The 121,868-nt window shown below is 38.9% G+C and overlaps 3 protein-coding genes across 4 annotated transcripts; all 3 read left to right on the forward strand.

The window, feature by feature from the left end:
* Positions 1-754: 754 nt before the first annotated feature.
* htatip2 (HIV-1 Tat interactive protein 2) lies at positions 755-5,341 on the forward strand. Its single transcript, XM_086143988.1, has 7 exons — positions 755-1,216; positions 2,226-2,415; positions 2,514-2,621; positions 2,773-2,910; positions 3,001-3,062; positions 4,018-4,236; positions 4,732-5,341. The coding sequence occupies exons 1-6, from the start codon at positions 1,101-1,103 to the stop codon at positions 4,232-4,234; spliced, it is 831 nt and encodes a 276-aa protein (XP_086000114.1). The 5' UTR covers positions 755-1,100; the 3' UTR covers positions 4,235-4,236; positions 4,732-5,341.
* A 2,263-nt stretch (positions 5,342-7,604) lies between these two features.
* Positions 7,605-61,877, forward strand: prmt3 (protein arginine methyltransferase 3). Of its 2 annotated transcripts, XM_086139867.1 has the most exons (17): positions 7,605-7,637; positions 7,835-7,955; positions 8,861-8,943; positions 9,032-9,081; positions 9,204-9,309; positions 10,461-10,626; positions 11,224-11,365; positions 12,818-12,883; positions 15,132-15,253; positions 19,473-19,572; positions 31,481-31,559; positions 39,259-39,446; positions 41,866-41,952; positions 49,794-49,844; positions 51,168-51,255; positions 58,343-58,484; positions 58,921-61,877. In XM_086139867.1, exons 1-16 carry the CDS (start codon positions 7,616-7,618, stop codon positions 58,450-58,452), a joined length of 1,581 nt encoding a protein of 526 aa, XP_085995993.1. In that variant the 5' UTR covers positions 7,605-7,615; the 3' UTR covers positions 58,453-58,484; positions 58,921-61,877. The 2 variants fall into 2 exon arrangements, with proteins under 2 accessions (XP_085995993.1, XP_085995983.1); XM_086139857.1 differs by lacking the exon at positions 58,921-61,877 and having other exon boundaries at positions 58,343-58,890.
* Positions 61,878-68,735: 6,858 nt separating this feature from the next.
* slc6a5 (solute carrier family 6 member 5) lies at positions 68,736-88,364 on the forward strand. Its single transcript, XM_086140381.1, has 16 exons — positions 68,736-68,850; positions 68,951-69,465; positions 70,491-70,638; positions 71,217-71,348; positions 71,452-71,625; positions 72,696-72,846; positions 73,961-74,093; positions 75,288-75,422; positions 75,505-75,608; positions 76,458-76,582; positions 76,884-76,996; positions 79,854-79,985; positions 80,636-80,735; positions 84,238-84,338; positions 86,219-86,386; positions 87,114-88,364. The coding sequence occupies exons 1-16, from the start codon at positions 68,736-68,738 to the stop codon at positions 87,267-87,269; spliced, it is 2,502 nt and encodes an 833-aa protein (XP_085996507.1). The 3' UTR covers positions 87,270-88,364.
* The last annotated feature ends 33,504 nt before the right edge of the window (positions 88,365-121,868 follow it).

Consider the following 121,868-nt stretch of genomic DNA (forward strand, 5'->3'; position numbering starts at 1 on the left):
ATTCTTATGATGCTAGTTCTGCTCTAATATTTAGCAGACACATTTGAGAGAGAATTATGAAGCATCCAAGAACAAAACACTGAAGGATCTGTCCTACGTCATGCATGCGGCTTTCTGTCCGCCTACAATGTATGTGCCACCTGACCAAAGTGCCATGTGGCCGGAATATTACATTTACATTTTTAAGAGGGACTAATGAGTGCTTGAATGATAATGCAAATCAGCCATAGTGTACTTTCTTTGAATGACTTTACCCACAAAGTCATGTGTTTTGTGATATTTCTGACAAGTAAGCAATCAAAACCAGGCTAAATAATGGCATAGAGGAGTTTGTGTGACCTTTTGAAAACAAGACATATAAGACAACTGAAAACATTTCAAATACTAACAAGTATAATCTGAATTGTTTTTGAGGAGAAACACTATGGTACAATACATGAACAATTAAAGAAAACAAACAGGAAAGCAAACCCAACAAAATTGTTTTTTTTAGTTACTTTGCTGCTGCAAAGTGAGGCAATGCTTAATGTAGTCCGTACAATGACCGTGAGAGATAATTTAACTTGTACAGTAACTCTGTTTAATGGAAAATGTATTCATTTCAAATCTCTTTCTGAATATATCCAGACATAACTACACATATATATTGTTAGAGAGTGAACATTTTACATGCATTTATATGTATATTTTTTACTATCTATTTTTTATTTACTTTTGAAAACTGTACATTCCTTGATTCCAACTGTTTTTGGTCTTTTTTTGTTGGTTTTAGACGAGGGATCTTTAAAATCCAAGAACATCGGCAATTCATATATCGGAGTGCGCATGCGCTGAGCAATCAACGTTGTCTTGTTGGCCGAGGAGAAGCCTCCGTGTTAATTCTCTTTGGGCCAAATGAGTAGAAAACAATAAATGTTCAACGCATTCGACTGATTATAGTTTCTGGAAGCGACATATAGATTCCAGGAAATGATTGTCCAACCCTATCATTTTCCTCAGCCTATCACGAGGGAGAGAGATACACAGATAACCGTCAACGAGAAAAAGCAACCAGGAAGTGTTCTAGCATTTAGCTGTCACTCCTAACCTTTGTGTTTGTTATGAAACCACTGGGCGCCACCCTTGGAAAAGCGACCGGATTCTTAACCGTAGTACTCGTAATCGTTGCAGCAGTTTTGACGTATTTCGACGACCCAGACCCGACTGAGTTCAGCAGGTAAAAAGCAGAAAAGATGCATGACAGCGGTTACGGGAGACTGACGCACAGTACACACGAATGTCGCCCTTCGTGTCTGAGGAGGTTTTCAGTTATACAGATCAACAGGCAAAGGGGGGAACTTAGATTCAGTGTCCACGATACGATTTGACAGCGATCGGATATCGTTCTACGATAGATAAACTGCGTCCGAGAGTAGCAAATACTGCGGATTTTCACTTTGAAAAACTATCCATCTAAAAATAAATTGCACACTTCTATTGAATTGTAAACGGTGTTTTTGTTATGAATAGTTTTCTGTTCATATGCTGTTAGATTCAGCATACATTATACCCCTCTTGTGTACGTTGATAACAGTGAACCAAGAAACAGGGACTCCAAATAAACTACATTTATTTCGTATCCAAGACCTCTTGGCTCGAACATGTCAAGAATGTGCATGCTTTTTGTTATGTGATGATTGCTGAAGATATCAAGACCAAGAATTTCTCTAAAGGCTTCCATAGATATTTTGCAGTGGACAACAATTGTTAGTTGATGTTTCCACAGAAGTGGTGTAAACAAACATGTTGTCACCACAGCTTCTCAGTATTATCAGTGGTATCTGAGGCAGAGGATTTTACAGAAGTCAGAAACTGGATTTTTCATCAATTTAACGTTCCTTCTATTGACCAAGGTGAACAAAGGCAGTTGTTATTGACATTTATAAGTTGGTGGTGAATCTTGTGAAAGAGGAATAATTTTTATAAGTTAGAAAGGAGTTTCTGATTATAGTTTGATTGACCCATTGAGTCAGAATTCCTGTGTGAGAAATTTTCTAAAAATGGGCAGCCAATGACCTAAAAGTGGGGGAAGTCAATTAGAAAGAAAATGTAAAGGGAAAAAAGTAAATAGTGTAAATGATAAAGGGAATTGATGAGTGACAAGTATCTGCTGGCCATATTTAAGAGAGTATGACCCGCAGTTGAAATGTATTTAAAGAGAGCTGTCATTTTGTTCTTTAACATAGCATGGCAGAGGACATGAAGACTTTAAAGGACAACTTCAGACAGCAGAATAAAAGCTGTTTTATCCTTGGTGCTTCTGGGGAAACAGGCAGAGTGTTGCTTCAAGAGCTCCTGGAGTGCAATCTCTTCTCCAAGATAACTCTCATCGGAAGGAGACAACTGACTTTTGAGGATAAAGCGTATGAAAACCTGGTAAGTGCGCAAATGACAGTTAATACAATACTTAATATGAACTGAGATTCATTGTATTTAGATTCATTTTCTTCGGCAATTGTGCATTCTGTCGTCAGGTCCAAGAGGTGGTGGATTTTGAGAAGCTGGATGATTATGCTGCCTCCTTCCAGGGACATGATGTTGGCTACTGTTGCCTGGGAACAACCAGGGCAAAAGCAGGGGCTGTCAGTTAAACTTTATAAACACAGGAAATTTCAAAGCTGCTCTCATTTAAAACAACTGTGACAATGTAGCAAAATCTCTTTTAGCTTGTCCCTGTTATTTCCTGCCAACCAACAGATGCATTGAAGTGAATTCTCCTTTGTGTTATTTTAGGATGGATTCATTCGCGTTGATCATGACTATGTTCTTAAATCAGCCGAGCTGGCAAAGGCAGGAGGCTGCACGCAGTTCCACCTGGAATCCTCCAGAGGCGCTGATAAAAACAGCAACTTCTTGTACCTTAAAGTAAAGGTACGGTCTGTTTTGTTTTTGTAATGTTTTGACTACATGCCACACACCAGGACAAATAATCTAAAAGTATTTATAATCGATTCCGTCCAGGGACAAGTGGAAGCAGATATTGAGGCCCTTGGGTTTGAGAGATACGCCATTTACAGGCCAGGGTAAGAAAGGTCTTTATAACAAATAAAAACCTGCACACTGGTACACATGTTTACTGCACTAATATTCAGGATGCATCCTGCATGCTGAATTTAATTTGAGTAAAGTGTGAGAGCTTTTTCTTAACAAGCCATGAGAAACTGCTCTTACCAAATTAAAACATAGTATTGTGAGAATGCATTTTCATATTCAACAGCTTCTAGAAGGAAAGAACAACATGAAAAACATACTCATAAGTGACATCCATTTTCATAATTTTCTTCAATGCCCTATGGCAAAACATGTTAAAAGTAGATTATGAACACATATTTGATTTATGAACATTTAAGAGGCTTATTAAGTTTATAATAATGTCCTACCTGCAGTTGATTTTGCTGGCATTTTGGCAGTATTTAAGTAGCCAACATAAACATAAAATTGAAATCATAATTTGTGATCTTTCACCAAAAACCGTCGTATAGAACCAACAGGCTTTCACTGAAAGTTCATTAGTTGATTTTGCTTGATTAAATTCAATGAAGCATGGTACAATGGGGAACATGGACCTAGAAAGAAGATGTTTTGCTACCTCACAAGAATAAGTGTCTATGTAGTTTTGTTTTTCTTCACTTCACCCCTGAGTTGGAACAGGCTCATTCTTCAAACAGCACTGTCACATTTGCCCTTCCACATGCACTTTTACACAGTTGGCAGAGGGACCATACAAGGTGCCACCATTAATGATATATAGCCTGATGGCATAGCATCACTAATTTTCTTCTAAAGGCTGCCTGCCCAAAGACTATTTGTTCTGTAGAGAAGACTGTAATATGTAACAAATAATTCATGGGAAGGCTTTTATTGCTCAGTTTTCACAGGTTAATCTGGTTTGGCGTGGATTTGGACCAGATTCTCAACATTCAGAACTCAAAGCATCTCTTAATTCATCATCTGTACATTTTTGTTCATCTTCAACAGGGTTTTGTTGGTTGACCGGCAAGAGAGTCGTCCTAGTGAATGGCTGGCCAGAAAGTTTTTTGGAGCCTTATCAACAGTTTTTTCTACAGCCATGGCCATTCCTATCAAAACTGTGGCAAAAGCTATGGTGTCAAATACACTGCTCCAACCTCACCAGAAGATGGAAATTCTGGAGAACAAAGCTATCACTACTCTGGGAAATTATGCAAAGACATAAGAGTAAGGGAACAGGAAGAACATTGTGGAAAGAGTTGATACCCCACATTTCACAAATGTCATCAAGCAGTTCGCTTAGCCAGATCCTTGATTCCCCCCTTTATAACCATTATACACCCAAGTCACCAGGCAGAGATCTTTCAGTGTATAATACAGTTGGCCAACATGTATCTCTGTTTACATGGAGTGCATGTGTTCACAGAAAATACTTTCCTTTTTTTAGTGTATGTGAGGGACTTTGAAGGAATGCACGTGCTGCATTATTTTCTAAGTTTTCATAATACAGCTGTTCCCCAGCCTTAGATTAAAAAGGGTTAGAAATTATTACAACTTTGATTTTTTTCCTGATTTGAAAATGGCATGAGTTAAATTCCAGTAGCATATTAACATGTTTAGCTTCATGCACATTCTTATAATGAACAATCCAGTGGATAAAAGTCTAGTTATATACTAAGTCCCCTTGGATGTCATGCTTACGTGATGTTTTCTGTTTTACAGGTTACCGCTGCAGATACAGAGACAACCCACTGCTCAAATGGACAAACATTCTTATCAAAGGATTTATATGGACCTTGAAAAGGTTATTTATTCAGAACTTCTGTTATGGCATGAAAATATTTTATTTTGCCTTTTAGCTCTGTCTGAATATTAATTTATATTCATTGTTTAGAAAAGCACAGCTGGTTATGCAGTTCAACTCTTTAACATATGGAAAACATACCCAGGCTATTTAGTGTTCACCATTTGTGCTGTGATACATACTTCTACCTTAAAATGAATACCTATTTCGTTGCAACTATATCAACATGCAATTCATCCAAAATTGTATGGTTCCATTGTGTGTGTTATACCTCAGGCTATCTATTAAAGTTGTAGAATGTCAAATTTTTGTTAAATGCTTTATATTAAAGTCAGCACTATATTACACCCAAGATTTTACATCATCTGCTCATAGAATTAGTGATAATTTTGAATGAAATGGAGAAAACTGAGATTCCTTTTTAATAAATTCTGAGTAAGAAATTATTTTTAATAAGCTTGCTTCTCAATCTTAAATGTTGTACTGCTCTCTTGTGGCTTTTTTATATTAAAAGGAAAATACTCATTCAAAAATGTCTCCTTGAGTAATGCATTATTGTTTTACAAGGTGACCGTTGCATACACAAATGAGACATTTCAAGGTCATTCAAACAAACTTGTACGTTTAAGTGAGGCTTTAGTTGCTCAAAATTTACAAAAACATTCATTGTTGGCAAAACTTCACAATGAGGCACTGAAAAAAATTTTACAAGTACATTTTAAAGTAAAGCCAGGAAACTTCTTAACTCCATCTACCATGGATAATATCTAGCATTCATCCAACCATTATCTACCACTTATCATGCACTCAGGGCTGTGGGGATGCTGGAACCTATCCCAGCTGTCATTGGGCAAGAGACAGGATACACCCTGGACTGGTCACCAGTCGATTGCAGGGCCACACATATTACATATAACAATCATTCACTCTCTCACTCACACATCTTCACAGTTATCCAATTTATTTCAATTAATGTCCTGCTTGTTTTTGGATTGTGGGATGAAACTGGAGAATCTAGAGGAAACCCATGCAGACATAGGGAGAGCATACAAGCTCCACACAGAAATGATCCCTGTGGCAATTGAATCAGGGTCCTTCATGCTGTGCACCACCTGAATTATATCCAAGATCATTTTGCTCTTTACTTAAACCTTGTTGAATTATCTATAATTCTACTTCAGGATTGTGAGGCTTCGAGCAACGTCCTCGATATGAACGGTCCTTTGTATGTATGCAACATATGGCAGTGCTTTTATTAAAGCTCATTTGAACTTTTGAGTGTAAACAATTGACTTTAAAAATTGATTTACAAGTGATATTCCTTTGTATGTAACAGATACTTTATATAATGCAAAATAATACTGATTCCAACACCATTTAGCTGCTTTGGTTGCAGGGCTCTGCTGTCCTGCAAGCCAACACTTGGTCATGGCTGGGACATGAAATCAGATGTGATGTATGTTAATATTCTTAATTACAACTGGTATTTACTATTTGGACAAATTGACTTGTCTACTGTGAGAAATTCCATGAGGTTAGTGATAAACTCTGCCCTTAAACTAACATAAAAGCTTATGGTCTGTATTTCTAACTTCTAACTTCAAATGAATACAAATAAATAAATAGTGTAACAATGTGGACACTCAGATGGATTTAAAATAGAGACACTACAGGTTTTCACTTGTGAGTAGTAAGTTTAACCACAGACTGAAGGTGTTTTGGATGGATATAGATCTTTATTCTTTACCTGATGGATGGAAATTGCAATTGTCAATGTGTTTTAATTAATCCAGATGAGGATCAGATGTGATCGTCTGCCTTTCACTTGGAGAATGAATGCAGACCTATGAGTGTATGCTACCTGTTCAGAATGTCTCATTCTGAAATATGAGCAATAATTTCTACAGAGTCTCTATGGTAGGTACTCATGTCAAATTTTGATTTTTGTCAAATGCGTACTTGTCAATCAAACCTGACTACAAAACTTACAAGACTTTTACCCCCTTATTTCTTGAGGATGTGCTTTCTTCATGGCTGCTGGTAGGAGAGTTTCATTTTTTGGAACCTCCAAAATAGTACTGAAGGACTTGTCAGCCTGTTATTTAAAAACGAATCAAAAATAACGATGATAATAATAATCATGACCTGATAATTCACGTGACACATATATATATTGGGTATATTGTGGTGGACACTAAGGGGAGGTGGCCTCACATCCCACGGGACTAGGAATTGGGGGGTGGTTTTAGGTCCCCGACATTGTGGTCCACAGAAGTTCGTTGTCAGTTTTGTCTGGTGTTTGAGGAATGAAGTTTGAACTTGTCCACTGCTCCACCATCTTTCCTCATTTCAGCAAAATATTATACAGAAGACCACGACACAACACTTATTGAGTGTACTCGATAATCCAGATGTAAGTCTATCTTACATCTTTTGTCAAAACATGAATTGTTTAATATTTTGCCAGAGGTATAAAAGGGAAATACTGACAAATGTTCTTCTGCCTCCAACAGTCTTGTAAAATTATAAAGTTATAATGATGGTGAAAACTACAGTTAGTATCGTCTGTGAATGATCTAGGTTTTTCAGTTAAAAAAACATAGTGCATATATACGAGCCTAACAGTGAACCTTGTGGTGGTGCGCTACGTGAATATAGACATTAGTGAAATGTGCAAAATAATGGATGAGAATATCGTCTTTAATATTTTGGCGACATCTTGTGGCGACAGTAAGAAGTGCTAAATTGCGTCTTCTACGTCATCGAACGTCATCAGGAAGTCCGCAGAAACGAGGCGACATCATGGCAGAATACAAAGATCCACGTGAGTGTGTCTAATAGTAAATTAAAAGAAAAAGCAGGCGTATTTATTTCATAGTATGAAATAAGTAAGTTATTAGTACGTATACGGGTAATATTTACGTCTTACACTGGTCGTCACACTAGCTGGTTGTAGTCCTCGGATAGTTAGCTCACGTCAACACTGCTGGAGAATCTAACTCAACAGCTCCGATTTAACAGATGCTGATGCTGAGCATATGCCTGACCTGTCCGATGGGGATGATAACTCCGGTGATGACGAAGAACAGTGGCAGTGGATGGAAGAGGACGCTCAACAAGTACCTTGTTTATTCTGTGACAGGTGGGGATAGTGTATTGAAAACAGGCAGCCAGACAAGGCATGAAAAACGTGTGTATTCAAGGCTGGGTTTACCACCAATGGATTGGGAGATAAATTGAGTAATTGAGTTACTGTAGGAGTTGGTATAAAAACTTTGCAGTCACTTTAATTTTAAAGTTGGAAATTCCAGCAAGGTGGCAGAGATGCTCTGCTTTAAATATGTCTCTGGAGATTGTCACTCTTCCACTTACACAACAAGCCATCATAATCTAGACTCGCCCAAAAACCTCGCAGTTATGTTCGCAAACTCCCCATAGGTCATTAGAACTGAAGAAGCCTCTCAGATGAAGGGTTAAACGTCTTCAAGTGAAGATATTCAAGTCCAGTTGCCAAGACAAGAAGATTTCAACAAGATTTCTGTTTTAAGTAGTGATCCTCAAAATATGGCCAGTTCTAAAACGCTTAAAATAAATTATCTCCCCATTTTGTGCACACCTAATAGGCAACACAATCAAAATTCTTTAATTCCATTGATACCAATGGTTTTTTCAGTTCTCAGTTGTAGTTAACAATGTTGGTGTCCTCGAGCAATCCATCCAATGTTTTTTTCTAACTGCATAAAGCAAAACACAGTGTGCAGAACCTTCCAAAAATTGGCACAAATTCCCAAAAAATCCTCCTTATAATATGTAAGAAATGACTTCAGAAGATCATGTTATTTGAACATGTCAGTCTGTAGTAAAGAGAGTGAAATAGTGTGTGTTTGCGTGCATGTGTGTCGTTTTTCTCCAATATGTAATGGTTTTACTTGATTATCCATTCGATTGACTAAGCCATCGTGGGGATACAACAACTCTTAATTTTGAAACTTTTTAACTTTTGAAGTGTTTTCTCATATTTTATATTTTGTGACTATTATTGTTCAGGTTTCTTAGCTCTGTTGCGGCCACCCTGCAGCACTGCTCGGATGAGCACCAGATCAACCTTGTAGATTTGATTATTAAACACAGTAAGTCGACACCAAGGCTCTGGCCATCACACAGAAACACAGATAAGTCTCTTTTGATGAAATTACTCAACTTTCTTCTTCTCTCTAGATCTGGATGACTATAGTTACATAAAGATGATTAACTACATACGGTCAACGGTATTTATGTCTTTGTTTTTTGCTACTAAAACTTCTAATCAAAAAGGGAAACAGTTTTAACAGAAATCATTTATATGGACTGCATGAGGAAAAGGTGAATCTTTTTTTTTTTTTCGCCACAGAATTGCAGTGCATCAAGCCTGATGGAACTGCCAGTCAGCCAGTTAGCCTGGAAGAGTGAGGTGTTTTTGCAGCCAATAATACAGGATGACCCACTGCTACAGACAGGTAAAGCAAGAATTTTGTTGGATAATCATCACGATGAGATAACTTGTTGCTGCAAAGTGTGGTATCGCCATAGGAAAAAAAAAATAGTTCAAATATTTGCTGGTTTTCACTTGTTAATTTCTGCAGGATCCTTTTAAAACAAAAAATTGAAATTTTCTGAAAGAAGGCCTCACTCTGTCTACTTTTGAAGTTAGATGCAGTTTTTGCTTGAAATGTGTTGACTTTAAATCTCATGGTAGCTGACATGATGGCCAGAAAAAAAACTTAAACAAATTAAACCACATATGTCATATTCAAGGTGGGATTATCTTTGACCCGCAGCATAATATTTAATTACTATTAGAGCTGGCCTGCTGTTATGGTGCAAGCAACATTAATACTACAAGTCCCACAATGCACTACAAGTGCTGTGGCACATCTATCCAGCGTCAGCAAATGTGCAAGCCCCTCCCGCTCATCAGCTGGCCTTGCTGAGTTACCTTTTGTCAACTGTCAGCTAACCCTCTCCCCCCGAAATGGCTAAATGAAAGGTGGGCTAGGAAAACGGGGTTTCAAGACCGGTGGGAGGCAGAATGTATGTTTGCGGAGAGAGCAGTGACACTTCTGATACTGCGCAGCTGTCGGTTTTTGTTCGTGGAGTGGACTGTGATGTGTGCGTAACAGAGGTCACTTTTGGGGTTAAGATCAATGCATGGAACAACCTCCTTCTTGTCATTTTTTGACAAAACTGTAAGATCGTGTCTACATCTGCACATTTTTAATTTATTTAATGTTGTTTTAATAGGCAATAATTTAAAAGCTTTGTTGGTTTCAGGGTCAGTGTGTGCAAAAACTTCATTTCAAGAAGTTTTACAATAAACGTTGAAGCACTCTGGCCCTCGACTTGTACTGATTTTTTTTTTAATTTTGTCCCACTGTGTATTTGAGTTTGACACCCTTGAATTAAAAAAGGGTCCTGCTATAATTGTTGAATTTGTTCTGAGCTCAATCAAGACCTTTATAGACATACAGTTTTCAATGAAAATAGACAAAATAATACATGTGACTTCACTGTATGATTTCTTTTAGGATAAATAGCTATCCTAAGATAAAAGAGAATAACTAGATTTTATTTTACATTTGTGTATGTCTGTGCCCCTCTACATTTTCAGACCCAGAAGAGCTATGTAGTGCCAAAAGGTCAAGTCTGCATGCACAGAGGTCATCTTCCGCCAAGTCTCATGATGAAGCATTGCAGCGTGCACAGGCTGCTGAGGAGAGAGCCTGTCGCTCAGAGGAGGCCTTAGCCAGAGCCATGGATGATCTGCACAAACTCAAGTCAGGGACTTTCTTGTTTTTTATTTCTATTTTTTATTTCTCACATTTTTTTCTGCTAATTATTAAACCCTTCAGGGGTGGGGGGGCAACACTTGTTTGTTTGTTTGTCTTTACTTCTTGGAGCTGAGTTGTCAGTATTTTCACTGGGGTTGGTGTTCAAAGCTTTTCTTTTGTGAAGCTTTTGAGGATGTTTATCATGTTATAAAGCAATATCAATGAGCCCCATCTTCAGTGAGTCGGTTTGCCTGGGCACTACCATTCTCGGCCAGCAGGGGGACACAGCTAACGTGTGTAGAAACATTACTTAGTACCTTGTGGGAGAAGTTTGGAGACGGAAGGGAAAATTCCACTGCAGCACGGAGGTTAAAATGAGGAGGGGAGGTAGGAAAGGGGGCAATAAGGAAAATTACAGAGTAAGGTGGGGGGAGTGAGGAGCTGTGGTGAAAGGAGAGTTAGAAAGATAAATGCCTCCCATCTCTTCCATTTATTGCTATGCCCTGCATGAAGGTTGAGTGTGCTTTCTGCTTTTTGGTTGCTGATTTTACCCCGTGTCCTAATACAAGATGTTCAAAATAAATCTGTGTTATGTTTTTAAAGGCTCCTGGCTCAGAACTTGGTACTGAATGCAGATTCCAGCAGATCTAGTAATCTGGGTGCCGTAGCAGAGCTTCAAGACGATGAGGACGAGGCCTATTTCAGTTCCTATGGCCATTATGGCATCCACGAAGAGATGCTGAAGGTATGAGCCGTGCAACAACACCCACAATAACACATAGCATGCCTCTTTGTCTTGAGTCATTTCCCTGCCCATGCCGCAGTCTATAGAGTGAAGACAGATTCATCAGGGGCTGTCTTGGCTGACAGGTTTTGCTGTACCATGTAAATGAAAGTTATCATCTTTATGCATACATTGATACTGAGGAGGACATTTTCTCAAAATTGATAAATCAGCAATAAATGCTCAACTCCATAGTGAGACACCAGTGCTGCTGTTGCTTGGCAGTACCACGAAACATTGTAAAGTAAGGCTCAGGGCTGGTTTGGGGGGTGTCACTACTGCAGTGCTTATACTTAATCCTGTTGGCCATCCTGATTGGTGCTTCGAGCTGATGCGTTTAAGGGTGTGCGTCAAGCTGAAGAGCATCACCTCTGTAGTTGACTGTGTGCACTTGGGTATCATGCTATCTGTGTATCTCCACCTTTTTATTTGCGGGTCTTATCAGCCAGACTAATAAAAATTAATTCTGACTGAAAAGAATTTTATGTTACAGAAGCAACATTGCTTTGTTTCAACCTAAACCACTCAGAAATGTAATCAGGCTGAATCCCAGGGACTGCTTGTCAAATGTGTAATGTCAGATATCATCTTTGTGTTACCATACTTCCAATCACTGCTGCTGCTAATATAATTCATGTTTGAAATCAGTTTCTTCTGGTTTTTCCCTAAAACACAGCAATATTGTTCTGCTAAAAAGCAATACAAGCCATTGTTTGTGTCATGATTATGCAAAAACTAGTTTAGTTTGACTTTGCTTTTAGTTTGAATTGAAAATACTTTGCAAAACATTTATACAGAAGGAGAGACTAAAGTGATGCATTGTACTATAAAATATACAAAATGCCATGGTCAAAATAAGAGTGACAAAAGTCCAGTATTATAATTTTAAACCTCTGTTAATTCTATGAAAAATTCCATCAGGAATTTGAAACCCTAAGAATTTGATGAACATATCATTTTGATGATCCATATAATATACTATTGATGATAGTCATGATAATGATAATGTAACTGCACGTTTTTGATCCATGATCCATTGTAGCTGCAATACCTGCGGCTGTAATGACACATTGTGTTCCATGTGTTACATTTCTCAGTTTATGGACAGGTATGATTTTTTTTTTTTTTTTTTTTGTGAGAAGTGATTGTGATGGACAGCAATATGGTCAAATGAACTAACTCAAGCCCCTCTCACACATGCAATGTGAAGTGCAGGGTGTGAGTGTGTGCCTACGAGGTGGTTTAGGGCACAAATTGTAGATCTTGTGTAATTGATGTATCACGAGTAGAATACATCTCCTATCTTGATTTATTGCAATAATCTTAACTTAAAATGCTCTTAACATTTAACTGTTTGATGATGATTATTTGTGTGTTTAAATTTTGTAATTTTTTTTAATTTTCTCAACATAGGACAAAGTGCGCACAGAGAGTTACCGTGACTTCATGTATGACAATCCTGACGTATTCAAAGACAAGGTGAGCCAAATGTGCACAGAACTATGTGTGTTTGGGAATCTGCATGCATGTATGTTACATCTAGGTTATCAGTGTACAACAAAGCCTATCAACAGAAATAGCTGTGTGCATTTTTCAGGAAATGCATTAATAAGGAGATGGTGTCTGGTTTAAAACACAGTGTGACTTTATTAGTATCTTGAATGTTGAGTGCAGGGTGCTGATAAGAGCGCAGCACATCACTACCAAACCCATAACACCTCCCCCCCATAGACCTTCCAACAAAGACCCCTTTCGTTTCCATTGCCTTTAGTTCCAGGAAGCAGTGGCCCGTATCATGACCATCCATTATGTGGGTGCCACCGGTTAGTGCTAGGATGAGGCAGGTTGTGTTGATGGGAGCGTACATTATCCCTGTCAGAGCAAAGCATTTGACAGAGACAGGAAGGTGTCACCTTCTGCTAGAAAAGCAAGAGAGAGATCAGAATAAAATATTTTTATTCTTATTTATATATATGTATGTGTGTTTGTGTGAGTGTGTGTCAGTGGAGTAAACATGACTGAGATGTTTGTAATGTTAACAGTGGGCTGCCTCTATCAGCCCATAAACACAGTGGGATACTTACTGGGATGTTAGTTGTTTTAAATAGAGACAGCAAAATACATCGTTACACACAGAGGAGTATATACATTCTGCTGTTGGTCTCAGTCATTTAACACAATTGATTAACCCAGAACTTGAAAAAAGGAATAGGGTTCATGAGAAAAGTGAACAACTTTAGCCTGATGGAAATTTTACTTTGGAAATCTGGTTATTTGGAGGCAAGATGTCTTTGAATAAATGCTGGACCACTATGTGGGGGATTGTGGGGAATTAGAACTTTCTGGTACAGATACAGGCAACATTTCCCTCTTCTGTTTGTATTCTTATTTTTGATTGAAATTGGCTATTTCAACTCTGATGGTCAGAAGTCATCTGGCCATAAATGGCAAGCTGGCCACTTCTCATTGGATAGCATGAAGGCATGAATAATTCCCTGTCTTGTAAGCTTTTCTGACAGTGAATTTCTTTTTTCATGGCCATATCCTGCATGTACAGCAACTAGCATCAGTTCAGCATCATGTTTTGTTTTTTCTCCTCTGGTAACTTGATGCAATGTGTCCAGTTGTCAGAAACCAACACAAAAGCCCTTTTACAGGCGAGGAAAGACCCAGATTTCCTGTCTTCTTCTGTGTTCTCCTCATGATCGGAGAAAAATGACTTCACTCATGATGTGGGCTAAAATGAGTCCATACAAAGTCTTAACTTTGACAGCCATGTAATTGGAACAAGCATGAATGAAGTGGCCAGACAAGACTGCGCCTGTTTATTCAGGGTTTCTGGGGGTCATTAAAAAGCATTACAAGTTATTAGATCTTGCCAAATTTAAGGACTTAAATTGCATTAAAAATGGTTAAATTCCATATCTTGAGACATTAACAATGTAAATACACTTAATGGGAAAAAAGTATTGTTATTCACAATTTATTTTGAACGGAACTCTTAATGGGCTGTTGCTTATAAGGTGTTTTCTGACGGTGCATGAAGTTACAACACCAGAGTTGCAGTAAAAAGGAAACAAACTAAGAAATATGCACTTATAATCTTCCACAAAGTTAAATCCATGTGATTCTTTAGTTCCATTGTCACTCAGGTCATATGTACATATTTCCTACTGTTCAAAGTCTATTCCAGATTTCCATTAATGTAACTAAACATATCTGCATTTAGACATGGGCATTACATTTGCTTAAAATGGCATTAAAAGGGCATTATAAAGTATTAAATGAGATTAGGCGATACCCGCAGACATCCGGTCATTGCTTGTCCTATCAGTGTCCATACACAAACTACCTGTATCTTTGACCCTTATTGAAATAAAGAGACACATTGATTGCCTTTCCATAAAAAGATCTTAAATTGCTCAAGAGCAATTTACGAAGTTGCATCAGGTCAGCTTGCAGCCCAAACTGTAGCTAATACAAGAGCCCTATGCCTCTTAGGGATTTGTATTTTAAATTTGTAGTGACTGTAGTACATGCTCTAATATTGATTGTAGTTTCCAAAATAGTAAAAACACTTACTCCAAGAAAGAATCATGTACCTACTCCAGGATCTTTAAACTTAAAATTGAGGGTTCCTCCTTACTTATTAATTTCCAATTGTCTTTTTTTATCCATCCCAGTCCTAATGTCTTAATTACCTACCTTCACCCCTTATCTCATGCAGATTGTTTTAGATGTGGGCTGTGGGACTGGAATACTCTCCATGTTTGCAGCGCGAGCTGGAGCTAAGAGGGTTTTTGCTGTTGACCAATCAGAAATCATCTATCAGGCCATGGACATAGTAAGGTGAACTACACGCACACACGCACACACACACACACACACACAAAGAGTAAGGGGTCACTATTTATATGTTTATTTTCAGTGCCATTTATTTTTACTTTTTATAGTTAAACTTATTTGTTTTTGTATTTGTCCTTAAGTTGGCACTAAGCCACTGGGTTTCACACTGTCGTGGTCCTTCTGTTGTTTCCCCGTTAGGTAGATTGTACCCTCTTTGTGCAGTCGCTGTTGTGGGAGTAAAGATCCATGTGACCTCCAGCCACCTTTTATTTGTTGGAGCTGGTTGACTTCAATAGAGCTGCTGTCAGTTGTGTGACTATAATGCACATAATTTACACCTTTGGTCTAACTGATTCACCCCACTAGCCTCCGCTCCCACACAGTGGCAGGCATGCACACTCACACTCCAGTACACACAGACATGTAGGTGACCCTACTAGATGGCACCGTTTTTAATAGAGTCCTTGGTCCAATTTCAGGTGCGAGTTCATTTACCTCACCAGAGCCTTGGCTGTCCCAACATCTTCTCACAGTCTTTTCCTCCATCACACCCGTACCTCTAAAATATATTTTGAGTCATTATGACTGCCATTATTACCGTTACGTAAGAGAATGTCGTATAGGCAAAACAACAGAGTTTGCTGCGGGAAAAGGACATTTTAATTTTACAGACCACTGGCTCGCAGTTGGAGTGTGAGTTGGCATGCAGGGTACGTCTCAGGTTCACCAGTGGTGAAGATTCAGCTCTTCTTACACACAAAAACTCACAAACAGAAACATAGTCTGTGCCCTTGGGTCCTTAAAAGTCCACTTTTCGTTTGTGCCGGGCTGGCTCTAAATTGTGGATGTGTGGCTGTCTGTGTATGGGGCTGTGTGTGGCTGTCACCTCCTCATGATGTTAATATCAGGATTGTAATTAAAGTGGCTCCTGTTGGTTGGGCAGGAGCATCCATCTCCTGTCTCCACTCTGTCACCTAAGTTTAAATGAAATGCTGGTTGTAAATTCCTTCCTTCACAGTCACTTCCTTAATGGATAATGCCTAAATACTTTTTTTAAATGGCTCGAATTGATTGATTGTCCAATAGAAGGCTTTGGATCGTGACTCCCCACATGAATGAAACTGAACTTTTAATTCTGGCTAGAGCTAAAGATGGACTCTTTTGATTTTGTGTCAAAAAGTCCTTAACCAATAACATAAAACAGCAACATCATAAGTACGATACAGTGATTGCAATATCATGTTCTAAGTTTTGGAATATTCACATCTTTATCAGTTGAACAAAAATCGATTCTGATGATGATATGCGTTTCCCCTCTGTAATACTATTTTATACTGCACATACAGACCCGTACAAAACTGCACTGATACAGATTCTCTCCCCTGAGTCCCGACATTGTCCTCTAAATTGCTCCAATAATGAGATTACAGTGTTTCCCTCTTGTGAAAAGTGGAGGAGGTAGTGGTTTGATGGTGGAGGGTAGAGGGTTTTGGATTCTGGGAGGAGGTGATAGCGGCATGAGCAGAGCAAGGAAGAGGGGAAAGACAGTTCAAGATAAGGATCACTGCAACAGAAATGCACTCCAGGCTGCTGTGAGTAATTGTTCTGTCCTCAGTAACATTAGCTGTCATGATAATGGAATATTCACAGAGATTGATACCCTGAATGTCCAGTCTGAAAGGAAGAATCATTTATACAACAGCACTGATCTTACATTTACTGCCGGAGTCTCACATAGTTTTTGGCCTGCAGTTGCATTTTTACCTTTCACACAACTGGAAATCTCGACAAAAACAAAACAGTTGACGAAGTTAGAAACTGATCTATGTCTCTCCGGGAGAAAGACTGTTAAAGACAGTTACAATCCAGGCTATCAGAACAAAATCCTAACTTTGGTGATTTTGGTGGAGGTGAGGGTCGTTGATTTGAATACATTTTGAAAGAAAAAAAAAACAGCCTACCATCAACTGTTCAGTATTCCTAGATTTTGCATCAATATTATGTGACAGCAGCACATAAACACATTTTTAGTTGTTAAGGTATAAGAGTAGGTTTATGGCAACCATGACAAAAATTAAAATCCCATTTTTTTTATTTATTTTTATAATTATCAAAAGCTTTGCTTTTGGTTGTATATGATCTGTAAAGGGAAATTGAATGCAGCTGGACCATAAAAGGTGATATATATGTATATGCTGGGACAACCAGCTGCTCATTCAGGTCCAACATCAACTCCTAAGGCCCAACTACACTTGAGTTGTGCCTGAACATAAACGGTCTAACCTTTTCTTCCTCACGTACAAATTTAATTTGCTTAGCCTCCTTACTGGTCACGACAGAATGTACCTCTAGACATTTTTCCTCAACTGCTGCTGCCAAATAAGTTTACGGCCCCTGGAAAGACTAACCTTATACCCTGACAATATATTCCTAAGTGTGCATACACCAGAGCACATTTGAGGCAGCATCCTCACCCAACCACTGATTGAGGTTCAAGGAAGATGGTAGCACATCATAAGAAGCCCCTATTATAAACTCAATTCTGTTCCATGCCCCACAAATCTCTCCACTTTAACTTTCTCCCCTCTACATTCTCAGTTCACCCACTGTCCTTGCTTTGCCTGCGACACTGCCTTAGCACATCTTACTGCCTCCTCTTGCCTATGTACTTCCTCAACTACCATATTCCTCTTTTCTGTGACTAATGCCTTGTTCTACACTGGATGTCCTACACTCAACCCTAAGCCTCCACGCCCATGCTGCACATGACCCATGATATCCCTATGTCTAAGGGTGGCCTGTGCTTGCTGCACTGCCTGTTTTGGGTTCAAATTCCTCCCTGTTCTAACTATGGTCACTATACTCTTGACCACTCGGTCAGCGTTCACCAACCAGTCAGAGGCGAAGAGTCACAGTTTTTACTGTATTATTACAGTAAAAGAGCCACATCATATAACTGCCCCAATCCCCTCTCCTCACTCTCTCGCTCTTTCTTACACACAGAGGCCTCTGTGTCACACATCAATATGATAATGACAAAAACTGACTCCCACAGAACTAAGACCACAGGACAGTCATTTTCAACAGTCAACACTGTGCACTGTCTCACAAACAAACTCTCAGTTCAATGTTCAGTTCTACAAACAAAAATATAATAATTTATAGTAGCTTTTTTTCTCTTACCATGGATGTTGCTTAGTGGGACTTCTGGCATTCCTTGTCCTCAGCAATCCTTTTCTAATCTGGTTTATAGTCAGTTGTTGCCACGTGAAACAATTCCTTTACGTCTGTCTGTCAGAACAGATTTCACATGTTTCAGGGCAGAACTCGCAGATGTATGTTGACCCAAACATTGACAGTATCTTAAACGCAGCCCGTTCGACATTTGGATACTTTTCCATAGGCACACTTTTCCAGAATTCAACGGTCCCTTCTCTCAAAGGTTTCAGTTGGTCCACAAAGATCGATCATCTCCCAACTCCGCTGCAGCCTCATCTGTGACCAGCGGGGGTTGCAAACAGCCCGTCTCCGCATTAAAAGGGTCGACGAACGTTACAGTCTCTGAGTGCTTCATAAATTTTTGGAACAACTGTGTCTTGCTTTTCTGCCTGACCTTTCAAGGTGGTCAACTTGTGCTTGCAAAGTTCAGTCTCCTTTGGAAATTCCTGGTCGACATTCGCATGGACTGAATTTAAGTGCCGCTGAAGATTTGAAGCCTTGAAATGCGCTAATGATGCCTGACATATAAGGCAAAATGGCTTGCCGTTATGTTCAGCAACAAAAAAATCTCTACTACTCTTAAAAAAAAAAATCCTGTGTTCATCTTCATATTTTTGTTTTGCTGTGCATTTTTCCCTGCTATTTTGAGAGTGAACTTGGCCGGCCTACACTACTTAACGATTTTCCCTCCAAGTCATTTGTGTCAATGCTCATGTGCGTGATATGCACGTACTGTAAAAGAAACACACAAATATATAATTTGACATTTACATAAGATACTAGGCCTCTGTCTGCCTTTGTGATGGGACCTGCCTCAGTATCAGGGGTGCTGATGCCCTGTGAGATGTGGGTTACTTCCTGTCACTGGACTTCTCTCAACAAACTTGATATTTTTCGTGGGGAATCCGCATGCAACCAGCAATGACAATGAATATTTTTTTCCAGCCTAGTCTCACTGAGGTAAAAAGCAAGTGACAATTTAAGACTTTCATGTTTGTTTCAGATCCAACCAACTAGAGGACAAGATCACTTTCATCAAAGGTCGCATAGAAGACATCAACCTTCCTGTAGATAAGGTGGATATCATCATCTCAGAATGGATGGTAAGTACGGTACATGTTTACATTACATGCTGTCTATGTACCAGTTTCAATGACTGAACAAACAACATTTCCAAAACCAATTTGACAAAAGCTTAAGGAACACCTCTCAATCTCTTCTTTTCAAATAAAATATTTTGTATAGTTCTTTGGCCATTAAGAGTGCCACCCTCCAAGCTTGAAGCTGATTTATATTTGCAGCTTTTGTGAGCAGTCCTACTTTTGGACTAGTGTGCCATTGTGGCATGGAGCACTGTCACAACGTTTGGAGCTGACACCTCTGTGCCTATGTTTTGATTGTGTTTGGTTGCTTTACAATGGTAAATGAAAAGCAGTGGAATATTTTCAGCTGGATGTAGGGTCCCATTTGTTGACTCTGTGAAGGTTTATTACAAAGGAGATTTAACTACAACATGCCGATTGAAAAGACCTTAAAAGATCATTTGCTTGTTCTATGTGCAATTAATACATTGAAATTTAAATCGTGTATTTGATGTGGCTATGTACATTTCTGCAGGAAAAACCTTTACAGCAGTGTCTTTGTCACCTTAAACATAGTCTTCTTTTTATTTCATCTGCTACGGGAGTCATCACAGTGACTCAACTCCCTCCATTTACCCCTATATCTTCATCCTAGTGTCTTATACCAACCAACTTTTTTGTTCAATTAGCATATTTAGTTTTTGTACAAGTTTTATGCCAGATGCCCTTCTTGATGTAACTTTATGCATTTATCCAGACTTAGGATTGGCTCAAGAAGACACTGGCTTGTGCCCCCTGAGGTTGCATTTGTCGCCTAAACACGTTGTAGTATTTTCTTTAAATATGTAACACCAACGAACTTGATTGAACAAGTCGAGAGTACAGCTTGTTCAAAGACTTGTCTGATTCCACATAAACTTATCTATTTAATCCTCAACTATCTTGTGAAGGCAAACATTTAGGTGAAGCTTGAAACACAGCCGAATAATAACGGTTTACACGCCTTCTGCTCTTGTAAAACAAATGGGTGGCTAGGAGATGCATTGGTTAGCATTTTGACTGCCGCCTCAGTCCAAAATCATGCAGTTGGTTTGTTGAAGACTTTTAAGTGTGACTGTGCCACCACCCAACACACACACATTCAAACACACACAAGAGAAGAGAATATACACACAAGAGGCTCATGACTTGATCATCAAATGATAGCAGAAACTAAACTGCAGCTGTTTTACCAAGCTGTTCAGATATAATAGTAATAAGAGAGTAACAGAGTGTTGTGCTAATGTTTGATCTGTTTCTATTTGTTTCTGTTTCTATTTGGCAAATTTATAGAAAGTTGTAGTATTTTGTTTGATTAGGTCTTTAAGATTGGTAGCCATTGGTAGCCAATGTTAAAATTCTCTACTTATTTCTGTGCTTTTGCACCAGGTAAATCAATCTACATTGATTTCCGCAAGTTCGGAAAATAAAGAGCAAGACCATGCTTTTTGTTTTAATGAGCTTTGAGAAATGTAGCGAATATTCTTATTCATAGTTTAGAGCAAATGTAACATACTAGAAAGTTGATGCTAGTACAGGTTTTAACATATGTGAGAAGATTTTTGTCTAACAGTAGCCTATATACAAAGGTATTTGGGAATTCCAAAAGTGTTGAGAGGAAGTGCCACAAACTTTATTTTTTATTGTTTTAAATGTAAGCTCTTCATGCAGAAATCAATGGGCAAGAAAGGTATGATGCATGTTTAAAACATGGCTCACAAGGAGCTAAACTTGACCATGAGTGCTTGTGAATACTCAACTATTAAAAAAATAGCCTTAAATTCCCTTAGTGCCCATTTATCAAGGAGATTCTCTGAGGTGATACTGGCGGGACAGCCAAAGTTGAACGGTTCACTGAAGTAATACCTAATTCATGAGCATCCTGTATCTGTCCCTCCTCTACCTCCCCCCATCCATCGTGAAACCCCACGGTCAGGAACAGGGGTCACTAGCCAGAGTCTGTCTATTCTAACGCTAGGCAAATTGAAATTCGGTGGGTGACATGCTGTTGGAACATTGAGGGATAGGGGGCATAATCCCTGATGACACTGGTGCAGAGAGCACTAATATATCTAAGAATCCTACAGTCACTTCTCATCACAGCAGCCATCGCAGACATTTCTTAGCCACTAGGACTGAGAGGCTGCCCTCCAATCTGCCTGTATAAAATGGAAAAATGACAGCAGTTGCACCTGTAGAATTTTGCAGAGTTTAAATGGCCTCAGACTGTATTTGGCCTTAATAGCATTTTTTGTTGTTGTGAGCTAGCTATTACCTGGAGATGTCATCACTCTTGAATGTGTGTTATACAAACTTGGTGTGTCCAGCTCAGCAAACCATTTTTTATTTTAGTCTAAACATACAAAGAAATACTGTAAAATTCCTAGCAAAAGAAAAGACCAAGTACTTTGTTTTCCCTTTAAACACTATTTAATAGCTTAGGCCGTGCAAAGGTATAGTGGGGCAAAAGTATTCAGTGAGTGACCAATTGTGCAAGTTCTCCCACTTAAAAAGATGAGAGGCTTGTAATTTTCATCATAGGTAAACTTCAACCTTGACAGACAGAATGCGAAAAAAAAATCCAGAAATCGTTGTCTGATTTTTAAAGAATTTATTTGCAAATTATGGTGGAAGATGAAACTGAAGATGAAACATGAAGCATGCCAGTGATCCTAAACACACCGCCACTGTATATGGCATATTTTGCAGAAATTATGTTTACAATATTGCTGAATTTTTGTTCATTAGATTCATTCATTAGATTTTGTTCATTAGCTACTCATCATAAAGGTACAATTGAAACAAATATCAGTAATATTTTCTGTCGCCTCCGGTGTTCATTGAGGTTAAATAGGTTTACATGTCTAGTATCCATCGATCAAATAAAAACTTTTCCTTGCATCGTCCCCAATGCCATTTCAGTCAACTTTTAGATTTTTCTTCTTTTCTGTCGCCTGGAAGAAATAGGTGATGTTCTCCCCAGAGGTGACCTCCTAGACTTTATACATTTGTTTTCATGTACCACTGGCATTAACGTTCTTAAGTGTAGTTACATCAGTGTTTCGTGAATTCACATTACACCAGTAGCTTTAATTTGTATCTCTTTAGTAGTTTTATGCTTTCGTATTTTACAATTTTCCCAAATGTTTATTCCTCCTATAAGGGGTAAAAGCACTTTGCTTAAATGGTAAAAGGCCTCTACAGTTCTAGCTAATTGTGTAGAGCTCTTGAAAAATATATTATTCCTTATGTTACCCACAAAATCATTTGATATCTTGAGTGGCAACTCTCAAGATTTCACCTAACTTAGGGTTTCAACATTCTTTTGAGTGAGGTGCAGACTCACATGTCCAAGGGGCGAGTAGGTATAAGTCATTGTTGGGAGAGATTGGAGAACTGATTTGTATGTGGCTCAAAGGTTGTTTTGAATACTTGCGTCTCAGTTGAGGGGCGATTTTCCAGTTTGACGGATGGTTTCTCTTCTGTCATGTCTTCACAAAATCATGCAAGTTTGACAATGGGGCATATTTTGTGATAAGTGCTTAGTGGCCACATGCCAGTATTTTAACGCTACACAAAATTATTTTCGTACGTACCTATGTATTAAGGTCAAAGTTAGATCCTTTTTCTGTACAACAGAATAAACATGCTAAAAATATTAAACCAATCCTTTTCCCTTTTATGTAAATCACTGGTTCCTTGATTTGTTCTTTCAAGAGCATTGCTTGATCAGAAGATTAACTGTGTTTCATAGCATATTTTAATCAAAATGTCATATGTATTGGTTGATGCATTCATGTTTTGAGACTGGTTTTAAGCCCTCACAGCACACACCACAAAATCCCCTTTAATATTGTGAACAACCTTTAATTGTAATTGAATCACTCCTCTCTTACTTTTTGATATGGATAATAGGCCTGGACTGTTATCATCTCTGTCTTTTTTTTCATTTAGATGCACATGTAATATTCTCATCTGTCTTGCTAACATGATCCTGATCCAAGTTACACTTGCAGAACAGATGAAGCTCAACATCCTAAATAGATATTGATCTTCTCCTTCAACACGCAAATCTACAAAATGTCAGTTTTTTCATTATCTTAACAGGTGCTAAGGGCTCATGAACAAATATTGGCAAGTACCATTTATTGGATGCTCAATGATTTATTTGATAACGTTAATATCATCATAGATTAACATTGGCTTGTGCCAATAAGTGGGAATTGATTATAGAAGTACACTCTTTTTTCTCTAAAATACCATAATGCTCTTGCTTCATGAGGGAAAAAATGTGAATTCATTGTGATAGAAAAAAGCTACTTTCTTGACAAATATATGTTATGTAAGGGGAAGCTTCATATAATTGAAGTCCAGAAATCATTGGGTGTGCAGACAGTGGTATCAGGACTAATAGAAAGAGATGGGTGATGAATGTGATGTATTAGTGGTGGTGGAGGGGGAGGAGAATGGGGCAGGCCATGGCAGTGTTTGAGAGACTGCCTTTAGCTACACCATTGTCATTTCATAACTCAGAGCATTGATCTGTCCTCTCTTTTGCCACTCTGGAAAAATAAACAATCCACTGGAGATAGGAGAAGTAGGGACTTACAGCGTGGAGCACAGTTCTCTAAAGGCTAAGTAAAGATTCACTCCAAGATCAATTGCAGGTGACGGCCCGACTCGCCTTCTAGGGTTTAACATAACTGACATACAAGTTCTTATATAAAAGGGCACACTTATAGTCCTAAAAAAAACAGCTAGTGCTGTTTAGCTAGGTTTTGAGATTAAAGATTAACAGGATTTAAAATGCATTTTCATCACTCAGAACATTTTTTCACAATTTCCCTAAGGGAATCTCCCAAGGAATTAATACAATTCTGTCCTAGCCTAAGATGGTAGTTTTCACATGTATATGTATTTGTTGGAACAAATAAATATTTAATTTGCCCGTGCACAGGCAAATTAAAGATAAGAAACTTTTGAATTTTTACAAATTTCATGGACTAAGTAGATAGAAGATACATCCTATAAGAGGCTAGGCTTATATGACCTACAGTCCCTTTTTGTTTTTCCACTAGATGTACTTTTAGTGCTTAACATCAGGGAGATGTTACATTTGAAAGTTTAAGTCTGGTTGATGTTGCCATATGCTATCTGTTCATTTCAAGGACAACCTTGGACTTCCTTTATTTACTGTCTATACCATTCATCTTGCAGTCATGGACACAGTTGGCTGGAGCAAATCCCAGCTTTCTTTGGGAGTGAGGCAGGGTACACCCTGGAACGGTCGCCAATCGATCACAGGATCACCTATTGATACTACTATCCACTCTCCCATTTGCATGTCTGGTCAATTTAGAATCTTCCATTATGACTTATACAGACATGGGAGAGCTTGCAAACGGCATAAGGAAAGACAGACCAGGAACCTTTGGTATGAAGTGTAAATCCTAACCTCTGTTTCACTGTATCGGTAAAACTTTGAGATTCTGATCAATAGAATAAAAACCTCAAAAGTTAGGTTAAAATCTAACATTATCTGGGCTTCAACAGTTTTATTACTTCAATAGGTTTACATAGGCAAATGTCCCTGAATAGGGAGTTGCTTGACATGTGATCATTTTCATTGATGGCAAATTCCTGTCAAGGATGCATGGCAAACTACCAGTAGTTGTAAAGGATTTTTTTATGCCTGCATCATCTGTTATTTTCAAATAAAGTGGACAAATTTTAACTTCAGAACACACATCTATATTTAAGAAGCATGTGCCACTCACAAAAAACAAAGTACACTTTGTGTGGGGTACCAGGGTGAAGTGAAATTCATGGCAGCTCTTCCTCTTTACCCTCATTATCTGTGAGCCTCACCTGCTTACAAAGAGGATAGTAGTCATCAGTCATCCTGTCCTTTAGTCTGTCAATCACACACACACACACACACACACACACACACACACACACACACACACACACACACACACACACACACACACACACACAAAAGAGCCATGTATACATGAATACACACAATGACAGTGCCACAGGTGTGTCTATGTTATAATGAGGATTTATTGGCTGCAGGTACTTACTTAGAACTTTCATACACGCCCAGAAGCATTTTGTTCCATTTGCCTTTGAAAGAAAACAAACACATCCACACCATTCAATATAGCTTGTCTGAAAAAGTGTTTGTGACTTTCATGAAAAATTATGCAGGCAGGTAAATAAAATAGAAAACAATTTGGAATGACCTTTTGACAAAATGAATGAATAAATAAATAAATAAAAAATAACACTTGCCCTTTAACACTTGATTTTTCCAAACTTAATATTTCTAAATTGACATGCCATTGCCCTGGACAATTAGATAATTTCTAATTTCCTTTTCAAGTATTTCCCTTGTAGTCACTTTATACTTTCTTTGCTTTTGAATCAAGTCAACTTCAGCTTTAGCAACTTTATACACATGATGAAATAGCACAGCAGGGTGGCAAAGTGGTTAGTACTTCTGCCTCACAGCACAAATGACCAGGTTTCAATTCTGGCTGTGTGTTGAGTTTGTGTGTTCTTTCCTTGCCTGTGCGTGTTTCCTCCGGGTTCTCCAGTTTCCTTCCACATTCCAAATACATGTTAATTGGGGAAAATTGCCCAGATGACTAAATGAAAGAGTGAATTGTTGTCTGTCTATATGTGGCCCTGGCGATTGACTTAAAACCAGCTGGTATAGGTTCCAGCATCCCCTGCAACCCTGAGTAGGATATATCGGTAGATAATGGATGGATGATGAATTAGCTATTATTTGTGTAATTTTATGATCTAAAAAATGATGAACTATCAAGTCATCCATAACTTTAAAATTTAATTTATGGTCTTTTATCTCCAACTTGTGGGTTTACATCTTTCATACATTTTTTCATTTGTCAAGACAGATTCTTGCATTATAGTATGGAATTTTATCAAACTTCCAAGTAAACGTCCCGTTGCTTAATGAATAAAGCCTCAAGAGTCATATTGAAAGCCTATCACTGAGAATGATATATAACTTTGCAACTGTATTTTCTGACTGTATCAAATGTAAAGTCAAAATAATTGCAGGTTGGCTTCAATACTGTTGCTTCCTGCAAAACATGTAACTCATGAAAACTGAGCAGATATATCTTTCAAATAGATATTCTCCTAATACCCAAACACTAATTCTGCATTGCTCAGTTTATACGGTTTGCTTAATTAAAAGGAAAATCCATGGTACATTTTAAATCCACAGCAACTATTTATTGCTGAAGAGATACTTCTTCAGTGAACCTATAACTTTCTTGCAAACAACTGTGCTGAAACACCTTTGTATTTCTAAGGTCCTTTTAAATCTAAAATTGACATACATTGGCAGTTTGGTATAAGTTGGGTATATTCAAAAATCATTAACTAACTAAAGTTTTATAAAATGTGATATATTTATGGGTGTTGAGTATATCATGGTTAACTAGAATAGAACAGTCTAGTTACTGTTGAGGTGCTGCCCTCATTATTGAGTGACACTAAAGGCAGTCTTTCAGAGAACCTCTGCAGAAACAGGAACTTTCCCATCTTTAATTTACTGTAGCCCCTCTTGGACTGTAGGGGATGGTGATCAACAGTGATTTTAGTAGACATGTACTCAATACACTGCTAGAATGGAGGTGCGGGGAGCTGGATGAAAGCGTGATCTGCTGATACAGATTTTGTATCAGGTAATTGACAGCATTTCAATATTCTTGGTTGTGTGGCCATATTAACCTGAGATATTTCAAAAATTGTTCTTTTTCTTCCTTTCCAGGTACTTGAACATGGAGATTTGATTTTTAGCTTAACATAACAAAATTTGTATAATACAAAGTATTTTATTCTGTTGCTCAAGGCAATCATTATTTAAAAAGCAAATATAACACAGCGGAAGTCTGCCATTTCTTGTCTGTTGGTTCATACCTAGGTGTGTGTGTGTGTGTGTGTGTGTGTGTGTGTGTGTGTGTGTGTGTGTGTGTGTGTGTGTGTGTGTGCGTGTGTGTGCGTGTGTGTGCGTGTGTGTGTGTGTGTGTGTGTGTCGGTGTGTGTTTGTGTTGGTGTGTGTTTGTGTGTGTGTGTGTGTGTGATAGTCAACACAGGGGAATGTGTTTTATATGCTAAGTCTGTTAATGTGTGTAAGCTGCTCAGGCCCATTCTCATTAGGTTTTCATTAGTCTCTTTTATGGAAATGCACAGTGAGTTTACAGCAGAGCATTGCCTGCAAAACATGGCTGTCTGACAATAAACAGAGCTGCCTATCAGTGCCATTGAGCTCACAGACTGAGCATCCATTGGTTGAGATGTTATCAAAATATTTGATCAAGTACTGTCTCATTTAAATAAATGAAGATAAAGTGTGATGAGGTTGAAATTAAAACTATTAATTAAAATTTAAAATTAAATGGAGGTCTTTGTACGTAAATATTGTGTGTGTGTGTGTGTGTGTGTGCGCGTGTATATATACATATATATATATATATATATATATATTTAAACAAGCTGCTTGTTTAAATATATATATATATATATATATTTAAACAAGCTGCTTGTTTAAAACATGAATCACGACCTAGATTTAACTGTACAATGTCAACAGGATTTGGTGGTGTTTAAATAAAAGAAATAAATAAAACACTGAGGAAAAGTGCTCAGAGATATAGATTCAGAATCACAATTTTTAGAAGCTCCATTTGTCAATATCCTATCCTCTGTATCATGGTATTTATTTAGGTTTTCATAGTCTCGTGCCACATCCAGACCTCAAAGTAATTCAATAAATGGCTGTGATGTATTTTTCAAGTCATCATTTAATTTATTTATTCATTGCAATTTATTTCAGTGTCTTAAATTCCATAATCTATTCTTGCGCTTGCAGTATTCATGTATGTACTTGCATTGTTGCCCAGTCCAGTTTAAAAAAAAAAACAAAAAAAAAAAAAAAACTTGTAGGGATACAAGTTTCATCTGTATATGAGCGATAAATAGAAATGTATGACCAATGGGGGACCAAGAAAGTGCTGATCAAATACCCAGTTACTGTTTACTCTAAAATTTAGAAAATAACATTCATGTGTATTTCTATGATTTACAGTATACAGTGTGCGTGTGTGTGTGTTTCCCATCTCTTAAGGTCTTCATGTCTTTCTTCAAAACTATAACTACAGTATTCTCCCCCTGATTATTTATTATGTTGTGAGTTCTATATTTTTCAGAACAATCTAAGGGATTTTTCTCCACATGATCAATAATTTTGAATGAAAACATCTCAAAATCCACTGAAGTTTCTGTAATTCAACTAGAATCAAATCAGACTTTCATCAGTGTTCAGTAGAGCATTTGTAATGACTGATGCTACACAGTGAACATTGTCTTTATTTTATTGTCAATCAATTGAAAATTCGTAATGCGTTATTCTGCTGAGCTTTTTTGATTTTGGATTCATGAAATGATTTTGAATTTCTAGATCTGCTTGAACTGAACCCCTCCTGTACTTACATTCTGTGGTTGTCATAATTAGTGATAAAATATCACACAGTCTCCAAAAACAAGAATCCCCTCTAGAACTGTGTGATTTTAAAAGCTGGTGGTAGCATGAACCAAAAAACTCAATGATTAAAAAATATGTCATCATGTGCTCACCGCTAAGCAAGTTTCTCTTTTCAAATCCTTAAATATGAAACTGTGTGCTGATTCGTCACTTTTTGCCCTCGACATACACACATTCAACCAAATGGTCAGTATAAAATGGCCAGCATTTGGTAAATATAGCTTTACTGGCTCTGTGTTTTCTTATAATCTCAACAATGTTAATAATTGTTTGAGTATTACAAAAATTTTCATTGATCAGTACACAAGTGCCAATCTTGGATCTATTTAAATTAAACATATGTTTACATCTTTAAAACATGATCATGACAGTCAGTGGAATTCTGACATCATTTAGAGCAAATTATGAAATTCCAACATGGATTATTAGTTTGTTATTCTTTTTTTGCATCATGAGTTTGATTGATGAAGACTATGTAAGAGTTGTTACTGGCTTCACTTTCTGACTTTGCTGATGGTCATAATTCACTTATCAACCAAGATGGGCCAAGTGACTGGAGAGGGAAGAGTGTATAGGTTATGGCTGTGTTTCCAGTATACTCTTGTTTTTTACATTCTAGTCATGTCATCAGTCCTGTAATTTTACACACTTAAGCTATTGTTAGGTTCAATCGTTTCTTGACAGATTATTTCCATTAATAAATCTGGTGTCGGAAACAATGTACACATCAGTTACAGTCAATCTGATCCTGTTCAAATGAATTTGCTGTATGTAAAGATAAGCTACCCTTTTTTCTGGTAATTGTTAAAATAGTTGTGCGCCCAGGTTAAATTATTGGCCTACATAATATGTATATTATCTATCCAAAGGTATGAACAATAGGACCAGTTTCCTGTGCCCATATATCCACTTTATTAAAATAAACTTTTGCATTGGAGGGGCCGTGCACACATATCAGGGCACATTTTGTGTGTAACTGAGCTTACTAGATGATGCTCCAGGATTACTCTTGCATTTCACTCTGCATGTCAGAGGTTGATCAGTATTTCTGTGTTTGAGTAATTAAAATTGCAGATTTAAATTAGAGGGATGTGTTACACAGTGCTGAGTAGACCTGGAAGTCGCTGGAGGGCAGCAATCCTGGAGCATCATGGGATATAAGTGGAAGGTGTGACTCTGCTTTTAGGCATCTCTCTCTCTCATATCCTTTTCCCTTCAAGTGAAGCGGTGTCCCGTGAAATTGGGCTCTAAATTATGGGGCTGGTGTTCACTGTGTGAGGGTTTTAAAAATGGAATACAGTTAAGGTCATTGTCTGGATCACAGTCAGCAGCACACTGTGATTCTGAGTGTAGATTGTGACCAGTCTGTTACCAGTAAACACAGAATACCTAACCCTTAATTGCCAGATGGTGGACAGGTTGGTTTTATCAGCCCCATCCTTGTTATCATTATCAGCTTAGGACCATGACATAGTTGGGGACGATTTCAGAGTCAGAGTTATAAATCAGCCTGTTGCCCTTGTTTGTCTCCTGCCTGCCCTCCTTCCTCCACTGAAATGTTGTCTTAATTTGAATAATAAGGGTCTTATCTCTCCAAATTTACTATTCAGCTGGCCTCAACATTTTTTTCTACGTGGCTTCATCTTGCTCTTTTTCCTATCTACTTTTTCTTCATCATAGTGGACAATGTACTGTCAGCTCACAGACTCCGTGCCGACCCTCACCTCTCCTTGTTCTTTTTCCCTTTCAAAAGAGACAATAGTGATGATTTCACAGAACAAATTTCATCTGTTGTTTTTTCAAAGCATCACATGTCTTGATTTGTATCACCTTCCCCCTCGATTGAACCCACACAAACAACCAACATATTGAATAAGAGAGCATGTCTGCCCTGGCTTGTCCAATTGGTTGATCAGGTAGAAAAAGCCATTTGTCAGCAGTATCTGCCACACAGGTCGAAGGCAGCAAGATGTGGACAAAATGCAATTTCAGCATTAATGAAATAATACCATGGTTAATGTGCCATCTACTGGAGCAGAACAGGAGGTCACCCCAGGGTCAAAGTTTCTGACGTACCATGGCAGTCCATGTTGACATTACACCCCGCTCATTCATGCTTAATTCAGATTTCATAAATTCTGATGTTGAATTAAAACTAATTAAGTAGTAGTTGCCTCCTAGTGTCTATTATTTACATACAGTTACTTTGAACCACAATATCTTATAGTAGTTTGAAACACTTTGTCTTAAACCAAATCTTATGCCAGAATGTTATATGTAATGGAATAATTTATGTCTTCCCAGGGTTACTTCTTGCTGTTTGAGTCAATGTTGGACTCCGTCTTGTTTGCCAGAGACCGTTACTTAGCTGATAATGGCTCAGGTAGGTGCCATATTTTCACTTATGTTCACTATCTTTCATAGATTGGCAAGTTGTCTTCTATTTCGTGTATGATTGTGTGTATATATAGGATTCATAATCATCAAACCTTGTGTCAGTAACCGATAAAAAGTCAACGAAAGGTTATTCTAAAGATTCAGACTGAAATCACAACCTTCATGCAATATGGAAACTATATACTAAAGATACTGTTTTTAAGAGATTAGGCGGGAAAGAATTGGAAAATGACAAGCAATAGATTTTTCTGTCCCCTAAATTTTTAAAATATTAAATTGAAATGGTGAAAATACATTTCTGTGACTTCTGGTGATTTATGTTTACTTTGTATAGTGTGATCTAGAAAAGTGAAGATTCAAGATGGGTGTGTCAAATAGTGTCAAAATAATGATGATCTGAAATAGAAGGACTTGACAATTCAATGATAGAATATAATTACTTTGCCATATAGTATTAAGTTGCTGTTGTTTTTTCATAGACAATGGTACACAGTTGTAACAAAGAACATATCTTTATCCTGACATGGATGATACGTGATATTGAAAGAGGGCTTCTGAGTAGTAGTCAACTATCAACCAGCTCTAATAGCTTGCATGTGTGTGTGTGTGCTTGCCTTTGGAGCCTCATTTTAGGACATGAGGTTGAGGTCAGAGTAGCTATGGAGACATTGCTGTGTAAAGAATAAGAACAAGAACAACTTTATTCATCCCGAAGGAAATTGCTGATAAAAATATAAAGCAATATATGCTTTATATGCAATATATCCTTGCTTTCAATAAAGCAAGAATATGACAGGTTAGAGAATGCCATATAGGTTGTAACATGTCTTGAGTCTGACACTCAAAAATATTCCTTGCACTGCTCTAATTCGTTGTTGCTTTCAAGGAATTCAATAATTTTGATCAGTAACTGGGAAAAGCAGTTCAAATTTGGCAGTTTGAATTGCTTTCATAACATAACTGCTTCATTCAATAGCTAGGTATTTTCAAGCTGAAATGTATGTTCCTCACTTGAGCGGTACCTTTTTCCTGTATATGATAGATAAACAATGATGAGACCACTGAAGCAAATGCTGCTGATATAGTGAGATAGAGGGCAATTTTGTAACCATGGACATAACTCAATGCTGGATTCTCTATTGGAAATATGTTGCCAAGCTCTCCAAGCAGTTGCGTTAAGTTGCTGCTTGTTTGTGATATTGTCAGTGTGTTTTGTTGGTACAAGGAAAAAAAAAGTGTCCCATTTATTTTCGAATCCTGTGACCATCTTTACTTTTGAAGAATTTCACATTTATTTATATTCATAAATTTTTGAGCCGCTTTCATAGCTATACATGGGCTATTGCCCATCGGCACGTTCATATTTTGAAGGTATAACTTGATCTAGAAATTTTCAGTGACACACATCCCTCATGTTGATATGTTTGGATTAAATCAAGTATAAACCAATAAGAGATTTTGTAGTGCTCTAGTATAGCTGTGTTCTGTTGTATTCAAGGCCTTTTGGTTTTGCTAAGCTCTCTTGATAAGCGCAGCCCTGTTCTTCAAGAATATACCAAATTTGTTTATTTAACTATTGTTAAATCTTGGAGTTGACACTTTCAATTTGTCAAGTCAGTTCACAATAGAATTAACAGAGTCAAAGGGATACGTGATGCTAATCTCATCTGTTTATGCGCTTATGAGAACAGCATTACAGCTCTAGTGCGTAGCAGTGAGTTAATACTGGCTAAAATTTAATTTGTAGTGATGAATATTGATTGCTTTGGAAACGTTGAGACATTTTCTTTATTTGAGAATTACTGGCACTTGTGTTTTATTCTATCACAGATGCAGCAAGTTCTAATTCCTCAACTAATAAAAGCATTCATACATAAAAGCTTCTCTTATCAGAAAAATGGTTGACTCGATACTTGAGCCATCCTGTTGCACAAACAAATAACTTTTATTTTCTAAAAATTTCTGAAATGTAATTAACAAATAAACAGAGCAGACTAATGAAACACGACTACTTATTCTCTAAAACAGAAGCGGCCGACACAGCATGATAACCTCTTATCCTGCAGGGGCCATGTGAGTTGTACACGGCACGTTCGAAAATAGGAATTCAATTGTTTGAAAAAAGAAATATTAATCAACACTTTGACACAGAATAATATATTAGTGTTCACATATTATGGCTCTGTTTTTCCAGATCTGCATATGTGTTAAAAAGTCATAAAATTTCTTGAAATTTTGTTACTTTTCTAAATCTAAACCTTTGTTTATTTTTTCAAGTGTTAGTATGTTTTACCCTGCAGTGCTGCTGTGAACAGAATTGATTTTTCTTTGTTTGAACTGGGACAATAAACAAAGCAGCCTTATACAACACATGGCGAAATGTCTTTCACCTGCTTCCAGCAATTTGACGTGTGTGTCTTTAAGATACAGTATATTAGGGAAATAAGTAACAGCGGCTCCCCCATTTTCTGCTGAGCATTAACCTCTTAATCCGTAAATGTGTCTCCACATGCCTGGCACAGCACATCGTCGAGGGGAAAGGGATCTGTTTTGTCCCTTGCCTCCTCCCACATTGTCTTCCCTCTTTCAGAACTGGCCAATGAGGGAGATAGAGTGAATGCCAGGGAGGAGGGGGAGGGGGGCATGACAAACGGGCAGTGAGCAGTGAGTCGAGAAGGACACAGATGTCAAAGCCATGAATCTAGAGACACCTCTGTACCCCCCTTCCTCTTTGGCTTTTTTCCTCTCCGTCGACTCCATACTAAACTCGCTCCATTTCTCTTTGACTGTCTCTCTCGAACAGGCCGTTCTGGATTCTGCCAAATCAGCAGACACATGTGCACACACCTGTGCTTACTCACTTGGTTTAGTAATCAAAGGGAAATGAAGTTACACAATCACAAACACTGCTATTTAATTTAGTGATACTCACATGGTCTCAGAAAAGCATCAGTTAATATAAGGCCGTGGGTGCCCATCACAAAGTTATCATTATTCATTCATATATTTTATGGCCTGATGTATTAAAAGTTACTTATGACAGAACATCTCTTCACAATCTCTTCACTAGCAAGTGATATTTAGCCTGTATATTTGAATGCTAATCTTTTTTTTTTTTTGGGGGGGGGGGGTCTGTGTTGTCTGCCGAATTCTGACACCCCAATTTAAAGGTTGCACCCTGCTAGTTTGTGTCTCCCCAATCATCTTTCATTCACTTCAGGTGAACCTATGTGCAGCTTCAGTTTTCTGTTTTTAGCCAACAGGAGTGGTAGCCGGTGTGGTCTTCTAATACTGTAACCATCACCTTCAGGGTTGAATGTTTTGTATTTTTCTGGAGATGATCATCTGCATATAACAAGCCTGACTAAACTTTCCCTCTTTATCATCTTGAATAAGTCTGGGTACTCTCCTCTGGCATCAACAGGTCAAAGAACCAGTGCTCAATAGAAATTTTCTGTTATTTGGATCATAGTCTATAAGCCGTAGACCTCAAAGATATTTGCAGCTTGCAAGCATGAAAAGCATCATCCATGTAATCCCCCACACTAGGTTTCCTCTGTTGGTCAAGTTCTATTAACTTGTAAAATACCCCCAAAATGTCAAAGAGAGTATGAATGAAGTTTTAATTTTCTTCTCTACCATACAAAATTGCATAACAGATGAAATTCCCTTCAAGTTGTGAACACATTGAAATGTTATTATGGTATGATGAGCCAATGTTCTGGCAAGTCCTCATGAATGGAGGATTTCCATACTATCTAGAAAGTACCTTTTTGTTTCATAATGTTCAGTTAAGAGCTCCTCTTGTTAAATATTAAGACCATTTCCTGAATAGCAGCATGAGCATTCTGATACATGGTTCTACTTCTTCTATGGCGCCAAAGACACAATGCATTTATGTGGATTTAAACACAGTGGAACACACCTATTGTTCAACAAACGCAAGGCATGCCGGAAACCTCCTCCCAAACATCAAACCCGGAAAGTGTTTTTAGATTTGTCTTATTTATTCTCATGGTATATAATTGCACTGATTCTGTGGTTTCAACGATTCCGACAATTGTGTTACAGTGTGCTGTCATGGTTTGCGATTAAACATTTATTTCGTACATCCTCTCAGTGAACTTGTGCAATATTGAAAAGTGATTTAAATCCGTTGGTACGAGTCATCCACTAACGGACATAATGTTTGTTTTTACCTGTTGCAATGTCCAAACCCATGCAGACAAGGGGAGAATATGCCAACTCCACACAGAAAAGTTCCCTTGTCAGAATCAAAACAGGGCCTTGCTCTAAAGTAGCATAGTACAATTTATGCAAGTATAGTTTTTGTCTAACACTGATATGTTCAGAAACAGTTATTTAATGTCCTGAATTGAGATAAGCAAGGATGACGAACAAGTGGCCTTGTAGTGACCATGAACAGGCCTGAGGCCTCTGTCTTGGTTAATGTTGCTTCACAACAGGGACTCCGATGACTTCGAGGAACTTAAGCTCAAGCTTAATCACCAAGCGGATTAACCCCTACAGTCACTGCAAATGTGAAAATACTATTAAAAGGCATTATGGTTAATGTTTGATTCAAACTGTTATGCAATGAGGAACAACAGCTATTACTTTGTGTGAGAACTTGAGAGCAGTTCTAAAGGAACAAAACAGCTTCTTTTAACTTATTAGGAGAGTATTTTGAGGTTCAGTCAGCTAAAAACAAACTTAAAAGAAAAAGCAAGGGTGATTTTAATAAGCAGTTATTTTTACTCTTACTATGTTGGACTTTGATAACCTTCACAATTTCCTTGAAGTTTGTATCTTGCCAGTAATTCTTGAAGGTCTAGCCATGTTAGTATATTGATTTTAATTGCTGACAAAGACATGAAGACAATGGGAGCACTGGGTTCAGTTTTTAAACTAAAGTAGTGGGTAATCTTCCATCCATCTTCCTGCTGCTTATCTTGCACTCAGGTTCGCAGGGGATGCTGGGGCCTATCCCAACTTGTCATCGGGCGAGAGGCAGGGAACACCCTTGAACTGGTCGCCAGTCAATTGCAGCGCCACATATAGAGTCAAACAATCATTCACTCTCGCCCATGTGTCTGGGCAGTTTTTCAATTAACCTCCTGCATGTTTTTTGGACTGTGGAAAGAAAGCCGGAGAACACGACTGAAACTACCTCAGACATAGGGAGGACATGCAAACTCCACACAGTAAGGTCCCCTTGTCAGAAATTTGCTATTGAAGGGGGGCTTTTGTATGCTTTTTCTTTAATTGTGTAGACAACACTAAAGTTCCTTCGATTCTATATTATTACCTTCAAAACAAAGAAAATAAAAAAAATAAGAGGGTATAAAAAAAACTGTCACGCAATGCGAAGCAGTACACGAAAGCATCGTCATTCACTTCAAAACTTGTATGTTTGGTTTTTTTTTTTTGGGGGGGGGGTGTTAAGTAACGTGAAGATAACCAATTATTGTTTTATTTCCCATTCCCCTCTGAGGCCACAAGTATCTGATATATAAACACACTCCCAAGCAGCACAGCTGAGGGACAAGTGTGGTATTACTAAGCATGTGTGGTTTGCACAATATTCTTTTATACTTTAGGTATGTGTATATTTCTCATCTTTTCCATGTTTCTGCTTCATTATTTAAAGGGAAATTGTCTATCTTATATGATGTTCTGTAGGGACAATGTCAACCTGACACTTCCAGAAATCGTATGCATGAAACTATGTTGGAAAGATTGATTCAGAATCAAATTATGCTTTTCAAAATCAACTTGACCTTTCATGTCCATTTTATTTTTCAACAGTCAGTCACGGTTAAGAGATGGCTCGTGTTTGATAAATACAATAGTGCGCTGGTTAACAAATCCATTTTACAACAGTTTGGAATAGTAGCTCCCTTAGAGACTTACTAATACTTTTGTGAATGAACAGTAGCGCATTTCTCTATCTTTGGAATGGAAAAGCAACTTATCAATGCAATTGTTTTGAAATCAGATGTTCATCAATGTTTCAAGACTTGACTGTTACGTGCATCTTTATTTGATTTTTGGCACATATATTAATACCAGAAATATTATGGTCACTCACCAATAGTCAAAGTTAGATCACTCTGTGGGCTGGCATTTCTAATAAATTCAAGTCTCTAATAAGCTTTCTGAATAGGACACAGGAAGAAATACCAATTTCCCTGATTGATATACATAATTCAAATGCAATGTACAGTTACTTTACAGCCTTCTAGTTATACAGCTTATTTCTTCCTCAATTGAATTCAGTATGAAGTGTAAAAGTAGGACACAAATCAGGCCATGTTTTCAGCACATTTGATGAATACTATCATTAAAGCATCTTCAGGAAATTGATGCAAAGCACCACACCCACTAGATGTAGAGGCGTTCTTGAATTCGATATGTTGACATTAACCAAATCTGAGCTGGCTTTAGAGGTTTAAGGGAACAGTTTTGTTTGGTTTTTTTTTCTTCTGTGTTCTTAATCATGAGTTATGATTTTTTTTACCATAAGAAAATCTTCAAAGCGGCACTCATTGCAGACTTGCTTGCCTAACACCTGTTTAATACTTACTTTCACATTTAAAACTTATGGACCTCTATGTTTTCCTTTTTTTTCTCTTGATATTAATTCTGAAAGTTTTCAGACAGCATTCAGATTCACTTTTATTTTATGTTGTTGTAGGGTAGAGGATCTTTAATTCTCACGTTACAAATTAATTTCTTTTTTAATGATCATATGTTGTGATGGACGCCTGTGTCCTGTTTAAGTTATTAGAGTTGGGTTCAAATTTTCTGGGTTTTTATTGGAGGGGGGTGCCAATATTACATGAGCTGATAGACACAGATGAAGGAGAGTGGTTTTATTTTTTCATTATATTGGAATAGACATACTGTCCAGTAGAATATCTTAGGAATGCATACTTTTGCAAAAACGTTGGATATGAATACAACGTTCCTCATGGAATGAGTTAGATTCATAACTCCATCAGTTCCTTCTGTTGCTGGTAATTTGGGAGAAGTATTGGTTCCATGGCCTGCCACCTGCAGAAAGATAGGGCCTCTTAATCTGTCTTTCACACATTTTGGGTGAGGGAGTCTGTTGCTAGTTGAGCTCTCCACTGCTGTCAGCATGGCATGCAGAGGATTAGAAAGAAAATTGTCGGGTGAAGTGACTCAGTGACAACTAACCAGCAAGCTATCCAAGCAGCTTACTGTAATATTGCTCTGTGCTCATGATCGAATCGTTAAAAGGTATAACATTAGTCTTCACATGACACATGCCATTATGCCTCTATGTCTGCCTAAGTCTGAATCATGTCCTGACTTGACTTGAAGGTCAAGACCTGAAACATGCATCTGGGTTGCACATGAGTGACATACTCCCACAGTGAGATAATTATTGAGATGATAACCTGTCTCTGTTCTGTTCACTGTTCTAGTCTCTGTTGTTTGATATTGATGCCCTTATTGATATTTCACAGACCAATTACTGCTGGTCGATGATACTTGACCCTTTCTCTTTCTTTTTGTTGAGTCACTACTGATTTATGTTTGCATTAAACTGGGCTTTTGTCCTTGCCATTCCATCTTATGACTTCAGTGTCAAGACTTAAAGCTAATTTATTACACACGTGACACATTTCATTCTTTCTCCTTTTGTTTCTTTACAGTCTATCCAGACCTTTGTAACATCAGTCTGGTAGCAGTAGGAGACACACAGAAGCACCAAGAACGCATTGCCTTTTGGGATGATGTCTATGGCTTTAGCATGGCATGCATGAAGACGGCTGTCATACCAGAGGCTGTCGTCGAAGTGGTGAAAATGGATACACTAATTTCTAAGCCTGCAGTCATACAGGTAAATCATACTTGTACATCAGTTTTGTACCTATGGCAAGGGTTCAGTGGATCCACTTCCAATTCTGGTTTGATTTTCTTTCATTCATTCATTATCTACACCACTTTTACTGAACTCAGGATAGCGACGGGCTGCAGCCTAACCCTGCTGTCATTGGGTAAGAGACAGGATACACCCTGGAATGGTTTCTGGTCAATCACAGCTTTTTAAACTTTTTTTGAAATAGTTGATTATTTGTATTGAATATTATGTACAAAAAAACTGAAATACCACCTACGCATACTATAAATGGCATTGTCACCATCATTGGGAAGCGGTTTGCACAGTTTGTGATATGGTAGATTGGCAAATCTAACTGCCCATTTCATTTTAGTGAGTTTCAGAATATCTTTCATTTAGTTCTCTGAGAAAGGGGTCTTTATGAGAACATCCTAGAAAGAGATGGAGGCTATACATTCATTTGTTATAGCTTTGTTTTTTCCACATTAGACACAAGGTCTGATGAAAGTCAAGGTCTGTTGATTAATTAGTCTCTGAATGAATATGGTTCAATAGAGGCACCCTGTAATACAAGACCACATATTCAGTCCAGATCTGGTTAGAGCACATTACAGTAGTTCAGGAGAGGAAAAAACACTTTAATCTACATATTAACTAATATCTGTGAAGTGTTTTGGCTGAAGGTATGGACAAACCATTAAGCTTGATCCTAAAGTACAATGGATGTTAAACACATGCATGCTTGTCCACTGTACATTCAAGAAATAGACTTCCTTTTTCCTTTTTGCTGTTAAAAAGTAGGTTTGTGCAGGTATGTTGCACTAGACTTACCAAGTGGTGATTGATTTGTCTAATTCTTGTTAAAGTTCCTCTTCAGAAAACCTCATTACTCTTAACCCCCTGTGGATGGAGCAGTTTACACTAGGCTGATGGGAGACCACACACATTGTGCATTGGGCTAAAACAAATACATCTAAGCATAGATATAATTTCCAAGTCTTTCTGTGCTAAAAGATTCTTTCCTTTTGTGTCATACCTTGTGTGTTTCATTACTGTCTTAGTGGCATTCCCCCGACCCTCGGTGCAATTGAAAGCTGAATGAAGACCTTGATATAATGGAGTTTGAAACCTCTAATCACTGATTTCTTACATACAGCGACACTTTGACAGCACCCATGACCAAAGTACATGAAGTCTCATATGTTGCCACCTGTTGATATGATCCAATAGTATTCTATTAAGACTGGCTGTCATTACATAAAATTGAGAGCCCTCTTGTGGAATTATAGATTCCTGCAAATGGATGATTTTTCAGCTTTGTGAGAGGGGAAAAAATTGCTCCAATATAGTATGGTAAACTTCCATCCTCCTAAAGATGCTACAATACAAATGGTACATTGGGAAATAGAAAGACACTCTAAATGGTCGTACATGTATCCATTAAGGTTCTCAGTCATCAAGGTCACGGCACTGATAAAATTGTCCTGAAGCAGCTGAACTTGTTCAGTTTTTGGGGAAAAAAATAATGGCTACAACAGCTCTTATAAGTTATTTATAAATCATCTGATAAAGAATTTGTTTTGCTATTTCCGATGGTTGTATGCCATCTTTTAAAACATTCTGTGGGGCTTGATGTAACTGCATATGATAATACAAGTCATTTAGCATCACAAAACTATGACACCTGCTTGAGATGTCCAATTTTCAAGTCCGTTCAGGGAAAAAAGGCCAAACAGTACTTGGGCTGTAAAATTGTCAAAATCCTTTTACAATTGTCTTATTATAGCTTTCAGTATAAAGTTGTCAAAAGTTGCCATGACCATACAATATTTAATGAGAAAAGCATGAAAATGTGCAAGCTAAAATGTGTTGTGATGTTCACATCAGACTCATCTCTGCATTTAAAAGGAAAAAACAAGGTAATTTTCTTTTAATTTCATGACCATTAAGGAAAAAAACATGGATTTTGAGAGAAATAACAGAAGCAACAAAATTAAATAACTAAAAAAAACATGGATTTTGAGAGAAATAACAGAAGCTACTAAATTAAATAACTACAGTAACAAAATAAGTGGAGGGATTAAAAACCCTTTGGATAAACCATGTCGGTTGAACATGATCAGTCCAAAATGATCTGTTCAATAGGAGCCCTGAACGCTCCCTGCTTTATATATATTCCCTATTTTATATATATATATATATATATATATATATGTAGGGTGTGTGTGTGTGTATATGTATACCCCCCCAAAATTTCCCCAAAACTATTTTGTAAATACAACTTATTGCCTCTCTTAGTTGAGAAGTTGATTTTTCTTTTTACAAGCTAACTTCAGTTTTGTTCATGGTTTATAAAATGTATCCAATCATATTTGAGCTCGCATTACTATAACCTTGTGTTTTATTTTTTACCCAACAGACAATCGACTGTAATAGTGTGTGTCTGTCTGAGCTGGAGTTTGCATCAGATTTCTGCTTGAAGATAACCCACGCCACAGACTGCACGGTAACACGCCCACTTGCACACTCACACTTCACAAATACTCACAGAGAAACTACCTATTTATCTTGCGAGCCAGCCACGATACTTGCAATACAAAAGTTTGCAGATTTTATTGAGAATGATACGAACCAAAAATATTCTATGAATCCCCTCTGAGTAACCCTTGATCATTGGTGCCTAATTTTGGTATTAAGAGAAAAATGCGGTGAAATTTACTTCAAAATTACTCTCCGTTCAAACTCAATAGCACAGGATATGAAAAGAACAGTGACTATGAAGTAAAAATGTTTCACTTCTAATTTAGTTCACATTGTAACGATCAAGGCAGCATAAATAGATTATGTTGCAAATGCTTTTTCCATTTTTCACTGTTGCCTTCATCACTTTTGTTTGGGGGATGATGCAACCCAGACAGACATTTGTCAGATCATTTTGATGGAGTATGTTATGAGCTTATCTGTCAATCTGATGTTTAATAGAGTTTTCAATCATATATGACCATTGAGGCTTTGTATTGCTGTCATATCACAGTGAATGTTCTCAGCCCGCTATTTCTGCCTCATAAACACAAACTACCACTAATATGATGCAAGAGTAAAACTGTTGACTATACTTGAATTCATCATCTCTTTTTTCATGAACTGAGGCCCAATTTTTTAAATGTTTTTTTCATATGCCACCAAAGGGTGGCTATATTTGGCTTTTTATATCGTGAGCCTCTTTTCCTTCCATTTCAACATAGTTCTGTGCAAATACTATTGAAATGCTATTAAATAATAGTAGAAACTGTAAATCTTGCAGAACTCTAACTCCCTAGTATTGTTTATTGTTGTAAAGCAGACATAAAATTATATAAAGCACAGTTTTTTTTTTTCAACAAGGTAAAATCTCTTGCAACAGAACTTACAGTGATGTCTGAGGCATATTTCTTCCTAACAGGCACTTGCTGACCACTGAGCCCCAACATGGCATGTTTCAAAGCTCTATTTCATCTGATAAACTAAAAAAATACCTTGTGTTGAAGCTTTGTTTTGTTCTGCAGTCTTACTGCACTGTCTAGTGTATTGGTTTAATGGATAATCAATACATGGTTATTATCTGGCCAGGGCTGCTGTCTGGGTAATGCAGGGGAATTTACTGAGATTTGGAAACATCCCCTCATTTTTCCTGTCTTCCCTGTACTGTAATTAAAAATATCCAGGTTTTATTTCAAGAACAAAATACCCATTCAATTCAGTGGTTAAAAAGTTGCAAAGGGGATTGTTTTTTTCATTAACACCCCCCTTTCCACCCATTACTTTATGCTTTTTACTGCATCCTAAGTTGGCGGAGGGTTTTGTGTCCTATGCAGCCATATCCAACTCATTTGTGCTTGTTTTTGACTCTCACAAAGTGACCAATTGCTGAGAAGTCGTAGTAGATCTCTCTGAGCCTCCAGCTGTGTTTGGATTTAGAGATTATTATTGACCTGCACATTTAGGGTGCTGCCATGAAGATACTGATCTGGATTCAGTATTGTCTGCCCCTCTCTGGTATTACCTAAGGTTAGGATGTGTGAAGGGTAAACCGCTCCTGGACCAGTGCTCAGGGATTAGTGAGAGAGAGCTGCTGCGCCTCTTGTCCTGTGATGGAGCGCCTGCTTTTGTTCTCCTGTCGACAGTCCATTCATCAGCTCTGGCTGCCTAACCTTGCATTAAATGAACAGCACAACCCCTGCGTCTGTGCCGCTCACACACAAGATAAATCCTCTCATGCTGGCTTTTTTTTTTTTTTTTTTTTAACCAACCATTCCCTACCTCCCTTCTCCATCCCACATACTGAATGAGAAGCTATCAAAAATATGCCAGGATCCGAAAAAAGTTTACAGCTAATTTGAATTTATCAGAGGTAATCTTGAAAGAATATTACCTCCAACATATTATGGTAAATGATTTCAACTTATGTAGTGCTTTCGCATCTTGCTGTTTCAAAGCAATTTGCACTATATTGCATACACATGTATGCTAACACAACAATGGCTGAGGGGTTGCCATGCAAAATGCTAACCAGGCCGACAGAAGGAGGCAGCCAGGAATCGAAACACCAACCTTCTGATTGGAGGGACATCCACTCTACCAATTGAGACAAAGCTGCCCCAATTAAAGGAGATATTGCTTTATAGTTGGCAAAGATTTTAATCAAAACACCGCGTCTATTATTTAATTTAGACTACACACCTCTGCACCAGTGAAGATCCATTTATGATAGCATAAAAAACAACCAGTAAAGATTTTTCATACCCTCCGAAAAACAGATAATTACACTGAAGAAGGATACTAGAGATTTCGTTTTTTTACCTGTAATCAATTTGAACACAGCCATGCCACTGCTACTGTAGTAGCCACTGAAATGTTTCTAAGAAAAGAAACATCTCTGCAATCCATCTCCCCCTTGCTTGCCATCAAATTTAAATTGTAGGATGGGAATGATGGCCTTGTGAACTGACGAGGCAGACAGTTATCAACTTCAAGGACAAGTGCAAAACGCGTTAGAGGGAGACTTGTAAATTGTGAAGTCTCAGTATATTTTAAGAGTGCATATAACTATTTATACAAATTGCTTGTGTTGTGATTTTCCTTTGAGTCTTTTGTATCCCAAACTCAGGGTTTTGTGTCTAGATACAACACTGGAAAGTTTAACAAAGACATTAAAATCATAATTCAAACCCTAAAGACCTGAGCATCCAAAGTTGGTAACTCATTCAGAGTTGTGGGATTTGAGAAATAGTTTCAAAATACATAATATATTCAGCAGAGCCAAAAACCTACAACAATAGCAGCTGCAGCCCAAGAGATTTCAGGATTAAAGTTACACGGCACAGCACCCATCACACAAGGCCAGTGTCTAGACACACAACGGGAAAAATCGCTCATGTCACAAGGCTGCAAGATAAGTTTCTATGTGGCATTTTTCGCACCTAATAAGTGTTGATACTCTTGCAAAGCAGATTCATCACTTGCAACCAGATTTAGCTATTGTTAAAAGTCAAGCTATCATCTTTGGTTAAATATGGTCACAGGGCACACCAGTGGAACTTGCTCGCTGTCCACAAAGATAAAAAGACACAATATGAGCAGACTTAAAAATACAGGACCAGCTTTAATAGTAATGAATGTATCCAAGTAGATGTGGCGTTGTAATGTCAAGTGTTTTTTTTTTTTTCTTTATGGATAATTCCACTCATTCACTTCCCAGCAATGATTTTGACTCACATGGGTCCCTTAAAGGTTAAATTGCCTAATTGAAGTAAAACTGGGAGGACCTCATATAACAAAATCCTAATAGGGAAAACTGATTTTGTTTATAAAGTTAATACTTTTAGTTATTTTCCCCTACTGAATTAAATACTTCCAGAAAAAATGAATTCAAATAGGAGCTGGAAGTGCACTGTAGCCTCTAAAGAAGAAGCATTACAAGATAGAAAAAAAACATGAAAACTGGAAGTCATTGTCACATATTCTTGTTTACAACTGCTATCACCTCCTGTCTTGGTAGCTGCAATTGGCCTACAGTCATGGCCAAAAGTTTTGAGAATGACACAACTATTAATTTTTACAAAAGCCTGCAGTTTCAGTTTTTATAATGGAAATAATAGTTGTGTCATTCTCAAAACTTTTGGCCATGACTGTAGTTCCAAATTGGTAGCTTGTAGACAAACAGACCCGTTGTATTTCATATCCTAAATCCAAATATGATAATCCAAAATCCAAAGCTACACACCATGTCTGTCATATCATTTCTCAAAAATGGTAGCTGGTCATCAAATAAGCAAGTAAATCCTTCAACAGAGTTGTTTGTTTACATTCAGTAATCTTCAAAAGGCATTTAGTTTTCAGACCACATTTTATTTTTTGCCAGAGGGCATAACTGGTTAGAAAAATAATTTTTAAAAGTAACCTGGGATGACCGCTATTAGAAATCCTGTCTACAATATGAATTAACCAGCGATATCTCAGTGTTTCTTTGTTGGGTTGGCTTCCATACTATTTGCTGAATGTCCCCCTGAACTCACTTCATTATTATCAACAAAGTTTAGTTATACACCTCAGCTGCAATACCACTTTTGTGCTTAAATCTAAATCTTCTCTAACTGTTACAGTGCATGTGTTTGTTTGTGTGAGGGGCACCGGCTGTTCCTTCTCACTTGAAAAGCAGCAAACCACTGTGAGAAGAGACTGAGGAGGTAGTGGGAGGGATTTTTCACCAGTCTGCCTGTGAAGTGTTCATGCTTGAAACCTCCACGCCTGGGTAAACCCCATCAAAAGAGCATTAGTCCTCACTTCTCCCACCTCCTCATCCCTCCCTTTCCCCTCTGTCTCACCCCCAGCCCCCCTTTCTGCATCCCCCCACTGTTGTATAATAGTATCTAGCTGGGCCACGCGGCTCACTGACATGCAGCCGGGAGAAAGGGAAGCAATGATGAATTGCTCCCTGTTGGTGTTATCCATGATGATAATTATTAATTTCCCCCCTCCTCCAGAAGAGTAGGGCCAGAGACCTGCAGTGTTGCAGAGCCCCTTCTGTGGGCAGTCAGGAAGCCCACTGTCATCACTTATCATAGACAGAGCCAAGGCCTCAGGGCTAAACGCTTCAGAAAATTAAATGCGTTTATTCAGATTTGAGATGTGTATTTCTGTCGAAATATTTTTGTCTCGGCAACTGGACTTGACTTTCTTCACTTGAAGACGTTTCACCACTCATTTGAGAGGCTTCTTCGGTTCTGAACCTCAGTTCAGAATTCAGAATTCACCATGACCTGGATGACTTACAATCTCCTCTGAGTTGTGCATTTCGGTTTTAAATTTACTCGCTTTACCTTGTAATTTATTTTTGCTCTATTTGCTCTATTTTCCTTTGCTGTGTCCCTACCTGTGTGTGTGTGTGTGTGTGTGTGTGTGTGTATATACATAGATGTGTACTATATTTTACATATATTATAATGCTGGAAAAAGAATCACCAGCAGCTATATTTTTTTGATGTTTTTAGCATCATTGAGCAAGGATAATTTAATCCACTTCATATTTTCATTCACTCATCCTGCCACTTTACCTTCATTAATTATCTCTGCTTCTCGCAGCATAAGGCAGCTATTTTTGAGAAACTCAATACCTACTGTACATCCAAGATGATGAATTGCTAGAATTAAACATAATTTGAAAAAAAAATTAGTAGAAAACAAACCAAATAATTATTCATTTTAAACCTGGCGTATATAAACAAAAAAAGGAAAAAAAACATTTTGGGGGGGAGGGGGTTGGTTAAAGTCATACTTTAACAACAAGGTTTTCATAGCAACCTGCCACAGCGTAAGTACAGTTATGTAAAAGAGTGTCACCCTGTCACCTGATTATATCCTTAACTACAGGATTTAGGCAGCCTCAAGCCGTCCTCTCTCAATTTGCATCATTATTTGTGATTTTATAACCTTTATTCCTGGTCAAATGCAACCATCCCTGCCTGACTGGGGTAGGTATATAGTTGTTCATTGGAATCCACTGTATATGCAAATCATGAGTCGAGCCCAGGTGACCACTCGGGATATCTCGTGGTCGCTGTTTCTCCCGTTCAGTCAACCAACTCAGCCAGAAAAACTTCCAGCAGTATATTGTGAAATATTCCTTTTTGTTGAAGAAAAAAAGTATCTATTGCATCTCAAAGTGTTTATCTGTATAGCCTGCATTTCAAAACTGAGGAGCGAATTCAGCATCAGCACTATTATCTAATGAACACGATGTAAGCACTAAAAAAGTCACCCCATTTATCTGGAGTTATTACTAAAATGAAGTCAGAATCTTGCTACAGTTATATTAGTAGTCATAAAAGAAATCTCCATTAAATGTTTTAAAGTTCCCAAAGGCATTATAAACTTTACTTTGGCCCAGATTAAATCATTTTTTTTCTTTCTAGCTTACCACTATTCTATATCAGGAATTATACATCAAGATCATTATGTTTTATCTGAACACTGTCACATCTATTATGTGTTATATGTAAATAAATTGTTTGTCTGTTTATTGGTTTCACTGTTGCCTTTTCTTTTCAACTCCCTATCTACTTACCATATTAAAAGTTGCGCAACACAGAAATGACAATCAATCTTGCTGATGAGGACTTGTCATCAGCTCGCCTGAGAGAGGGGAATTCGCTCTGCCTGACAACTAATTATGGCAAATTTTCCAATTAGCTCATCACTGAGTGACTCTGTAGTGTTCATTAAATGCCATCATTGTATTGGGTTGACATCCTCTTTTATCCACTTTGGGTCATTTTCTGTTGCGTTAGCTGTAAGCTGGTAACACTGTGCTTGCCTGTTAAAAGCTGACTGAAGCATAGATGCAGGAAGTGTAATAAACACATGCTCTTGTCATCTTGAGTGTAACAACTGTGCATGCGTGCTCACATGTTTCCGTTTCCACACTTTTTTTTCGGATGCATCAATTTTAAAGATAGAGCTAGTTTAGCCTGCAAATTTGATTGAAGCACTATTGAGCACATTGTTACAGATACTGAAATGCTTAATGTGGTCTTTCCAGGTGATATTTACAAAGAAGAAATGTTCTTATTCTGTTATTCTGCACTGCTATTTCCTCTCTGTTTCTCCTTTCTGTTTTCCTGAGCTCACTGCTCATTCCTCCTCTCCTTTCTCCTCTGCCTTCCTGTGTTGCATTGATTCAACTCCTCTTTGTCTCTGAGAGCTGGCCTCCAAGTTGTCAGCTGCGTCAGGATTAAAAGCTATTAGTTCTGCATCATTGCCACTACAAGTGTGCTCCTGAGATTGATAGAGTACCTCTCTTCCTCCAGTGGGGAGAGAGATGGGAGGGAAAACAAGCCTGGGGGGTGGTTTCTACCTCGCATGTCTGACAATGGTCACCTAGACGCAGTCAGGCCCTTCTTTCCGCTTGTTTTAGTTGTCTGCGATGTATTTATACCTCTGCAGTCACAATATAAAGGTTTCATCTCCACACAGCCCTTCAGTGATTTATAAATACTCTGCTCAAAGTTAAAGTAGTAATTTTTTTCTGTTGCTTTAGGGGGGGGTCAAATCTTGTGCCTAACTGGCTAATTTATTTATGACTGAATTTATAAGGGTATCTATTGACACTTTGTTCATTTTCCTACAGCAACTCCTCCAGTCTACTGAGTCTCACTGCTGCAACGTTGTCACAAATATAGCAACCACTGCTAATTTCATGTTCCAAAATGAATTTTTGTTCATTGTCAGCAATTTCTCCCCGGTGTTGTAACTGGCTGCCTCATGATTTATTTTACTTATTTATTTATTTTTCCCCTCATGACAAGTCTCCCAGATGAGGTGGAGGGAAGTGCATTGGGCATGTTGTGGCCCAAATAAGAAACCACGAAAGGTTGAACAAAATGAGAGTAAATCTCCCTCTTGATGCCCCCACCCCCCACCCCCACCCCCGCTATGCTAGTAAAATGTGGAATAAATCTTTATACCATACACCATACACACACGCACACACACACACACACACACACACAAACCATCACACACATGAGAAGGACAGTGGTACGCAGGCTGAGGTAATGCTGAAAAAAATGGCGGTCTTATCATATTAACCATAAAAGTTTGATGATTACCAGTAGATGTAACATAGTTTAGATTTACATTCTTATTTTCAACTTGTACAAATACACCTTCAGCTCACTTTGCTCATTAAAACACTGAAACGTGTTCTACCTTCCCTTCTCTTGCAGCTCCTCATGTCAGAATTGTTGTCAAACAAATCCAGGGGTTTATTGTAGTGTCAGAGACTAACACGCCCCTCATATTTCATTGCAGGCAATCGTCGGGTACTTTGACATTTTCTTTGACAAAGGCTGCTGCAACAAGGTAAGCAGTGATGGCAACAGCAAAGCCATTTAACAGAAACTCAATTATGTTCACGCTTTAGCGTGTTTCTCCTCTCCAAGGCATTTGTTGGCAATCGACAGACGCCCTGCTTGACTGCTGATATAAGCACTTACCCAGCAGAGCGGGCCAGTTGGGGTGCAGATGCCAGGCTCCTTGAACGGCATACAGCTTTTGATTGCACCTTGTGTTGTACCTTAGAATCAAAATTCCTATGTGGGCCAGTAAATTGCCATCTCTGCTGGGATGATGTATCATGGGACTGTATGTGCTGTTGATGTACATAAGCTCATTTCATTTCATAAGCCCCCAAAAATGTAAAAGATATAATCACTGCTTTTAACCACAAAACTCCAGGAGAGGATGGAAATGTAACTATTAAGTTGCTGTTCATGCTCAAAATGCTATTCATGTATGATGGACAATTTTTGTTTTTTCTTTGTTTTGTTTGTTTTCTTATGTATGCCCTATATAATTTCTGGAGGACAATGTAAATGGTAAGATTGGGCCGAATCTGTACATTAAATTAATTATTTTTTTATCTAACCAATTTTAACACTAAAACAGTGTTCTAATATTAATAATAAGCATGGCTTAAAGCAAGGTACTGAGAGATAGTATTTCCCCTAGTAGCCAAACGTTATTGTTTCAGGCTGCGCATCCCAAAGCATTTTCACTGAAAGTATCAATAGCATGTCTTCGGTAATAATATTGACCGAAAGAACAGACATTGAAAAGCCAATTGGTTGCTTGAATCTTTTAAATATATGTGAAAAGAGTAATTGGTTTTCATTTCAAAAATGTATTTTGATTTGATAATTACAATCTACAAATACTTCAAAATTTTATTTCAATCCAGCTATGATCATGTCTCCTCCCTTTAAATGCACTTTTCCAGACCTTTCCAATTTCTTTGGAACACGATTCTTTTCAACTAATTAATTGATGTCCGCCATGTGCTTTTCCACTCAATGTTTATTTAGTGGCTAATATAACAAGTAACGGTCCAAAACAATGTGTTTTAAAGATACAAGTTTTGTAAGCAGAATTTAGCTTTCAACCTTTAGTTTTTGTTAGGAGTCATTGGCTCTTTTTTGTGTTGAAACAATGTCTCCTACCATGCAACCCTGCGGTAGTATGTCATCAGACTCATGAATCTACAAGAGAGAGACATCATTATTATCTGTTGTTTATGTTGTAGCGGAATAATGTAATGAAATTTCATTTGAACTTAAAAACTGATTTCTGAAAAGACTAAGAAATTACTTATTCAAATAATGAAGATTTTGTTTTCCATCTTACCAGGTGTTTTTCTCCACTGGACCTGAAGTCACAAAGACCCATTGGAAGCAGACTGTTTTTCTGCTGGAAAAGCCTCTTTCTGTCCAAGCTGGTCAGTAACTCCGTACTTTACTCTGTAAATATCTTATATACTGACTCCTACCATACTCTGTGCTGTTTTTTTTTTGTATTATTATCAGTACTTGTTTTTATAACAGTTGAGTGTGTCACTCTGAGTGTGTCATTTGTTCACAGAAAACAGTTTAGGTTTTGCTATTGATTTATTTCACTGTTAATTACTTTTGTGATGTGGAATCCAGCACTGACTTGCAATGAGGAACCATCTTGCAGTGGGGGCTCTAGAGGAGAGGAGATATTTAAGATATACTTATTTCCAAGAGCTTTTCTTCACATCTTTGACACTACACGAAAGAGGGGGGGAACTTGCCACAGGATCTATATGTTTTCTGTTATACTGTGTGTTTTATGTTCCTCTTGTAGAATACGGCAGGTAATCAGTCAGTGGTTGAATGTAGTCGGAAATGTTGACAGCAATGATCAGTCACCCACAGAGACAGTGACATATCAAAACAAATCACATTCCACCATCAGAGACAGCTTGTGAAACTTCATCTGATAGCTAATCGCAGTTCTTGAATCATGACCTGTTACAGGAGGTGAATTTTGTAACTGACCGGTAAAATATTGATAGTCACCTTCATCTGCAGATTTTAATTATTGTGTGATGCTACTCACAATGAAAAAATAGTGGTTATGACCAACGGGATAGGCTTTTATGGATAAATATGTTTTTGACTGTGCTAGCTTCTTTCATAAAACTTTGCTGAATACTCACAAAGCACACACCTAGGTAGCATGATTTTAGGGTGTATAAGGGACTTTAATTTTTGAATCTGTCATGCCCAGCTTGTTTTGTATACCCATGATTTAGAAGGTATAATGGGTTTTTGTAAATGGGGGAATTTCTGATTCGGCTTAAAGGGAAGGAGTCTCTAGCATGTTATCATATATTGCACTGATGTTGGTCTTGACTGAATTTGTATCATAAGTTCAACTGTTCTTTAAGGCAAAGTATCAAAACTGTATCACAAAATATAGAACTGAGAAACCATAGTTTGATATTTGCTATAATTAAAAGCAGCTATTATTGCTGATTCATTTTTTTTCTTCTGCTCAACAATGCTGCACAGGGCTGCTTACACTCAAATGTTATGCTGTGGATGTTCATCATTGTGGTTTTCAATATGAAAATGTAGCATCGGCTTAAGTTAGATCTGCTAAAGTTAGATGTGTCTTTGGAAACACCAAAGGAATAACTAATTATTTCTTCACAGCAAACATCTACACTTATTACAATCGCATTTAGAGAATTTGGTCTGTACTGCTTTATTCTCTAGCATCCTGTGTGCTATATCATAATAGAAATCATGGCTATGTCTAGTGATGTGAGGATGGATGGTCCCTAGGGGCTGACTAACCACTCACTGACTGGATATCTGATGGAGTCTACTGTAATAAATGACCTGTGGGAGGATGCAGACGCTTGATGTCCAGCAACCCTGAGCTACAATCCGGCAGGAGCAAGGATGATAAGACCTTCAAAACCTTTGACATGGCTATACCACTATCAGTGGCTCCACAGTTTTCCTAGGTCAGATATGTAGTTGATAGAGCTCAGGATGGCAGTATGCTAACATTGGGTAGGAATTGAGAAATATATATATATATACACACACAAACATGTGTGTATATATATATATATACACACTTGTATGCGTATATATATATTTGTGTGTGTGTGTGTGTGTACATATATTCTAGGCCAATGTAGGCCAAGGGTTAATCTGCTAATTACTGATATCACATTAATGCACATTTCCTGTCTTTATACCGTTGTGCCCGATAATAATAATTTTTCCTTTATTAATCCCCGTGGGGAAGTTTGTTCTCTGCAATTAACCCATCACGGATGAACCATGAGCAGTAGGCTGCCGTCTACCAGCGCCAGGGGAGCAGTTAGGGCTTCAGTGTCTTGCTCAACAATACTTCGACACACTAGCAGGAGCTAGAATCGGACCAGGAATGTTCGGTTTGAAAGACCATTGCTCTACCTACTGCGCCGCCCCACACCCAGATGAGACATTCAGTATTTTTAAGATCTCTTTGGTAGCTTTGGAGATAGTCATATAAAACAATTTGAATGCTGACCCCGGTATTACTCCAGCACACAAATTTAAGACACATTCCAGAATGTGGCAGTAGATTTGAACTGAAAGTTTTGTATATACCCCCCTGCGCCCTGGCTCACAGACTATCCCTGGTCTCCCCCCAAGGGTCTAAACCAGAAATCGACTGTTTTTTTTAACAACTTTCGTCACTGGTTGTGTTCCAATGCTCCTGTGGTGTATTTAAGAATAATGCAGAGGTGTCATACTTGCATACTTCTTGGGAAAAAAAAATATGCTGAGTGAGCTTGAAGTTGACAGATTTGTCTCTCAGGTACGTACACACACACACATACACACGCAGCCCACGACCTCTCTTACAAGGTGTTGACTGAAAAGGACCCTCAACTGTCATCAGCCGAAGTGTGTACTGGGCATTAATATCCAGTGGCTTGTTTTAATACCGGCTCTGTCTGTGGTGATTTATCGCAGCGGAGAGTGAATTCTATTTGATATGTTTGTACGAGTGCAACAGTAATTAACTCCGAAACTATGTTTCTGTGGGAGGTGCCAGCCCAAGAAATAGAATGTACGCAGCAGGCTGGAACAAAACATCCCTGCAAATCCTCCTGCCTGGCAGCATAATAAATTAAACAATGAATCATTTGTCATGGTCCGGTGTGTTTGCGTATCTCGAGTATTGAAAAGGAGTATCCTTTTTCATGGTTTTACTTAGTGTTTTGAATATGTTTGAAAGGTGTTTGAATATGTTTTTGTTTAGAAAGCACTGCAATATTTAATGTGAGGTGGTGGCCTAGTTAGCAGAGGATTTCACTAAAAGATATCTTTGCCCCTGCCAACTTCTTAACTCACCTCCTGAGTGCAGTTGTCGAACTTACATAGACACATACATACAGCCATCCTGGAGAAGTTGAAATTCTTCATAAAATCTAGAGACTTGTCAGTTATGGAATAGTAACTTTCAGCACTTTGCAATTCTGTTTGATTTCCTCATTTGTTTAGTCCTTGTTCAAGGGTTGTAAGAAGCTTGGTGTTGCTTTATATAATAACCATGATCCTATTTTGCCTCAACAAATATGCACTAGTCCACCTGCCCCCCCCCCCCCCCCCCCCCCCCCCCCGATGTTTTATATGCTTGTAAAGTAGACGTGATTTTGTGCTACAACCAAACTTAATTTCTTAGCTGCATGTCTTTCCAGAATAGTTGTATCTTTCAATCATAGACTGATCCTCTGAATAGATCACCCAGCCAATATGTTTGTGCTGTGATTACTGGTTTTTCAATACAGACAGTGAAATTTGAACTCAATGAAGCAATGGTTCGATTCCAATAGTGAGCAGATCTGTGTGGAGTTTGCATGTTCTCCCTGTGTCTGAATGGATTTCCTCTAAGTTCTCCAGTTTCCTTCCTCAGTCCAAAAAAAAATGCAGAAGGTTAATTGAAAAACAAAATGGGAACGTTGCCCTCATCCGTGAAAGAGAGTGAATGGTTGGTTGTCTCAAAATGTGGCCCTGTGATTGACTGGCAACTGGTCCGGGGTGTACAGCACCACTTGGCCAGACACTAGCATCCCCCACGACCCCGAGTGTAGTATAAGAGGTAGATGGTTAATGAATTTAAGAGAAGAATGAATGTCGTCATTTTTGCGCACAGGCGTGGAAAACTTTTTGGTCACAAACTCCTCAACTTTAAGACAGACCCATAAACAGTAAACAGAAGTCATATTTCAGCTGAAAATGAAAATCAGTTAAATTAAAACATTTGAATATACTTTAGAATTAGCATTATATCAGTATCTGCTGTTGGACTGTAAGTATCCTAATCAAATTTGGGGAATTTGTCATTTACGCATTGTGATATCACAACACATATTTAATCATACTGACAGTGAAACAACCTCCCTGCAAATGTAAACTTAGATGTGTGAAATGTGGCAATGGTGAACTTTTAAGTACTTTATCCAACCCCCCCATATAAAACAGCAAATATTATTTCAAGCTCAACGGAAGAGATGTTGGGGACAAGAGTTTAAACGTATCACTAATGCCAGTCATATATTTCCTGTGTAATTTCTGAGACATGCTGTTTCTGTAGCCCTGGTTTTGCTTAATGAAAGTGGCATGTTGATGTATGATGTGGTAGAGCGAAAGCCCAGCTCCATCCCTGACTCATTTCCACACATGATTAACTCCTCCTCCAGCATCTGATGGGCCAGTATACGAAAGGCACCCAGCCCTTCTTCCACTGGGAGTTTGGACCAACTGATTACAGCAAAGATGGGGGTTACACAGTGACTGAACAATTTACAGTGAGAGTAAAAACATGATTGCTTTGTGGTTTGGTCCATACCATTTAAGACAAGAAACAGAAGAGATTACATGGAGAGAGAGCTGTGTTGAGTTTGTTTTAACCAAATGTTATTCGAGGTTAAACAATTACCCTTTTTCCCATCAGCCTTCTTATAGTTTCTCAACATCTTCTGTCCAGACCGGATGACTTGGTCATTTTCCACAATGATAATTCTTGTCCTTCAAAATGTGTAGTTAAACAGTAGTTTTAAGTAGTGGCTCCTGTGTCACTGTCAGTCATTCTTCTGGCTTTCTCTGTTTTACTAATTATAGCTATTTGTGCAGGCCATAAAAATAATACATTGTAATGGATCTTGCCCGTCTGCATAGCAAGCTCATGTGAGTCTGAGGTGTGGTCTATGTCTGCCAATGTTGCAAGTTTCTTTGGTCGGTTTCAATCACAGGTGAATCCTGCCAATATAAAGGATTTTGCCAGTTATTCAAGGGGCCATATCAGTTATGCATAGATGTTATAAAAAAAATGGGCTACCATATTAAAAGATTGTGATTGAAGCCTTTAAGTAACAGATTTGTGCTTTAAAGTTTATATTTTTATCTCATTGGCAATATATCAGGACATTATGCAGGAACTCTAAAATAAGAAATTGTATTTTAACACTTGTCTAAAAGTGAGAAAAGTGGTCAGTATAGTGAAAGATAGTTAGTGAATGCAATGTCAAGGTAGTGATTCTGGAATGACTGTCTAATGCATTTCAAGCACGACTTAACCTGTCAAAGTCATTTAATTCAAGGCATTTTGCTCTTAATATCACCAGAAGGACTACTTACTGTATAGTGCATCATAGTGCATCATTGACCTATTATAGGAACTGAGCTGTTGGGATGCTAGATTTATCATGCATATACAGGCAAATTTGCATAATCACGGCAAAAGTTATCACAAAACTAACAATGTCCCTAAAGGTAAGGGTGGAACTTTGCCTCTTTGGAGTCAAGATACTAATAGACCTCACATCAGATTTTAAAAAGACATCTCCAGTGTTCCAGTCAGGTGCAAGTGACCTTATCTGTAACATTGTGCTTGCCGAGCATCTGCAGTGTTGACCAGTGACCCAGTTCATTAGCTTTGTGATGGAGTAAAAGGCAGAGGAGAAAAAAGCGAAAGAAAACAAGACAAGTAATGCAACTGATCTTTCTGAGCACAAATGTAACTTAAATTCTCAGAGGGTTGCAGTCCTATTTTTGGAATGTACAATTGTAGGATTTCTTAATTAAATCCAAAAAAAGGCATCACACATTTAGACTTAAGTGATACTATTTACAGTGTGGCTTACACTGAAATAGCAATTAACAGTGCTTTATGGTGAAAAAGGTCAATATTTTAGTTTGATAAAATAGACTAAAAACTAGCAATATCTACAAAGCTGCAATCATTTTTAGAAGTTGCTAATTCTTATTATTACATCCATGTGTGTAAACTAAAGAACATCAATTTGAAAATGGAAAATTCAACTAATTATAATTACTGTACTATACTGTTTTTATCTTCAGCAAATCAGGCTTGATTTGAAAGGCTTAAATAGTTTCATCTCATGTAGAGATGTCCTTTACAAAATGATGCAGTCTGCACAGAAATTCTGTATTGATTAAAATATTAAAGTGTTTAGCTTTTCATTTGTTATTCAGCATTTCTTCTTCTTTAAAACCAACCATTATAGATTTTGCAGTGGCTTTCTCTGCAGTGTAAAGACAAACCCAGAGCGTGGCGCAAGCAGCAAAGACTCAGCTGTGTTGGCATGGTAACACAACTGAGATGTGACAGCTGTGATGGCGACCACTTCGCCGGTGAAAATGCCACACTCAGCATTTTCTGTCCACAACCTCCTCTAACCTCCTTCAAAGAACTGTGCAGCTCAATTATAGATTATACAAAGGCACACTCGCATGCTTCTCAACATATTTTAAACCATGTTGCTTTTCCACACATCATTTCTGGAGGTACCAGTGCATCTCTGCGCACACTGTGGAGCCGTATATTTTTGGGGACAGATTTCTCTTCAACAGCAACTATTATATATAATTTGATATGAACACACTGATGTATCTATGACTGAAATGATTCTGGCTTTTTATTCCCCCTCCCCAATAAACATAAAAATGTACAGGGTGAACTGTAGATACTGGAGGGAGGAGGGAACCCTAATAAATGTGTGTATGGGCTCTGAATCTTATATATTTTATATCAGTGGAAAATGAAGACTATCACAGCAGGTTATAAATTACATTTCTGTTAGAGTTTATTTGTATTTGCAAAAGGTATATGTAAAAAAACTGCAATGCAAAAGCAAAAACTGCATACAGATAACTTATATAATTGTCCGCAATGTGTAATGTTGTCGACCATTTCTAAACCTCTAACTGTTGTGTGCAGCCATTTTTCTGTTGATCTACAGTGTTTCAATATAATTTGAATTTGATGACACAAGGTGAACATATACATGCACTGCTAGAAGGGGCAACCACAGTGGAAGAACTCCACACTGCAAAAGTAACTGAATTGCAGTTTTTGGAAGTCGCTTTGGATAAAAGCTTCTGCCAAATGACTGTAACGTAATGTAACTGACCCTTGGGCTCCAACTTACTCTGCATTAATATTCATTTTATTCTGTCCATGCTTTACAGGGGAGGAACTTAAGGGAAAGATTACTGTGCGTAAAAATAAGAGGGACCCTCGCTCCTTGCTGGTGACGTTGGACCTTCAAGACAGGAAGCAGGCCTATAGGCTGCAGTAATTCCAGCCATGCCTGTGCAGTACAAACTCTAGGTGACCTTACTAAAGGACTATTTGATGCAAAACAACCTACTTTTTATTGATCTCCCTAATTTGTATGATTTTTCGGCGCCTCGTAATAAAATTGCAATATCATTTAATCTTTGAATGCAATTTGTGATTTATTGTGTTTGTATTGTGAATTTTTAGGAAACTGTTCAATCCAAATGTGTTTCTTGTTTTAATCGGTTTGAAGCAAAGGTTACAAATTGAATTTGCCATCTGTTGTAAATTTCTCTGTTATCAACACAGAATTGTTTTTTATTTCCTTAAGTTGTATGAATTAGTGTCGTAATTCTGCAACTTTGATAGAATCTGTCAACCTGTCTACATACCAAAATATGAATACTATATTGTAAAGTGTATCTTCATCTACTTCTCATGAACACCTTAATTAGTATCTTTATAGAAGTTCTTCCTTTCCTTTCAGCTGCTCCCTTCAGGAGTTGCCAAAGTGAATCATCCACCTCCATCTAACCCGAATCTCTACACCAGTGGTCCCCAAACTACGGCCTGGGGGCCAGATACGGCCCGCCTCCACATTCTGCCCGGCCCCTGAACAATACCAGAGATGCATTATGATGCAGGGTATTTAACCTACAGTGGACAAACAATTTTTTTTTGTTCCATTCAAAGAAAAGGCTGTTTGTGTCATCTGTCAAGAGGCTGTATTCAAAGAATACAATCTGCGCCGACACTATTAATCCCTTCACAAAGACAAGTATGATAGCTTGCAAGACCATATGCGAGCAGATAAACTCCCAAAGCTAAAAAGTGGACCATTAGCTCAGAGGGATACATTTGTACACCAAACGAGATGTGTCGAAGAAAATTTGGGTAATGTAGATGCAAAGCTGCAGCAGAAGATGAAAGAATTTTACTTTTTTTCATTAGCACTGGATGAGAGCAAGGATGTGCAGGACACAGCACAGCTGCTAATTTTTATTCGTGGAGTTAGCGCAAACTTTGAAATTTGTGAGGATCTGGCAGCCCTTCAAAGTCTCAAAGAGACTACGAGGGGGAGAATATTTGTGAAAAACTTGAAAAGGATTATTTGGTTATTATTTATATCATATATAGTGTTATTACATTAATAGTGTTATCATTAATTTTCTGATTCTTTTCCTTTTTGTCAAGATCCCAGAAAAAGTTAATTTTTGGTTATGTGTGGCTTTCTGGAAAACAATAAATTTTTACGTTTAGACACCTCTCCGATCATCACACTTTTTGTAACAAACCCGTTCCCCCTTTAGAGAAGGGAAAAGTTATTTGGCCCTCGCAAGAAAAAGTTTGGGGACCCCTGCTCTACACCCTCTGCTCTCATGCCAAATAACCCGATGTCCTCTTTCAATCCATCCATAAATATCTTGGACCTTCCTCTCAGGCACCTGCTTGACAGTTCCAGTCTCAGGATCTATTTACTGACATATTTACTATCTCTCCTCTGTACAAGTCCAAACCATGTCTTTTTGGCCTCTGACTTTATTCAGACTTCAAACCTTTTAATGTATGCTCTCCCTTTGATGAGCTCATTCCTGATACGATTCATCCTCCTAACTCCCAAAGAAAACCTCAACATTTTTATCTCTGCTGCTACCTCTAGCTCAGTTTCCTTTCTTTTCCTCCGTGCCACTGTCTCTGACCCATACCGTACAATATAGCTTGGCTCACCATGTTGTATACCTTTTCCTTTCATGATGGCTGATCCTCTTTTATTGCACATCACACCCGACGCTTTGATTAACCCATTTCGACCTACTTGCACGCATTTCTTCACATCTTTTCTACATTCCCCTTTGCTCTAGATTGTTGACCCTAAGTACTTAAAACCCTCCAACTTCCTTATCGCTACTCCTTGTAGCTTCACTGTTCCTCTCGGTTTCCTCTCAGTCATACACATGAATCCCTCTCCTTTCCACAGCATTTCTCCACCTCTAGATTTGTACTACCAGTTTTGTACTCTCACGACGGATCGCAATGTCATCTGTAAACATCATTGTCCATGGCGCTTCCTGTCTAACTTCATCTGTCAGCCTGCCCATCACCATGGCAAAGAAGAAAGGGTTCAGAACTGAAAACTACAGCAGCCTGTCCTAGACATTTCCATACCTTCACCAGTATATTATCAGAGGAAACTGTCTAACCTATTATACTCCTGCACCTCATTTCACTGCCAAATCTACTTTCCTTCCAGATGTCAAAACAAGTACTCTCCTACTTGTCTCCCTGATCACATTAGCTTCCGTTGTCCAATTGCCGGGTCATCTGGAAGCTCCTCCCTCCCCCATGGCCTTTCTAAACTCCCTGAAAATCAAACCACACTCTTCCTTTTCAGCATTTGTCACTTGTACCTCTGCTCCGCATTTGTCCCTTTCATCTTCCATGCCATTAGATTCATCCTACATACCACCATGCTATGCTGCCTGGCTGGCTATACTCACATACCACTGCTTTGCGGTCACTGTTCAGATTACATCTCTATACAAGATGTAGTCCAATTGTAGGCTGCAACATCCACTCTTATAAGTAACCCAATGTTCCTGTCTCTTCTTGAAGAAAGTATTCACTGCTTTCTTTTTGCAAAGATTACAACCATCTGTCCCTGTGTTCCCATCCTGGATACTAAACCTGCCCATCACTTCTTTATCACCACTGTTGCCCACACAAATTACCACTCTCACCTCTGGGGATATTCTGTATAGCTTCATCTAACTCACTCCAAAATTTCTCCTCCTGTTATTACTCACATCCTGACATTGAACATCACATTTTCGTTATTCTAGCTCTGTCTGACGTTCAAGAATATTTCTTTCAAGCTCCTTCAAGATAACTCCCATTTCATTTCTCCTCTGATCAATAAACTGATAATAGAACAACTTAAATCCTGCTTTAAGCTTCTAGTATTGCTGTCTTTCCACCTGGTCTCCTGGACACACAGTAAACAGTAGCTGGGCCTCAACTGATCCGGTATGTAAGTCACAGGTTTGATTTGCATGTTTAATCTTGCATAGCATATACATTTTGCTTCTGTCAAAACCCTCTTGATTCATCCAGGCTCGAGACTGAGTCAAGGAGAACACGAGCTTGTGCCCCTTTGGAGCTGCATTAGTTTCTTTATGTAACTCCTCTTAACAAAGCAAAATTGGAATCGTCCTCGGCATCTGTTCTAGAGGAGGGATCCCTTATCCATGATAAACAAACAAATGAGACTGCCTTGCGTGCACATCATTAAGATTAGACTATCCAAAACACAAAAGATTCAAATATATAAAAGAAAGATGTGTGACTTGAATACATCATTAAAGCATTAGCTGTTTTTAGAGCATAGGTCTAAGCATAGTTCAACAAGTTAAGATTCAAACTAATGGAGGCAGCATCCTGTTTTGTCAGTTGTATGAACTCAGTGTATGCAAGATTTGATATTGTCATTTTAATTGCATGGATGTGTCTTTGCACAGTGTTTTTGCATTCATTTATTTAATATTTATAATACTGACTCTGACAAAGACACAAGAATCTGTTTTTGGATCCAGGGATGTATGAATCACAGGCTTCACTCTCAATAAAAAAATAATGTGGGCCAAATTTAGCACATTCATCCTTTCGTTCGAAAGTATTTTTATGTCCCATAAACATGTTCATTTTGTCACAAAATCCAACCCCTTGATTCCAGCCTGCCTTAATTGTAAAACCCCTTCAAAAGCAGATACACTTAATATCATTAATTCAGACCCCCCCATTTTGGGCTATGATTCAAATACACATTTTCTAATCAACTCTGTCATTTCTACGCATTTCTTTTCATCTCAAGATCCTTTTTCTCATTGTCCTACATTGTGCTGTGCAGTGTCTCATATGGGCCGTCATCCATCTTACATTAGTTTACTGGCACACACTGAAGAAAATTTAAGGTCTACAAAAATACCGTTCATTTAGATGCTTCAGTGAGCAGTTGAGCTTGCCATTTAAGATATTTTCCTTCACTGTCTCACTGAATTGATAAATACAGGAGTCATCTTTTAGTAGGTGAAGGAGAGCGGACTAAATATTCGATGGACTAAATAACTTCTGGGCAAGAGGTTTGTTAAAGTGGGTCAAATGGACTTTTTGTCGTCCAACCTCTTGAACTACATTCCGTGAGGGAATTTTCAAGGCAGTGGAAACAAATGCTCACTTTTTTGTAGAGGAATGATTTACAGTTTGCCCAACTACCTACTTAATTTGTGAATCAACAAACCCTGTAGGTAATTTTGTTTAGTTAAAAAGTTTTTTTTAAAAAGCCATTACAGTGGTCTATTTTGTTTTTACAGGAATCTTGAAATCTTATGGATCCCTTCCACAATCAGAAAGACATACTTACATAAAACAAAACACCCTGGACCCCATGCACAGCAACGTCCATGGGGTGCACAGGTCTGCACCCCGCCTCCACTTTGGACAGTCATATCACATCTCTCTGTTTCCTTACCCCGCGTGCAGACAGAGACTGAAGCAGACAAACGCTGTAACCAGAGAAATCAAACTCTGGACCCTGGACTCAGAGGGCATCCTGCAGGACTGTTTTGCTACAACTGACTGGGATGTGTTCAAGACTGCAGCCACTCAGGAGGACTCTTCTGACAGCACACAGGAGTATGCTGAGTATGTGACTGGGTACTTCAGCACTTGTGTTGTAAATATTGTGCCCACTATACCAGTCAGGAAGTTCCCCAACCAGAAGCCTTTGCTGAACAGTCAGGTATGCCACATGCTGCGTGCCCGCTCTCATGCGTTTAGGTCCGGCAATGAAATGGTGTACAAAGCTGCTAAGTATGGACGGAAGAAGGTCATCAGAACAGCCAAGAGATAGTAGAGAGAAGCTGGATGGCTTCAACTCCACTGCTGATCCTGGGCGGATGTGGCAAGTCCTGCAGCACATCATGGACTACAAGTCCACCACCAGCATCAGCATCTCAGCAGACAGCCTGCCTCAACATCCTGCCTCAACATCTTCGGCGCGCGCTTCAAGAGAGCAATGCTGGGCTACATCCAGAACGGCGTCCTGGAAACCCTGGACCTGTTGCAATTTGCATACTGGCCCAACAGGTCCCTCTTCCACCTAGAAAACAAGAGACTCCTACGTCAGGATGCTTTTTGTGGACTACAGCTCTGCATTCAACATGGTCATACCCCACAAACTGACAAACAAAATCTCCAGCCGTGGCCTACACCCCACCCTCTGTGACTGGCTCCTGGACTTCCTGATTGGCAGACCCCAGTCTTTCAAGATAGATAACAGGACCTAAGCCAGCATCATCATGAACTCGGGCACTCCTCAGGGATGTGTCCTCAGGATGGAGGTGGCGAGTCTGCTGGTGTGGTATGAAGACAATAACCTCATCCTCAACAAGGACAAAACCAAGGAGATGATAGTAGACATGAGGAGGGAGAGGAGACCTCATCAGCCACTGTTCCTCCAAGGTTGAGAGCGTGAGCAGCTTCAAATACCTTGATGTCCACTAAAGCAAGGACCCCTTTGGTCCCTCAACACCATGCAGACAGTCAGGAGGGCTCAACAGTAGCTGTACTTCCTGAGGAGGCTTTGGCATGTCGCCGAAGATCTTCAGTAACTTCTACAGGTGCATTGTTGAGAGCATCCTGACCAGCTGCATCACTGTGTGGTACGGCAGCACCACTGCTCTGGACCGCAAACATTTGCAGTGAGTGGTAAAGACTGCTGAGAGGATCACCAGAACCCCACTGCCTTCTCTGCAGAGCACCTATCACCACAAAGTCCACGGGAGAGCTGCTTCCATCGCCAAAGACCACGCCCACCCCCAACATGGACTGTTAACACTCCAGGAGTGCGAAATGTAGAACAACATGATTAAAGAACTCATTCTACCCAACTGCCATCAGACTCTTTAACAGCTGACACACATTGTTCTTGCACTTGCAAAGTCTACTGCCCACTTAAACTGCACTCATCCTTGCACCTGCACACATAGCTGCATTCAAATGTCTTATTGCACTGCCACTGTTCTATTGCACAGCTCATATTCATATCTATAGTCATATTTATAATAATGTTTACACTTCCTATCAGCACATATCCAAATGCACTGCGGTCAGCAAAGTAGGAATTTAAATGTACAGGGAAACACATTTCTATGCCGACAATAAACGCCTTGAATCTCTTGAAGCTTGAAAACTTTGACATTGTGAGAAATTAGAGCGTGTGTCATTAAAATCCTCAAAACGGCAATTATTCTGTTTTTTTTTTTCATGTGTAGTTTTGTATTTCAGCACATAAGCTATTTTGCATAATGCTGTGCTGGTTATATGATGTACTCACAAATGACGACTATGGGACCAGGACCTGGACCCCCCTCACAAAGGTTTTTAAATCCACACACCATGCTAGTTTCCATGAATTGAAATCCAATTTTCAGATAAATACTTCCGTTATCTCTGTTTCTGGAGTCATCCTTCCATTGAAGCGCTGGCAGTCAGTCGTAGAGAAGCACAGCTTTATGACAAGAGAGGCCCTCTAAAATTTGTTTAATATTGTCTTTCACAAACCTCTTCTCTGAGGCTTTACTTTTATTGAATCTGTTAATGCAATTTTGCCCAAGTGAACTCATTGTATATGCTAGGAATATTTGTAGTAATGCCCTCTGCACTTTCAAACAGATCTGTTTGTTGTGCATGGTTTATACCAGCCACATCCACAATTCTGTTGCTAATTTATTTGGCATGACTTCTCTCTAACAACCCTTTAACAAATAAGGGGGGGGGGGGTGAAGGTTATTATTCCAATATCTATTTCCATGGTCCTTTCCAGTTTTAATTATTTAACTGTATTCTAGGTCACAATTGATGGTGATGATGGCGATGATGATGGTGATGATGGTGACCTCCACTGCGTGGATCGCCTTTCTGCAGGCGCTTCAGATGGATGTGGCTGCTTATCACTGAGGCGACAGTGGGAGTGATCAATTAATTACACGGACTCGTGTAATTAACGAGCACAACCACACATAGTCGCTCAGCCAAGACTTCCACCCAGCGTCAAATCGCCCGAGGAAGGATTGGACTCGAGGTAAAAAATTGGCCAAATAAATAAACCGAATTTAGTTCGTAAAGGTGTTTTGGGTGGAAACAACCCTCCCCCCTTTGTTTTTTTTTTTTAGAATGGGGAGGGAGCACAGTTAGTGTATCTCAATATTATGGACATCTTTAGTGTAGCTGTTGTGTCCTCAGCCAAGCATGTTGCGATAAGATGTGTGTTTGTGTGTGTGTGTGAGAGAGAGAGAAAGAGTGTGTGTGTGTGTGTGTGTGTGTGTGTGTGAGAGAGAGAGAGAGAGAGAGAGAGAGAGAGAGAGAGAGAGAGAAAGAGTGTGTGTGTGTGCGTGAGTGTGTGTGTGTGCGTGTGTGTGTGTGTGTGTGTGTGTGTGTGTGTGTGTGTGTGTGTGTTTGTGTGTCAGTCCGTGTCTTTGGCTCACCGTGGAAGAGGAGCAGAAATCAATTACAATTATTCTCTGTTGACAATGTAATTAAAGTCAAGGCGGCGGCTAATACACCCGCTTCGGTCTCTTATCTGGAACGGACGGAGATTTACAAGTGTGGGTGGGGTGTGTAAGGGTGGCGGTGCGGAGCGTGCGTGGCGGCAGGGCCCCCGCAACGAAACTGCCTGAAACCCCCGGCGGCTGTCTTGAAATCAGCGCAGGCTTGAACGAGGAAACGACTTTTTTCTGGTTGAATGAGAGAAATAAAAACTATTCATGTGGCTGCCAGTTATTACCTTCATGCTCCCCCACTCCTCGGAACTGCACGGAGATCATGAATATTAATCGTTTCCCGCCCACCCCCTGGGAATATAAAAAAAAAAAAAGTGGCAGCACTGCGTGGCCAAAAACATCCCATCAGAGGTTATTAAAGCGCAGGTCTTTCAAGAGTCGGATTTTTCACAATTTTACGAAAATGATTGAAAATGATAGTCATTCCCCATGGCTTTATAATTAATGTGAAAATGTAAAGTCCCCATCATGGCCAAACTGTATGTTCGTGTTTCTGTGGCTGTATGATGTGGGTTTCACTGTTTATAAACAAATCGATCGACAAAATGATCATTTTTTTTCCTCCACGTGTATTTAAAACATACTGTTAAATGTTAAAAAACAGCATAACTGTGAAATCCCCGTGTTTGATATTTTAATTATTGTTTCAGGATATTAAATAAATAAAAATTGTGCCTTTCTAATCAAATAACATTTTTTTTTACCGTTTAGTCTCGGACACGAAATAGATGCGCTGATTTACTGGCAAAAATGTTGCTTTGCGCGTCCATGTGTATTTGTGCATGTGCGTAATGTGTCACACGGGTGTGATGTTGCACGGGTCTTCTGTTTAGTTCTCAGGGGCCTAAAAAGCGGTTCGGTTCACCAGCTGAGACCGCCGAGGCCTCCAGAGTCCTTTGGGTTTTGAGTGGATCGACAACACGCTTCACCTTGATCTTGTTTAAAACCAGTCTCAGATAATACTATGCGCAATGCAGTGCTTTAGGATCTATAGCGTGGCACTACCACACACACATACACACACACACCACCCCACCCCCTCCACTCTCACAGCTTCCATTCCAGGTTTCAGCGGTTGCCCCCCCTCGCTTCCTTCCCGACTCACGTGATTTTTTTTTGGGGGGGGGGGGAAGTAAACGCCTCCTCCCTGCGTAAAGCTGGAACAAATGAGTAGCTTTAAAAAGATCTCGCCCGCCCTTTTCAGTCGATCGACGATTTTAATCGAGTGACGCACAAAAGGAACAGTAGAACGTTGGAAAGTCGCATAACCCCCCCCCCCCCCAACCCCCACCTTTGCCACTTTTATAAGTACTTTTACCTCCATGTGATACTGTTATTACGAATATCTGCGAATTTGGGTATTTGTTATATGAACTACACGTTGTACGATGTAACAAACCCTAGCTGCAGGCCTTAAAGTATTTTTCCTGGATTTAAGAAGACAAAAAGCCATGTAAACTGTCGAGCCATGTTCTCTTGAGCCGATACCGTGCGTGAAACCAACTTTATTTGGAGCCACATTGGCGCGCACCGATCCCTTCCATCATCAACCGAGCCGAAAAATCGTTAAGAACCTCGTGTTGGCGTTTAGTTTTACCCCTCATGCGTGTGTTTGTGCGTGTGCGCGGACGCAAGCGAGAGACGGGTGTATTAATGAGCATCGAAGGATCGTCCATCGCTCACGCCTGCATCGTGCGTAAACGAGAACGCACGTGGATTACGCGCACACACACACACGCACACGCGAACCTCTGTTGTCCCGGCTCTCGTTGTCCCTTTAAAAATCCGAAACCGAGGCCAATGATTTATCAAACTCCTATTATCAAGGAAATGTCAGGCGAAGGGCACCTTGTTCTGCACTGACGCAGAGCGGGTGTTTTCCCACGGAGCTATAGAAGAGCTTTGCACTTGGCGCCTTCGCACGGCTGCGAGCGGTTCCCTCCAATCGCCTCGCCTTTTCGCAACCGTTTTTCCGATTCTGCTGCCGGGACTCTGCAATAATGGTGAGTGTCTCAAAAAAAAAAAAAAAAAATTATCCACTTTCATTTTCTTACTTTTCTGTTTACCTGTAAAACTTTTTTCCTCTGTCTTCCCCCCCGTGTTATTATTCCCCCTTTTAGGAAAAAAAAAAAAAATCCACGAAGCGGGCTGGGTGACTTGCGCTGTCCGTGGTGCTGAAATGCACCAAACACAAACTTTCTTTACTTTTAACATTATGTACAGTCTCGTGCAGGGTTCAACTTCATGTAATCTGTCTTTTCCAAGTTTAAGTCCAATACTAATTATAATGTAAAACATGTAATTGTTCTTTTTTTTGCTATTTTTATGCATTTTAGTTTATTTGAAGGGAGTGATTACCAACCGATGAACCCAGCATATCCAGTTATCAGATGACATTAAATCAATCAGCTGTTATTAAACTTCAGCATTTTTACATTTTTTAGATTTGTTTTACTTTCCCAGTCTCATACACAGCCCCCCCCCCCCCCCCCCCTTTAGGCTAAATTTCAGGGTGCCATTAGTTATTCCGACGCCCCGGGTCCGCTTGCCTTAGTAACGCCGGTGATCTTGCATTTGTTGTCGGGGGGTTGAAGGGGGAGTGGAGCTGCAGAGACCCGTAGCAGCTTGTCTATTGCCCATAAAAAAAGAATCTTGGATGTGTGCAGCTGAATGACATGAGGGGGAAATGGGGCGTAAAATTAAAGAATCTTGCAGAGAGGGTTCCCTTCCCCCCCTTCCCCACTTCCCCTTCCTCCCTCCAACACCGACGCGCTCAGACAATCCAGCACAGCCGGTAGACGGTGAATGAGAACCGTAGAGTCACCGGGGTCGGAACATGCAGCGGGAAAACGTTGTAGAAAGAGAAGTCACCCGTTGTTGTTCCCTGCGTTGGGGGATGAGCCGCACTCCGTCCTCCTGATCTGACATTTTCCATCTTCCAGGATTTCTCCGACCAGCGAGACATGGCCAAACAACCGGCCGGCGCACCAGCCGCTTTTATCCCAACGCAGCCGGACGGAGCTTCGGGACTTACAGCAAACAAACCGGATAACGTGGCTGCGTTTCAGCCGTCCGCCCCTCACCATCACCCGGCGCCCCAGCCGCCCGTCCCCTGCAACGAGATGAAAAGTTTTTGCCCCGCGGAAAATAAACCGGCTGAACCCGAGGGCAACAAAGCATACGGGACGTTTAAAAGCGCCGCGCCGCCGGTTCCCGGATCCGTGGCGGCGAACTCGGCCTTCAGGAGAGATCCCAGCGGTTCAGCCCGCGGGGGGGGCGCGTCACCGGGCGACCCGCTGCGGGCCACCGCGGAGCAGAACAACACCCCGGGCACCTGGACGGCCATGAGCCAGACCACCATCATACTGGGGACAGATGGGAACACGTCTGTGCAGTCCAGCACCGCGGCGGCGGGGGTGAGTCAGACAAATGAGACGTTTCCGCCATCGGGAGTGTGTGTTTGTCGGTTGCGGGGCGGGATTTCCCCAGTGTGTTGCCGGATGAGGCGCGTTTTGTCGGGTTTTGAGCGATAAGTGCTCACCTAAAGTTTCGCACAACCTTATGGTGGGATTCTCCAAATGCTTGCCTCGGGATGTGACCCGTGACAGATTCCACGCTCGGTGGTCACCGTACCGTGACAGGAAGCGTGTGTCGCGATTTAGTAAAACACGAGTTTGGTTTTTCTTGCATGGAAAATGTTTGTTTCTGGCGCCGGTTTCGCTCCTTGTCTGCTTGTCCTGACACTTTAGGCCAAATCTGATTTTTGTATTATTTTTATCATTTGATCCTGTCATTTCGATCAAAATATGACCAATCAAAGAACGAAGGGAACAACCTCCAAACCTGACACCCCCCCCCGTCCTCGGATTTGTTTTCTTTACTTTCCTACAAAATTACCCGTAATAAACAGGGGGTCCTATTTGAGGGATGTCCCACGGACAATCCAGCACAGAAAGCCAGGTGTTCTTTTTTTTTAAAGTACCAGATTATAGATTCATTTCGATTCCCGATGAAGCCCCCCCCCCCCCCCACACACACATACACACATTCAACTGCAATGTGGCAATGACGCGTGAAAAGTAAAAAAGTATCCATAACATTCATTTATGAGTGTGTGTGTGTATGATTTAAATCAATTTCGAATTATGCAAGGCCTTTCAAGAATTGGCCACAACGATTTTAATTCACATCTATTGTAGGGCTTATCAACATTAATCCGTTACAAATAATTTTTAAATGATGTGAATACATTTATCTGGCAGTTTAATGTTTGTTTGTTGATTTCTATGGATCTTCTCCACTTATTCATGAATGTAAATATAAAATCCCTGTCGTCCCAAGGCCCCGTCTGGTGGTTTGGATCACTTTTTTATTGTTTAAGCTCAGTCTGACTGATCCGACTGAGCTTTAATTCAATGAATTCTTATGTTTTTCCTCTCAGGGTGACGATGATGATGAGGGGGGAGATGAAAATAAGGCCAGGGGAAATTGGTCCAATAAACTGGATTTTATTCTGTCCATGGTTGGCTATGCTGTTGGACTGGGGAACGTTTGGAGGTTCCCTTATCTTGCCTTCCAAAATGGTGGAGGTAAGACTTTTGTGCCCCCCCGAACATAGAAACGTTCAGGAAAAACCTGCTTAGCAAAGAAATACACAGAAAAATAAAAACACATTTTATTGTTCGTGAGTCAATCTTTTGAACTCAGCTCCTGGCTAAATTATTCTTAAAAAAAAAAAAAAAAACCTCCGCAATGGAGCATCAAAAACGTGGAAAAATGCAGGCAAGATTTCATTTTTTTCCTATGACTGACTCACATAATTGAAAATTTCGCTCATAAAAACTGGGAAAAAAAATCCAAATGAAATGAAGAAAATACCCGAAATCTATGTCTCAGATTTTGAATTCAAATTTAAATTCTATATATTTTTCTGCCGTCATCAGTGTTCTTTGATTTATTATTGTTATAATTATCATTTTTGTTGTGTGCGATATTCATGAGCTATTTAGGGTAAAACATGGGTTAAAAAAAAAAAAAAAAAAAGGCCATCATTTTTATCCTTGATAAACCACTAATGTTCAATCTAATTTCTTGGATTTCCAACACTTCAAATTGTTCCCTGTCTAAGATGAGCAGCCCCCTCTGTAGCTTCTCCATCTGCTTGCAGGAGCCTTTCTCATCCCCTACCTGACAATGTTGGGAATCGCCGGGATTCCGATCTTCCTGCTGGAGGTGTCCTTGGGCCAGTTCGCCAGCCAGGGGCCCGTATCAGTATGGAAGTGCATCCCTGCACTGCAAGGTAAACTGCCACAAGTCAACAACTTGCAAGACAAAAGCAATTTCTGTACACGACTTTCTACTTAAGAGTAATTTATATATTTCGTCTCATTTATTTATTTTAGGTTGCGGGATTGCCATGTTGATAATATCTGTCTTGATAGCCATATACTATAATATTATAATGTGCTGGACACTGTACTACCTGTTCGCTTCGTTGAAGGGCTCACTGCCATGGGCTAACTGTAGGAATGAATGGAACACGGTGGAATGTAAGGACAAAGACATGCTGCTCTTAGGTAAGACGCACACCTTTTAAGCGCACACTTACACACCAAAAGCACCCCCCCTCTACCCACCCAGTCCCCTCACCCTCTCCCACAATGCGCAATGCGTCATGCAGTTGAGGTGTCCTGCGGAATAATGAATCCTGGCCCGTGATCTCTGCGGTTCTTTTCAGTCTACAGTTTCCACGCGTGGTGATAATCACTCTTGGTGTTGTAGTTTTTGATAATCCCGAGAAGTAATTTCTCAATTGAGGCCTCCAGTAACAGACATGACAAAAATCGTTTAAAATAACTAAGAAAATGACTAGGCTATAAACTAATATGATGGTTTTTTTTTGGTTCATCTAAATGTGCAGTTCAAACTGCATCCATTGCGTTGACATTCAAACGAAATAAAGCCTAAATTGTGCGGATAAAAATAGAACGACGAAGGTGTCTGACGTCGATCTGTAACGAATAGATAATCGAAATTTGTCTAATTTTGCGAAATATTTGCCTTTAGCGATTCTGTGAATTCAGCACAAAAAACTGCTTGCTTGACAAATTTACTGTACAGTCTGACCTGCTGCAGTGCTGCAGTGAGCCCGACACTGACCCCTGCTGGATGCGACTCTAACTACAGTCATCTTTCTTTCTTTCTTTCTTTCTTTCTTTCTTTCTTTCTTTCTTTCTTTCTTTCTTTCTTTCTTTCTTTCTTTCTTTCTTTCTTTCTTTCTTTCTTTCTTTCTCAACAAATCAAATGAAAACCAGTCTAACCCAATCTAATTCTGTTTTTCACCCAATAATGAAATTGAATGTATCATTTATGCTGCCATATTAATATTAATGTTAATATTAATATTAATATTAATATTAATATATGTGATTTTAGCATGTTTTTGAGTGGAGGGAATACTTTGAAAACCACTGTATGAAGGTCACCTAAAAATGGTAAACCTGTATATTCTGCTTGTATTCATGTTGCTTTTTTCTAGTTTCTGAGGCTTCCTCCCGCGAACCAAAAAAATGCTGTAACTTAATGTGAAAACCTGCATGTCTACCAGTCCTACATGTTGATGTATGTTGATTTTTGATTGGAACAGACACCTGCATCCTGCGGGAGAGAAACATTACCTCCATTAAGAACTCCACTTTCTGTTTGTCTGCAAACATGATGGGAAATCTGACAAAACTGTTAAATATGACCATGGACAGCAACAAGACCTATGTCAGCCCCAGTGAGGAGTACTTCAAGTGAGTTGGCTAAACTTCTCTTCACATACCACACATGCAGGCTGTCTTGGACATTTTGCTTTACAGGTCTGATTTTCTTGGTTTTCTTTTGTCCAAACAAGGTGAATTTAAGGGTGTAATTTTCTCAGATACTCCTATAATAAAACTGCCAATACTGATAATCATGGGCTTAGGAGCTGATAGGTTTTATATCTGTGATGCTCCTCAAGCACTGGTGTCTTAAGTATACAGGACTGTCTCAGAAAATTAGAATATGATAAAGCTCTTTATCTTCTGTAATGCAATTAAAAAAACAAAACAATACTTTTTCATGATATTCTAATATTTTGAGATGGGATTTTTGAGTTTTCTTAAGATATTGACCATAATAAGCAATATTAAAATAATTATAGGCTTGCAATATTTCAGTTGATTTGTAATGAATCCAGAATGTATTACATTTTTGTTTTTGTAATTGCATTACAGAGGATAAAGAACTTCATCACAATACTCTTAATTTTCTGAGACAGTCCTGTATGTATAATGTAAGAATCATAATATTTTTGTACACCTAGAAGAATGTTAAAATTATGTTTTCTGTTCGCATGCACCAAAAGCAATATCAATCAAAAAAATGTTAAAACCCATTAGTGTTTTGCAAAGATGACAAACCTTCAGAAAATCACCACCCTGCCCCCCAATCATATTTCCTACCATGTATTTTTCTTCTAATGTAACTGATAGAAAGCACAAATAACAACAGTTTTATTTTGAATGTGAATAGGTTTATGCTAGAAACTATGTTGGAAAGTCTGTTTAAAGCACTTAATTTTTACTCTGATTTTTCTTCATCCACATTTTGTTCTACTCTACTAAAGCTGTTCAGATTCTGCATTACAGGCTGTAAAAACAATACAACAGTGTTTGACTCTTTCAGAGTTTATAATTGGATGATTATATTACGGCAATTGATAATTATGATCAAGACAGACGAACTCTGCTTACTTTTAATTCTACTTTTCCCAAGATATCAATATTCCTTGATATATTTTTTAAATCAGATATAATTTTTTCTTATGTATTTCATAGAGATTTGTTCCCAGGCTCAATGTAGCTGTTTGACTCCCATCTATAGGTACAATGTGTTGCACATCTCTAAAGGCATTGAATATCCTGGAGATATTCGCTGGCCTCTGGCAGGTTGTTTGTTCCTTGCTTGGCTCATTGTGTACTGCTCCTTGGCCAAGGGAATCAAGTCTTCAGGAAAGGTAAAGAAAAAAAAAATCCTCCAAGAAGTACTTTTTTGTTGCTTTTTGCTACTTTTACCAGCAACAGAACACAAGCAGTTGCAGTGCAGTGTCACCGTCTCCTTGTGATTTTATGACTAACAACAATGTTGATCTCTGTTTTTTCCACCCTAATCAAGGGAGTTATTGAAAAAAATCCACATGGTTGAATAATCCACATTTCTTTTCTTTTATCCTGGATACCTTATATCTATTTTCACTCAGTAGCCTCCCTATGTTATCAAGGAAAGGTGTCCAAACCACCATAACGACATTTAGCAGTCTTATTTTGTACATCTATGAGAGCAAAACTTCATTTGTCCCATCTCTTTTAGATTTTTAGGTTTATTCCCTTTCTCAATTCCCTTTATTATTTGTATATGTCCTGAAAATTTTATCTTTATTTTTTTTTACCCTAACGGCAGAAAACAGTTATCCAATGTCCCCACAAATTATAAGAAACACGTGAAGAAACTAAGTTGTATTATAAATATCAGCAGTTAAATTAAAAACTGCACAATTTTTATTGTAACTTTTCTGTGATTGTTTCTTGGCACTTGAAAATGTATTCAGAATATTCAGACAGACTTAGCTGTGTCCGATCATTTGGCAGATGACATATAATGGATTGTGGCCAGAAAACTTACAGGCACATTTTAGGTTGAATCCATGCAGCAATTGAAGGCTATACTGTACACATTTCAATTTAATAGCACAGCACCCTCTTCTGGACATTAGTATGACTCACACTATACTGTCATAAACTGATACTGAAACCAAGAAACTTTTGTATTAAATGTATTCAATATGTATCCAATCCCAAAACCTATACCTCAAAAGCTTTCCCAGTGTAATTTTATCCACCTGTACAATCTGAAGCACAACTGTATACTCAACTCAACTATCTAGATATTTTACATTGTGCCTTAGTGATATTATGTATTTTTTGCTGTCAGGCCCAATGAAATTGAACATAATCTAACACGTATATAATGATGCTTTTCAAAAATCACCAAAAATGTGTCCTCTTTTATCTTTTTTTATTGTAATATGCTTTTCCACATAACCCAATCACACTGTTTGTATACAGATACATTTTGTACAGATTCCTGATTAAGCACAATAATGTAAATCAAACTGTTCTACATCACCTTAACTTGTCTCACCTCTGGTCAGGTGGTTTATTTTACAGCCACGTTTCCCTATGTGGTCCTGGTGATTCTGCTGATCCGAGGGGTGACACTCCCCGGGGCATTTGATGGCATTCTGTACTTTATCACACCAAAGTGGGAGAAACTCAATGATGCAAAGGTATATACGGCTCAGCTCAGGCAACTACATTTTTCCTGGATTGTCTTGCCCAGCTCTTTACCCGGTGTTCCTTTTCAATCAGGTGTGGAAAGATGCAGCCACTCAGATCTTCTTTTCTCTGTCAGCAGCATGGGGAGGCTTAATAACTCTCTCCTCTTACAATAAGTTCCACAATAACTGCTACAGGTAAACACACAAAAGGTAAACTATGTTTCTGGCAAAAAAAATTCAAACTGTCACATTTCACTACACTTGCGCTTTTGATCAGAATGTCAAAAATAAATGCCACCTTTGCAGACAGTATTTAATTATTTCTTTCATTTTCCTTCATTTAAGGCATTTTGTTACCCCTTAAAAAATAGTGAAAATTCAGGGGTTACATGTGTTGCGATTCGCATTTTGGAAATGCATATAAAACAAAATAAAATACAATAAAACATAATAAAGCAAATGCAAGGAAGTTTAAACTAAAAAGGTTAATTTAACCTCCATGTGACACAAAGTTTGGGTTTTCTTATACACAGACTTATGTAGTTTACCTTTTTATTACCTTGAGATGTTTTAACTGCTGTCATTTTGCATGTCCCTGCACAAAAAGTAAACTACATTAGTCAGTCGATAAGAAAAGTAACCTACAGATCCATGTAATGTAAAATGAAATACATTTTGTTAACATTTTTTTTATTTATCATATTTATTTTATTTGCTGATCGTGCACATCATGCATTCTGGATTTTCCACTGCAAGGTGTATGTTTATGTTTTGCTTTTTTGTCACACAAATTGACTAATGTAAAAAGTCCTAAAATATAATGTTACAACTCCAGTGTAGCAACGCTTATAACTGTCCAATTCATTCAAGGACCCTCCACTTGTAGACAGTTTGTCTATGCCTTTAGATTTTTTAAACTCTTTCCCGAGAAAGTGTTGTCCAGATCGTTAAAGAATTTTGTTTTGAGTTTTTATATTGTTGCCCTTTGAAATGAAATGTCCCTATTCAGATCGTGTTTCTCTCTTTCCTCATTTCCCTCTGCAGGGACACTATTATAGTGACATGTACAAACAGTGCTACAAGTATATTTGCTGGATTTGTTATCTTCTCAGTCATTGGTTTTATGGCACATGAGTTGAAGGTGCCAATTGAAAAAGTGGCAGATGAAGGTAAGCTCTCCAAACAGCAGTATCATCAGCAAAAGCAGCAAACTAGTGCTGCTCCCTGAAACACACTGTAACAAATCCTTTTTGCTTTGGAAATACTTTGTTTGCTTTCTTGTGTGTATGTGTGTTTTTATGGCGCATGCATGCATCTTTACGTGTATGTGTATGTGTATGTGTATGTGTATGTGTATGTGTATGTGTATGTGTATGTGTATGTGTATGTGTATGTGTATGTGTATGTGTATGTGTATGTGTATGTGTATGTGTATGTGTATGTGTCTGTTTTTGTCTTTGTTTGTTTTAGGTCCAGGCATAGCATTCGTGGTATACCCTGAGGCCCTGACCAGACTCCCCCTGTCTCCCTTCTGGGCAATCATCTTCTTTCTCATGCTCCTGACACTCGGTCTGGATACCATGGTAACCACTCTTTCTGTGTTTATGTCTCCATTTATATGCGTGAAATAGCAAAGGGATGTTCCAGCCCAAATCCCTAAAAATAAAGTTGCCAGAAACTTGTGACCACCATCATCTCTGCAGCTTGTTAAGGCCAACAAATGTCCAATATAACCACTATCAATTGTGATAAACAAACTAATACACTGTTGTTTTCTCTTAACAATTTTCTCTAGACAATGACAAACATAATCAAGGATGTGTGAATTGGGTTGATGGACTAAAAGCAGAGTATCATTGCTCATAAGTTAGTGAACAACTACATGTTAAAAGTACAAATAGAAAAATGTTTTTTCTTGAAAACTGCTGCTTTAAACTCTATAAATACCACACTGGCTTACACAATTGTTAATTGAGATGCTATGCTTGAGTAGTTTGTAAATCGTTGTGGCACTTGATCATATTCTTCTTGTTACTTGAACTTTTCATTTGACATGACAGCACAGGGATGAACGTCTCTGCACTAAACTTAATATGAAAAAGGTCTGTCAAGTTTCCCTGGCTATACCTTCTAAGAAAATGTGACTCTTGGCAACATTACATAGTAATTACCACATTTGGCAGTAGAGGTCCCTGTCACCACTTCTCAGCAAAACTTGCATATAGGTTGCTGTCACACATTTGAAAAAGTTCTTCATGCACCCTTTTTATTAGTGAACCTAATATGGTTAAAAAAATTAACATCAGCAACAGAGGAGATTCTTATAAGCAAGTAGACAGTTATTGACAAATTACCTTGAATCATTTCATAATTCTCTGGAAAATAGGACATTCATGATACGACGAACAATAATAAATTCTACCAATGGTAAAAAACCTATATACTTTAGAGAAAATGTTCAAAAATCATGAAAAACATTAACATTTGGCAGGAAATGGCTGGAACTTGTGTTTTAAGTGTCCAGACCGAAGTCTGCCCATAAATAAGAGGTCACACTTATTAATCCACGCTACAAATAAGTCACTGTGAAGTACAGTGTGTGTTAACAAGCCACTTTGCAAATCCATAACCCCCCTCAACTCAACACACACACACACACACACACACACACACACACACACACACACACACACACACACACACACACAATAAGAGGTCACACTTATTAATTCATGCTACAAATATGTCACTGTGAAGTACAGTGTGTGATAACAAGCCACATTGCAAATCCATAACCCTCCTCACTCAACACACACACACACTCGTACGCATGCACACACACACACACAGCTATGGCTTGAGGGCACACTAAGTTGTAGTTTTTAGAAGTTCACTTGTCATTAGGCTAAATAGGCCAAGCAGTTAAAAATTCAGCAAGATGTTCTCAGCTGTTCTGCGAAAGTTAGCTTGTATATGCATTTGCTTTTACTATATCTAATTCTAATTTTTATCTATTCTTTTTAGATTATTGCTCTTTACATCAAATCCACAATATTAAGAAGCCCTTTTTGATGTACCTATATTTTTAACAATATTGATTAAATTAAAAATTGAATCCCAAATTAATTTAATTTCAAAAATGCCAAATGTAGATGATAATGGTGATGGTAAAATTTTTAGATTTACAAACATGCAATCACAAGTTCTGTCCAACAGTGAAAGAAAGCTCTATATGGGGCTTGAATTCTTAAAATAGACACATAATGAGGCTCCTTTGACCCATATATATGAACCCGAATTTATTCAGTAACATGTTACCAATAAAACTCAAACAGAATAAATGTCAGTGCATAACAGTACACAACTAATGAACAGCCTAACTTCTAAAAAGTAAGTGAAAGTCTGATGAGTTTTAGAAACAAACACAGAAGTCTCTCAAATGTGTTTTAAAGTCCAAAGTGCCTCCAGCTTCAAACCTCGGCAAACAATTCCAGATGAAACAGCAATTCCTTCAAGAGCACAGTCATGCTCCTGAGCTGAGCCAGGAACCAGAGGGCAGAGCTGTTACACTAAGACATGAGCCAACAACAGCAACGGTAAATGATGATGTTACTTTGCTCTGGCAGCTCAGAGGAGAAGCTGGTGGCTTTGTTGTAGGAAACAGCTCAGCAGTAAGAGGCTTGGGATGTTGACGGGAAATTAGTTTTGGGAGCTCAGGAGAAGAAGTGTCAGATAGCTTGGCGCCAATGGGTTTTGGCAGTGTGCGCGCATACAGACACACACACCCACACGCACACACACACACACACACACACACACACATAGACGAAACATCATCATCATCATCAATTCACCTGTTTCTTTTCATACACTCTTTACACTTTGCTGAGTCCTGAGAGCTATCTGACTACATCTGTCAGGTCCCTTGAGTGTCATTGTAACTTTTCATGTTGATTTGTTTTTAAATTTGTTCTCAATCTAGGTTACAATAATCCTGTTTATTTAAGTGTAGAAACATCAACATTTTGGTTAAAAACAAAAACAAAATGAAAGACAAAAATCGTATTTGGATGAATCCATCTTCACTCCAAGTGTGTCACCCGCTTGACGAAATGTGAAAGTTCTTCTTCGTGTCACGTTTCAACACATTAAACACCCCTTCTCCATAATTTTACCACAAATTTGGAGCATCATGTTTACATCAACACCAGTATCCATTTTTAAACCTAACCTTAATAAAAGTTGACATACAGTATATTAGCATCATTGGCTAGTTCTCAGTAATAAGACAATGATTTCCGGATATGCAGGTTTATGTGTTTCTGACTGCCTAAAAACAGCATGTCTACAATTATTTTGCCTTTGGGCAGTTTTCAACCAATCGTTTTTCTTCAACCAAAATGTCTCTGTTCCCTTTACTTTTTCTCTCTTTCTCTACAGTTCGCAACCATAGAGACCATCGTTACATCCGTCTCCGATGAATTCCCAAAATACTTGAGGAAACACAAACCGATCTTCACCTTGGTCTGCTGTATCTCCTTCTTTATCCTTGGATTTCCCATGATCACAGAGGTGTGACAAGTTCACAAACACACCACTTTTACTATACATCAGCCTGTAAACTTTAACGGCAGATGTCAGGCTTTCACAGATATATTGTCATTAGGTTACATCTCAGAAGGAAATCTAATATTACAATTATATTTAGATATTGGCATCTTTTAAATTTCTAGATGTTGACTTCCATGAAACATGGCATTGGAAAGACTTTAAAATGTATATTTTTCTGGTTCGATATCTGTCTGATGTTAGCATCACGCCACTTTCATTTTTTAACCAGAATCTTTTTGATGGAAAATCAATGTCCTTCTGATCACGGAATTCTGTGATAAGTCTGTGATCTTTGTAGATTCTGATATATTCCACAAGCTTCAGAAAAGCAGCAGCAAGGGAGCTTGTGCCTTCTGCTGCTACTGTGTTGCGTTTTCTGAGTAATCTGGCATATTTCTACATGCAGAGGGATATTCTCAGAAGACAGGCTTACTAAGTGGGACAACAGAAATCGAGTCTTTTAAAAATCCAGCCTAAGTTTGCTTTTAGATATGTCATTTCTCATGAGCCAGTCAGTGTGAATGACCATGACTCAGTCAGCTAAAGAAGAATTTTTAAGAAAAATCCTGTAATATCAGTAAAACTTCACTTTGTGTTTCCATGTTTGACAGAGTGGGATGTACATGCTACAGTTGGTGGACACATATGCTGCATCCTATTCCTTGGTGATCATTGCCATCTTTGAGCTGGTGGGAATTTCATACTTGTATGGTGAGTACTGCCACTCCTTTTTAAGAAACTCATCAAATGCAAAAAAAGGGGAAAAAAAAACAAATCTAGTGTTGAATCCTCTGATAACATTAATTGTTCAACCACCAGATACTTTCAAGGATGCTATGTTGAACATTCAATTAACTAACTTGAATACAGAAAATAAAAATTAGTTAAAGCTTAATTACTGTACTCCTGAATTGCAAATTCTTTTGATGAATATATACATTAAAAATTATGGCAATTTAGACAAACAGACCATGTCTATCAGGGGACACTTGGTTGAAATCAAACTGATACAGCAGCTTCAAATAAAGGAATTGATGAATCTGAAAATATAAAAAAAAAGCAAATTAATGTAAAAAAACACAAATGTACGGGTTTAACAAACAAACAAGATGAACTAACAATCAATAAATTCATTGGTCTTCCTTTAGTTCCCTGAAAGTGTAACCCACGAAAGGGCATTACTTCATCATAATCAAGTGACATGAATGAAATTTGGTAATTTGCTCATCAGACAGTTTAAATGAAATGTCAGCTGAAAAAACGTTTTTGTGGCACAGCAGAAAACTTGGATCTTTTAATATTTTTCAAAAGTGAAAAACATTAAAAATATAGAGGTTTCCTTTCCTCTCTTCACTTTTATGAATCTCTGCTACTTTGTGGTCTACAATAGTCACCTCTTCTGACCTTCCCTCTCTTTCATTTTCTTTTTTCATCAGCTCTTCAAAGTACTCTTTCCATCTTCCCATCACTCTTCTAGCATTTGCCAATTTCCCTCTCTGTACTTAATCGCACGGACCTGCCTTACATCCTTTCCATCTCTATCTCTATGTTTTGTCAACCCTTATTAATCATTCTCTCCCTCCTTACTGTCTAACCGAGCATACAAGTCATTGTAAGCCCTTTTTTTTGCCTTTGCCACCTCTATCTTTACCTTACGCAGTACCTCCCTGTACTGCTGACTGGGTATCCCACTTCTTTGGTAACAGGTCTCTCTGTATATACTCCTGCACACAGCATTAGCTGTGGTTGTCCAGTCAGCTCTGACCACTCAGAGAACCCCTCCCTGAAAATCATACAACACTCCTCCCTTTTTAGCTTCCACCACATTGTCCTCTGCACTGCCTTTGTCGTCTTGATCTTCCTTGTCATCAAAGTCATCCTACAAACCATCATCCTATGCTGTCTGGTTACATTCTCACATACCAGTACTTTACAGTCACTGATCTCTTTCAGATTACCTTGTTTATACAAGATGTAGTCTACCTGTGGGCTCCTACCTCTGCTCTTATAAGTTACCCCATGTTCCTGTCTTTTCTGGGAAAAAGTATTTACTACAGCCATTTCCATCCTTTTTGAAAAGTCTACCATTGCCTGTCCCTCTGTGTTCCTATTCCGGATACCCAACCTGCCCTGATCACTTCTTCATCACCTCTTTTGCCGGCACCAACAAGTCCATTGAAGTCTGCACCAGTTACCACTCTCTCATCTCTGGGTATATTCTGCATCACCTCATCTCACTCATTTCAGAACTTCTCCTTCTCCTCGAACTCACATCCCAACTCTGGGGTCTAGCTTCTAAAACCATAGACCATCACACCTTCAATTTCCAGTTTCTAGGTTTAATACCTTTCCACCTGGTCTCCTGAACACACAGTATCTCCACCTTCCTTTTCTGCATCATGCCAACCAATTGTATCTTTTCCTGTCATCGTCCCAATATTCAGAGTCCCTACTCGCAGACTCTTGCCTCTCCTCTTCTCTCTCTGCTTCCGAACACGCCATCCTCCTTTTCTTCGACCTGCAGTAGCCCAATTTCCACGGTTACCCTGTAGATTATTGGCACCAATGGCAGTTCTTGTTAACCTGGGCCTCGACTGATCCAGTATGAGATTTGCATATTTGGCTTTGGCACACATTTTACACAGGATGCCTTTCCTGACACAACCCACTGCATTTATCCGGGTTTGGGACTGTCTCAGGGATATATATATATATATATATATATATATATATATATGTACACACTGTATATATGTATATACAAATAAGCACATAACCACATAAAACAGATTCTGATCAGTCGGAAGGGTGATAACCATGTTATGGATTATTTTACAAGATATAGTTGTATGTGGTGAATTCTGTATGTGCGGAATTCTTTTCAAGAATATAATACATGATATATTTTTTCTGGTGCGTAATGAAAATTTATAACATTTACACTACTAGACATTTGCAATGTTTGGGAATAATTACATATGATATAAAGAGGAACTTTCAGGTTGTTTGGTTTACTGGAAACAGCAACAGGACAATAACCCAGTCTTCTTACCAGAGAAAAGACTGGCAATTGTGCTCTTTGCTGTATGCTTGCACAGACACTGTATCTCTTGCTAGAGGAGCTTCTCAAGGTCCCCACAGGCTTGTGCAAGGGGTCAAAAGAGTTGATAAAGATGGAAACTTTGATAAAGTTTTCCCAACATCCTCCTCTTATCTGACTCCCCCAAAGGATCAAAGGGACTTCTCATGTCCAAGCAAGACCTCTTTGCAAGCTTGTCAGATTATCCCTCTCTCCAGTAGACCAAAGTGTCAAATATTCCTGGTGTAATCACTGTATCTTTTAAGCATCTTTACACACACCAAACAACTTGATTCTCATTACATGAAGATGATATTTGCTCTTTCTTATACAAAGTGTCTGTGGTTTCACTAGAGCAATTTAGTATTCTTCTCCCTGTGTCAGTGTGGGTTTCCTCCAACAGTTCCAAAACAAAGAGCTGGATAATTTGATACTCTAAATTGCCCAGATGTGTGGATGACTGAGTGATTGCTGTACATCTCTATATGTGGTCCTGTAATGCACTGGTGTCCATACCAGGGAGCACCCAGCCTCTCCCTGAAAGAAAGCCGGGATAGGCTATCCTTAAACCAGACATCTAACTTAATGTCATACGTAGTAAACTCATAACTGTCTCTCTTTGTTTTTTTTTTCCAATTGTCACCTCAGTAGAACTACGATAAATGTTTAACCCTCTCGAGCCCATCATTTCTCCTGCGTATAATACTGTACTTTTACTGTAGATATTGTGACCACTAGATGTCCCTGCAGTCACACAGGAAATCAGCCAGATGTCTCGTGGCCAGATTTCTTAAAGCATGAAGCGATCAGCTCTGCTACAGATTGTCAGAGAATCAGTGCAGGTGACAGACTGAAATGACAGTGCGACTCTGTCTCATCGTGTCACTCACTGTTATTTGTCAATAAGGGCAGATGAATGAAACCATCTGCTCTGCAATGTTTCCCCAGGGACGAAGGACTTATGTTCTGCCTGTGTCTCTCCTAGACACACACATTGATGAGTATGGTTTGAATTTTGCCAGGTTTGTTTTGAAGAGACCTTTTAAACCCTTTGTGTTCCTCTCGATTGTCTCGAATTCCTCTGTTTTTTATTTTATGAGGCATTTTTTGCATTCATTTATTTATTCTCCACAGGTCTACAGAGGTTTTGCGAGGACATTGAAATGATGATTGGCTTTCAGCCCAACAACTTCTGGAGAGTCTGCTGGGCCTTTGTGACTCCAACCATTCTAACGGTACACACACGAATGTAGAAAATAATTTGATTTTCACTGCCACCTTCCAAGTACATTGATTTGTCATTGGAAAAGACCTAGAAAGATGCTGCTTCCAGTCCACTGGAATATGAGATACCTTTTTCTTTCCTTTTCAATTCCTGCAATGCCACAAAGCGTCATGGTGTTTCCTTTTTTCAAAATGGTGTCATGGTTTTCAAAATGGCAATTACCATGAGGTCAGTGTTAAGTTAAGCCGTTGTAGATAGCACAGTTTGGGTGACTCTGCTAAATTTTCTGAGTAATTCCATTTCATCAGCATTTCAGTGTTGAAACCTGGTCAACATTAACGTCAGTAATTGCAATGAAGGCAACTGTAGCAACAGATGAAGCAACAGTCAACTGACTGGTAATTCTGTTACTTTTAAACAAAGATGAAGATTCCGATCGGAGTGGATTGATTTGCAACCCCTGGCTGATTTAATCCTTTTTTTAATGTTTTTTTAATCGATTTTTCTTCATGTTCGTATTCTCTGTTTCTTTATTTAGTCCTAATTCGTCTCAGACTCATCTGCTGTCCATATTGGCTTCCTATTTTTATAACTGAATTTACAAGAAACCTCTGCTTCATATAGGGCAGTATACACAGCTACAGCTTTTAGTTGATATATTTATTAATTTGAGGAATCATATCCTCATGGCTCATGCTTCCATCTCGCAGCATGAGGAATTCTGGTTCGATTTCCGCAGGGGGCCTCTGTTTGTGGAGTTAAGACAAGATAATTTATTAAAACCATATCTCAATTTGTAGTATTTATTATTTGAGCTATTTGACAAACATTTATATGAGCTATTTGTCCTACCAGTTATATTCCAATAAAATCCCACTTCCCACAACCATTGTTAATGACAGAAAGAGTATGATCCCTGCAAGATGGATTTGTTTCTTTTTGTGGGTCAGCTGATCTGAACAGGAGCTGGCTTGCATATAAATATATTGAAATAGACAGTAGGTTTTTCATTATCCCAGTTTCTGCTACTCACAGTAGGTCTGTTCATACTGTATGCCCGGTGTAGCTACATGGTGTTCCATAAAGCTCAACAGAAACAGAAAGGTAAATTAAGATGTGTCTAGCCTCCATATCCTGATATAGTTCTGTGTGTAAAACAATATGCTCGAGGTTGTACCATTTACGTCATTGTGAATCCATTCAGGTCTTGAACCACACTTAACCACACACTTAGCAAAAACCATGGCGTTCAGCTACAGTTAGTCTCTCTCTCTTGTACAAAGAAGTTTATCAAGTTAACCGTAACAGTAAATGTAATATCATTTATCATTGAGTGTGAGTCGAGCAGTGCACTGAAGCTATGGGTAACAATGCAGAAAGTTCTAGGTAGGAATTTTGGCCAATCAATCAATCATTTAATCAGTCAATCTGTCAGTCAGTCAATCAGTCAACAAATTAACAGATAAATATTCATGTATATTGCTCGATGATGTGGCTGTTATACAGTCATTGATTATTCAAATGACACTAGCATTTATTAATACATTGCCACAACCCAGTTCTGAAAAACAACATTTTGGGGTCTTTAGCTTTTGTTTGTGAAGTCTCTACAAATCTTGTAAATCACAAATAACAAAATATATCTGTCAAAGATCCTGGATATGAAGGGTTTATTTTTTGCTAGTAAGGCTTGTAAAATTCCTCAGACATTGAAAGAAAAAAAAAACAGCAAAACAACAGACAAATCTTAAAAGACAATGTTTGAGGACCAAGTTACAATTCTATGAAGTTTACTACTACTAGCTTTGATGGGTTTGACTCAAGTTGCTGTAGCATTTAAATCTAAAAGCTCAAGTATTAAATATAACAACCATCCTCCCTTCTCTGCAGGGCATCTTGGGGCTGAGCCTGTACCAGTGGAATGTGATGACCTATGAGGACTACACTTACCCTACATGGTCCATGGTCATGGGTTGGCTCATGGTAATCTGCTCTGTCATCTGGATCCCAATTATGTTTTTCATTAAGATGCACCTTGCACCTGGCACCATAATTGAGGTAATAATTCATTTTAGTCACAATGTTTTGTCTGCTTTCCATGCGACACACACACACACACACACACACACACACACACACACACACATACAAACACACCTACACACATGGTGTTAGGGAAATCAACAGTCTCATCCTACACTCATTAGCAGCCACAGACTTGACGCTGAGTGGGTTTTAATTTGAATGTTATTTTTTTCAGGGAGGCCAGCAAGTCCCTTTTAAATACTTTTGTCAACGGGAGGTGACAATCATGACTGTCCTGTCAAAATGTCTCTGCTTACAGTTGCACAGCCCCAATTTCAGTTTTTTTCTCTGACTTGACATTTGAAATTTTTTTCTTTGCACAACTAAAAAAAATATCAAAACTGCATTCATTCCTTTTAAGACATATGAACTGTAATTTCTCAGGTAATTAAAAGCAGTTGTGCAGAGTCTGTGGTTGTACTTTTTACACCTATATAAAGAGGCAGTCTTTGGTGGCCACACATATTCTGCATGCATATGTCAGTCTCCTCCAATAAAGGAATTGGGAAACAGAGAGAAAGAAAGGTTTGACAACCAAAATATCTTGCTTTTGTTCACATCTTTTTATTTGACCCATTCACTAACCCAGTTTACCCCCAGCTATGAGGTTTCACCCTTAAAAAACAATAATATCTTCTTGAAACTTTCTCCTAAATCACAGTTACTACAGTTGTGTACGTATTACTCTCTCCTGCTGCAGCGTCTGAGGCTGGTCTGTGCCCCTCAGCCTGACTGGGGTCCCTTTCTGATGAAGCACCGTGGAGAACGTTACAAGAACATGATTGACCCCTTGGGGACCAACTCCCTGGGACTTAAACTACCTGCTAAGGATTTCCAACTGGGTTCCTATCAGTAGCAACCATGGCCGTTCCACACCCACCACATACAACCTGTATGGGAGGGGCACTGGCAGGAGGGCACACTTCCAGACTTTCTCCTCCTCCATCTCTTTTTCTCCACGACCTTCCATTCTTCACCACTTTGTGCTTCACCACTTATGCTTCCTGTCTTCCTAATGGATGTAGGAACAGGCTGTCTTTATTCCTCCTACTCTTCTTCTTCTCCACTTCCTTTCTTCTCTCAGGGAGGAGGGGCTAGCCAGGTGGAGCTGCTGCTTTGTACTCAGTAAGCGGTCTATCATTGGCTCCCAAACATGACCATAGATTATACCATAGCCCGTCCAGGGATCTTTATTCCAAGAAAAAAAAAAGTGTGACGTAAATTGACTCAGCTCAGACTGCACTCTACAATAGCCGCTCCTTATGGGGTCATATGTGGATGTCTGTTTTAGTGTGTGTGTGCCATCATATTTGTGTGTAGAGATGATAAATCATCTTGGTGCAAGCAGAGACAGGAAAACATAAACTGGGGGACAGAGAAACAATGGCTGAGCGAGCACAGCGGGAACCAGTGTTTTTGTTCCGTCTGTATACAAAAATCCAATTGGCAATACAAATAATATCTACTGGCTCCTCAGAAAAAAATACACTTGTTCTATTTTCACATTGTGCTCTACCCAGCACTGGGTGTGTATATTCAGAGTTGCACACACATATTACCAGATCTGGAATCTGTGCCTCCTACACCCTTGTAGAATAGCAGATACATCCTTATTACCACTTCAGTAGATACACTTTAGCCTTGGATCTCGGTGCAGTCTTAGAGAAACTTGGGTCTATTTTTCTCGCCGAACCCAAGGGACCATTTGTGATACCCTCTTTCTCTGTATTAAATCACATGTATTATCCTAGAATTTTAAGTAAGACGTTCCTATTGTAGGAAAGCACTAAGTAGTATCTTCTTCCTTTAGCTGATGATAAATTGACCATTTGACCTTATTAAGGCTCAAAAACTAAATCTGATAGTCACTTTGTGCATATACAGTAATTTAGATGGCGTAGTTATTGCTGTATGTGTTGTTAGCCAATGTGAAAACCATCTTTACAATGTATGTCGCATCAGATGATATTATTAAAACATCTAAAAAAAAATAAAAATAAATATATATACATATATATATGTATGTATGTGTATATATATATATATATATATATATATATGTATTTATTCATATGTGGTAACATAAATATATAATATAGCTTCCAGCAGAGGAGAGAGTTAGAATGGCAGCGGATGAGTGTGTGTTCATGTATCTCTGGACCTCATGTTTAGCCTTGTATATGTAAAACGTGCACACTTGAAAAAATGTCCCGTATTTAGTGAGTGTATGTGTTTCATGTTCTTACAGTGTTAACAGGAGTTGCTACATGCGAACAGATGAATATTAGACTCAACAATGGCCTCTTTTGTTCCTGGACCTGTACCTTGTCTTTTAACTGTTTGTGAGCTCCAGAGACCTCTTTGCCCTTTCAAACTTATGCCTCTTGCTACTCTGCGTGTTTGTCATAAAATCAGGGTCTCAGGTATACTTGATTCTGTTGGACTACTCTAGTAGTTCCAGGAATAATAGCATTCATTGCATAGGAAACAGAGAGGAAAGCCATGATAATGCTGTGTGGAAGTGTGCTGTAAATGGTCATAATCAAAACTTTCTCAAATCTCAATGCAACATCACTTCCTCTCATGGGAATGCTTAAACAAGCCTTATGGAGATTATACAACGTGCAAGTGCAACTGACTTAATTTGTTTTAAACTATGTGCAAAGCCACTGCAAGTTTTTTGCTATTCACGATTTTTTTTACAACAATTCTATTTAAAACAAATCTGATCAAAGAATCATTTAAAAAAGAAATGTAATATTGAGTGCGAGTAACTCAAATGGAACTTAAGATGTCTACCGAGCCAGGTTTTGAGACATTAATCAGATTGTTTTGCATTTGAAAAAAAAGGCTCTCAGCAACATTCTGGTTATTCATACTGTGGTCCATCAGGATCTGTCAAATTATTGCAAATCAGCATGTTTCCCTTTAAGCTGTGCTGTATCACCAGCACAAATGAACTGCGGGATTTGCCATATTTGGGTGGCATACACGTGTCTCCAGCAGTGAAATTCTGCCTTGCAGGCAGAATGGTATGGCAGCCTCTTAAAATGTGAAGTTGTCACCCTTTCTTTGTGGCCTAGCAACTAATTATGTTCATAGTTGCGCTGTCTATCCCACAACCAATTTGGTGTTTCTCCAACCTGGCAAGTGGGCTAGGCAGTTTGATGTTGCTGTGTGAAAAAATGACTGTATTGTGCTTTTAACAGTGGTGTAGCCACAGAGAAATAAGTTTCGTATAGGCTGTAATCATAGGTGCAATAACAGTTGCTTATAGATTGAAAGATTACCCAAAAACTATTGGAGAATTTCTGAAATTATAAGAGGTTCTCTAGTTTGAAAACAAAGCAAAATCAGTTAATGAGCACACAAGTTGTGAAATAGCTTGCTTGTTGTAGTGTGTTGCTTTATTTAAGAATTTATGTAATTGGCACATTTGTTCAAATGTGATAAAAATGTATGTCTGTGGTTGTCTGTGTGTGTTTGCTTCTGTATTAGTTTACTAAACTCACATAACTGTCAGTAAGATATTTGCATGGACAGTCTCTGAGGTGGTTGACAAAAGAAACAAAGATTCACAGATCCCCCCCCCCCAGGATTATTCAGCCCAAATATTGGCATCTCTCTCGCTCAAACTCTTTTTTATGTATTTGAAAATTTCAAAGTGTTGCTTAAAAATTTGAGGTACTTTACATTTTTTTAAGGTTTGTCTTTTTAGAATAGAGATTAGAATTGGCTCCAGGATGTTTTATCTGCACACAGTAGTGAGCATGGGTGGCAGAAGTAGCAGGATTGTATTCTCAATCATGTGTTGGATGGAGGTAACAGTACACTCTCTCTAGACATAAGGAAGTCTATTTTGTGGCCTCAGGCAGAGTGATTTCCATCGTGGCCAACAATATGTAGCTATCATTTTTGTGTGTGGCGTTCTCGTGTTTCCATTGGGCTTTTCTCTATTTGCTTCGAGAAAAAGGGAGTTTGCCTTCAGTTAAATACACACTGCTCCATGAAATGTAAGTGCTTGCATGTGCAGTTTGATTTGCTCTTTACATGTATGTGTAGTTATTGTTGTTCCCTCTCACTCAATAGTATATGTCTGTGCATGTTTAATTTAGGGAGCTTTTTGTTCTACATAATTCTAAACAGAAGGTTGCTGTCACCCTTCTTTTAGAGGAAAAAAAAAGAAAAGAACAAAAACACGATCAAATAAAGTAACTGTTGATTCACTTTGCCTGCAAGTTAACTTTGAGCAGTATAGGTAACCAAAGAAAGAGAACTTTAACAAGGGTTGTATAAAGAAAATAAATGTAAGGAGAATAAAGGAACGTGTTATCTGTTTATAGGAGGTTGAGATACTGCCATTCATATCCCATGTAGTGTTCCTTGATGTTTGCCAATACGTTACGAAACATCTTCAGGTAACCATTGGCCTTATAGATGTCTTCTAATGATAGAATATTGTATGTATTAAAAAAACCCAACACAGAATAGCTTAGCATCTGTCTCACATGGTAACAGTATTCCTATTGTTCTGTCTGTCGTGTCCTTTTGGCACTTTATTGTGTGACCTATGAATGCATAGGTTAAATTTCTAATTACTTGAGTAATGTCATACATTTCTGTGTGTTCTATGTGAGGTACTGCTGCCTATGGATATAGATATGTGCCTCCAACATGACATCCTTTGGTTTTAGAATAGAGTAGACATATAACAAATATGTTTCAAAAATAGCTGTGATATATATATATATAAAAATATATATGAAAAAAATGTGTATATCATATAGGTGAAATGCATTTATTTATTTTCACTGTCATCAGTCTTTGAGGCCCTACCTCAGATTTTGTATTTATGTATAGAAATGCAATTGGATAATATTACTTTACCAATAATAATATATCGCTATTATACCATGAAATGTATATCCTATGAATCAATAAATAAATGTTATGTTTTCTTTGTTGTCTTGTACTCTGTTAGACTTTTTTCATACAGTGCCCATCAAGAATGTAGGACAAAATGTAATCTTATAGATAATGGAAATAAGGTTAACTAATTCATTTTGAGAGGCCTGACAGTAAGTATTGATATTCCTCTGAATTCAGAGCACCTGATACCAACACCTAAAACCATAACATACTTAAATGTCATAGATGTCAAAATCTTGTATACATTCTCTGTGCGTGTGTGTGCGTGCGGGTAAACTGTAATACATGTTAGTGATCCTTTCTAGTGGTCCCTATCAATCAAATCCAATCAATTTTTTATTAGCCAAAGGAATTTCCATACTGATTAGATTGATTATGCACCCGAAATTGGTGCCAGCTCCCTCTACTTAAGCTGCAATCAGTCTCCTGAATGATTTTGAATAATATGGGAATCAAAATTTAGAAATTAGTCTGTTTGCCCTCACATACCGAATCAGTTTGCGGCAAATACAGATATCAGTTGCTTGATTGCAATGAAACCATCATCCTCTTAGTGGACAGTCATCATTGATTTGAGAAGTGCAAATATATTAAACTGCCAGCTGAAATGTTCTATGGCTTTGTTTTAACTATTGTATTATTTCTTTGGAAAAAAAGAATGGCAAATGCACAGTTTGTTCTGTCAATGTCATCTGAAGCTCCTTATAGATGATTGGGGGTTGTTGGAGGAGGGACTATACCTGTAGATGTGTTTAAGAACTCTTTAACTGTTTCTTGCTGTTGATGACTTTCAATCATTTATCACTCTGTCTGCAGAAACCTGAAAGCCCATTTGTTTACTTCACCATCAGTTTAAAGTTTCTTTGTTTGGTGGCTTTAAGGCACTCTACCAAGCTGAGATCTGCCTGCAGGTTTGCAGCTGACAAGAAAATACTTTGTGATTTATCTTGTCATCTCATGAAAGCTGATGAGATTTTATAAAAAGAAGTAGGCTCACAAATCAATCTGTGAAGTAATTATACAGTTACCCGTAAATTTACTGATGAAAATGTCATTTAGGTACAAAGAACCTCCCCTACCTGTCAATTAAGCTTAAATGTATTTGGTTCTTCTGAAATACTAAGGACAAAGTAATTCCCCCTTTCTGTCATACTACAATTTTTTATTTCAGTCGTTAAATAGAGCTAGGGAAAGCAACAGGAGTCTTCCTTTCTGAATAAGTTAAACCTTTAGATGTGTTAATTTTTTTCTCTAACTGAGGGCATCATTCATGAAAGACAATTTTGGACATTCTGCTTTAACCACGAGAGCAATCATTTTTGCAAAAATCATATATATATACACAGAAACTCCTCCTTGTGCAAGGGCTCATATTTTGCACATTTGCTGACACAGACATCTGAAGTAGCAGGTTGCTTCAAAGTCAGAGACTATCATTTCTGAAGTCAGTCTTTGAGCTACATTGGAGAGAAATGATTCCTTGACATATGTGAACCTTTTTTGGTAATAGGTTTAGTTGTATGCTAAATAATGCTCTTGTAGTGTTTATTTGTGCTGGCAGTGAATTGAGATTTATCAAGTTATCACTATCAATTGCAAAATCAAAGATTCAAAACACCAAATAACATAAAAATGCAGATGAGTCCATCAGTCATTTTTAGATTTTCATGTGATGTTTTTCTGTGTTTGCTTTTATTGTGTATAAAAGAAATTTTTTATTGTGATAATTTGTATTTTATTAACACTATTGTGGTATCCGGCAAACAGCAACCTGGAAATTGGCTGCATCACACACTCCTCTTCCTTTCAACTGATGCAGCTTCATCTCTCAGACAGAGTGGACTGAATTGTGGTGGGATATTTATGAAAAGTCTGTAAAATTGACACGATTATCTACTGTAAATATTGTGCTGACAATAACTTAATGCTTAAAGATGTGTGCAAAGCTCTGTCTGAGTTTTTTTCTCCTGTAATTCCCTGTCAAAAATCACTGTTTAGCAGGATCATGTTTATGCATTGACAGTCTTTGGATGCTTCTATTGTCTGTGGTTTAACGTGGGATACAAAGCTGATCCTTCCATACACAGTTGCTTTATTCTACATCAAACCCTTCTTTCTGACAAGCCTTTTTCATCAAGATACTGTAGCTCATTCACTGTCTGTATCACTTATGCTGTGCATGGAGTCATGCTAGCGAATCCCTGCTGACAATGCAAGAGAGAAGGGGTTCAGTAACCATTCACAGGGACCCAAAATGTGAGACATACAAACATTCACTTCCTCATTCACAGTATGCAGAATATAAAGCCTTTCAGGTGACCATCTGCAAGTTTGGTATGTGCAATCACTCCATTGACTCTCTCCTAATAATGACTTAAAAACTGATTGTTGCTTAAAGTTTTCCAAGCCAATAGCCTTCTTTATTGGCCCTCTCTCTCCAGCCATTAAACATGTGGCAATCACTTCAATGGCTTTATTCTGATAAGGTACTGGTATATAACTTGAAGTGACGAAAGTATCTATTTTCATTTGTTCTTTGGTTGATACTTGCGCTTACCCTGCAGAGCAAGTGTAGTTATTCAAAGTAATTGTTGTTACTTTAATTAAGATCCCCCTACACTTCTAGTTTGCTGTAGTCTGCAATCTCTTAAAAAAATGTTACTGCAATGATCCTTGAATTATTAGAAAATAACAGCTAATAATGGTAATCTATAAAGACCTGAAATAGTTGGCAAATGCTGAGAACAGAGTCCTTTTCGAAACGTTATGTGAGCAAGAGACAAATACCTAACAGCTATTTGGGAATGTAGCTACATATTTTCTCCTCCTCTCAAGACGCTGATGCTGCTGTAAACATTCTTGTATGCGGCTAGTTGCCTTCTTTTTTCTTATTTATTATCAATTTTCATATAGTTTTCTGATATTTATATATCTTACTGCTGTAAATTATTAACAACGTCTGCCGCACTATCCACTTTATGAGGAATTGAAATTGGCCCCTTTGTGGGACAATTAAAGGAATATCTATCTTATTTAGACTATCCATAACTGCAAATACATTTCCCTCTGAAGATTATCTATAAATCCTGTTAAATCAAGCTGTACATCAGACTGAACAATGTAAAGTCCAACATAATATTTATTATCATAGTATTTCTTACCTGGAGTTTTTTTCTATTATCAAAATGTCTTTTTTCATGTTTGTCAGTGTCTAATGCTATGCAGTTCCCTTGATATTGACACCTGTCTGCATTCATCTTTCCTGTGTCATTTACACATTTCAGTGTGATTTGTTGAACTGAGACTGATGTGACAAATGATGTGGCAAAGTAGTTTAACAAATGTAAAGATCCTTGGCTTCAGTTCTGTTTTTGTTTGTTTGTTTCATTAGCCCTTTGAGCATCTTAAAGGTACTCAAAGAAAGAGTAACAAAGACGACTAAAAATAAATGTTTGCTGCAGATCCAACTATAGAGCACACAGACATCTGAGATCTGTCTGTGTGAGAGACACTCAACAGACTGCTCTACTGACATGAAGATATTAAATCTAAAATTGAGTCTCTTTTAGTAACAAGACCAGGGGGTGCAGATGTGTCCATGTCTCTATGCTATGATCCAGGTTCTTACGAGGTCAGCAAGGTCATGTGTTGGTCTGCAGAAATGACAATCTAATCCATAATACTGCGCTTCCCTGTTCCACAGAAGTACATATAAGAAATTTATAAAATGATACATTAAAACATTCAACTGAGCATACTGAAATGAGGATCTCAAGTTACCTTCCAAAATGACTGAGATATAATGTTCAGTCTTTATTGTACCTAGGATAATTTAAACATTTTGATTCGAAATTTTTAAGGAGGCATAATTATTCCGTATAATCATTTTCAAAATACTTTGGTATGTAAATTATTTATGTGTCAAAGCCTGTCTTAGAACCTGAAAATTAGTTTAGCTTTTGTGGACCCAGCATGATCTTGAATGGCAAAAAGTAAGAGCAAGTCATGAATGCAAAGCAGAGCATCATACATTGTCAGATATGCTACTGGATTTTAATCACATATCTTTGCATCAGCCAAAGGTCTAATTTTGTATTCAGTATCCCATGGAAAATTATAAGTGGAGCTGTTGCCGTGACTTAATTTTGTGCCAAAGTTCTTTATTAAGGATAATTATGTTTTTCATGTCAGTCCAAATGTTCGCTTAAGAGGTTGTAAAATTAGAAGTTTTCATACGCAAATGTCTTAAATTTTACCAGTGAACATAATTATCACGGTGCCAATCAATTTTGTGTTTATAATTTTATAATTATGGAGTATAAACAAGTCTTTTGAAATAAGCATTTGTGCATTTACAGTACATGATAAGTTGACAGTGTGTATACTGTAAGTGTGTGCCATTACACAGAGTTAAAAAATAGCAATAATCATGAAACAGTCAAGTTGATAAGATGTTTTGAAATTTAAATGAAATATATTGTGTCACTTCATGCATTCTTCTTGCTGGAAATCATTTCAATTGTAATCATTATGGGTTCATTTTTGGGCCTAAATATTAAGACATCATGGATGGATGGATGAATACCCACAATCTTTCCTGTCGAAATCTTCTTGTCGTGGTGACTGGACTTGAATGTCTTTACTTGAAGTCATTTCACCCCTCATCCGAGAGGCTTCTTCGGTTCAGTTCAGTTCTTCAGAAACTAAAGAATTCACCATGACCTGGATGACTGAGAACCTCCACAGACATTATCTACAATCAATATACTTCATTCTGTTTAGTGGGTGAGTATAACTTATTTGTATTAAAGATGATATATCAATGTATTTCTATAAAAGTATGTGAGTCCCCGTAAGTAGGAATAGCTTTGCCATTTGCAAGTAAAGAAATTACTATATATTGTATTCTATTTTATTTATTTCTGGAAGGATGAATCATAGGTTATATCCAAACAAGCCTTCTTGGAAAGTAATGCGTTTTATTTAAATTTCAGAGCTGGCGTTCTGAAATAAGTATACGCAAGGGGAAATAAAGATTTCTTTTAATGAACCTTTCAAAGTAAATTTTGACAATAAAAGAATAATTCTACCACTCTAGAACTGGCAATTTTATCGCTACTTGAATAGTCTGAGCAGTCTGCTCATGAGTGCATGTATTTGCAAGTAAACAACAGTTAATTAGTACAGAATGGTCTTAAGTGTTGATGGGAGGTGACTTAATGATGTGTCTTGCCTATTTTTAGTACGTAAAAGGCAGCAGGTGTTAAAGCCAAAAAGGAGATGGGAAATGTTAATACTGGGGGTTACTAGTAATCCTGGTATAAAATTCTGTCTTTAAAATCAGTTTTTACCCTTATGTCATTTCTCACTAAGCCAAAGGAATAACAATCATTTGCAATTCCAATGTGATTGGTACGCCCATCTGACAATAAAAATAGTGTGGCTGGGCGCTAACTGTTCTGCTGGCTTGTCATATAATGTTTTCCATGTCTTTATCATTTGCATTTATGGACAGAATTTTTATGAACACAATTAGTCCTTACTCAGATTAAAGCAGTATGGGAAATTGTATCTTGTCAAAGCACACAATGTGAGGCAAAAACAGCTGACAGGGGAAGTTTGTTTCCCAGTGGAAGCTTTGTATTGAGGATCACATCTGTGTTATTGTTTCTATGTGCTTTAACTACTCAAGTCATTGTTATGAAATGAATAAATAAAAACATCTTTTTATCCAAACCTTATCGTAAAATGCAAAAGTTAATATGTTGCTTTGGTTATGAACTTGAGGATTTGTCCCCTTTACAACATAACTTCCAATATCATTGTTGGGTATAGGTGTATACTGCTGATGGACAGATAAAAACTGAATCATATTCAGAGAAAGTTGACAAAATTGCAATGCTACCTGAAGAGATAAACATACTGAAGATATTTATTTGAAAATAGCCTCTACTCAGCTAGGAAATTCAGTAACAGATGTACTGGAAAGCAATTAGTAGGGTGTTGAGAAAACCAATTAGCCAATGTTAACTCATTCTTTCATTTTGTGCCCAACATAATTAACCTCATGCTAAAGATACCATATATAAAAATTTATTTTCCGTTTCATTAAGCTATTTTGTTTGCTGTCACAGGAGTTTATTCTTTATATCCGTCAACCTCACGTGTATCAGATTCACAACATTATCCTGTCTTTGAATTAATGCAAATCATGCTTCATGCTATTGCTGATAGATTCCATCTTTGATTATGATGGAAAAGACAAACAATAGAGGTGTGCTTGCTCCCAACATTGTACAATTATCTTGAAGAAATGAAGAGTATTGGGTAATAGTTCATACGAGCTTTTGTAACAATATACAATGGAATGGAAGTGACTCATTTAAAGGACATGTAGTAGTAAAATACGTGTTCTTCAAAGTGTACAATCTTCTTTTTGTTTTGGCTTTTCCCTTCAGGGGTTGCCACAGCGAATCAACTTCCTCCATCTAACCCTATTCTCTGTATCCTCTTCTCTTACACCAACTAACTTCATGTCCTCTTTCACTATGTCCTCTTCACCTTGGTCTTTCTCTAGACCTCCTGCCTGTCGCTGTGCAACACAAATTTTCAATACCCTCCAAAGAAGGAGAAATACCCTCCTCCAGGACCTTGAAATGCTTCTTGCGAAGCCACTCCTTCATTGTCTGGGCGGTGTGTTTGGGATCTTTGTCATGCTGAAAGACCCAGCCACGATTCATCTTCAGTTCCCTTGCTGATGGAAGGAGGTTTTCACTCAAAATCTCATGATACATGTCACTTTTGGTACTAGCTCTCTGCAGGTCATTCAGAAAGTCCCCCTGCGTGGCTCTGGGATTTCTGCTCACCATCCTTGTGATCATTTTGATCCCACGGGTGAGATCTTGCATGGAGCCCCGGATGGCGGGAGATTATCAGTGGTCTTGTATGTCTTTCATTTTCTAATAATTGCTCCTACAGTTGATTTCTTCACACCAAGTTCCACACAAAGTACCTATCGTAGATTCAATCTTCCAAGCCTGATGCAGGTGTACAGTTTTGTCTCTGGTGTCCTTTGACAGCTCTTTGGTCTTGGCCATACTGGAATTTGGAGTGTGACTGTTTGAGGTTGTGGACAGGTGTCTTTTATTCTGATTACCAGTTCAAACAGGTGCCATTAATACAGGTAACATGTGGAGGACTTTGGCGCCTCTTACAAAAGAAGTTACAGGTCTGATTTTCTTTTTTCATTCTGTCTCTCATAGTTGAAGTGTACCTATGATGAAAATTACAGGCCTCTATCATCTTTTTAAGTTCCTGACGTAACCCTCTGCATTTATCTGGGCTTGGGACTGGCTCAGAGAGACACTGACTTGTGCCCCCCTGAGGCTGCATATAATTTTGAAGGCATTATTTCATGAAATTAATTGGTATTTCAGATCAAGCATTCCCCAGTCTGCAAGTAGAGTTTGCCATTTTCTCCACCAGCAACATTAATCTATGTTTGGACAAAAATGAATGCTGAGGCAAGAGGGATCCAGCCGTATCAGTGCTGTATTTAGTTCATTTGTGGGTTCATTCAATTATTGTCGTCCCTGCAGTATCTCAGCTCTCAGCCTGACTCTTGGTTTCTGAAAGCACTGCCGACATTCTGCCAATTAAGCTGGTAATCGGACTGACATTTGTGTTCACTGCTCTGGGGTCTAGATAGCATTGAGTTCAATTTAGTGAGAATAAGTTGGTGTTGGGGGGATTTGTGATTTACACCTGTTATAAGTAAAAGGAAAGAAAGAAGTATATGAAGGTAGTTGGTGTGAGAGAGGAGGGTACAGAGAATAGGGTTAGATGGAGAAGGTTCATTTGCTGTGGTGGCCCCTGAAGGGAAAAGTCAAAAGAAGTAGAAGAAGTAGCAGAAAAGTAAAAATAAAGAAACGGAACTGAAGAAAGCATTTATACTATTCCTACGCTTCCACTGCTGGGGTTTGATTTATTATGGTTTGAAGCAAAATAGTGATAGAGCAGAGGTGTTACTTCTTGTGTTTGATCGGTCTCTGGAAAAATTTTCTTACATTTTGTTTTAATTGGAGTTGCATGGAGGACTAGAAAATCTTCAGACTGGTGCTCCATTTACCCAGGACTGATAAATGCATGAAATTCTAAACAGATAGTCAAAAACTTACTTGGAGGAGAGTTTAATAAGTGAGCCACAGTATATAGTTTTGATTTTGAGTCTATATACTGCATCCATGTTTTTCACAGATGTTTTAAGGGCCAATGTTATGCTTTAAAACAAAATGACAACTCAGTCAGATGCAGTTGCTTGCTTGTTAAATGTCTGAGTGACTGGCCCTGAAATGACCCCCCTCAAATGTTTACCAAACAGGTAAAGGGCAGTATTAAGCATATGAACTGACAGTATTATTGTTATGAATTACACAAGACCAAAAAAAGAATAATTTGCAGTGTAGTGACAACTTCAAACAGTAGTCTATGCCATTAGCCAATTTTGATGATTTGTATCTTAGATTTTAAAATATTGCATGAATATATACGACCAAATCATTTTACTATTCTCTATATGACTTTTCAGTTTACTTCTAATTGTCATTCTTCCAGACAATGCTTTACCACAAAATAACTCAGAGTCAAAATAACTGACTTGCTGATAGTGGCTAGTTACAACGTAAGTATTATATGCTCCAATTACTGGCATTTCTTGAGATAGTAGTTCATCAGACTGTTGAAAGCAGCAGCCTGCCCAAAACCAAACTCAGCTCTTTTTTATAATGAATAACTATGGAATACAGTCATTTGCCAGACGCTTTTATCAAAAGCAACTTACAATGGAGATGCCAGAGATTGAACCCAGGACCCCATACATGTGAAGCATGCGCTGTGCCACTGAGCAACACATGAACGGAATGGAGGGGAGCTTTTACGCTTGCAAGCAATTTTCTTTCCACTTTTTATCTTTTGTCTGTTTTTGCCTATTTATGTACATCATGTATTACGTTTGGACATTCATGCATGCGTTCATCAAACTTTAACTGTGTGCTATGTGAAGGCACCACTTTACCTTGTTGTGCATCACTCCTCTATCCAGACAGGTGATTAAGTGACATATTTGTTGTTTTTCTTTTTAATACTTTTTTATTGCATGAAAATATGTAAGGCTGGAAAACCACTTTCATGGCTCAACAAGTAAAATTTTGACCTTGATCCTTGCAACTGCTATTTTATTGTTGTGGCAAGTTCAATAGCTTGACCTAGAAGTCAAACCAAACTCAGGAGTTATTTCAGATATTTATTTCCTGATTTACTGGGCAGGTCTTCTAGACCTCGTCATCTTGCCCTTTCTTTGGTATAAGATGTCATTCTTTACAAATTATCTGTAAAGATGCAAAACAGAACTGATATTATGCCTTGAAATAGAGGCAAAACCCTCTGGTCTCCAAAATATTGTTTGTCTTACCCTTATAGTCCACCACAAGCTGTTCAGGTGATTAGCAGATATTTCACTTGTTTTTATGTTTTATATCTTAAATATATTGCACTGGAAGACACACAGCGGCAACTTAATTTTCTTCAGGTTTCTTTTTTAGCTGTTAAGATATCAGGTGGGGAAAATTGGGTGTTGATAGTGTTCTCTATTATTTTCCATTTGTGCTGTGCACATTATCAATGTGAAGAAAGAGGTCATTCAAAATTTTGTATTCACAGAATTGCCTGACTATTCTCAGATTACAGAGCCACTTCAGTTGCGGTCATCAACTCTTGTGATTAGGGTTAATTGTGTGTTATATGATTGTAACAGATAAGAAATCACGTATTTTGTTTTTTAAGTTTTTGGTTCTTTTGTTGCTTGAATCTGTGTTTTACTGATGTGATAAAAAAAGAAAGAAGCCATTTTATCAAAGGAAATAAGAAATATAGGGTCGGATAATCACAAAGCTCCACAGAATACAAAAAGGGCCCTGTTTGTTGTCTACTCCTACAATTTACTCTAAAAGCAACTAAAATAAAGGTCAGACATTCAGGTTTACAGCCTACACATTTATGAAAAAGCTTTTCTTCAGGATTGTACAGGAAGATGTTACCACCTGCTGTGCATTGCTGCCTGTCGCACCTCCTCTGGTGTCCATGCGTCAGCTGCAGGGTCATCAGCCAGAAACCACCATTCACCAATTATACTCACAGTAGAGGGGATCTCACTAATTTTTAGGGGCCAGATTACCCTCATGCAAAGAGTAAACTGGTAGCACTAAACCTTGTGCCTCCCAGGGAGTTGGCTTTGGTTGATCCTTGCAAGGCCATCAGACAGGTTTTTGTCACTCAGATTGAATGAGTTGCTTTTTCCAGGCTATTCTCATTAGGTACTATAGGAGCTCTAGTACCTTGGGGCAGTTCTTAAAGAGCTTGCAGGGGACTCCATTGGGGCTCTGTTGCGGAAGAGGACCTTGCCTCCCCCACAACTTGCCTGACTTCACTGAACTTGGGGGGCATGATGTTGAACTCAGCTGTCGGCTGTGCAGGTTGAGGTACGACGTTCAGATCTGTGTCCAATGTGCACCATGCCTCTGCTTTGTTTGACTTTGGCCACTTGACTTGACCACTCTCTGTGTTTGGCTCTGTTCTGTCTGAGATGGTGAAGACTGGGTCTTTGTGCTCACATGGGGGCGGTGCAGCCACCAGAGGACCTTCTTCCTCTGTGTCTCTCGGGCCTTCAGCAACATTGGGTCCATTGCCCCTGTGGTTTTGGTCCCTCTTGTCTCACCTGCTGTCACAGTCCAAGGTTGCTGTTGGCCTTCCTGACCACTCTTTGCTTTCTCTTGGTGGATTTGTAACCCTCTATAGGTGATCACTTTCTTCCATTAACACGCACATTTTCGGAGGATCTTCTCCTTTCCTGGAGGTGGAGGTGTTCTGATTATCCATTTCCATTGCCGTTGTCACCCTCTAGTCTATCCTGTTGGGCCCATCTTTCATCTTGCCTCTTGAAGGGCCCACGGGTTGTTGCTTCATGAGATTCTTTGTAGTGGGTTGGGTAACTAGCTGCCCAGTACGGTCTTTCCCTGGTGTCATCCAGTCTCTCCTAGTTGTCCTCCAGTCTTCCCTGGACTCCAACTACCCTATTCACAGTAGTCACTGGGTTTACCAGAACTTCAGGATTGTACAGACAGATGTTACCTCCTGCTGGGCATTGCTGCCTGTTGCACCTCCTCCGGTGCCCATGGGTCAGCTGTAGGGACCATTCACCAACAGTTTGCTCCTTTAATTCTGATATTAATTTTGAGAAGAATAAATGACAGGTATGCTTATTTTTTAGAAAAAAAAACAACATGAAAGAAACATAATCTGGAAGAAATTTGCAATCATGACATAGGGAGCCTTGAAAGCATTGTAACACAAGGCACAAAATGAATAATTTATGCAGCCCCAGGGTTACAACTAGTCCTTCAGCAGCTATGGATGACATTTGATGACATTGTGGACATTACATTATGTAGGCTTGAGCTGATAGAAGTAGCCTCCCTCTATTGTATGTGAGGTAGTAAGGTTTATTGGATGTACACTACTGTAAGGGAAATGTTAAATGAACAAGAACTATATGTTTTGTTAAGTAAGTAAGTTTTGTTAAGTTATTCTCACCAAATAAATAATACAGTATTCATGTGGTCCTCTTTTACCAGCTGCTGAAATAACTAACTTGTTAACGTTATCTGAGTCCCTGACATTCCTTGAGGGCTTGGCATAAGTTGAGCATTTGGGTTGTTTCTGCAGAACTTGCAGAAGAATCCCTAGTGAATGTATAATGTGTTACTTTTTGTTGGAAGTGCTGTGGTGAAACAAAGACTACTCCTTTGGAGTGCGCAAACTGCCTTTATGTTGGCTGATTGTCCTGTCTTCGGTTATTTTGTAATCAAACCCCCCATCAAGAGGGCCAATACTTATTTAATATTGTCCATCTTGATCAATTTGATACAGTCACTTGATGCCGTTTCAGCACCAATCCACGCTAGCAGTGGAATTCTTGGACTTGATCTGTGTTCAGTGCATGCCCTGTCTTGTCCACCTTTTAGCACATCCGGAGTTTAAAGACCTAAAAAATGTCTTTGAAAATCAATACAAAGTTCTGATCCTGACCAACCTAACCAATGATTCAGCCAAAGTACCATATACATCATCAAACTGATCAAATGACCGCAGTTCATTACAAATCAGGAAGGGAGGGAATGGTAAATGGATTTTCAGGTACCGCGGTCGCATTCTATATTTAGTGATGGGTAACTTAGCATCAGCAAAACTTTGAGAAACTTAGCATAAGCTCATACAATAAGTTTTGGTAAGTTAAGTAAAAGTTTGACAAAAAGAATTGAACTGATTTTATTTTGAGTAATACTGTTTTGAAGCTATCATCACATGTTGGAGTCTTTTCCTTTGAGAATGAAACACAGTTTCCTTGGTTCAGGAATATCTATTAGAATTAGGATTGCTTTTATTATCAAATGAGCTTTCACATATAGGTTTTTGTTGCATAAAGGTACATAACAACAAACCCAAAATTAAAATCTAACATCTGATAGGGTGTTTGAAAAACATACAAAAAATAAAATCAGTAACAGAACATATCAAAAAACTGTACTATCAAAACCAGGCACCTAGAAAAACGCACTGGTGACTGCTTATAGAAGTGACAAGTGTGGTTCAATATGGGCAAAATGTTTGATGTGTGAAAGTATAATTGATCTTGCAAATTTAATTCATTCATTATCTATTGCTTATCCTGCACTGAAAGTTGTAGGGATGCTAACGCTAGCCCAGCTGTCATTGGGCAAGAAGCAAGGCTCATTCTGGATTGGTTGCCAGCCGATTGCAGGGCCAAATGTAGAGACAAATAAACGTTCACTCTCTCATTCACTCATCTGAGCAATTTTCCAATTAACCTTTTGCATGTATTTGGACGGTGGGTGACTGAATTTTCTGATAGTACTGTGCAATGTGAAGGTTTCAATAAATTTGGGACCACAATGGGAGGCATCAAGTACAATATTAAAGCATGCTGTTGGATGCTTGAGGCATACATTAATTATATGACAGATTGTATTTGCTCAAGTTCTCAGCAAAGTTAATGATATGCTGCAATCTGCCTTTGTTCCTGGCAGTTGAAGAGGCTGACCGGATATTGATGAAGCGGATAAATATAGACTCATTGATTGCAGTGTGAAAGTGCACCGTCATTGTTTTTACAATGTCTTGGGCAGGCTGAATTTCTTCAGTTTTTGCAAGAAATACATTTTTGCGGGTCTTATTGCTGAGTAAGCTGTTTCACATTATTGTCATCTGTGGAGTTCAGCAACTTTACGGTTGTTTTAACAGAGGTCCATGAACAGGATCTTTGGAGAGGCTCCACATAGTCCAAACACCAAATGATGAAAGTGGAGGTCCATGTTAACACCATTACCTACTGCAAATATGAAGTTCTGTTATAGAATATAATCTTATCTAATAACAATAGTGGTCATTCTACAGACCTGCTGGGTCTGTAAGCAAGCTATCGGGGGCCAAGGAGTGGATCAGTGATGATATCTAGGTTTGACCGTAATGGGTCAAAGGGCTTTGGTAAAGGAGCAAATGCTTGAGACAGTTCCATAAAACATCATGTGCACCCTGTTTTCCCTAAATTCCATAGCTGGTATTGCTGTTAAAAGAAATTCATCCTCCATACCAGACAACAAAGGAGAAAACTAGATGGATTTTCACCCTTCACACTAGCATCATTTCAGAAGTCTGAAATTATAACTTTTTCAGTTTACTCCTTTAATGCTTGTCTCTGGTCTTCTACAGAACAAAACCTACTGGTCAGCTTGGGTCACAGCAACTCCAAAGTCACCGCCTCAGGTAAATAGACACTACCAGTGTTCTTCCTCAAATTCACTTCCATCTCACACTCCCAAGGTCATGATGCTGTCTTCTTTTCTTGTAGGCGGAGACATAAGGAACAAAGGTCATGGCCATTCTTAATAATTTTTCCATACTCGAAGAACAACACTGAAAATGTCTTAATGATTGTTGTCAAACATGAAAAGCAACACTTAATAACTAAGAGGCAATGAAAAAACTATCAACAAATAAATAAATGAAAGTTGCTTCAAGAAACCCATGTTTTATGACTAAGTTGTACAGTTAGCTAAAGTGAAAGCCATGTGGCAAATTTAAATTGAAAATTATACTTGAAATATAGAATGCTGTAATTATATATACACTAAAGGTTTGACTAGGCTTTAACATAAGCCAAATTCAGTAAGGTCGGGTGATAGAAGTACTATTAACTATGAATGCAAGACTCCACGCCTATGGTCATAGAGGAGGGGAAAAACACAGCCTTTAATAGATTTTAGTATTGTCCATAATATTGTAATCCTATTCACTGGGTCTATTAACAAATCTGATGATCATGGAGAGTGCCCATGATGTTCATTAAGTACCAATACCCTGTTTTGTGGAGGGACAACTTTTTGCAGCTCATGCAGGACTAGACTTCAAAGTGTATGTGTTTGTAAGGCTACTGGTAATAAGTCACATGGGGTTAAAGTTACATCTGAACTAAGTAACGGCATGTTATTTGCCCCAGGCAAATGTGCTGATTGCTGTATATCTGTTAAAAACGAGAACCACTGAGCTACAGAGATAGATGTACTATGAAAACAAGCAGATTATCTGATTGCAGCTGTCAATCCAATCTGTGCGGAGTCTTTGAGAGACTATGGTGGCAATCATAGCCAGCCTATGCTAGATGAAGATATTTAGAGCTAAATGCACTGCATAAAGAAATGATTTAGAAATTACATATCAGGACATACGTGGAACAATAACACTAAAGACTGCAGTAGATGGGTTATTAGCACACTACAGTGGCTGCAATGGGTATTGCATAACATAAATAAATATGTTTCCCCCTTAGGCAGTTCAATGTAAAAAGGAAAAATGCCTTCCGGTGTATAGATTAATAGAATAAATGTCACGACAGTTTCAGAAATTTTGGTAAAACTAAATTGGAAAACACAAGTGAGGGGAGGACAGAGCAGGAGATCGACAGGCGGATTTGTGCGGTGTCTGCAGCGATGCAGGCTCTGTCTGTTGAGGTGAAGAAGGAGCTGAGCCAAAAGGCAAAGCTTTCTCAATTTAGATCTACATTCTTACCCTCACCTATGGTCACAAGCTGTGGACAGAGACCAAAAGAACAAGATTGTGGAAACAAGCAACCGAAATGAGTTTCCTCTGCAGGGTGGCTGGACTCTCCCTTTGAGAAAGGGTGAGAAGTTCGGTCATCCCAAAGGAGTTTGGAGTAGAGCCGCTGCTCCTCCGCATAGAGAGGAGTAAGACAAGGTGGTTCGGTGATCTGGTCAGGATGCCTCCTGAATGCCTCCCAGGGGAAATATTCCGGGTATGTCCATCTGGGAGTTGACCTGCAGGGAAGACCCAGGACATGCTGGAGAGATTATATCTCCAGGCTGACCTGGGAACGCCTCAGGGTCCCCCCAGTGGAGTTAGTGGGGGAGAGGGAGGTCTGGGCCTCCGTGCTACGGCTGCTACACCCATGACCTGACTCCGAATAAGCGGGAGAAGATGGATGGATAAATTGGAAACACTTATGCCTTACTTTGTACAGAAGGCACTGTTAAGCTCCTGGTGGTAAGCTGAAGCATAACTTCAAGAAATGTGGCCCATTAGACCTGTGCATTAAGCCCAAGCTGATGTTTCATTGACTAGTAGTTAAACATATTTTCTGCTTATAGTGACCAGGAAGAAAAGTCTGGAATGCCTTGTGAACTCGACTGCTCATCACATGGTTGATATTTGTGGCCTGGAGAAAAAAATGCGAGTTTCAAGGTTTTACTTACGTAAATCTATAGCAACCCATGGCTTTTCTTGAATACACTAGCAAATGCTTTGTGTACTCAGTTAATAAGCTTTACGGATGAGGTGAAAGTTTGAAAGCTAAATGCATAAATGCATATTACTGTATTTTGTCACGATTATCGCTGAAGCACTTGACAAGGGGTTTTGTAAGGGTGGCTTTCTGTCTGTGAAAAATTAGTTTTTTTTTTCTGGAATTTATTGTCACACTTCTCACAACAGAAGCAGCCACATGCAGTCACTAATACAGGTAATATTTACATGCAGGCTCTGCAGCTGAGGTAGAAAAATGATCTGTGATAATGTCTGAACAGACATCAGTAAAAGCATACACTACATGTCAATATTATTCCTGATTTATCCAACCATTGCATCGTCATATGCCTCAAAAGTTAAGCAGAATAGAAAAAAGTCTTGGAGCCAGAACTTGTTTTTTATTTCTTTTTTCCCCCTCAATCATCTAAATACTGATTCTATACCCCCTGACAATTTCATTTATTTGTTAATCAGCCTCATGATAACGTTTTGAGATTCAAAACGTTGAGATTCAAAAATGTTTTTTTATAATTTATCAATCTCTGTGCAGAAATTCATTGAGCAGTGGGCATGCCATCCACCAGCGGAGCAGTTAGGGGTTCAACGTCTTGCTCAACAACACACCGATACACTAGGACGAGCTGAGAATCAAACCAGGAATGTTCGGTTCCTAAGACTATTGCTCTGCCCTCTGTGCCATGCTGCCCCCATTTGCCTATTTTTAAGCTTATTTATTTTGTGATTGTATAAAATAAACAGGAATTAACATCTTTCTCCTTCTGCCAAAGATATGATCTTTGAGGTAATGTCCTACTTTTCTCCTCTGTCATGAAAGAATATTCTCAGTCTGCATTATATTCTTTTTGATATATTAGCTCTGACATCTGGGTCATATTTTCATTAATTAAACATAACTTAGAAAAAAAATTAATACCGATAGTGAGCCATCATACCACATATGTTAAGCACAAAAAGTGTGCTTTTGCTGCATAACTTGATCAGAAAATTCCTGACCTGTGTCCAAAATGTTCCAAAGGTCTGAATAGCCTATGCTTGAACTCATTTTGATTCATCTCACACTTGCGAAGCGGTTTGTGTAATTTCACTTTTACCATATCTTTAAGAGAGCCACAATACCTGAATATGGGGTGTATATGTATGCATATTTTTTAGTGCTAGAAAATCCTCTGATTACTTGTTTGAGCAAGTAATGTCATTCAAATATTGATGATAGAAAATGAACGTGGGCTACAGTTCATTTTAAAGATTGTGTTCCAAATATTGTGCGAAAGATTTGTTTGGCTATTTCAATTTACTTTGCAGGGACATTCTGTGAGACAGTCCTTGTTTTAGTGTGATGAGTTTTATATACTTTCTCTTGTTTAATTTCCTATCGAAGGATGATGGAAAGAAAGTTGCCCCATTACATGTCTTTCAATTTCCTGCTGATCAAGTAGTAGTCATATCTAGACATCAGATTTAAGGCTATGATCCAAGAATTAGAAATTAGTTGGCTAAGAGGCTTGAAGTGGAAATCATGCCAGACTTATGATGAATGGGACGGTTGAATCAGCATAACTAAAGTTCTTTGGTTTTCTCTAGTGCAAAAATTGCAGCTGATGAGATCTGATTCTCTAAGTATCAAGCCCAATCACTTTTTGTTGTATCAGAAAACAGTCCTGAAAGATTGCCGGTAATGCTTGAGTGCTAAACATGCTAATCAAACATAGTGACCATATCATACCGGATAAGTCGAGGACCAGGTTAACATCGACCACAATTGGTACCGATGACCCACAGGGAACCAATGGAAACTGGGCTACTGTGGGCCAAAGAAAAAGAGGATGAAGGCGTGTTTGGAAGGAAAGAGAGAACAGGAAAGGCTAGAGTCTGGGACTGAGGGTAGGGACTTTGAATATTGGGACTATGACAGGAAGAGGTAGAGATTTGGGTGACATGATGCAGAGAAGGAAGGTGGATATACTGTGTGTCCAGGAGACCAGGTGGAAAGGTAGTAAGACTAGAAGCTTAGAGCAGGCTTTAAGTTGTACTATCATGGTACTGAAAGGGAAGAGAAATGAAGTAGGAGTTATCTTGAAGGAGGATTTTGTTAGGAATGTTCTAGAGGTGAAAAGACTGTCGGATAGACTTATGAGTCTTTAACTGGAAATTGAGTTTGAGGAGAAGGAGAAGTTCTGGAATTAGTTAAATTAAGTGATGCAGTATATCCCCAGAGGTGAGAGAGTGAAGGCAATAGAGGGGATGAAGAAGTGACGGGCAGATATGGTATACAGAACAGGAACTCAGAGGGACAGATGGTGGTAGTGTCAGGATAGTGTCTCGGCAGTGTCAGGTAGTGTCTCGGCAGCCGAGAGGAGACACGGCTGGGATTAATTCGTAATCGGCACCAGCTGCAGCAGCTGCCGCTAATCAAGAGCCCTATAAAGGGCAGCGGCATGCTCTGCCTGGGTCTGGGGGATTGTCCCCGCCACAGCCCCCCGCCACAGCCCCCCGCCACAGCCCCCCGCCACAGCCCCCCGCCACAGCCCCGCCTTGCCCCTGTCCGAGACCCTGCCTTGCCTTCACCCTGCCTTGGGCCCGTCCTGCCTTCAACCTGGCTGGGGCCCGTCCTACCTTCACCCCGCCTGGGGCCCGTCCTGGTGAGACCCAGCCCTGTGCAACTCTGTCTCGGGGCCAGGGGCTTGCCAGCGACACCCTACCTGCCGTTCTACTCAAATAAAGCGCTTCAACCAGGATTCCTGCTTCGAGGTGTGGTTCCCTGCCCGAGTCCGCCCCCGCGTCCCGTGACGGAATCACCCGTGACAGGTAGATTTTGCAAAAAGGATGGAATTGGCTATAGTGAACCCTTTTTCCAGAAAAGACAGGAACATAGCGCAACTTATAAGCACGGAAGAAGGAGCACGCATATTGACTACATCTTGTTAAGACAAGGTAACCTGAAAGAGATCAGTGACTGCAAAGTAGTTGTGGATGAGCGCATTGCCAGACAGCATAGGTTGGTGGTTTGTAGGATGACTCTGGTGACAAGTTTGATCAAGAGGGCAAAGGCAGAGCAGAAGACAAAGAGATGGAAGCTGAAAAGGGAGGAGTGTTGTATGGTGTTCAGGGAGGAGTTGAGAAACGCTATGGGTAGTCAGGGAGAGCTTCCCGCTGATTGGATGACTACAGCTAGTTTTGTCAGGGAGACAGATGGGAGACTATTTGGTGTGTCATCTGGAAGGAAAGTAGATAAGGAGACATGGTGGTGGAATGAAGAAGTGCAAGAGTATATACAGAGAAAGCGGTTAGCAAAGAAGAAGTGGGACACTGAGAGGACTGAAGAGAACAAACAGTACAGGGAGGGACAATGTAAGTTAAAAATAGAGGTAGCAAAGGCAAAACAAAGGGCATACAATGACCTGTATACTCGGTTGGACAGTAAGGGTGGAGAGAATGACCCGAACAGCTTGGCGAAACAGAGAGATAAAGATGCAAAGGGTGTACAACAGGTCTGGGTGATTAAGGATAGAGAGGGAAATGTATTGACAGATGCTAGAAGAGTGATGGGACGATGGAAAGAGGCAGTTGGTCCTGATGATATATCTGTGGAGGTGTGGAAGTGTCTCAAAGAGGCAGCGGTCGAATTTCTGACAAGATGATTTAACAGGATCTTAGAGAGTGAGAAGATGCTTGAATAATGGAGACGAAGTGTAATAAGGGGGATGTGCAGAATTGCGGCAACTATAGAGGGATTAAGTTGATGAGCCATACAATGAAGTTATGGGAAAGAGTCGTGGAAACTAGACTGAGAGCAGAGGTCAGCATTTGTGAACAGCAGTACAGCTTCATGCCTTGAAAGAGTACTACGGATGCAGTATTTGCTTTGAGAATGCTAATAGAGAAGTACAGAGAAGGCCAGAGGGAGCTGGATTGTGTTTTTGTAGACCTAGTAAAAGCATATGACAGGGTACCAAGAGAGGACCACTGGTATTGTTTGAGGAAATCTGGAGTGGCAGCTAAGTATGTTAGACTGGTGTAGGACATGTATGCTATCTATTAGACAGTGGTGCGGTGTGCTGTAGGGGTAACAGAGAAGTTCAATTTGGAGGTGGGACTCCATCAGGGATCAGCTCTGAGCCTCTTCTTGTTTGCAGTGGTGATGGACAGATGGACAGCTGGCAGATGAGGTTAGACAGGAATCTCCATGGACCAGATGACATTGTGATCTGTAGTGAGAGCAGAGAACAGGTTGAGGAAAATCTAGAGAGGTGGAGGTATGTGCTGAAAAGTGTAAGTTAGTCGCAGACAGAATATACATGTGTGAATGAGAAGAACTCGGGTTGAATGGTGAGGCTACAGAGTGGAGATCAAGAAGTTGGAGGATTTCAGGTACTTGGGGTCAACAGTGCAGAGCAACGGTGAGAGTGGAAAAGAGGTGAAGAGGCGGGTTCAAGCGGATTGGAATTGGTGCAGAAAAGGGTCAGGGATACTATGCAATAGAAGACAATCGGCCAGAATGAAAGGGAAGGTGTACAAGTCAGTAGTGAGACCAGCGATGCTGTATGGACTGGAAACAGTTACAATGATGAAATGACAGGAGGCAGAGTTAGAGGTTGCAGAGATGAAAATGCTGAGGTTCTTTTAGGGAGAGACCAGGATCGATAGGATCAGGAATGAGTCTATCAGAGGAACAGCACAGATGTTTTGAAGAGAAGGTCAGAGAAGCCAGACTGAGATGGTTCTGTCATGTACAGAGGAGGGATAGTGAATATATTGGTAGACAGATGCTGGAATTGGACCTGCCAGGCAGGAGGTCTCGAGGAAAACCAAAGAGAAGATTTATGGACGTAGTGAGAGAGGATATGAAGGTAATTGGTGTGAGAGATGCGGATACAGAGAATAGGGTTAGATGGAGAAGGTTATTTGCTGTGGGGGCCCCTGAGGGGAAAAGCTGAAAGATAAAGAAAATGTGTATTATGTTCATCCATTATATCTACTACATTTTAAGTGATTTATATAGTGTTTGCAAGTCAGCAGCTGGCTCAGTGTACATTTTTCATAGCTCTCGTGTTACACTTCAACTTTTGAGATTCTTACTTTGTGGTTTGGAACAAATCTGATCTTCTCTTTTGGCCTCTTGTCATCATGCTATTCTGTTCTCTTTACTCCCTTATTTGATCTGCATTTAGTCCCGAAATCCCAGTTTTGCAGTTTTTGGTTGAACATCAACTCAGCTGGTGGGCAGTCAATGCTACACTGGTGTCACTCTGTAGTTTAATGAGAGTAAATTAAACTCTGCCCTTGAGTCAATTTTAGTTTTGATCAGCTATAGCTATTTCAACTCCATTTTCCAACAATCAACTCAGCGACTGATTTCTTGATCTTGTAAAGAGTTTTAATGTGTAAAGTCTGTGGCTTCTCTGTTAAACTGTGTTCTTGTGTGCAAAAATGTGTTAAACCCTGCACTAGCCTTCAGCAGAATCTGTTTTGTGTGAAGTAATATATCATAATTGCAGTGGTGGCCCGTCAAGGCCTGCAAGGTCTTCTCTGCTGGCCTTAAAAAATATCTTAATCACAAATGTTAATTATATTTTGTCCATGAATACTTATCAAATAATTCCAAATGGTCTGCTCACTTTCTTTTCGTAGCTTTTCCCTTGGTTGTGCCGCTTCCAGACATGCATTTTCATATTTAAGCATTTAACCAATCACATTTCAGCCATCATCTTTTGCCCAGCAGGTTCAAAGTAGACACTATTGCCTCAGCCAATGAGATTTTGAGTTGGCGACATCTAAGCCTTCTAGCAGGCTACAGCAACATCAGTGTATTCACACCCTCTGATTGGATTGTCAGAAAGTGGACCAGCGTACTAGCGGAGAAGCATACTAGCGAGCTGCAAACAGAAATATAGTTGTGTTTGTGTAAAATCGGTTCTGTCAACTCACAATGGCTGCAGGGGGAGAAGAAACGGATTTAGTTGCTAATATATTGTTAAAGCCATTTTCTAGACAGAGCTTTGAAGACAAGCTGGACAGGCAACTCCTAAGCTAGCAAACCTGTCACAACCAGGAAAAGGATTTGTTTGACATTTTCAAGCCAGGAACTATGACCGGTACCCCTGGGTCACAGGCTCTGAGGTACACTGCAAATTGTATTGCTGGGAGTGCTTGGAGCTGAAGCGCATGGATAATCTCTATGACAGAATAATTGACCTCTTTTTGAGGAAAGATCGGAGGATGGATTTTGTCTACAAATGATGGGAATTTTTGGTGAGTAAAATGCTGCTATTTTCCTAAATAATACTACAAGTTTATAATGTTATTATTGGTGCTTTTTATGTGTCGCAGCTGTTTGCTATAAAGGCATGTATTGTGGCTACTGTCCATTTTTGTGGCTCCCGCCACGGGACCAGACTTTGTTGTCCTGGTGTGTTCAGATTTCATTCAGGGAAAAACGTCACAATGGTCAGGAACTGATCAAGCAAGAATGGTTTATTCAAAGTCAGGAAATATACCTATGAGATATCCCAAGCCAGAATGAATGTCACCCAGAGAGGATTGTTCAGCCTCTCTGGACATCCCCTGAGTTGCGTCCAGCGGATGTGCAGGTGAGCAAGTTCTGGCCCCGAGCCAGAACGGTAATTTTATATCATTGCCCCAATGGTCGGGTTAACACCCAAATAAGGACTTGTTTTACACACTCTTGGACTTTTGGCACTCGGGGTGCCGGGCCATGCCCAGTACAAAGCCGCGGGGTGCATGAACGATTATGGGCTGGGGAATGTCAGTGGAAGAGTACAGAGTTGGGCATCCCTTTGTCGTCACGTGATGCATCCAGCGGGCGAATTTTAACATTACATGAGTTATCCATCCGCGATGCACCTCTCTTTATACTGCATTTCTGCATAATAAGATGTTTTTTTTTGTAGCCATAAACTAATTATTGGGGGGTTGATTGATTCGGAGCACTATTGAAGGCCTAGGTTTAAAATGCACATCCGCCAGTGCGTAATTGGTATATATTCCTTGCGTATATTCCTTGCTTTTAAAGCGAAATTCATGTGAAAGGTCCTGGTGTTGTGGTCTAAATCATATCTAGACTGCCTACTTTCATCTGTCATCTATCATTATGGAAACCCAATTAAGCCACACCATGTCAAAGATAAATGATTCACGGTCACCTTTTCTAATTGACACACACAAGAGAACTCAAATATCTACTTTTCAAAGCACATTTCAACATGTGCTAAACCTGGTTGCAAGGAGAGCCCTTATTTAGGCCTTGGCATATGTCTATCTTCAGACTGACTCCCATTGTTGAATGTCCTTATCCCCCTTTAAGGAAAATATCTGATGTGTTTCACATGGCAACAAACAATCACTATTTCATCTCTTGAACTGGTAAAGGCGGCTGTACTATATGCAAACATTTCATGTTCCAAAGTCTGAAATATTTTTCATTTATATCTTTTTTCACCTTAAACCCCTTCATCGATGTGATTGCCAGTTCCTTTCTTTTGTTTGTTCCTAATTGCACATCATGTTTTATTGTGGTTATGTCTTCTTCAAGACTTGATGCACGACGTAATTCTCTTGGAACTTGAAGCATTTTGGATACTATGTGTTACAAATAGTACATTTTGTGCCAGTATTGACTGAACAGCAGTCCCCCTTTACCCTATATACTATATTCGCAGATGAGGCTTAGATCTCAGATTGCCCCCTACACTTCAAATACTGGACAGTTAACTGTACGGTAACTATTTTTTTCCACCTATATGTTGGAACTGGTTAAAAACAGTCATAGGCTATAGATTGGGTCTGTGCCATTGAAATTAATTTTATCTCAAATGAAGTTGTATTGCTTCATTTGTACAGGCTTTGAATTGATATTAGTTTTTTTTTTATAATAGTGACCCAGTGGTTTAAAGAAACATCCCAGCCCATATTGTTGAATACTAAATATCAATATCATATCATGGTTACTAGATACATCTTGTGGTGCAGAATCTTGGATACATCATCAGTGATAGTGCCTGGGGTCACGGGGAGTTTTGGGTCTGTCAACATCAGACCCCCTCACCCAGGTGACCTGACTGGGGGTGATTAGCTCCTGGCCTGTGTCCAAGAAGCGCTCATCTTCTCTTTATCCCTCTGTATCCACAGCCATCGTGAGGCTTCCTCAGCAGCCTCTGAAGCTGAGTTAATGGCTCTCCTATTGTGTGCTCCTGTGATGCCCAGGAGACTGTAGGCCTTGCAGGGTGACTTCCCCGCGAAGCCTCTTCCCCCGACCTCAATAAACAGGCATCGTGCACGCCACCCCCATCTGCGGCAATCCTCTACTAGCTCTGCGTCCTTCTCCCCCTTACTTCCACTGGCTTCCTCCATTCTCTCCTCCCAGGGCACTGTCAGCTTCAACATGATGACTTGCTTGGTGCAAGATGATGTCTGGCATAAGGCTGGTTTCCATAATGTTTTCAGGGAACTTCACTCGTTTCCTCAGGACCACCCTTAGCTGCCGGAAATTTGTTTTTCCAAGGGGAGACCTGTTTGGCCCTTTGGTTGGGGAGGAGGTTGCTCTCCAGGTCTTATGAATGTTATTCCACACCTTGGTGGTTTCAAACGCTTGCTGTAGTCGATGGCACCATTGATGGACTCAGCAACTGCCTTCAGCACCTGGTCGTGGTGCCAGCGATAGCGGCCATCTCTGCGCGCTTTAGGACAGCTGCTCCAAAATTCCTCTTCCTTGGCATATATTTGCTATCTTTGCATTTGGCATGCATAATACCTCTTTTTTTAACTATCCCCCAAAAACCTCCCATGATGCAGAAAAAACATGCCATAATACCTCACTAGTACCTCACAAACAATGCTATACTATTATGCTTGAGTGTATTAGATAACCATTTTTTCAACTCATTTTTTGATTTTTTTTTGTTGTTTTGGATGTATAACATTCCCCTTTAATAGGGATCAACAATCTCCCTACCTTTTTTAAAAAAACATAGTGAAACAGCAAAACATTTACTGATAATGTCAAATGTGTTGCAAGTACAGGAGTTGAGGCTTTGTGTTTTGAACAGTGTAGAGGCACAAGACCATCCATCACTGTAAGGGATTGTTGCGTGCATTGACATTTTTTATACACTGTGATGGGAGCAAAGTGGGCTGTGGTTGCCTGTGAATCATTTGTTGCTTTTCTTTGGGATCCTGTAGTGGAGTGGAGGAGCCTGTACTTTGTTAGTGTCAGTGAGAGATAGAAAAAGACTGCTGTGCCCACAGAGCAATGTACAGTTTGCATCCATGATTATGATGGAATATCTGTTGTGAGTGCAGATTTGTGAATCTTTAAGCACATTTTTTTGAGTGGACGGTCTTAACAACTGGCTCTATAGTGTTCTATCTAATTTGTATGAAAGAGATCGATTGGGGGGGGGACTGAATGTAGTGATAAAAAATGCACCTAGCCCAGGAAATACTCCTTGTAATTAAGGTCATAATTGACTTTAGTCAAAACTTTCCTACAGTCTCTTTTCAACTGTGGCCTCCCTAAGCCCATATCGCATCCAGAGTGTGTTCTGAGCTGTTGCAGTTTCTTTCTTTGAATATAAATTCTGTCTCGCTCAATAACTATTGAAGGTTGTTGAGGAAAAAGTGCAATTCATATCTCAATGACAGATTGCTCTGTGGTTTTTGCTCCCCCTCAACATGTCGAAAATGTCAAAAAATTCCCATAATTGAAGTATGAAAATTAAAACTCATCCAAACATCAAAATGCACACACATATTAGATGCTTGATGCTGGAGTCCCTGTATTTTGTAACTAATAGATTCATTATTTTGCCAGGTGACTCAGTGACCCCTGAAAAACATGATCTTTGGCTGAATGACTGCTCATTCAACTGTAAAAAAAAAATAAAGGGAATACTTCAACAACACAATGTAACTCCAAGTCAATCACACTTCGGTGAAATCAAACTGTCCCCTTCGGAAGCAACAATGATTCATTTTGACTTATTTTAAGGACATGACATCATAGTTGGATCAGCCTGTAGTGTTTTTTTCCCACTTTAATTTTGAATGTGACTCCAAATCCATCTTCTTCTTCTTCTTTCGGCTTTTCCCTTCAGGGGTTGCCACAGCAAATCAACTTTCTCCATCTAACCCTATTCTCCGTATCCTCCTCTCTCACACCAATTACCTTCATATACTACGTCCATAAATCTTCTCTTTGGTCTTCTTCGAGACCTCTTGACTCCAAATCCATGGGTTGATAAATTTGATTTCCGTTGATAATTTTTGTGATTTTGTTGTCAGCACATTCAACTATGTAAAGAACAAAGTATTTAATAAGAATAGTTCATTCATTCATATCTAGGATTTGTTATTTTAGTGCTCCCTTTTATTTTTTTTAGAATTGTATTTTAAAAAACTTATTTTAGCTGACAGGGCAAAAGGAGAGTCAACTTCTATTTGAGCTAGGACTCATCACAGAGTGAGTTTTGTAAACATTTCAGATCAATTGTTGCACATTGTGGAGTTTAGTAAAATTTCTAATACTCCAACAAAAGTGGGAACTGGCATCCATAGTGATGTGCATATTATTGAATTCGCTTATTTAAGCTGCCACTTACAAGAGTACTGAAGACTTAAGATCAATTTGACTGTATAGAGATGCAATATCAGCTAACTTTTTGGGATCAGTACATACTTGAACGTACATCAGAAAATCATGTAGCAGTAGACTGCCATTACTTTCAGAAGTGTATATTCAGAACAACAAATTTTTCTCAAAATATGGTCTGTTTATGGTTGTGAGATGTAATTGTTTTGCTACTGATTTCTTTTGTTTGCCTTGACCAAATCAATCAATTGATTGATGGATCATGAAAAGGAAGCCCTGCATTATTGTCACCCACAAATCCACACTTCTTAAGCTAATGAAGCTCCTCTCGATCAGTGATGCATTAGCTACTATAGATTTTGATGAGCTTTTTGATGCATTGATTGCTGCCCACGGATGAAAAATTGCACACTCAACTGCATCACATGGTTTGTCAAAAAACATAAAATTAGGTGGAAGTAGCAAGCCCATTTTGTAAATTCACAACACACTGTAATAACATGTTGAAAAATATACTCTACAAGACCTACATAGAATGATAAGTCCTCCACATTTTTGAAATAAATCATTGATTGATGCAGTCATTACAGACTTAGCATTAATGTTGTCACTCCAGTCATATTTTTTTCCATTTTGTTTGATTTTCCTTCCATATGTCCCGAGCAAATATAAACATACCATGTAATAATATATATCAATTTGTATATAAACTCATGCAAGTCCATCATGAACATGTGTATTATGGCTATATAGCCTTGGACCATAGTAAACTTAAAAAATGGATTTTGTATCTATTTATACTCTGAAAATTAATATTCGGATATATGATACATTGAGGGTGGATATGGCGTGCTTTTCTTTTTACTGCGCATTATACTTTTCTCATTGAGTATTATTACTTACCCAGTTATACAATGTGCGACATGTACGAAGATGTTAGAACATTTTAAAGGTGTAATTTGTGTGCACATGGCATGGGTTGTACAAACTGAAGACACATGAGGCACAGTTGCTATTTGCGCTGTCTACAACAAAAATACATCTTCCTCAAACTATCACTTATTTTGAAATGATGTATAAAGCTGACAAGTGATGTTGTAGCTCCACTGCCTTTTTAATGCCTCATAATTAAGATAAATAACTTTTTGTTTGTGTGATTAACATTGTGTTGAACGCTATTGATTCTTCAATCCCTGGGAGGTTGATTCAGTGCCATTTGGCTTGCTGCCTCATTTTCTAATGCTAGTGTAGCCACTCTGCTTGCCTTCTGCAGCCAAAGTAAATAAACATTATTATCAGAGGAGCATTTGGAAGGAGTGTGGGAGTGCGTTGCTGTCAAACAAACAATGGGTTGTGGAATTACCTGCTATGAATTGTACATTTTCATGAGGGTATCATCCCCATTCAGCTGTGAGCCCTCAAATTTTACTTTTGTTCATTTGTTTCCCAAGTGAATGGGAACTCTAACTTAGAAATGTTGATGCAAACGACACAACACAAGCAAAAAAAAAAAACACAGGCAATGATTCAAATTACTATTGTAAGTATTGCAGATTACTAGAGCACTCCTGTCAATGCAATACCCCAGCTGCCAGGCTGTATGAGGGTATTACCAGAAAGACCTGCTCAATGGACTGTTTTATGCTTCCATTAATGAAAGTTATGACTAACCTGATTTGTACTGTCACACATATTCTGTTGACATTTCAAGTATTCTCAAGATAAAACATGGCTATTAGCATCCTTTATGAGGATTACTCTCCAGTGGATTGAAACTAAAACAGTTATTTAGAAAAGAAATTATGACCATCCCCTTGTCTGATGACCAAAGGTTTTCTTCACTGATGTACTAATTTCTTTTAGTTAGTGTTTAGGTTTTAATCACCACCACTGTCAGACATTATTTATTATTACAAAACTGTTTTAAAAAACACTGTAAAAGTTTCAAGTTAGAAAAGGTATTTTACCTGTATTTAGGCATATATTTTCCCCTAAGACTATTGAGTTAACCTTCTTCAATTTTTAGAAGTATTCTGAGCTTTAGTTACTGCTGGGAAGAAAGCCTGCTGGTGATATTACTGTGCCCTCAGTTATCAGTAATTTTAAGAAGATGCCAAGGGTGTTTCTGATGTCTTCAACTCAAGAGTTATAACAAGAGAATTCTAGGGTTTAGCAGAAAGTGAAAGTGGTTGTAATCCAGCTCCTGCAAAAATTACTCTCAATGCTGTGGTTTGATTATCTAAATCACATAGTCCAGAACTCAAGGTCCTTGTAAAGTTAAGGCATGGCCAAACATAATTGTTTTTTAAAGGCATTCTATATGAACATGCATGGTTCAAATGATTAATTTGATGTCCCCTCAATCATTCACCAATAAAACCAGTCCTTCTCAGTTCAGCAATCATATTTAACTGAGTGCCACGTGCTCCAGTGATGCAGATGTCAGGGTGCAATGGTATCATAATGGTACTGTATATAAAAGGCAAACGCAAGTGATTTTGCTCCATTGTGACATTTTTTTTTTTTTTGTCGTGAGAGAAAGTGACTTGCATTGGTTTACCAGTAACTGGTTCATTATACAAACAATATTTGTCTCCTACAACAGTGCAGTACATAAAACACATCTTTTTATAATCTTATAATTTCACAAGGTCAGGAATGATGCCATCCTGCCAACATGACTCAAGAAAAAACTTAATGGAGTATTGGTATTATATCCCTGCATCTGTATATTTGTGCCAATCTTTAGGGCATGAAACTCAAGAAGGTTGGTCTGATAAGACAAGTTTTTTGCACAGAACATTGTGTTTAGGAGTTTGCCTTAATACATCCCAATTTCAGGCAAAGATGCCCAAAGGCACATACGGAGGCACAGCTGTGTATTCTACTTTGGTTATGGAAAAAAAAAATCAGTCTCCCACTATGCTGTTTAAATAAAGCTATTCCTTTAAAATTTTCTTGCACCAAACCTATTCACCTACCCACAAGTCATGGTCTACAGTCCAGTTATATGTCTAAGAAGGCTCTCTCTCATCCAGGTCAAGGTTAATTATTGTCTTCATTTCTTCAGCTCAGAACTCAGGACTGGAGAAGTCTTGAAACTTCTTAAAGAGAAAAAAAAATCCATACGGTACAACAATATTTGATGAAGTAAGCAATTATTAAAATGGCTGACAATCATGGGAAGAAGAGCATGCTTCTCTGTCTTGTGTTAAAATGTTGACTCTGCATATGTGGCAGGGAGAGAAAGGGGCCGATTCAAGTGTAGCGTTTACCTGCAGGAGGGTTTTCCGTGCAGCAAACACTGGGTGGAGCCCTTTTGTGGTACTGTGGAAGGGGGTGCCGAGGGGAGCCCCGCCCCTCAAAGAGGAGGGAGAGAAAAGAACCTAGGAGATAAAAGAGTGGAGGTCGGAAAAAGGTGGAAAAATTCGAAGGAATTTGCCGTATTCTCCGTTCAACTTGCTGAAATCACGATGGAGATCGTGTTAGAGAGGATGACCGGTGTCCGTTTCCTTTTGTGAGTTATACACGGAATGTTTGTTGAGGCTGTAGGTAAAACCGGCTCCGGCTTGAGCAAGAGGGGCCGCCGCCGCAACGCTGTGCTAACGTTAGCTTCCACGAATTTAGCCTGGTCCGTGCTGTGCTACTAGCCGTGGGTGTGTAGAATTAGAGCCTTATAGAGGGAGGAATTAACCCGGTTGAGGGAGATTTTAGATTCCTCGCCTGTCAACAGGAGGGAAAGGGTGAACTGAGTTGAGTGGCGGCGTGGTCTAGCCAAACTACACCCGTATCTGCGTCGAGCTGCTTCGTTGGTCAAGACCGCAGCGGCAAAGCGGAGCTGTGTGTGTGAGGGTGGGGACGTCAAGGGTAGGTCATCGCCTGGCGATCCTCCTGAGGACGGTGACATTTCTTCATCGTCAGGTCCTGATGGAGGTGACGGAACCACATTTT

This window comes from Fistularia commersonii, chromosome 3 (genome assembly GCF_037954325.1).
Source record: "Fistularia commersonii isolate RoL2024-O1a breed Wild chromosome 3, RoL_Fcom_v1.0, whole genome shotgun sequence".
NCBI lineage: Eukaryota > Metazoa > Chordata > Actinopteri > Syngnathiformes > Fistulariidae > Fistularia > Fistularia commersonii.

What these genes read in the sequence shown, in the direction of transcription:
- prmt3 (XM_086139867.1), top strand. Translation starts at nt 7,616, where the DNA reads ATGGCAGAATACAAAGATCCAC. An exon ending in TGACCCACTGCTACAGACAG is followed by an intron (nt 9,310 to 10,460) that starts GTAAAGCAAGAA and finishes CTACATTTTCAG; the next exon opens with ACCCAGAAGAGCTATGTAGT. An exon ending in GCCTCTTTCTGTCCAAGCTG is followed by an intron (nt 51,256 to 58,342) that starts GTCAGTAACTCC and finishes CATGCTTTACAG; the next exon opens with GGGAGGAACTTAAGGGAAAG.
- htatip2 (XM_086143988.1), top strand. Translation starts at nt 1,101, where the DNA reads ATGAAACCACTGGGCGCCACCCTTGGAAAAGCGACCGGATTCTTAACC. An exon ending in ATAAAGCGTATGAAAACCTG is followed by an intron (nt 2,416 to 2,513) that starts GTAAGTGCGCAA and finishes TTCTGTCGTCAG; the next exon opens with GTCCAAGAGGTGGTGGATTT. An exon ending in TCTTGTACCTTAAAGTAAAG is followed by an intron (nt 2,911 to 3,000) that starts GTACGGTCTGTT and finishes GATTCCGTCCAG; the next exon opens with GGACAAGTGGAAGCAGATAT.
- slc6a5 (XM_086140381.1), top strand. Translation starts at nt 68,736, where the DNA reads ATGGGGCGTAAAATTAAAGAATCTTGCAGAGAGGGTTCCCTTCCCCCC. An exon ending in GTGCATCCCTGCACTGCAAG is followed by an intron (nt 71,349 to 71,451) that starts GTAAACTGCCAC and finishes TATTTATTTTAG; the next exon opens with GTTGCGGGATTGCCATGTTG. An exon ending in CACCTGGCACCATAATTGAG is followed by an intron (nt 86,387 to 87,113) that starts GTAATAATTCAT and finishes CTCCTGCTGCAG; the next exon opens with CGTCTGAGGCTGGTCTGTGC.